The 128,684-nt window shown below is 45.1% G+C and overlaps 3 protein-coding genes, 1 long non-coding RNA gene and 1 other non-coding gene across 9 annotated transcripts; 4 read left to right on the top strand and 1 right to left on the bottom strand.

Annotated features, from left to right (window-relative positions):
* The first annotated feature begins 8,186 nt into the window (after positions 1 to 8,186).
* Positions 8,187 to 26,047, top strand: Cdcp2 (CUB domain containing protein 2). Its single transcript, XM_004874677.4, has 6 exons — positions 8,187 to 8,403; positions 14,926 to 15,273; positions 17,720 to 18,055; positions 19,325 to 19,678; positions 22,579 to 22,757; positions 25,368 to 26,047. Exons 1-6 carry the CDS (start codon positions 8,325 to 8,327, stop codon positions 25,692 to 25,694), a joined length of 1,623 nt encoding a protein of 540 aa, XP_004874734.3. The 5' UTR covers positions 8,187 to 8,324; the 3' UTR covers positions 25,695 to 26,047.
* A 15,748-nt stretch (positions 26,048 to 41,795) lies between these two features.
* Positions 41,796 to 55,646, top strand: LOC110347442 (uncharacterized). Of its 4 annotated transcripts, XR_002392075.2 has the most exons (6): positions 41,801 to 42,164; positions 42,520 to 42,634; positions 42,734 to 42,907; positions 43,034 to 43,130; positions 53,061 to 53,240; positions 54,007 to 55,646. It is a non-coding gene; the product is annotated as an uncharacterized LOC110347442 (long non-coding RNA). The 4 variants fall into 4 exon arrangements; XR_002392076.2 differs by having other exon boundaries at positions 41,796 to 42,164; positions 42,520 to 42,907; positions 54,924 to 55,646; XR_002392072.2 differs by having other exon boundaries at positions 41,800 to 42,164; positions 42,520 to 42,907.
* On the top strand, positions 43,583 to 43,720 carry LOC147827347 (small nucleolar RNA SNORA2/SNORA34 family). Its single transcript, XR_015452604.1, has one exon. It is a non-coding gene; the product is annotated as a small nucleolar RNA SNORA2/SNORA34 family (small nucleolar RNA).
* Positions 55,647 to 58,140: 2,494 nt separating the features above from the next.
* Positions 58,141 to 98,307, bottom strand: Tceanc2 (transcription elongation factor A N-terminal and central domain containing 2). Its single transcript, XM_004874643.4, has 5 exons — positions 98,113 to 98,307; positions 97,413 to 97,557; positions 85,877 to 86,018; positions 67,854 to 68,047; positions 58,141 to 59,166 (listed from the first exon to the last, which is right to left on the bottom strand). Exons 2-5 carry the CDS (start codon positions 97,512 to 97,514, stop codon positions 58,978 to 58,980), a joined length of 627 nt encoding a protein of 208 aa, XP_004874700.2. The 5' UTR covers positions 97,515 to 97,557; positions 98,113 to 98,307; the 3' UTR covers positions 58,141 to 58,977.
* A 32-nt stretch (positions 98,308 to 98,339) lies between these two features.
* On the top strand, positions 98,340 to 127,615 carry Tmem59 (transmembrane protein 59). Of its 2 annotated transcripts, none has more exons than XM_004874645.4 (8): positions 98,340 to 98,755; positions 104,740 to 104,845; positions 106,478 to 106,572; positions 109,568 to 109,720; positions 111,905 to 111,986; positions 112,751 to 112,832; positions 118,112 to 118,220; positions 126,984 to 127,615. In XM_004874645.4, exons 1-8 carry the CDS (start codon positions 98,567 to 98,569, stop codon positions 127,137 to 127,139), a joined length of 972 nt encoding a protein of 323 aa, XP_004874702.1. In that variant the 5' UTR covers positions 98,340 to 98,566; the 3' UTR covers positions 127,140 to 127,615. The 2 variants fall into 2 exon arrangements, with proteins under 2 accessions (XP_004874702.1, XP_004874701.1); XM_004874644.4 differs by having other exon boundaries at positions 98,377 to 98,755; positions 112,748 to 112,832.
* The last annotated feature ends 1,069 nt before the right edge of the window (positions 127,616 to 128,684 follow it).

Below are 128,684 nucleotides of genomic sequence, written 5' to 3'. Positions count from 1 at the left end.
CCCTGCCGCAGTCTAGCACGATGTCTGGTCAGCAAGGGTAGCAGTTGTGATTGCTGAATGAATGAATGAATGAGCTGGTGCAAGCCCTGAGATTGTGGGGTAGCTAACACTGCTCTGTAAAATGAAGATGGTAATTCCCTCCCTCCTGGGGCTGCTTTGAGGAGTGCAGAGGTTGTGTAAGTTAAGTGCTCAGCTCAGTGCCTCACCCACAGGGAAACCTCAGCCTCTGCTCTGCCCCTTTAAGGGGGAGGGGGTCTTCACCAGGAAGCAAATCATCTCGCCCAGCTCAGAGATCCCCTGAATCTCCGAATAATGGATCTTTTCCTCCAGGGAATCTCTACCGGCTCGGCTCACTAGCGCTGCAGCCTGTCCCAGTTTTCCCCACATTAATGCAAAGGAAAGGGGAAGAAAGCACCTCCGTGTTATTGCAGCACTCTCGCTGCCTTGCCCTCCTCGGTCTGGCTCTCTGGCCCTCTCCTAGTTCAGCCTCTCCTTAGAGAGCTGCGCGTCCCTCCCAGAGTGTGCTCCTCCTCTCCATCCCCACCCTGCTGCAATCTGCCTTCCACTCCCTCCTCTGCTCTGGGCGCCCAAAGTTTGATGCTGTTGATTCCTTCCTTTCGGAGCCTGTTTCCTCAATGAGATAATTCCTACCTCCCTGACTATTCTGCAGACTGAATGACTCGTTCCTTTGGGTGTCAGCAAACATTTCTGATGGCCTTCTCTGCTGGGTCTTGAGAACCCTGACTCTGGCAGTGTCCCCATCTCATGGCGGCTGCAGAAGTCCCTGTAGCAAGTTTGCAAGGCCCAGCCCTCTGCCTGATACACAGCAGACACTGGGTATGAATGCTGGTTTGTCTTTGCTTTTTGTCCTCTCTGTCCTGGTTCCGTAGCCAGACAGTGGGCAGGAAGAGGGGTTTTAACTTGCTCTCTGAAGTCTCCTCCACCACCTCGCTGCCTGTCTGCGAGGAGCCCTGGCTGTTCACTCTGAGGCCCCAGGTGACCCTGCATGCAGCCTGGAGGCCCCGGAAGCTGATTGTCACAGCTTCTGCATCTGGACTTCTGAGAGCTTGGGTAACCCCGCTTCTTGATGGAGGACCTGAGAAGGCCTCCTTGGCTGGCATATCTGGCAGCCTTGGGGGAACACAGAGGGCCAAGTGGAGACAGGAGGGACCCTGGGTACTCGGTGAAGGAGCCTCTGGGGTCTTGGCCCCAGCTACCTACCGCTCCAGGCATCTATGGGCACTGCTCCGAGTCGGTCCCCAGACAGAGGTGCTGCACATGGGCAGAATTAGGACGAACTGGGGCTTTCAAGCTGCTCACACAGTAGTAGGTTCCAATCTCAGCTGTGTCACTGAATGGCTGTTTAATCTCAGGCAAGTGACTTTACTTCTCTGGACTTCAGTTCCCGCATTTGAAAACTAGGGATGTTTTTATTCCTTCTCTCAACAGCTGTTTGTTGAGCACTTAGTTTACAGCATGTACTAAAGCTCAGCCCTGAGCTCTGCTCTCCTTGTGGGGAGACAGAGTAACCAGCCAGGGGTCAGCCAGGTGCTACTGCCACCGAAGGGGGCTTGGGAAATATCGAGAATACTAACATCTCCTCAGGGAGCTGTGGGGAATAAGTGGGAAAATGAACATAGTTATCCAACACTAGGCTGGCAGAGTAAGTAGGTGCTTAATAAATGCTTGTTGAATTAATACAACACTTCTGTCTGAACCCTAATCACCAGTGGAATGGAGCTGAGAGTCTTTACCTCTGCAAAGTTATAAAGATTTTAAAGTTAAACATCACTGGCCAGGGATTTAGCTCAGTGGTTCCGCCGCCTGCCTCGACAGCACAAGGTCCCTAGTTAGATCCCCGGTATCCCCCCACAAAAAATAAAATAAAGTTAAACATCACTGGTCATTGGAGAGATGCAGATGAAAACAATGCTGAGATTCCACCTCACCCCAGAAAGAATGGCTGCTATCAAGAAATCAACCAATAACAAATGCTGGTGGGGCTGTGGGGAGAAAGGAACCCTGCTCCACCGCTGGTGGGAGTGCAGACTGGTGCAACCACTGTGGAAATCAGAATGGAGATACCTCAAAGAACTAGGGCTAGAGGTCCCATTTGACCCAGCTCTTCCCCTACTGGGTATCTTCCCCAAAGAATTGAAAGAATCGTACAACAGCGATATATGTGCACCCATGTTTATAGCAGCACAGTTTGTAATAGCTAAAACTTGGACACAGCCCAAGTGCCCATCAACTGGAGATTGGATAAACAAGATGTGTTTTTTTAATAAAATGGAGTACTACTCAGTCATAAAGAATGAGAAACTAGAGTCATTTATAGCTAAATGGATGCATATTGAGGCCACACTCTTAAGTGAAATAAATAGGGCACACGTGTAAATCCCGAATAGTTTCTCTAGTGTGAGAAACTGAAAGTGTAAATAAGGATTAAAAGGATTAATAATGAATAATTGATACTTTGAAATAGGAAAAGGTCCAAAGGGGTAGGGGTGGTGGGAGGGGAAGGGAAAGGAAAAATTACAAGAAAAGAAAAAAAATGGAAACGAAATATATGTAAATAGGGAAGGGTGGAGGGGGTGAAGGGTGCACAGGTAATGGGGAAAAAAATAAAAGCCAAGATACATCATGTTCAGGCACAGGCACCCAATGATAAACGTAAACGTATACCTAAAATGTACCAATAAAAGAATTTAAGGGAAAAAAAAAGATTTTAAAGTTAATTTAAAAAAAAAGGTTAATTTAAATTAATGAATGCCTAAATAGAGCAGAGCACAGGCCATGTACTCCTGTTCTAAAGCCTTTGCAAATGTTAATGTATTATTCCCATTTTACAGGTGAGGCGTGGAGGGGAGGTTAGGAACTTGCCCAAGTCACATAAGCTTGGATATGGCTGGACATGAATGTGCCTGGGTGTCAGGGGAAGTCCAATTGTTGCTTCGTTGTGGAGCAGGAGGCTTGAGCTTGGTATCCAGTGCAGGGCAGGGACCTGGAAGGTTCTATGCTGCGCTGTCCTTGGTCCCTGAGATCTGGTTGTGAAGGAGGGGCTGAGGAGCAGAGGGCAAGGGAGAAGGGGTGAAGATAGGATGCCCTAGAGGGGTAAAAGGAGGCAGCAGAATCTTCCTGACAACCTCTAGAGGTTGAAGTCTTGGGACCTCCATCTCGGCAGCCTCTTCTGAGGCTAGGAGGGGCAACAGGGCAGTTTTCCCTAATGTAACCTTCCTCTAGTGTACCCGGGCTTGTTAGAGGCCCTTGCTTGGCCAAAGAAGCAGGACTAATTGGCCATCAAAGGACAGGGAGGAGAGAGGCCAGAGGAGCAGGGGGCTACCTTTGTGTATCTCCTCACCCGCTCCGCCTCGTGGCCCTGCAGTCCTCTTTCAGGACCCCCTTCTGTCAGGCTTCCCTGGTGATCACAGATGAGGGTTCAGAGCTCCAGCCCTGCAGCCAGGAGGTGCTGGGTTTGAATCTTGATTCTGCCACATATTGGCTATGCGGTCCTGGGCGGCTATTTCACCCCAGCTTCTCATCTGTGCAGCAGGCAAGGCTGGTAGCTCCTCTGAGCGCTATGATGAGGACAAAATGAATCAACCCATGTGGAATGCTGGGCAAAACACCCAGCTCAGCACATGGCCATGCTAGTTACCTCTTGTCTACCTGCCGGCACACAGGCACCTGGACACAGCCATGAGAGTCTGCAAAGTGTTCTCACCTCTCAGATCACACAGTGTGTCCTCACAGCAGCCCAGCTAGGTAGATGATTCGGAGCCTCACTTTACACATGTAGAAAATTAGGCTCTGAGAGTGGAGGGCCTTGGCCAAGGTTACACAGTACATTGCAGGTGGAACTAGTATCCAAATTTGGGGAATTTCGAACCCAAGCCATGGCTCTTTCCAGTAAATGGTGGCTAATAACAGCTCCATGCCATTCTCTAGCTGACCCCCAACTTCTGCCCTGTCCCAGGACAATGGGTGTCCCCTCTGCCCAGCGCTGGCTCTTGGAGCAGGCCCTTTGGAGTGCTGGGCCTTAGTTTCCTCATCTGTGACATGAGCACAGGGTGGGGAGGCTCACTGGGATGGGGAATGGGGCAGAGCCTAGGGAGAGGGTCCACAACAGGCAGCAGTTCCAGCCCCTCCTCACTCTCTTCCCATTAGCCCAGGGGCTGGAGGCTGAGACGGTCACACCCTTGGGCAGGGGCCCTGGGAAAACCTGGTCATTCCTGGTACGTTCCTTCACACTCCAGCCTTTAGGAACAAGAACAGGGCAGAGTGACTGTGAAAGGGCAGAGTACAGGGGCAGGCACATGATCCTTGGGCACTTGAATACCTAACACTCAGCTGCGACCCTGGCACTGAGACCTGGATGTACTCTCGACGAGAGACAGTCACCCCAAAATCTTTGTGTATATCCTGAGGGAGAAGTAGACAGACTGACAGCTGGAGATACACTGTCTAGGTATGTATCCGGGGCACGCAGAGAGACATGTGTACACAGGAGCACCGTGTGATTCCTGTGTGTGCACAGAGGTTGTCTGTGTGCAGAGAAGCAGGCAGTGATGGGGCAGCAGCACAGGGTGCAGCCATACACAACAGCCGTCACACACAGAGACCAGGGATTTGTGCCTGGTGCGTAGATGACAGAGGATGACACAGGTACACCCAGGGACGTGACCGAATCAGGGACATCATTCCCCTCCCTGAGGCCACACATTCACACCCCTCAGAGAGAGCCTCTGTGTCTCCTAGCTTGTGGAGCTGCACAGCCAGCTCAAGAGAGGAGACCACACAGCTAGTAACTCCGGGAGTTGGGATTTGAAACCATGTGGCCTGGGTGGTAGGAGCTCCACACTTAACTACTGTGTAGGACTGTGGTGCCACTCCGCTGGGCAGGGTGATCCTAACCCCCAAGACAATGGTGTTAAGAGGTGGGGTCTTTTGGGAGATGGTTAATCCTTTTGGGATTAGTGCTCACCCTTTCCACCCTGTGAGGACACAGCCAGCCAGTGGCCCCTCCCTGGACACCAAACCTGGCAGCACTTTGATCTTAGACTCCTGACCTCCGTAACTCTGAGAATCAATGTCTGTGCTTATGAGCCAGCCAGTCACTAGCACTGTAGATGGCAGCCTGACAAGACTGACAGCAGAGTTAAGAGCATGGACTTTGGGCCCAGATGAACATGGGTTCAAGTGAATAAGGACACCAGTGTGTCCTGCTCGTGTAGATCTACATCTCCACGTAGCCTCTTCTGTGCCTGGTGCCCATCACTATGAGGATAGATGCTGTGCATCCACGAATAGCTGCTGAGTGCTTAGGATATGCAGGGTGAGGCAGTGGGGCAGAAGATGTGTTTGGGGCTGGATGATAGCCCAGAAGACAGGGCATCCTCAGAAAGCCCACCAGCCAGTGAGAAGGGATCCCAAAGCATGGGGTGGGATCAGGACAGCACCCTTTAGGAGATGACAAGTGTTTGTGATACTGAGGATTGAACCCAGGGAGCACTGAGCCATGTTCTTATCCCCCTCTTCTCACTTTGCCTCGGCTCACTAAGTTGCCCAGGCTGGCCTTGAACTTGTGATCTTCCTGCCTCAGAATCTGGAGCAGCTGGGATTACAGGCATGTGCCACCATCCCTGGCACGGCAGGTGTTTTAACAGTGAATTAAGAGCCCATCAAGGAGATGGAGCAGAAAGAAGGGGATTCCAGGCTGAGGGCACAGCACATGCAGAAAATTGAAGAAATGTCAGGTGACTGGGAGGTGGAGCTCAACATGAGAAAGTCTGTGATGACCTGGGAAGGTGTCTTGAAGGGACATGAATGCCGAGCAAAGGACTTTGGATTTCATCCCAAGAAGAGGAGAGACATGGCCCAGTTAGCATTCTACAAAGACTGGAGCAGAGAGACTGTCTTGGGGGTGAGCAGAGAGAGGAACACACAGGGCAGCAAGGAGGCAGCTGTCCCAGTGCAGGAGAGACAGCGAGCTTGGTTCGAGGTGGTTTCAGACGTCATTCAGAGGCAAGGGTGGGGTCAGGCTCAAATGTGACCAATAGGTAGGAGGTGGGAGGAAAGGCAGTTGAGACAGGCTGCCATATTCCCAGCTCAGTGCACTGGCTGTGTGGCAACCGGAAATAGAAAATACCAGAGGGTGAGCAAGTTAAGAGTTGATGGGCAGTGAGGTTCTCTTTGGGAACTGCTGATCTGGGGAGCCCGAGGCTACTATGGCAGTTCCCAGGTTCGTGATATGGTTGGAAAGCATATGAGCGATCCAGGAAGAGAAGCAGTTGTTCCAGGGAGTGGAACAAATGTTTCAGGGATGACTTGGGGATATCAAGTCCAAGGTATAGTCATGAAACCATGGCAGTCTTTTGTTGTGGTGGCTCAGTAGATACCCTGTCCTGGTCCTGCCCTTGTCCATGGGCACTGGGGCCAGGCACGGGCAGGCTGGATGTCCCTGGACTCTGATGTCTCCAGGGCAGCTGAGAGTCGGTAGTGAGATACTCTGCTCCCTCGCCTGGTCGGGTGGGACAGTGAGGGCACTATCTCCGGGAAGCGCCACAGGGTAACCTGCTCCCTAATACCTGCTTCTTGCCCATCCTTGTCTCACATCCCTCCTAGGGTCCCCTCTCAAGCGGAGCGCGTGGCACAGTGTCTTCTTGCGGAGAAGCCCACGTGAAGACCAGGGCTTGGGCCCTCTGATGCCAGTTTGCTCACTGTCGAGGCAGGAGCACACAGTAGGCTCCAGTGGCCAGTGCTCACCTGAGCTACAGTAGAGTCCCAGGGCCATGTCCAGCAGGCACTGGGTTGGCTCTAGGACCCTCTCATTCGCACAGTAGGAGTTTAGAAAAAGCTGCCCCACCGCAAGCTACCAGAAGCAGGTGAACCTTTCCTTCCTGCCGATCAGCTCCACAGGTAAGCCAATCCCTCAGTCCTGAACATTCCCGATCCCCTTTGGCAAACTCCTTCCAGTTGCCTCATCTGCTGGCAGCCACTGCTCCCTGGGGACCAGGTGCCTGGTCTGTCAAATGGACATCCTGGGCCCTCTAGGGTAGAGAGAAAGCACACTTGTTCCTACACACTGAGCCAGGCTGGCTAAGAAGCCCTATCCGTGGTCTCATTTCATCTATGTTGCAGCCACTACCACTCCTGCTCCCCACCCTGGGTGCTGGGCTCAGAGCCTTCGAGCTTTCCCAGGACCCCATGTGCACGTTTCCTCCAATGGCCCCACACCTGGCACAGGCACCACACGGAGATGGAGTTTATGTGTGTTGGAGCTGGGTGTGGTGATCTGCAATCGGCACTCTGGAAGACTGAGGCAAGAAACATTCCAAGTTGGAGCCCAGCCTGGACAACTTAGTGTCTCAAAGTAAAACATAAAAAAGGGGCCGGGGATGCAGCCCAGTGAGAAGGCTGTGGATTCAATCCCCAATACTAAGGGAAAAAAAAAAAAAAAAGAAAAAGTGTGTTGGGCTGGGCTGAACCAGAGAGTCCCAGAGCAAGAGAAAGGTCACATTTCCTGTGAGACAGAGTCCTTGAGGGCACTGCAGCAGCCCCAGCTCCCAGCAGGGAGACCAGCACCTAGTGGCATCCAACCAAGGCTGTGGGTTAGTGAAGGAGGGAACATTTAATGTTCGTGGCCAGAATGCACCCATGGCCTGGAGCCATTACTGCATTGAGAGTTGCACAGTGCAGTTCTGAAGTTCCAGTCCTGTTATGCCGTGGCGGACTTCCCCTCCTCTGCTGTCCACAATAACCTTCTCTCTCCCTCTGAGTGAATTCTCACATCTGGAAACAGCTTGTCCCATATGTCCCATGAATTCGAGGCTCCTGCAGCTCTCCCCAGGGTGAAGAGTGGGAAAAGCCTGTGTGCTTTAGCATAAGCTACCCACCTGCTCCTATAGCCCTAGAGGTGGGACTGAATGGATCTCCTGGATAGAGGAGGCTGGGACCCGCAGGAGTTGCACAACTTGGCCAAGGTTACCCATCTTGAACTGAACCAGGGTAGATTGGTCTTCCCCGGGTCCTTTCTCCACCATTCAGTTTCCTTTCAGGCCCAGGCTGCTTCCCTTCCAGATACGGCGTGACCAGTGCCGATCTCAGAGCGCCAACCTGGTGTCAACCTGGAGATACCAGATCCGGCACCTCGGTGTGCGGTGGAGGAAGCACCCGGGGATCAGCTTACTAATTCGAGGCCGATGAATTATTCACACCACCATTAGCTTGGAGGCCCTTTCAGCTCCACCTCTCTTCCCCTGCTTCAGACCCTCAGGTCCCGGCCCACCCGAGCTCTGCAGCCTGCAGAGACCCCTGGTGAGGAGATGCTGGCAGAGCTGGGGTCCTATCTGCTGCTGGCAGTGGCTCTGCTGGGCGCAGGCCCCAGGGCCCAGGCCATGAAAGGTAGGCACTCCTGGGGGCCCCCAAGAACCAGGAGAGGGGGCAGGCACAGTCAGGTTGGGGAAGAACCAGGAAACAGAAGGCCCATTCAGTGCCGGGGTTGAGGATGAATTTGTTTCTGAGATGGGGAGAGGGTGTTTTTGAGCCCCTGCTGTCTGCTTTACATATCAATCTTCCCAGCAACTTCAAGGTGAGTATTCATCCCCACTTTATAGTTGAAGAAGCTGAGAGCTTAAGTAACTTGTTCAAGGCCACACGGTGACCAAGGGTGACTGATGGGAATGGCCCAGAGAACATTAGAGGGCCACTGCAGGAGGTGTTTTGTCCCCATCTGATCCTTTCCTTACCATGACATTCAGTGCTCCTGGGTGCCAGCTTCACATCTACATACGATTCAGCTTCAGTCCCCCATTCCCCTCGGGCATCCCGCACTCTGGCGTGGAAATCACAACTCCTTCTGAGGATGCTTTACCCTCAGGGATCTTAAACTGTGCTGCCCTCTCTGCCTGAAAAGGATTTTCCTTTCCAGGAGTTCCTAACCTGAGGACATGTGGCTCATCCTTCAAGCTTAGGTCAAATGTCACCTCCTCCGGGAACCCTTCGCACTCAGCCTCAGACCCTCCCTCACTGGGGCCCCCAGGAGCCCCTGGCTGCCCTGAGGTCCCAGCTGGCTCTGTGCTGCGTGAGCTTCCAAGGGCTCTTCCTTTGTGCCACTGAGGTGATAGCATTTCACCTTCTGTAAGGGCTGTGCAGGTGTGAAACTCAGCAACCGTTTCTGCAAGCTTGGGGGAGCCCAGGGAGGAAGTATACCTTGCCAGGCACCCCATTCCTGGTAGAGATGGGACGGGCGCCCACATGTCTCAGCCCACACCTGGTGGCAGGAGGAGTGAGGTAGCTGTCTCTATTTCCAGCCACCAGAGCTTCAGTGGTGTGGAGTGGCTCTGGGGGTCAGCGTGGTGGACAAGGTCTCCACTTACACAGTGGCCTAGGGCATGTGGGCAGTGGAAGTTCTTCTCTGACACTCTCATGGCTTCTCCTGCTGGGGGAAGGACAAGGACAGGCACTGGACAGGATGTCCCTCCATCTGCTTGCCTTTATGTCATCAGCCCTTGCAGCATGGGGAGGGGAGGCAGCAGCACCCTGTATCACAGGCACATGGCAGAGGCACATGGAGAACACGAAATCCTGCTATTCCCTCTCCCAATCTTCCAAAACTGACAAGACTTCGTCATCTTCCTATTCAGACTCAGATATCACCTCCTCTGTGAATCTCACGTTTCCCCTAATACTGCTGTCCCCAACAAGGTTGCTTCCCTCCCTCTGGACCCCTGACACCCAGACTAAACACAACCACATGGTGTGGCTTTGTCTTGTTTTTTGGTACCGGGGATCGAACTCTGGTCCTTGTGCTTTCGAGGCAGGTGGTGGAATCACTGAGCTAAATCCCTGGCCCGTGGCTTTGTCTTGTTTGCCCCTCTGAGAGCTGCCCGAGGCGGGGCCTGCTCTGAGACAGCCCAGACCTGGCACAGCACACATATGTGAATGTGTCTCTCGTACGGCATCTCTCTGTCCCCAAGTGTGTTCTTCGGATGCCTTTGGTTGCAAGTGACAGAACCCCAACCTGAATGAGTTCAGGCAAAAAGAAGGATGGGTTGATTCGTCGGCTCTGTAGCCAGGGAGGAGGGGCTAGAGCAGAGCTGGCTCAGGACCATCTCTCCTCTGCACATGGGCCGTGCCATCTGCCAACATGACTTCCAGAAGCTCCAAGCCCGGCCTGCCCAGGGTCTCACTCGGGCCAAGGGAGCAGAAAGGAAAGGAGTCCCATCCAGACATTCTCAGCAGGGCTGGGGCCTGGGCTGGGGCACGTGCCACCCCACAGGCCAGGTGCCAAGGTGGGAGGGGCAGGATTGCTCAATGGGGTCCCAGTGTCTGTCCTGGAGCAAGGAAGAGGGGCACAAGGGGAGGCAAGGGGGGAGCAGAGTCTAAGAGAAGGGGCTTGAGGTTGCCGGAGGTGGAGGGGTGCTGGTGATGAGCCAGATAAATAAACATGGTGTTAAATGGTGATAAATAATGGAGAAAAATAGCATGAGAGGGAAGAAAGAGCATTGGGTGGGGAGAAGGTTTTCACTATGAATAGGGTGGTCGAGGAGAAGGAAGTGCTGATTACTTTTTCAACTTTTAATCCTGAGAAGTTACACACAGTAGAGAGAAATTGTATAATAAATCCCTGTGTCTCTGTACTCCAACGTGAACATTCTGCCTTTCTTGATTCTTCTGTCCCACCCCACTTCCATTCTGAGGTGTGTAGAAACATTTAAAGTTGATCTCAGATATCATATTTCTCATCCATAAATATTTCAGGACATATCTGTAAGTGGGAAAGGCATAAAACTATACAATCCCAATACCATTAAATGATATAATAATTCATTACTTCTACCTAATACTCAGCTCATGTTCAGTTTTCCTCAATTATTGTCCAAAGAAGTCTTTTTAGAGGTGATTTGTTCAAATCAGAATCCAAAAGCAGTTTACACATTGTATTGGTTGATACTTGGCTCTTTTATTGTAACAATTATGCCTCCCCCTAGTATAATTTTTTTGTGGAACTGAGTTATTTATCTTATAGAATTGTCAACATTCTGTAGTTGGCTGAATATATCCTCATGTTGTCATTAAAAATATTCTGGCAGCCGGGGATTTAGCTCAGTAGTTCCGAAGCCTGCCTCGCAAGCGCAAGGACCGAGTTCGATCTCTGGTACCAAAAACAAACAAACAAACAAACAAAATATTCTGGGCTGGGGATTTAGCTCAGTGGTTCTGCTGCCTGCCTTGCAAGTCCAATGTCTTAAGTTCAATCCCCGGTACCAAGGAAAAAAAATGTTCCTCTAGGCTGGGTGCATCTATAGTTCCAGCTACTCAGGAGGCTGAGGCAGGAGAGAGCCTAGGAGCTCCAGACTAGCCTGGAGATTTTAGTGAGATTTTTAGTGCAAACACCCCCACTACTCCCCCACACCACCACCTGCTCTAGGGGTTGGAGATATGGCTCAGTGGTAGAGTGCTTGCCTAGCACGTGTGAGGTCCTGGGTTTGATTCCTAGCACAAAAAAAACCAAACAAGCAGACAAACAAATCCCTAGCCTCTATTTCATTCTAACTTCTGCACAGACATGGAGACTTCATTAGAATCAGGTTCCTTCAGTTTTTTTCAAGAAATCTTTATAAGTAGTGTGTGTGTGTGTGTGTGTGTGTGTGTGTGTGTTCCACTGTGACAGTGATTCCTCAGTGGTGGACTCACAGTTTTGGGGCTATTAGTCTGATCCATCCATTATAAAGTTCCTTAGTAAGTTAACTTTTGATATTTTCCCCCATACTGAGAATTGTACCCAGGGCCCTGCACTGAACTACATTTCCAGCCCTTTCTGTTTTGAGGCAGGGTCTCACGAACACTGGCCTCAATCTTACAATCCTCCTGCCTCAGCCTTCCAATTAACTTAGATCTCACCCCCTTTCCTTTTTTGGCACTGGAAATCAAACTAACTCAGGGCTTGGTGCATGCTATGCAAAGCATTTTATCAACTAAGCTACATTCCTGGCCACACTTTTTAAGTATAAAAGTTTTCTGCCAGTTATGCTGGCACGTACTTGTAGTCCCAAGCATCTAGGAGGCTGAGGTGGGAGGATCACTTGAGCTCACAAGTTCCAGTCAAGCCTGGACAACATAGTGAGACCCCACTTCAACACACACATACCCACACAGACACACACACACACAATTTTAATTCATGTAGCCAAGTTGAAAGAACCTTGCAGAGAGTTCTTCTGTACTCAACTATGTAGGTTTCATTCAGTGATTCGAGCAGACATTAAGGATGTCATTTACGTCCAACATTTCATTAAGGTTTGCAAAATTATGATTTTTCAATGCTGCAGTTGTTTCTGCAGTCTTCTATAAATAACAGTTTTCTCTCACCAGCTATTTGGTATTTGAAAATCCAGCCTGTACGGGAATGGATGGTAGATGCTTAATTTCTTTCCCTTTCTAGTTATCAATTTTCATAAAATGCATTAATGTCTCAACAATCGCTAAAAGAAAACCTTTTTAATTTCTTCTGAGTTGCATTATAAATTCATAAGTCTCTCTATATTTGATGTGTTTCACTTCCCCGCAATCATTATTCTTTTGTGACACTTGGATTTTAGGTTCTTCAGTCTTCAGGCAGGTCCCTGTGTCCACTGACACGCCCCTCAGTCTTCGACAGCTTCTTTGCCATCTAGGATGATAACCTTCCAAGCACGCTTTGTATACTGCCCAGTGCCAAACATTCTTCTAAGGAGCCCTGGGTCATTTGGACATAATAATCCTAATCTGAGGCCCAGGGCTACACAATGGTACTGAAATATCACTGCTTCTCAGTTTGTTTGGTAAACAGAGATAGGAAATATATTTTTTAAAAATAAATCTTACATTGAAATTGATATTTTCAATTCATATTAAGAATCACAAGAAAATTTTTGTTTTGTTTTATTTCAGTGCTGGGGATTGAACCCAGAGGCTTCACATGAGCTGCGTTATTGTGAGACAGGGTCTTGCTAACTCACTGAGTTGTCCAGCCTGGTCTTGAACTTGCGATCCTTCTCTTCAGCCTCTCAGAGTGACAGATTACAGCCATGCACCACCATGCCTGGCTAAATTTTTTTATTATTATATTTGCATCTTTTATTTCTTACCCTGAAAATCTTGGTGTAACATTAACATACCTATTTGCTTTATTCCAATATCTATAATATTTGTGAAATAACAGTATTTAATGTTATTTCTAAAGCAAGGCTATTGAATATTGTCTAAGATCTTTTTGTGGCTCACTTTTTCCCCAGGAATATATTGTACTAAGAATGTACAGTCAAAATACAGTATCCCAAAGTCACTTGAAATCATTTTCCCCTGTGACTGTCACCAACTTGATACATAGTTATATTTATTTGTCTCACCTTGAATACATTAACTTTTTTATCTGTTTTATCTTCTATGTGATTACAAAGTCAAAATTATGAAACAAGATACATTTTTTTTCCCCATTAAGTTTATTGGTACATTTTTGGTATAAAATACAGTTACATTCATCATTGGGATCTTGTACCATTACATGAGTCTCTTGGTTCTTATTTTTTTCCCCTTCCCTTGCCCTCCCTTCACCCCCTCCACCCTTCCCTATTTGCAAAGACCTTGTTTCCATTTTCTTTCCTCTTCTCATATTTTTACCTTTCCCTTTTTTCCCTTCCCCTACCCCTCCCAATTCCCCTGCTCTTTTAGACCTTTTCTTCCTGTTACACAATATCAGTTATATATTTTTAAAATTACAATATTAAGATCTAGGAGACATTACCACAGATTTTACAGAATTTAAAAGGATATAGAAAGCATATTACAAAAATCTTTTTTGAAATAAATTTGACAACTTCTAAGAAGTACCTTGGAAGACAAATTAATGAAACTAACTCTGGAGGAAATATAAAATTTGAATAGCACCTATTAAAGAAAGTATATTCCTAGCTTGAAAACCTACCTGTATGACAACAGCAGGCTCATAAACATTTTAACTGATAAATTATATCAAACAATTCAAGCAGAAAAAAGAAGGAACACTTCTCCCCTCATTTTAGGAACTCAACATTGTGCTAATCCTAAAACTGGATAAAGATAATAGAAGAAAAAAGTATGAACATAGAGAGAAATTGAAACAAGATACATTTAAAGAGGTCTAGCAGTCATGCCGATTTCCTCTCCTTTTATTTTCACTCTTTCCTCTGCCAGATAATTATTCTTATTAGTTTTGTTTTATTGTTTCCTCTTTATTCCTAGACAGGATCTCACTAAGTTGCTGCATCGATGAAGCTGGCTTCAAATTGGGATCCTCCTGCTTCAACCTCTGAAGTAGCTGGTATTACAAGTGCCTATCACCATGCCTGGCTTCATTGTTTCTTATAAATAGAAGCAAACATACACATAAAGAATGTCTTTTTTTGTTTTCAGTCCTGGGGATTGAACCTAGCGTCTCATGCATGCTAGGCAAGCACTCTATCACTGAGCTACACCCCAGCCCAAGAATGTACTGTAAGAGACTGTACATTTTCATTTCTCTAAAGTTAGAGGCCAGCCTGTCCCTTCCTTCATTCACTTGCTTTCTTGTTCCCCGCAGCACTGATCTCTGTTTCCATCGCTCTTGTGCATTCTTCTTGCTAGGATGTAATTTCCACGAGGGCAGGAAGGCTGCTCTTGTTTTGTTTCTCCTGTAATCCCAGCTCTAGGACATGCCTAGCACTCAGCAGTATTTGTTGAATGAATAAGAGAAAGCATTGGGAATATCTGAAGACTCTGTAGGCGCATGAGAAAATGTGTGGCTATTTGGCTGTACTGGGGCCATGCCTGTGTTCCCATACGCTGTCCCCAAGAACCAGCTGCAGCTGAGCCCACATTGCCCAAGATCCCGGCACTGATTCTGAGTCTCCTTCTCCCCCGCCCTAGGTGTCAAATGTGGCGGGGTCCTCTCAGCACCTTCCGGGAACTTCTCCAGCCCCAACTTCCCGAGACTGTACCCCTATGACATGGAGTGCACCTGGCTGGTTGTGGTAGCTGAGGGGTCCTCAGTGCTGCTCACCTTCCACGCCTTTGAGTTGGAGTACCACGACACCTGTAGCTTCGACTTCCTGGAGATCTACAACGGCGCGTCGGGGGACAAGGGCAATCTGCTGGGCAGGTTCTGCGGCCAGGTGCCCCCACCACCCTTCACCTCCTCATGGAATGTCATGTCTGTCGTCTTCCACTCTGACAAGCATGTGGCCAGCCACGGCTTTTCTGCAGGCTACCAGAAAGGTCAGGTGTTTGGCGGGGGAGCGGCTGCCCTGGGTGGAGGTGGGGAGGTTGCTCTGTGGCCTGCATGACCTCCTCGTGTCCTCAACCTTGTAGTATAGTAGTCTGGTGGTCATGGGCTCCCACCCTCACAGCAGGGCATTGGGCCTCTCTCCTCTCTCCGTCACTCCCAGAGCCCCCAGCGGGACCCTGTGTTCCTGAATGAGGCCTCTGGTGCTCTTGTACCCTGTCCTACTTGTTCCTGTTGTGGTATCAGGCTGCAGGGGCACCATTGCCACTGCTTCTGCTGTTGACCCTTTGCGAGTCCCACTCCTGCATCCAGGGCCAGGGACTGCCGTGTCTGAGGGTCTATGTGCAGCTGCTGACTTCCTCCCTCCCTGTCCCTGAACTCGGCCCTCACTCAGGGTCCCCAACCCCTGGCTCCCTCAAGCAGGTTTGTCCCCTGCCTGTGCCCTGCTTCTCCTTCCCTTCCCACTGGCCCCTCCTCCTGTCCTCAGCTTCTCTGCACAGACAGCCCCCTCCCTTCTCCTAGGGCGGAGGTCACTGGCTCAGTCCCTCAGCCCAGGCAGCCGGCAACCCTGGAGCTCCTGGTCCACAGGGCTCACAGGGCCCCCGGGACTCGGGGAGGGGTCACCCAGTCCCTGCCACATTAATCAGAGTTTTGGAATTTTAGGCCCTTTGAGTTTTAGAATCATAAGATATCAAGGTCAAAATGCCATAGCCCACGGACCCCTCCCTAACATTTTCATAACCAGGAATGCCCTTCTGTCACATGGACCATATGCTAATTCCCAATAGGTGACAGAGATGGAGGCCGTCCGTGTTTTAGTGACATACATTTACTTTATAAGTTTATATATTTAACATTTATTTATGACAAGCCAATCATTGAAAACACATTGATGTTGATGACCTCATGGAGCTAAAGTTTTACATGAGACACACGACTTGTAGGTATGATCTTGTGTGTGTGCGCGCACGAGTGTGTGTGTGTGTATGTGTGTGTGTGGTGCTGAGGATCAAACTCGCGGGTGCTCTGCCACAGAGGTGGTTCCCAGCCCCTTTTATGGGGGCAGAGTCTGGCTCTGTGCCCGGGAGCCATTTGGCCTTTCGCTCTTCCTGCCTCAGCTCCCAGGGTGCTGGAGTTACCGGCGCCTCTGCGCCTCTGCTGCCATCTTTTACTTAGATAGCTGGAAGTGTAGCATAAGAATGGAATCTGTGGCCCCGGGGATTTAGCTCAGTGGTTCAGCAGCCTGCCTCGAAAGCTCAAGGACCTGAGTTCTATCCCCAGTACCAAAAAAAAAAAAAAGAATGGAGCCCAGAGCCAGGTTGGGAGCCCCCGCTAAGTTGTTAGTGTGGAGCCTGGAGCGGGTCTCCCCTGCCCTCTCACCTCACAGACAATGAACCTGAGACCCGAGGCCACGCCTCGGCATTCAGACAAGAAGCCAAGTTCTTAGAGGCCCGGTCCTGTGCTCTGGTCACAGAGCTGTGCAGGGGCCCAGACTCTGGGGCTCAGGAAGTACCTCCCTGCTGGTGCCCTCCAGCCCGCACAGCAGTCACTGTCACTGCCAAGCTGGATTCCCCAGGGCTGACAGCAGCGGCTCCCCGCATTTACAGAATCAGGTTCTTGTGGATGGGGCTGAGTGGCTCCTATGATTTTTAATATTCCATCAGGGCTCAGAGAGGCTGAGTTACTTGCCTGGGGTCACACAGCTGACAAAAGGCAGACGCTACTTGCTTCAGACTTCACACTGCACTTTGGTTCCATCCCTGATTCAGGCACCTCAGCCTCTGGGCCCTTCTGGTCTGACGGGAGTGGACAGTCCCAGCATCAAGTGCCCGGGCTCTGGGTTAGTCTTCCTGGTCAAACCTGCTCGCCAGCTGGAGACTCACTCGCGGGGCCCTGTGCGTGTCCCTTGGGCCTTGTGTTTCCCTGGTGTCCTCCCAGCCTCCACATCCTTTTCTTGAGGTTTTGGTCTGAAGTCCGGGCAGGTCCCTCCACTACCAGCAGCCCTTGGTCTGGGCTCTGGGGACTCAGGGTAAAAATGCCGCAGCTCCCGCCCCCTAGGGTGACGTGGTCAGTGCCCCAGCCCTGTTCAGTAGGGGAGTCCAGCAGGTGGCCCCCACCTCTCCCCATCCCAGCCTCACACTCGCCTCCCGGGCGCCTCCAATCTCTCAGACAAACTCCCTCACTCCGGTAGTGAGTTACTTAACTGTACCTCATTTTTCTTGCTGTAGAATGGGGAGACCGCAGCACACCCCTGTCAGGGTTAGGGTGCAGTTTGCAAAGGTGTCCCGGCATGAGTGCCTGCCTTGCTCCCGGGACTCTGTGGGTGGCGATGAGGGTCCCATCACAACGCCCTGGGAGCAGCATTTGGGGTGCTGTTGTGGGGTGGGGGTCGGAGCCTCGGGGAGAGGAAAAGTTCAGTTCGAGAGCACTCCCTTGCAGATGTGTGTGGCGGTGTCCTGCCTGGCCTGTCAGGCGTCCTCACCAGCCCCGAGTACCCCAGCAACTACCCCAACAACGTGGAGTGCCGCTGGGTGATCCGGGCCGCCGGGCCTGCCACCGTGAAGCTGGTGTTCATGGACTTCCAGGTGGAGGCCAGTGAGCAGTGCACCTATGACTACGTGGCTGTGCTAGGGGGGCCTGGGCCAGCCCAAGGGCAGCACTACTGTGGCGCCACCAAGCCCCCCACCCTCGTGTCGCTGGGCCGGGAGCTGCAGGTGGTCTTTAAGTCCGACTTCAACATTGGAGGCCGGGGCTTCAAGGCCCACTACTTCTCAGGTAGGAGCCACCCCAGACCCTGTGCCTCCCTGTTATGCGGTAGGGCCACAGTCTTGTCCCCTCAGGGCCTGAGGCTGTGTCACTGTCTTCTGAGGTGCGCTAGCTAGCACATTCCTCGAACCCAAGGCCAAGGTCTTCCCGATTCAGTGTCACAGTATCAGGGCATTTCTCAACTCCTCAGAGAAGTTCTCACACTGTGCTTTAACACTTACCATTTCTGTGGTTTGTTCGTCAGTCTCCCCTGCCTGACTGTGAGCTCCTGATGGGCTTCTCCTTATCTAGCATGTAGGAAGTAGAAGGAATGAATGAACCTTCAGAGAGCTCCCAGTCCAGTGGGGAGATGGATGAGGTGAGGATGAGCCATGGTGACGTGTGCTAATAATAAGAATTATGGGGGGCTTCCTGGAGGAGGAGAGACTGGAACGATGCCATGGAGGAGTTAGCCAGAGGCAGGAGGAAGAGACGGGCATTTCTAGCAGGAGGAAGGGCATGTGTAGGGCATGGAAAATAGAGTCTGGCCTGTGCTCGTAGCACTAGGAGGTAGTGGCAAGGATGAAATAGAAGAGGGTGTATTGGTCAGATCTCTGTTGTGATAAAATACCTCAGATAAATAACTTGTATAAGATGGAAGGGTTTTCTTGGCTCATGGTTCAGAGGTTCAGTCCATGGTAGGTTGACTATTGTCTTTGGCCTCTGGTGAAGCAGAACATCATGGTAGAGTGTGGGGTGGGACAAAACCGCTCACCTCATGGGAGCCAGGAAGCAAAAGAGAGAGTCAGGAAGGGACTGGGGTCCCAATGTGCCCTTCAAGGGCCAGATGACCTGACTTCTTTCCACTGGGCCCCACCTTGTAAAGAGTCCACCACCTCCCTGCAGTTCAGCTGGAAACCAAGCCTTTATCAGATGGGCCTTGGGGGACACTTGCCCAGCCACATGGTGGGGCAGTGCAAAAAGGCCAGATCTCAACAGTCTGTCTGTCCAGCCAGGGGTGTGGCTTAGGTGTTACCACTGTGGAATCAGGGATTACCACGGAGGTCCTAACAGGACCAGTGCTCTCAAAGAGGACTGTAGTCAGAACGAGAGTCCCAGCTTTTGGCTAGTTTCAAATTAAAGCAAGCTTTGGGATCAACTTTCCAGCCTGTGGGCCATGGTGCCCACACCTGCCAGAGTGGCTCGGGGACCCTGCAGTGGCCACGGCCTGAGCTGTCTCCGCAGAGGGGGAATTCCCCCTCCTCCTTGTTGCTCCTCCCATCTCCTTCCCCTACCCAGGAGAATGCCAGGAGGTTTACATGGCTGTGCGGGGGAACTTCTCCAGTCCACAGTACCCCAGCTCCTACCCCAACAACATCCGCTGCCACTGGACCATCCGCCTGCCTCCTGGCTACCGGGTCAAGGTGTTCTTCCTGGACCTGGACCTGGAGGATCCCAACAGCCTGACCAGGACCTGTGATTTTGACCATCTGGCAGCTTTTGATGGGGCCAGCGAGGAGGCACCCCTGCTGGGCAGTTGGTGTGGCCGCCACTCACCACGCCCCGCCACCTCCAGCTCCAACCAGCTCCTGCTGGTGCTGCACACAGACCGGAGCACCACTGGCAGGGGCTTCTCAGTGGCCTACATTGGAGGTGAGCGAGCTGGGGCCGCCTCATCCTACCAACTTGTTCCCGTCCCTTCTCAGTTGACCTCCAATTGCCGTCTCCTGGGCCTTTGCAACCACAGCAGCCTGGCCCTTGCTTCTTCTCACTATTGTGGAACCCTCCTTCTCTCAGCTCCTAGCTCCTCCCACCTGGCCCCTCTGCTACTGTGGCCCATCCCTGGTGCCCACACACGAAGGGTAACACACAAGGCATGGCAATACCTTATGGAAACCGTTGGTCAGGCCAAGGAGAAGCTTAGCAGCCTTGCTTGTGTTGCTCTGAAATACTGATGGAATAAATGGCCTTTTTTTTCCCTATATAAGAAGTCTGGAGCTAGGCAGCTACTGTATTGGCTCGAGGTGTGGACACACACTATCCCAAATGGTATCTCTGGAATACTCAGTCTCACAGTTGCAACATGGCTGCCACAACTCCGGGCATCATGTCTGTGGTCAAGGCTGGAAGAGGGTAGGGGAGGAGCTGTCCCTTTCTCAGGAATGCAAAAGCATGGCCAGAAGCCCTCACCAGATGTTTTCCTGTGTCTCCTTGCTCTGAACTCAGTTAGATGGCAATGCCTGACTGCAGAGGAGGCTGGGGAAGCTGGGATTGGGCTTTTCTGGCCTTGGTGGTGTCGGTCAGTTGGGAGCTATGGTCACACCTCTCCCCTCCTCCCACCACTCTTCCCTGGCCTCGGATCCCACATGCCTGTGCTGGGGCCCATTGTGTCCTCCAGATGGCCAGCCCAAGGCCCTCATTGTGGAGATAGGGAAATGGAGGTGCTGAGAGGGAAACGACTTCCATACAGTCACACGGGCAGCCAGGCACACAGCTGGGACTAGAACTCATTCTCTTGTGGTCTGTGTGTCTTAGCAGGACTTGAGGAGGGCGCCTGGGCTGAGCTTGAGCAGAGCAGGGCCACACCCAGAGGTGGCTGTTGACTGACCATGCAAGCAGGCATGTTTGTAAAAAGGGTTGATGAAGCTGGATCTGGTGGTGCGCGCCTGTGATTCCAGGACTCTGGGAGGCTGAGGCGGAAGGATCACAAGTTCAAGCTCAGCCTGGGCAGTTGGACAACTTAGTGAGACCCTGCCTAAAATAAATAAATAAGAGCCAGGATGTAGATCAGTCTCTGATTCAATGCCCTGTACCGCAAAAGGGGGTGGGGGTGTTGATGAATATCCTGGACAGAAGGAGACAAAGATGCATGGGGGAACACAGGTCACAGTGCCCGGCCCTCAGCATCTCTGTCCCTCATGAGTCACAGGCCTGTTCCAATCTCAGACTGGTCCTCCTTCCCTGCCCAGAGGGATCGAGGAGTTGGGGGTCCCAGTGATGAGGGAAAGAGCTGCAGTTAGCTGGAGGCTGAGAAGAGACCCCATCCCTCTGGGCTTCGGTGTACTCTGTCCCTACGGGAGGAGAGGATGTCCGCAGGTCTGTCGGCACTGTCCCCTCCTCTGGCTCTGCATGGGCGGGGGCTTGGAGTGCCGGTGGGCTGTGCTACAGTGGACCAGCATGTCCTTTTCTCTCTCCAGGTCTCAATTTCCCACCGGTAAAATGAGAAAAGGTACCCAGGGTCCTTAGAGTCCTTGTCACTGTGGGTCTTCTGACTCCTCTCAGCTTGGTGCCTCCCAGGACCAGCCTGTCCCCATGCAGCACGGCGGACACCAAGGGCAGGCAGGCAGGCGAGCTCTGGTCCTGGCTCATCCCAGGGCCTCATGCAGGAACCTCCACCCGAAGCCACCCCTCCCCAGGGTCACACAGGCCACTCCCTCCAGGCTAGGCTCCAGATGGGGCCCAGGCTGCTGGCGGCCTCCCCACTGAGAGGGCAGCACGGCATCTGTCAGGGGTGACACACAGTTCAGCCCTGGGGAGATCATCGCGGGAGATGGCGGGCCCATAAATCCCAGCTACCCAGACACCAGAGCTGAAATATGTCTGAGGCATTTCCCGGAGAGAGGAGGAGAGGTCCAGGCCTCTGCTGCCAGGTTTCTCTGCTTCCTCCCACCAGCCACATCTGCCTGTGCATGCACACACACACACACACACGCACACGCACATGCACACACTCTTGCTCACACAGACCCAGACACTCAGAGTCAGACCCACTCGCCTCCTGGCTGCCCAATAGCTCTCGAGACCATGAGCTCAAGAGCCCCAGAGACCCAAAAGCCGACATTTCAATTCACCCCCTGCCAACAACCTCACCTCTCAGAGCTTCATTTCTAGAACTAAAACGGGGTTACTGGCACCCTCCTCATGGGGTCACCACAGGGAGGGACAGTGGGTTCCCTTCCCCACCCTCTTCAGACCCACACCTCCCTGCTTCTCCCCCATGCTGCTCTTCTGTCTTCTGTCTTTTCCTGCCTTTCCCTTCAGATCCCTCTACACTCTGCCAACTGTAATGAGCTCCACCAAAGCAGGGATTGGGGCTGGATTGTTTTTGTTGTTATTGTTGTTGTGTTTTCATTTCTGTATCTCTTGTGTTTAGCATAGTGGCCTGCATGTATAGGTCATCTATAGCTGTTTATTACATGACTGAAGAAACGATTGATTGAAAGAATTGCCAGACATATGGCAAGGTGATTAGCAAATAGTAGCTTTATTATGATTAAGGATTTTCATTTGTTCACTCCATTCCTTCATTCAACACTCAGTGGGCTCAGGGGACGCTGAGAGAAGCAGATATAGTGTCTGCCCATCGGAGCTCACAGTCCCATGGGGTTAACAGCTTGACAAACATAAACTATCCTGCACTGTGCCCTATGGGTCTCCATAAGAGCCTTCCCAACCTGGGCCTCAGTTTCCCCATTTGCCACCCTTTGGGAGGTGGGGGAGGTGGGGCCAGCCCTCTGCCCCTGCAGCCTCTAGCTCTTCCCTCTCATTCCCAGTGGTGCCCATGAACGTGAGCTGCTCCCGCACAGACTTCCAGATCCTGATCGCTGCACAAGCGCTGGCCCCGCTGGACCGGACCAAGGTCTACCTGGGCAGCCGGAACTGTGCGGCCCAGGAAGTTGGCAGCAACTTCCGGATCCAGGCCCGCTTCGACACCTGCGGCACTGAGTCTCAGGTAGGGGCCCAGAGGGAGGGGAGGGCGGCAGGTACAAGGGAGGGGTTCTAAACCAGCCGTTCCTGGGCTTCTGCCTAAGCTGGGTGCAGAGCTCAGCCCTTCTTGGCTTTATTGACCTCAACAGCCTTGCTCAGAATAGAGCAGTAAGTAAAGAGCTCAGACAGGAGAGACGAAGAGAGGGTGGACAGCCAGCCACAGCCTGCAGCCTGCTTGGCGCACCTCTCAGAGGCTCTAGAGGTGAACACCGCAAAGTTCCTTGCTGTTCCCCCCTTCTCCCTTGGAGCCCCCCAGAGCATCCAGGTCCTCACCCCTTTAATATGCAGAGCATCAGAGTCCTCCTTAGCCCTGCCCACCCCATCCAACCTGGGAATCCAAATCCACCCGGGCTCTGCAAACAAAAGGGCCTTTCAATCACAGGCTCCACCTCCTGCCCTGGGGTGCAAGGCTTTGCTCCAAGTTGTTCTACCACCTTTGGGTTTCAAAGGCCTTGAACCCAGGCTCGGGGCCCTCAGAGTCCCTGGGCAGGGACCCAAGCACCCTGAATGTTTGTGCTCTGACGAATGGGTCTGGAGAGGCGGGGGAGAGGACAGTGGGCTTTGCTGGAGACTCCGGGCCTCGGAATCCAGGCGTCTGCAGCCCAGCTTGCAGACACATGTGCTCTCCAGCAACCCCACCCCACCCAACGCGTTAGCCAGATGCGTCCCGCTGGCCCTACAGACTGCCCCGCTGCCCCCAGCCTCCCAGCACCCATCCTTGGACCCGAGAGGAGGCGGGGATGGGGGTGGTCTATGCTGGCTGCCAAGACCTCCTGTGGTCACCCCTGCTCCACCCTGGGGTCCTCCAGGCTTTTCTTTGGGACAGAACCACATTCCACAGAGTCATGGGATGAGGGAGACAAAGAATCCCAGAAGCAGGGAATCACGAACTCCTCCACCCAAAGGCTAGTGGCCACCAGTCTCCAAGTCAAGGAGCCACTGCCAAAGGCCAGAACCACAGAACCGTAGAATCGTGGAGTCAGTCGCTTGGAAATACAAAACCTGAGAGCCGTGGGCTCATAGATGCCTAGTGTAACCCTTATCAACCATAGACCAGGAGCCCAGTCTCTGCATGGAGTTGCTCCCAGGAGGCTCAGATGGCCAAGAGCAGTACAAATGCAGCAGCAACCTTGCCGCACCTCCCTCTGGGCCTTTCAGAGACTTGACTTCCTCACCTTCAATACCACATCTTGGGGGCTTCCTTTCCTTCCTAAGGTTCTCGCTCATCAAAACCCCATGCTTTCCATGCTCACCCTCTCAAATTTTCTCTCCTTTATTATGCAGACTGACTTCAGTCCTCTTACTGGATCCCTTTCTGCTCTCAGTTCTGACTTGCTTTGCCCTGTGATCCCAAACGCAGGGCACAAGTCCCCTTCAGAGGGTGGGAAGGGAGGCAGGCTGAGGCACAGAGGCAGAAGGCTCCCTTGAGGGGATCAGAGCCTGAGACCCCAAAGCCACCGAGACTCTGAAACTCCCGATTGTGACCCCCCTCAACCCTTCCCAAGGGGGGCACTCAGGCCCGGGTGCTGGGTGCTTCTTACTCAGGGTTGCTCCCTCTGACGTGCACAGCTTCAGTTTTTAGAAGCCCGCCCCAGAGGCGGTGCCCACCAGATGGGGGAGGTTGGGCTGCCTGAGGGCATAATGGCTGCTGCAGCTTTGGCGGGGGTGGGAGTAGCCCCACGTCCCTGCTGCTCTGCCCACCACGATGCCGCCTGGCCCTGCTCAGGGCACTCTGATCCCAGCTTCCTTTGCCTGTGGGGCAGGAGGGCTGCTGTTTTAGCCCCTTTATGCACATGTCCCTCTTTGATGGCTCTTCCAACCCTAGGGTGGTATCCCTGGGTGACAAGTGGCCCGAAGGCCAGGACAACTGCTGCATGTGTGATTGGGAGAAAAGATCCCAGAAGGAGGGCTGTTGAGCACGAGGGGTGGAGCTGCTAACTGAGAGGCGGGAGACTTGCTGCTGCTGGACCTCACTGTGGGCAAATCACCCAGGCCTCAGCAGTCACGGCCACACGTTTGCCAAGGATAGGACTGGCTAGGTGCTCTTTGGTTTGAGTGAAGAGCTGGGCAGGTCTGGGGGAGAATATGGTCTCTGTCACTTGACTGCTGTATGATCTCAGACAAGGGATTTCACCTCTGGGCCTCAGTTTCCTCACGTGTAAAACGGGCATATTAATAATAGCATCATTGTGAGAATGAAAGGAGACAGTGTACTTAAAATACAGAGCCTGGGAAGGGGATTTAGCTCAGTGGCACCAGACTTGCCTCGCAAGCACAAGGTCCTGAGTTCGATCCCGGGTACCAAAAAAAAAAACAGAGCTTGGAACATGGGAAATGACCCCCAAATGGTAGCTGTTATTGTTACCGACTTTCATCAACCCCGCCTCCCTGAAGCCAGGGCAGACTCTGACATGGTCCTCCAGAGAGTGTCCTTTTGTAGAGAGGACAGTGAGGCTTGGAATGGGGCTGGAGTAAGGAGCTGAGCTAGAGCTGGAACCTAGGACTACATAGATCTAGGGCCACAGGGGCAGGCCAAGCCCTGTCAGATGTGAGCGAGTGCCCTGTGACCCCGCAGAGAAGAAACAACACCTCGGTGATCATCAGCGTGCTGTACATCGACTTCTCGGCAGCCGGGCGGGAGGACATCCATGAGTATGAGGTCCGCTGTGAGCCGCGGCGCAAGGAGGCTTCTGTCCATCTGCTGTCTGGCTCCGACTGGCTCGGGCCCTACGCTGCCACTGCTGAGCACCTTCAGGAGGCACCATCCAGGGATGAGGTGGAGGCACTGGAGGGCCCGGTGACCATGGTGGCCCAGGACACCAGTGACATCATCTTCCTGGGCCTCTGCATCCTGGCTGGAGTCCTCATGCTCATTGCCATTGTGGTCCTGATGCTGCTGTGAGCAGGCAGGGTAGGAACCTGGCATCTGGCATCCCTGGGAGGCAGTGTGGGCACCACAGAGGGGGTGGATGGTGTTTGTTGGTGGCCTTGGGTGAGCAAGCCAAGTCCCTCTTTGAGTCTCCATTTCCTAGGCTCCTCTGCCCCCTTGTCTCCCAGGGCTGGTGTGAGGCTCAGAAGAAAATAAAAGGACAAAAGCATTGTTAACCATAGTGTGCTGTGATTGCTGTCATTATCAATTGCAAAGACAATCTGCCTCAGAAGAGAACTCTCCCACAAGCATTACTTGTCAGCTTGCATACTTGTGCTCACTGCTGGCCTGGTGTGCATGCAACTGCCACATTGCATACTATGTGTGAGCACTTTACCAGTTCAGGGTACAAATAAGAGCCTCCCCCCGCCCCGGTATTGGGGATCAAACTCAGGACCTTGAGCTTTTGACACAGGGGCTGTACCATTGAGCTAAATTCCCGGCCCAAGAGCACCTCTTATCTTTCCAGTTGTTGCTCTCCCAAGCCTTCATGAACAGGAAGTTCAGTATCATCCAGGGCCTCCACCATCCTGGACTGATTCTGGGGCCCCTGAGGACCTCATAGACAGCAGGCCAGCTCTGCCTTCAAACTCTAGGAACAGGCAAGGGGAGCTGATGTTTGGGGAGTGCTGTCATTTTGGGCCCAGCCACATGGTGTCGCTGTTGAAGATAAGTGCTATGCAGCCTGGAGACTGCTCCTCCATGATGCCCTTCTCCATCAGGTTCCCATAGCAATCACAGATCCGGCCTGCTCAGTAGTGAGGCTGCAGGAATTTCCCCTTAAATGTCTTGTGATCTTTGACTAAAAGGTGGATGGAATTCCCACGTGTCTCTGTCCCTGTCCTGCAATCAGGCTCAGATCACCAGCCCAGCCTCATCCTCCAGGTAGGTTCTTCTCTCATCTTCTGGCCTCTCTCAGAGCTACTCCAGTCCTCCCACCTATTTCTGAGTTCCCATCACAAGGAAGAGGAGTGGGGACTGTGAAAAGATCTCTGGGGTTATTACAAATATTGACCCACCCTTCTCCAGCGTTCCAGAGCTCTTGATACCAAGAAGTGGAGCAACCTTGTTAATGAAAAGCAAACCCAAAACACATTAATAATACATCACTTTCCCCAACTCACCTTTGTATTTGCATAAAGATTGCTCAAGTTGTCCTTCTACAGTAACAGAAATCTCCGCATTGACCCGGCTGACCATTGGCATCAAGTTGAAAAAATGGTAGCCCGCTTACAATTCATTTAATAGCACAATGAGCACCCACTGGGTCCCAGATTTTGTGTCTGGTTGTTCCAGGCTCCAGGCACACACAGTTTGTGAGTCAAATGAGATTCTTGGCTTCAGGAGCCTCATAGTGTGGCTGAGCAGAAGTGGGTTGGGGTGGGGTGGACAGATGCGTCTGTAACTTGAAGAAAAGTTGAGACAGAAAAGAACCCATAAAGTGAGAATTAAGCAAGGGAGAAAGAGTTGCCTGGATGGGAGGAATTGAACTGGGTTCAAGTCCATCTTTTCTACTTATTAATTGCATGAACCTAGGCAAGTCACTTTGATTCTATGAGCTTCAACTTCTCCATCTGCAAAATGGCACCACAGTTCCTGTTTTGCTGTTAGGATGTAGCAGCATGATGAGTTAGGAAGTCTGCTAGGGTAGGTGCTGGCTGACGAGTCCTGAATCTACCCTGGGTGTCTGAAGCAGAGGCCCCTTCTCTTCTGCCCATCTTGCTGCTGGTCTGTGATCTGGGTACCTTCACCAGGCTGCTGTGTGAACCATTTGGCAGCCCTGGATGAGCCTGCCATTCTAGCCTTCCAGGAGCCAGCACATTGATTGTCTACATGAGCCATGGGAAATGACAGTCTTCATGTCATCACAGTGTCTATTAGAACTGAAAGGGCTAAAATGACACCCATTAGCCAGCATGGGTTGGCCCTGGAGAGCATGGGGTACAGCGGGGATGGCACAGCTCACCTGCTCACCTACCAGTGCTCCCTTCTCAGGGAGGCTGTGAAAGAGCAAGGTTGAAACCCCACACATACACATACAAGCATGGCCCACCCATGGCCATGGGGCTTGCCCTCCCCAGGACTGAAGCTTGGGTCCTGTGGCCAGCCTGTCTCTGCATGGCTGATGTCACCAATGAGGGGTTCCCTGCCATGGATGTGCTGGTCTTGGAAAACACCTGGTGGGTGACAGGTCAGGCAGAGCTCTCCCCACTCTGTGTGACCTTAGGCAGCCTGCTTAACCTTTCTGAGCCTTGTTCTCTTTAGAGAACAGCATCCTCACAAGGTCACCATGAGGACTGAGAGAGAGAGAACAGGGGGAGAGTGTCCTACACGGGCTTCCCTCTGCTGGATCCAGGCAGCAGTTGCCTGCTGGGGCCTGGCCCGGGTAAGGGCTTCCCTGAGGAGTCCTTAGATCTCAAGGTTGGGAAGGCCCTTAAGAGAAAGCAGGTCCCCACCCATAGGTCACCTAGACCCCTGCCCCCAGACTGCTTCCCTGCTGCCCTCCAGCGGCCCAAGGTCATGGCCCCCACAGTCCTGCCTGGAAGATCCCTCCGCCAGGGCACCCTGGCTTGGCCCTCATGGCCTTCTGTGTTCCAGTGGCCCCCGACTGCTACGTAAAGTGACATCTGCTCCCTGCCTTTGTGAGCCCTGTACCTTGCTTTATCTCCTTCACACCCCAAGCTGAAATGACAGGAGCTTCACTTTTCATGTTCGTGTCCTCACTGCAATGCCAGCACCACAAAGGTGTCTTGCACCTTGTCCCTCGGCTGAGGTGACACATGTGGCTTTCCAAGAGGGAGCATCTGTGGTTGAATGAGTGAATGAATGGATCCATGAGCAGATTCGGTACAATCCATTCAGTCTCACTCGTGTGGGATTATTACATTTTGGTGCCTCCCATCGAAGATGTTTCCCTGTTTCCTCCTCCTGGACTGGAAAGTGGTCTGGCTCAGGTGTGGAGCCAGGAGCTCCGGGCCTAAGGGCGGAGGACACAAATGCTGGAAGAAACTGGGGACCATGCAGTGTGGCGGGAGCTGGCGTGGGGGGTGTCTACTGAAATTGAGATTGGAAAGACATTTAATATAGGAACTGTTCCCAAAGTTGTAGGCAGGATGTACAGAGGTCACAGGGAGAGTGCAGCTCTGGGGCTGCTGACAGGAGGGTCCTCATGGGCCTCCCTGGTGCTGCAGGGGGAGCTGTGTGTTTCCTGGAGCATAGCCAGCCAGGACTCCCCAGGGAAGGGGAGCCTGGCCTTGTCCACAGCCCTCTGATGCAGTGGCCATGGTCAGTGTGCTTGGCCTCACCAGGATACAAGGCGGTGTGGAGAAGAGTGGCAAGTGGACCCTGAGGACCATGTGAAGATGCAACAGAAAAAAACACAGTGCCAAAGAGGCATGGAGGCAAGGGAAAAGAATGGTGTCACAGGCGTGGGGAACAGCAGCATATGTGCGCGCAAAGAGGCGAGAAAGAGCACATGGAGCCTGGGAGCCACGGAGAGGGCTGGGTTGGGGTTTGGGAGGTGTATTGGGGTGAAGCCGGAAAGGCGGGAGGGTGGCACCAGCTGCTTCTCCCAGAACAATGGTGGAGTGGTCCTTTGTGTCCTCGGCAGCAGATCAAAGGCCCTACTGGATGGGAGGAGCAGGTGGACGCTCTCCTATCACTGATGTCTTCTCCTGGGCACAGCCCACCATGTGCAAAGGCTCTTCATCAAGTAAATCAGCTGAGTCAACCCCTGGTGTTCAGGCTGTCCCTGCCACCTCAGAGCTCAAGGCTGTCCCCAGCCAAGGCTCCCAGGAACTAGGACTGCCCTGGTCCACCCACTGTGCCCATGTAGGGCACACTGTGCCCAAGCAGGGCATCATAGCCCTGGACATGCCCCAAGGCCCCCTGGGACGCCTGACTTTCCCTCCCAATTCAACAGATGCCAATACTCCTTCCTGGAAAGTCAACAGGCTCACTGTTCTCTGCAGGTTTCCTCCCAGTGCATCCAGGTCCCTTCGGGAAAGTCGCTCAGCTTTCTTGGCCCCACCTGGGCCTAGACCCCTCCGCTGCCCAGACCACCCCGGCCACTGCCCCTGAAACGCCATTTCCCTTGGGATTACCCACAGAAATGGGGCTACCATCTCAGGGGGCTGGCCCACTGGGCCGGGTGGGCAGTTGATCCACTCTAATCCTTGCAACCACCCCGCTTTGCAGAAAGAAAGCTGAGGCTCAGCTATCCTAGGCCAAGGGGCTTCTGAGGACCACGCAGCTGGACTTGTGGTGGAACCAGCGATGGAATAGGGACTTGTGTCCTGTTGTTGTTCCCATAAACCACATGGACCTACCAGATGTCCCAATGCCACTCCCAACTGAAGGACATTTCAGGGGTACTTATTTGTGCCTTGGGGTACCAGGCTCTGAGCCCAGTGGGTGTTGGGTAAACTTCGGCAAATACAAGTGGTTTGGGGAGACCTGCCCATAAGCCAGCAGTGACTCAGAGCAGACTCCTGTGCCAGAAGGGGAGCCCCAGTGCTGCCTGGGGTGGGAAGGTCCCCAGGAAGAGGTGATACCTGAAAGATGGCACTGAACAGATGGAGAGGAGAGAGGGAGGGAGGGGTGTTCCTGGCAGGGATGCTGGGGGTGAGCTTTGGAAGGCTCTGGTGGCGGGAGGAGTAGAGGCGGTGGGCTGGCAAGGCAGGTGGGATCGGGGCCTGGCTGGAGAGCCTTCCCACATAGCAGGGCCAAGACCCACAGATCTGGGGTGGCCATGCCAGCCCTTGGTGCCTCTCTCGGGTATAAAAGGCTCCCTGAATCATAAATCCTGTGCAGCAGCTTTACAGCTGAGGCCCCAGGGAAAAAGCAGTTGGCTTTAGGTTGCCAGGAGGAGCAGAACCCACACCCAGGTCACCTGACTCCAGGGGGCAGCCTGTCCCTTGCAGAACCCTCGAGTCTCCTTCCTGAGGGGTTGGGTCGCCTGATCACCATGGGGGTGACAAGGGTCCCCAGCCCTGGGAATTTCCCTGGCAATGCTGTTGACCGGGCCCTGCCCACAGCACCAGAGCCAGGGAGTTTCCCTGACTTTGAAATCAAGCCCAAACAAACCCCAACAGAAACTGGCCCACACCTGAGCTGCAGCCTGGGCCTGTGCGTGTACACATCATTTGGCTCTCTTCCAGGAGAGGGAAGGTGGTGGTGGGAATAAAATCTCTGTCCCCAGCAATCGACACCTCAAAAAGTGATCTCCTACGCACTCTGTCCTTCTGTCCTCTCACCTGTCCCGAGAACAAAGAGGACACTGAGGTCTGAGAGGTGGTCATGTGTTCAAGGTTGCACAGCTAGTTGATGGTCGACCGGGGGTAGAAACAAGGGCCAAGTGCAGCCCACATGTCAGTTAGGTAGCTCCTCTGCGTCAGGGTGGTGACCAAAGCCAAGCACCACTTGGGTGAGTTACGGAGGAGGTGCTGGGGGCTGAGTCTCCAGGGACATGCAGCAGTCCCCAGGCAGACAGGGAAAGGCGTGTGGCACCCTCCTCTTCCTTGTCCTTCCTCTATCTCCCAGCTGCCTCTCAGGACATCTGCTCTGCCTTGCTGATAGCCCAAGCCTGTAATCCCAGCTACTTGGGAGGCTGAAGCAGGAGGATCACAAGTTAGAGACCAGTCTGGAAAACTTACTGAGACCCTGTTTCAGAGAGAAAGAAAGAAAGAAAAAAGAAAGAAACAAAGAAAGAAAGAATGTAGCTCAATGGTAGAGCACTTGCCTACCATGTACAATGTCCTGGATTCAATTCCCTAGTGCTGCAAAACAAAACAAAACAAAACAAAAAAGGCCCAAACCCAGACACCCACTCTCCCTTACTATCAATGTTCAGATCTCTCTCCCCATCATTCTGGAAGCTCCTAGAGGTCAAAGACCCTGTCCAGTTCATTTCTCAGCCTCAGCTTCCAGTGTAGGTTGGCCTGGTGCAGCAATGGAGCCAGTGAATGAATGAATGAATGAGTGAGTGAAGGAATGAGGGTGTGGTGCCAGCTGGGTACATAAAATAGCTGCGGCAGTTCTGTGAACACCAACAACCTCTAGGTTGTTCTTATTTGCACGTCACTTTCATCCCCATGAGACCTGTGCAATTTAGTTATCCTTATCATAATCTCCATTATGTAAATGAGGAAACTAAGGCACGGAGAGGGGAGCAACCTGGACGAGATCATAAAGCCCACAAGTGTCTCAGGGATTTGAGTCCAAGTCTCCAGGCTCTGTCAATTGCTTTTGCACACACTCTCGGCACATGCTCCTGTGCAGTGTGCACACACACACACACACACACACACACACACACACAGGCACACACCATGCCCACAACCCTCTCATGGACTCCCAGGCCGCACCCCATGCTCCTGGCACACACTCCTCCCCTGGCAGAGTGAAGCACTTGTGGGCTGGGTGCCAGGTGGAGGGAAAGGTAAGGTGGTGAGGCAGCTCCCGTCACCAGGCACTCCTGCTCTGCAGGGTTTCGGAAATCCTTTTTTTTAAAAACACAGTCTTGGGCCGGGGATTTAGCTCAGTGGTTTCACCGTCTGCTGCGCAAGCGCAAGGACCCGAGTTCAATCTCCGGTACCAAAAAGACAAACAAACAAACACAGTCTTCTCTGTGCAAACTTTTGCCATAAATAATCATTCCTTGGGTCACAGGGGAAGCGAAGATTTCCCATCTGCATCTAGTGTACCAAGCCCTGCGCTGGGCTCCTTATAAACAGGCACTACTCAGAGATTTATTGGGGTGCCACAGGTCACCCAAAGGGAGTTTGTGACTTCACCCTCCAGCCCAGCATATCCCTCCCTGTCCGAGGCTCTTGCCAACATGCCCCAAGTTCACTTTAAATAGTAGCCTCAGGGAGTGGAGCGGGACCAGAGCAGGAAAGCCTTTCCCACAGGCACACAGCCAGGGGCCTGCGAGCTGGGGTGCAGCAATACCTTCCCCACCAGAGTGGAGCTTGGGGCTGGCTGGGGCCCACCTGGGGGTTTGGAGAAATGTTTCCCAGAGCCCTGGCCACCTTCCCAGCTCAGGTTTACCCCAGAAAAGAATGGGAAGGGAGGTGGGCTGGGCCTGCAGTTCTGGGCAGGGGAGCTCATTTGTGTGCCCTGGTTCATGTCCTTATCTGCTGGTGCTCAAAAGGGTTGCTGGACTTGAGCTCCCGTGTGTGCAGCTGGGGCACAGGTGTGAGGAGCTGTGTGCACGTGTGTCAGGGCAGGTTTGTGTGCACTTGTGTCTAGTGTCCCCACTGCACTCTCAAGTGTGTTTGGTCCATTTCCACCAAGGAAGCCCCATCTCCCCATTGTCCCGTTTGACACTCACAGGGCTGAGAGGGAGCAGGCCAGGTGGGAAGGCAGGGGGTGCAGGGGAGACAGGGCCCAGGGCCCCCTGAAGCGCCAGGGAAGGTCTGGAAGCATCACGGGTACCAGCTGTCTGCGCATGGTTGTGTGCTGGGTGTTCCCGTGCGTGCCTGTGTGTGTGTACATGTGCACACTCTCTCCAGAGGGGCATGGAATTCCTGGCCCTCAGGCCCGTCCAGCTCTGCTTAGCATGTTCCTCTGGGGCAGGGACTGCTGGGTGCTTTTGGGCTATGGAGGGGCAGGAGGAGGTCTGGAGTCTGTGCCCAAGAAGGCTATGTGAGCCAGAGCCAGGGGCTGGTCGGGGAGCTCGCCCAGCACTGGCCAGTGCTCTCCAGGCTGCACTGCCCAGCAGGCAGAGGCCGCAGCAGGGGCTGGACACAGTGCCATCTTGTGGACCACAGGGAGGATCTGTGTCACCCTCACGAGAAAGGGAGGCTAGTCCTGTCAGCCATGTGCCACTTTCTCTCTCACCCGTGCTGCCCATGCCCATCTCCCAGGCTTCCCTAACTCCAGCCATTACCTTGACAGTGGCCAGAACCTGGAGTCTGGTTCCTGACTGGGGATGAGTGAGGATGTTGGCTTGGTCTTGGCTCTAGGTTCTCGGTCCTGAGAACTCTCACTACATCAGCCCAGGGACACAGGGTCCTACCCACCACACCCTGCAGGAACTTTTCGCTTCCGTCCATGTCTGTGTCCCTTAAGGCCTTTGTCAGGGTGGGCTAGCCACTGCCAGTGCAGCCAGGGGGACCTTCCCACCCAGGCCCCTCAGGGCTCCCCCTTGCCCTCAGGGTGATGTCAGAGCTCCTCGACCTGCTCGTGCCTGTGTGACTGGCCCCATGCTCTCGGGGTGACACTTCCAACCATTGCTCCTGCTGACCCACAGTGCTGCTGCTTTTCTGGGTCCTGCGAGTGACGGTTCTGATGATTGTGGTGGTTGTGGTGATGACGTACGTGGCTGAGGTATGTGTGGTTGCGACGGTGTGTGGTGTGTGTGATGGTTATGAGGATCTGTATGTGATATTTATGATGATGATGTGTGTGTGTGTGGTTGTGATAATGTGCATGCAATGATTATGATGATGTGTGTGGTTGTGGTGATGTGTGTGGTTGTGATGGTTATGATGATGTGCATGTAGTGGTTGTGACAATGATGTGTGTGTGTGAAGATTGTGGTGGAGTGTGTGGTCTTGGTGGTCTGTGAGGGTGTTAACAGGCACCAGTATGGCTGTCAGGCCCCTCACCTCTGTGTCAGCCAGAGAAGCTCGCTGGCCTCTGCTCTACAGCCTGGCCCCAAATCTGAGTCGTTTGTCCTCAGGCTTCTGAGGCTGGGAAGCTTTCTGGGGCTCTGCTCTGAGCGGACACAGGGTGTGCAGCTCCTCCTCCACCCCGAGTGGACCTGCCCTCACCCCTGCAATGCCTTCCCTCTCTGCCTGTAGACTCAGACTCGGTGTCCTCTAGATGCCCCACCCCCAAGAAGCTTCCCGGCTCCTTGACACGGACAGGGCTGTTCCCTCATCTGAGCACCGCTCCCCGTCTCGCCCTTCTTTGTGCTCTGCCTTCCCCGCAGAGGCTGAGGCTCCCAGGCTTCACCACCTCGCTGCTGTTCTACCTTTCTGCCCCACTGACTCCTGTGCAGACAGGAACAACACCTGTCGGGGCTCACAGATCCTTGGGGAGAGACAGAAATCAGATATGACACTAAGGGACATCAGCACTGTGATGGGAGTGGGGCCTAGCGGCGCATGTCCCAGGATGGGAGAAGCAGCAAAAGGCTTCCCTGGGAAAATAATCCCCAAACATAGTTTTACAGGGGAAAGTGTCCTAGGCAGAGGGAGCTGCAGGTGCAAAGGCCCGGAAGCTCTAGGGAAAGCGGTTGGGTGACTGAGCAGGCAAGATGGTGTGGAAGGAAGACCAGGAGGGGAGTGGCAGATGAGAGGTAGGTGGAGAGCCAGGCCATACAGGACCTGGGGGGCCAACCATGGAGCTGGAACCTCAACCCCCAAATAATAGGGGATAATAGGGAACTGAAATGGAAATGACAAAGTCAGGTTTACTTAAAAAAGGAATTCATTACTCAAAACTTCCATAACATAAAATTAACCATTTTAGAGTGATCAACTCAGTGCATTTAGCGCATTTACAGGATTGTGCAAACAACGTCTCTGGTTTTCATCCTGCCAGAGCGAAAGGCCTCAGCCATTAAGCAGTTTCTCCCACTCCTCCCCCAGTTCCTGGGACCTGCAATCTGAATACTGTCTGCATGGATTCATCTACTCTGGACATTTCATAAAACAAAATCATACACAATGAGACCATTGTGTCTGGCTTATTTCACTTAGCTTCATGTTCCCAGGCTCATCAGTCCTATAGCCTGTATCAGTTCTTCATTCCTTGGCTGGGGTGTGGCTCAGTGGTAGAGTGCTGGCCTAACATGTTTGAGGCCCTGGGTTTGATCCTTAGCACCACAAACAAAGCAAAACAAAAAACTTTGTTCTTTTTTTTTTGGTACCAGGGATTGAACTCGGGACCTTGTGCTTACAAGGCAGGTGGCGGAACCACTGAGCTAAATCCCTGGCCCAAGCTTTGTTCTTTTTAATGGATGAGTGATTACAGATGCTCCTCAATTCATGATGGGGTTCATCTTGATAAACCTATGGTACGCTAAAAATATTGTAAGTTGAAAATGGATTTAATGCACATAACCTACTGGACATGATAGCTCAGCAATACACCAGTGCTAAATTGACAGGGTGACTGTGTGGCTGGAAGGGAACTGTGGCTCATTGCCACTGCCCAGCAGCATGAGAATACAGTGCTGCCTATGCCAGGCTGGGGAAAAGATCAATATTCCAAAGCCAAGCACAGTTTCTGTTGAGTGCATGTCAGTTTGTACCATCGTAAAGCCATGCCACCATGGTAAATTAGGGCCGCCTGCATTCCATTCTATGGATAGATGGCAAATTGTTCATTCATCACTACTGGCGGACATGTGGGGTGTTCAGGCTCACTTTTGAGCCTTCCAGCTGTGTTCCTGCTTGGTTTGGAGAGGACAAGACTGCATGAAGAAGATGGTCTAGGAGCTGTGTCAGTGACAAGGGCCCAGGGCACCAGGGAGACCCCAGTTCAGAAGGCAGATGGCTGGAGAGTGGGACTGAAGGGAGGAGAAAAATGTCTCCCAAGTTCACGGCTTGAGGTCCAGGATGGTGGCCTGATTCTTCTTACTAGGGCAGGAGGAGAAATTTAAGGAGCAGAATACAGGTGCTTGGGTTCACAAACAATTCTTTCCATGATTCTGTTTGCAAACCAAATTGGACAAGAACTGAATCAAATTCAGTGGTTAGGTTCAGTGTTGACCTTATGGGGAAATTTGATTTGAGTCTCTACCAATTCAGTTTGCAACCAGAATCATGGAAAGAATTAAGTTTGTGGACCTAGGTACCACTGTATGAGTCTGGTTTGAACTTTGCAAGTGCCGAGTTGCTTGTGGACCATCCGGGGAACTGCCCTCCTGGAAGCTGTTAGAAGTGTGACTGTGGAGCTCCGGAGAGAGGTCTGGGCAGACAGGGGCTTCACTGTCATCAGCACACAGCTGAGGCTACCAGTGAACATTGTGTGCTGGGGTAGGGTGGAAGGGCAGGACTCTAAGGACCCCAGTATTCTGTTTACCGTGGAAGGCAGGTCTGAACACTAAGTCATCAAACCCAAGCACAGTGACCAACACATAAAAGTAGCCACTTAAGCTGATCATGATTGTACACACCTGCATTCCCAGCCCTCTGAAAGGCTGAGGGAGGAGGACTCCAAGCTCAAGTCCAACCTAAGCAATTTGGTGAGACCTTGTCCCAAAATTTTTAAAAATGGGCTAGAGATGTAGCTCAGTACCAAGGCCCTGAGTTCAGTCCCCAGAATGGGGTTGGGGGTGGGGTCACCGCTTACATATAAATCCAGTTTGGAAGCATAAAGAGGAGACCACAAAAGCCCCAGTCCTGCAAGTGTGTGATGTTGGAAAAGACGACAGGAGCAGGTTCCAAGGATGAAGTGGTCGGCAAGGACAATGCTGCAGTACAGCCATGCTGTAGCCACTAGTCTGAGTGATGACCACCAGCCCAATGATGTCCCTCACTGGGGGATGAGGACAGCGCTGGTGACCCAGGCAAGGAAGCCAGGACCACAGAGCCAGAGGTTGGGAGAGGCACAGCCCCCCAGAGGAGCCTGGCTGAGGGGATCGGGAGAGAGGCCAGGCCAGTGGAGAGACAGCGTGTGCTGGTGGTCATGGCTCTGTCTGCTGCTTTGGTCTGATGTGGGTGGGTGGGCTTTGTGCGAATTAAATATGGCAGGAAAAGCTAAGGAAGGGAGGGGAGGGGTGGGGACCCTAGGAAGAGGGGTGCGTGTTCCCTCTGGGAGGAGGTGCAGGCAGCTCTCTCTCATGTGATGCTTTTCTATTTTGTGGCATGGGAACTAAGAACACTTCAGGAGTTCAGCAGGAGATGGTGGGTTGGGGGCGGAGAGGGGGGAGACGCCTCTCACTGTGCCAAGAAGCCTGAGACTGAGTGAGCCCGGGAGAGAGGCGAGGGCCCCCAATGGGGATTGGAACCAGGAGCAGGAGGAGCTAGGAGGCCTCTGTGAGCAGCTGGGCCCTGATCAGGAGGCTGGGCCTGCCTGAGCGGCCTTGCCTAGGCCTCACCCTCAGGCCTCTGAATGGGCATTCTTAGAGGATCTGTAGTGACCACTGTGCCCTGCCAGCCCTGAGCTGGCTGTGACCAGGCCCTTTGGCTCTGTGGAGGGAAGGGCTCCCACCCCAGGAAGCACTGATGGAGGCCTCTGTTTTTAAGTGGTTCTGAGAAGTAGGTAGGTGGAGAAAGGAAAACTAGAAGCTTTCAGCTGCCTGCCAGAATTTCCAAAATTCCAAAATAGTTTTCTTTCCCTTCCCCTTCATGCTGAGAATTTTCAGAAGCCCCAGGCTGATCAAATGGGAGGGGGACAGTGTCTGGGAGAGGCTGAGAGACACCAGGAGCATGAAAACCAGGGTTGGGCCTGCGTCCGGACAGCTCCCAAGGACAGCCTCGAAACAGGAGACTGCGTCCAGTTCCAGCTTGGCCTGACTCACAGTCTGACCTTGGCCTCAAACCTAAGCAAGCACAGAACCAGACCCCTCTGCAGGCCTTGTTGAGCAGACTTCTGGGTCCCAGCTCTACTGTTTCTGCTTTAGTAGGCCTAGGGAGGGTCTCGAGAATTTACATTCCCAACAAGTGCCCGGGTGATGCCTCCACGCAGGTGAGAACCACTGGGAGGCCCGGCGACCTCCTTTCTGTGTGCCGGTGTCCCCAGCTCTGCCCAGGAGAAGCACACAGGCTCTGCCTACCTCCTCCCATGGGCGCTGGGAGGTTCCCATAACACTGTCAGGTGAATGAGTTCTGGGAGCTGGCTGAACACCGTTTGCAAGTCCCAGGGCCTATGTGAAGCGACCCGTGGAAGTAGGTCCCCAGCAGTCGCAGCCTCCTCTGCACCCCCATCCTGAAGAGGTGCTTCAGCGACACTGCATGGCGTCAGTGGCTGAGGCTGGGGGTCCCTGTGTCCCTCAGGGTGCCCCATTTCTCTGGATGCCGACCTGACGGCTTCCAAGAACCAGGCCTGCGACTCTGCCCAAGGCCTTCCTTTGGCCATGGAGCACCAGGCCTGGCATGCGCGCAGGAAAGCCGCCAGGGAGCTAATGTCTGTTCACCGCAGCAGATCCCAGTCAGTGACTGGGATACGAACCTCAGCTCCTTCACCCCTTAGCGGGGACAACTCTGAACATGTTCTACACACTCACCCAGAATTCATCAGTGGAACTGAGCCTGGCTGGTCACACCAGAAACCTGCTCCATGACACATCCTCTGCTGGCTTCTTCCTTCCCTGTGTTACCTCCGTGAATAATCCTCTGATCACTTCTCAAGCCACTTGTCTCAAAGCTTTGCTTCTGTTCCTGTCCCAGAAAGTATAATAATAATGATAATGATAATAATGATAATAGTGATACTGCTGTTCGTTGAGCAGCTACTATGTTCCAGATATTGCATATACATGGCCTTGTTTAATCACTTGCCAAGAGGGCATTATCACCTCTATGCCACCACTGAGATTACTCAGGTGTAGAAAGAGCAGGTGACCTGACCAAGAACTCTCACATGATGAGTTTTCAATCCATAAGGGGGGTTCAGGTAGGTCAGACGCTACACTTCAGGGACAGGGAGTCAAGGGACCAGGCAGGGAGGACACAGGAAATGGCCCCTTTGGCCCACACTCTGTCTCCATGGCAGGCACTGTGAGGGTCTCACTGACTGAGGCACCCGGGAGGAAGGTGCTTGAGTCAGCGAGGACGTGCAGGAAGCCATCCTGGGGTGGGTGCAGGTCTGGCTGCTCGTGGGGAATATCTGGGAGACCCTTTGAGAAGAACGAGTTCTTGCTTATGTAGAAAGGGACTCGGGGCCACAGACTGTATCCATTACAGCTCCCCTCTGCACTTGTGGGCCAGTGCAATCCACTCCTGCCATCCTTGTGGGCACGGAGTGAGTGCGGCCTTTGTCCACGGAACTCCGATGTTTTGCTTCCGATCTAAGTTTCAAAGTATGTTCTGTAGTAAACAGTTTCACTACATAAAAAGGAAGCTATTTGGGTTCTAAGGAAATCACGCCCTCATGGATAGTAGAATGAGCTCCCTGGATAGCACCAGGCCCACATTAGACTTCAGGCTGGGCCTATGTTCCCTAGCAGGAGCTTTGCATATATCTTCCTGTGTCTGGCCTAAGTTTCCTCATATGTGACAAGTGAGGCAGCTGCATGAGTCCTGTGGTGAGGTCCCAGGTTTGACAGGGCCTGTGGCTCCCCCTTGGGGCCACTTGGCAAATCTAGCAGGTTCCTGCTCCCATCCAGCCTGGAAGCAGATCTGTAATTGAGCCTGCAGGGTCACTGTGACAGGCACAGCCCATAAATCTCAGCTGGGAGCAGCCTGGGGAGATAAATCCTACTGCAGCTGCTGCTCCTCCGCCTCAGGGACAGCCTGGCTGGGGTTTACACGGAGAGGAGGGGCTAGCAAAGCCGTTCCCCAGGACCGAGACACTCAGTGGGGTGGGGCCACGAGGCCGAGGGTCCCCTATGGGGGAAGCAGTGCTTCCCTGGATCCCCCACATGGCAGGCATGGTTCCAGGGAAGGCGCTGTGGTCAGGATGAACACATGGCTCTGCACCCTTGCCTTCCCTGAGCTCAGGGACCATGGGGCAGGCACCACCAAATACAGATAAAAAAGAATACTAATGGCAGCAGGCATACACTAAGTGCGGATGCTCTGCCAGGCCCTGTGCTTATTCTACTTATGCCATTTACTCCTCACAACAATCCCTGGAGGAACCCTTGTAACAATAGCTGACAAAATGTCTCCACAGAGATGTCCAGAACAGAGATGTCAAGTAACTTGTCTAGGATTACTCAGCCAGTAGTGGCCAAGCCAGGCTTTAAACCTAAGCAGTGTGGCTCCAGAGCCTGGGCTCTGCACCTCTCTGCAAAATAATCAAGACCGTAGTTGATGACAGCAATAAGACAATGGGTCGTGTCAGGCAGCTATCACAGGGAGCACATAGAAAGTAACAGAAGACGGGCAGGAGTCTGTCAGGTGGTCGGAGGGAGGGGCATCGGGTGCAAAGACAAGGGGCTGAGAGAGGCCACTGTGGGCTTGAGGAATGGTGACACATTTGGAAAGACTGATGCATAAGGGGAGAGGAGCCTGGGCCAGGGAATGGTGAACCCCGAGCCCAGGCACATGGGCTGTAGCTGCCGGACAAAGGCAGCCCCTGGAGCTTTGCAGCAGGCAATGAACTGCCGAGTGTGGCGCCCACCCCACCTCACACTGGCTCAAGGGTCTTGGGCCAGTCGTTCCCCTTCCTGGAGCCTCAGTTTTGCTGTCAGTGACCTCAGAGGGTCATTTCTGCTTCACGGGCTTTGATCAAGGAGTCCTGAGGCAATGGATAGAAGGGATTTGTAAGCTGCAAATGATTTTACAAATTCAGGCTGATAGGTGGGATGGAGAGAAGTGAAGAGACAGCAGATTCAAATTAAGCCAGTTAGTTTGCCAAGGGGCTATCAGCTTTAGTCCAGGTTTCTTTTATTGTTAAAAAATCACAGCATTTGCATGGGGTTTGCTACTGACCTCTGGCCTTCATGACCTCCCTTGGAGATGCCCTAATCTTTTGAGTTAGGTAGAATCATTCCCATTTCATAAGTGTAGACCCTGAGGCCCAGAGAGGCCCAGTGGAGGTGTAAGGAACACAGTGTCCCAGCTGTAGGGCTGTGCTCCTCCACCCAGCCACAGGAGCACAGCCAAGGTCACAGCAGTGCTGGCAGAAACAGCAAGAGCTGATGTAGAGCAGGAGTCAGGATTGTAAAGTCTGAGGTCTTGGCTATTTTACAATAACCTCAAAAGTCATTTGTCATGCTCCTAAGGCCCAGGTTTGAATTCTTCACTTCCAGACCAGTGTGGGAGCCTGTTAGTGACCAAGTCCAGCCATTTGTACCATGCCTGTTCCACATCTCAACTTTCTGGTTCTCTTTGTGAAGGCAGGGAGGCCCTAGACACTGGGATTCTTTTTTTTATTTTTTGAGACAGGGTCTCACTATGTACCCCGGGCTGGCCTGCACTCACTATGTAGCCCAGGCTGACCTCGAACTGGAAGCAATCCTCCTGCCTCAGCCTCCTGAGTGCTAGGATTACAAGCATGTTCCACCACACCTGACAACACCTGAGCTTTAGAGTCAGGCCCAATTTGGGCTAAATCCCAGCTCTGCAGCTGAATCTGTGTGACCTTGACCTGTCTCTGAGCCTCGGTTTTCTGATACATAGCACAAGAGTAATAATACCTCAAAGGAAAGCCTGGCATAGCCAGAGGCAGCCTGAGCACAGAGCACTGAGGCTTTTTGGAGAGCTCCTGGGGCCCCAACCATCAGCCCCACAAGCCAGGCTAGAGGGTCTGCAGCCCACTGGCTGGGTAACCTCGGGAAAGTCATGGCAACTTCTCTGAGACGTTGGTCTCTCGCATCAGGTGAGTGCTTCTCCCCTGCCTTGTGGGGGCGCCCTGGGGCCACAGCCCATCATCATCACACCTCCCTCTACAGCACCATAAAGAGTTTGGGTGCACCCCAGGGCAGCGAGGCCAGTGAAGGCTTTTTGCCCTGCGTGGTAAGGCTGGGTGTAGGGGTTCAGGAGGCCCCTGAAGGTCAAGGTGGAGAGGGGCTGAGAAGGATTCTTTCAAGCTGCTCTCCCCAACCTACCCCATGGGCTTCTTGGGCCAGCACTGAGCCATGAGCTGGGCTATCCCAGCAGCGGGGGCTCTGGAGTTTGCCAAAGAAGCAAAGTCCAAATGTAACTAACGGAGCTTTCCCTTATCCACTCTCCAGGTGGATGCTGATGCTAATCCTATTCCCAGAAAAAGCAACGCAGACTGATAAAAGCTTCGCTCACTTTGGCTCCACACCATCTGGCCCCTGGCGGGCATGGACCCAGGAGACCCAGGTGCAGTGAGGGCCATCGGTTCATTACGTGCACCTGAGGTGTGCTCAGCCTCACCCTGCGCCACGTCCAAGGCTCACAGGAAGCTGTGTTCTGGTGCAGGAGGCCAAAACCAGGGGACCAAGGAAGGTTATGTGGTAAGTTCTGGAAGAAAAAGGCCACCAGTGTGTCAGAGAAGAACTGGAAGAGGGTGGCCAGGAAGGTCCCCCAGGACCAGGAGTCACACAGGACATCAGAGGGGAGAGCAGCTGCAGTGTCCCAGGGCAAGGGCACAGCGTAAGTCTGAGGGACGGGGCGAGGCCTGCTGGGCTGGAGCCAGGGGTAGGGACGGGTGGAGACGGTGCCTCAGGTCAGGACAGCAGGGGCTGGTAGGCCACTGGAAGGACTCGGGTTTATTCTCAGTGTGACGGAAGCCGGGGCAGCGCCATGGCCTGCAGCATCCTGGTTGCTCACTCCGCTGCTGGGCAGAGAAATGGACTGTGGGGGACAATTAGACCAGGTGAGAGGCTCTGGCGTCGGGAAGGGGGGAAGGGTGAGGAGCAGGGTTCCGCTGGCAGGAAGCAGTGACACTTGGGGAACAATAGGTGAACACAGCCCCTGCCCAGTCTGCACGGTTAGCAGGGGCTGCCGCCACGGCAGACTATTTTCACACTGCTCTGCTCTGCCCCCAGGCTCGCCCTGCCCAATCCCTTTGAAAAATCACAATATTTGATTGGCTCCATGCAGGCCTGAGGCCCCTGTGACGATGCAGGACACTCATGTGACCCGCCCTCGAGTCATGTGGCCACGGCCATGTAGGACGCTTCCCTCTGAAGTGACCCTGCCCATGGCTGTGTGTTTCCTGGCTCTGAAGCAACCCAGCCTCACTGCGTCCTCTGGAGCCCCACTCTGCATCTCTTGGGAGATTTGCTGACCCAGAACCAAACTCGGGAGCACAAGAAACGAGGGCAACTGGCCCTGAATCAAGGCCAGCAGTTTCCTGAAGCTGTTGCTTTCAAGCAGGAGCCTAAAGAGATGTCTTTCTATGGTCTGTTGGCCATTTCAGAACTTGGGAAATGGAATTTCCCAATTCCTTAGAAACAGTTTACTAAAAAAATTAATTTATGCCAAGCACTTGGGAGGCTGAGGTAGGAAGATTGCTGCAGGTTTGAGGCCAACCAACGCTACAAAATGAGTTCAAGTTCACCCTAGACTACATTGTGAGACCTTGTCTCAAAAAACAAACAAACAAAAAATTGTCTCTCTTGATTTATAGTTTTACATTTATTTTTTAAAGTATCAACATCAAAAGTACAGACTTAAAATTTTCTTGTTTTATTTATTTCATTTAGAGTGAGAAAAACACACTTTTCAACTTTCAAAAAAGAAAAGCAAGAAAAGAAACTAGGGCAGAGGGGTAGTGTGGGTCCTCTGCTTTTAGTTCTTTGGAATGCGTGTTTGCAGTATGTAATGTTTATATTCCTTGTATGGAGCTGGTGCATGCACTAACTCATCTTAATCCCCTTTATCTTTTTCTCCTTCCCTTCCTCCTCCCTCCTTGCAACTTTTGATCTGCTTCCCATTTGAGATCTCTTCCTATTATCTTTTCTGCTCTTTATTTATATGTTGGGTTTCTCATATAAGAGAACCCATGTGATATTTAAGCTTGTGTGTCTGATTTCTTTCACCTAACATTATGGTCTCAAGGTGCATCCATTTGCCTAAAAATGACTCATGTTTATCCTTCTTTATGGCAGACTAGGACTCCATTGTGTGTAAACACCACATTTGCTTTATCCATTCATCTGCTGATGGACATATAGGCCACTTCCAAGATTTAGCCATTATGAACTGCGCTCCTATAAACATGGGTGTGCATGTATCACTGTAATATGATTTCTTTAATGCTTTTAGAAAGATACATAGAAGAAGAATAGTTAGGTCAAATGGAATTGGTAGTTTTAATTTTGGGGGAACTCTCCCTACTGATTTCCATAATGGTTGGACTAGTTTACACTCCCACTAACAATTTAGAAGAGTTCCTTTTCCCACACAGCCTCTCCAGCATTTGGTATTGCTTGATTTCTTGATAATGACCTTTTTTTTTCTGCAGTAAAATGGAATCTCAGGGTTGTTTCAATTTGCATTTCTGTAATGCCCAGTGATGTTGAACATTTCTTCATATATTTATTGGCCATTTGTACTTCTTCTGAGAAGCGTCTATTCATTTCACTTGCCCATTTTTTTTTTATTAGATCTTGTATTTTGGGGGGTCTGATTTTTTGAGCTTGAGATAGTTGTCCTCATCTGAGAAGTAGCTGCCTGCCTGGTCTTCTCATTTACTCATTCAGTGCATGTGTATTGAGCCTCACACCGGTTCCAGATGCTACTAGGACCATAGAAATTAATCAGAATCCTGCCCTGGAGAAGTTCACACTCAGCTGGAAGGGGAAACAGATGAAGTTCTCCTACAGCCTGAGGTACTCCTACAGCCAGCTACACATGTAGGAAGCCTGGGTACATGGCACTGAGGTTTTTCTTAGGAATTTCCTCCTTTCACACTCTGTAAAGTGCTCCCTGCCTGGCATCCTGGGTGATCCTCCTAGTCCCATTGGACCGTGGGTCCCTCTCTCATTCATGTCCAAGGCCAAGGCCAAGGCCTGGCACACAGGAGAGCGGGGTTCAGTAAGCATTTTCACTCCTGGGAGCGCCGATTCCTTTCTGCTAGAGCTGCCAAAACAGAGCATCCTGACTGTGTGGCTTAAACAATGGGAATTTCTGAAGACTAGAAGTCCAAGGCCAAGATGCCAGTGGGTTTGGCTTCTCCCGAGACCCCTCTCATAGGCTTGCCGATGGCCGTGTGCTTGCTGTGTCCTCACACGGGATCTATGGGTCTGTGTCCCGATATCTGATTCTCACAAGGACACAGCCTATCGGATTAGGACCCACCCATGTCACCTCAGTTTACCGTAATTGCCTCTTAAAAGACCTCATCTCCAAGTCGAGACCCATTCCGAGGAACAGAAATTTAGGACATAGATGTATGAAGGGGCACGGTCAGCCCACTCGAGTGCGTGGCTGTGTGTAGGTAGATGAGAGGCCCAAGGCTGAGACCAAGGAAGTCAGAACATGCATGGTGGGGCAGGATCCGGATTGGGGTCTCAGGTTAGGCTTCAGCCACTGGAGAAAAAGCTGACGAAGAAGAGAACTAAATCCCACTTGGAGGGGTGAAAGCTCAGAGAAAGAGGACTATTTGGGGTTGTGAAAGGGGATATAAATATTGATTGTGGGATCTTCTCAAGGGCTATTAGCTCTGAGTTCATTTTCCAATATAAATAAAAGAAGACAAAGGCCGGGGATTTAGCTCAGTGGTTCTGGTGCCTTCCTTGAAAGCACAGGGTCCTGAGTTAGATCCTTGGTACCAAAAACAAAACAAAAAAAGAAGACAGACATTAAGGATTTGAGGTCTCTTAATAGGCATCAAAATCCTTAGACACTTATAAACATACAAACATCACTCTTCCCCTTTAAGACTATTTCACAAAGCAGCCTTTTATTTAGACGGGGAAACCAAGGCTCAGAGAGTCAAAATAGCTTTTCCAAAGTCGCTAGCTCCTCAGATGATTATCCTGCCCAGTCAGTCATGAGAGCTACGGAGGAAAGATTCTCGCTTGCCTGTGGTACAACTCCTTTCTCAGACAGCGTGGTGCTTTGTGTTTTCGGCACTAAAAAATACATTTGACATATGAATTTATCTTCACTGAGAAAACAACACTCAGACTGGATTACAACTGGATGTATAAAATAAATATGCATGAGTCCATACTGATTTAAATAATCAAAATACATAAATGAATGAATGACAGCAAAGGGACAAATCTTCCTCAGAGAAGACTTCTGAATGGGATGAGGAGATGCCGCCCCCTTCCAGAGGTGGGTTGAGTTCCCTCCCCTCCTTCGCTCCTGAGAGGGCTCTGGATGTAGTGACTGCCTTGGGGGGGGGCAGTGACACCTCACCGGGCAGCAGGGACACCTGGAGGCCCCACCTTCGCCGGGCATTCCATGGTGGAGCCATGTGCCCTGATGGGCCATGATAGGCAGGGCACCTCACCTTGGTGGGGAACCGGGCCCACACCTGCAATCCCTCCCCATTCAATCAGGAGGAAATCCTCAGTCAGACTTAACCTGAGGAAGTCTACTAAGTACTGACCATACTTCTCCAGATGTTAAGGTAGCAGGAAAGAAGGAAAGACAGAGAAACGGCCTCAGAGCAAAGGAGGTGGGACGGACACTAGGACCAAATGCAACTCGGGTCCTGAACTAAACCCTGGGCCCAAGAAAGGACATGATGGAAAAACTAGTGACGTCTGGGTGAAGTCTGGGGTTTAGTTAATTTTGACAAATCTTCCCATTCATGTAAGATGTTAACAAGAGTGGAGACTGGAGGAGGGGCATACAGGAATTTGGTACAATCTTTGCTACTTTCTTTCAATCTAAAATTATTCCAAAATAAAAAGTTTATTTTAAAAAATTGAGTAAGGAGAAAGTCCCTCCTGACTATGAATCCATGTCTCCCCGACTCAAAACTTCTCTCAAAATTGAGCATGTTCTTGTATACATCTTCGTTTCTCCCTCTATGGGGAGACATGGACATTCCTATGGAAATAGTTGGGTTTTTTTTTAACATAAATGGTTCATATTGTACACATGGTTCTGTGACTATTACTGGCTAGCCTGGTCTTACTATATAGTCCAGGCTGGCCTTGAACTTGCTGTGTAGCCCAGGCTGGCCTTGACCTCACAGTGGTTCTCCTGCCTCAGCCTCCTAAGTGCCGGGATTATAGGAATGTGCCACCACACCAGGCTGTAGGCTGGTTCTTGAGCCTGGTGATGACTACCACCATGGCCTGCCCTCTTCTTCAGGCCCCTGAAGAAGAGGGTCCCTGTGCAGGCCTCCGAGATGTTACCAATCCGCTGATGGTTCTTGTTTAATTCATACAGAAATCGTGAGTTGGCAAAGTAGAGTTTTGTTAGCGTTAACAGTCCTGGGCTTTGAATGCCAGTAACTGTCAGTGGCCCTCCTTCCTGCTCAGAGCAAACAACTACTGACACATCTTGGGAACTCTTCAGGCCACCAGAGATGCAACAATTCTTTGCTGCTCTTTGTTGTTCTGTGCTGCTAGCCAGCTTCAGTGTACCAGCCCTGGCTGCTGGCTGGTTTTGGTGCCAGGGACCTTTTTTCCCTGCTCTTAAGGTACCTGATCAGCATGCTCTACTCAAAATAGAAATAAGCCAGACCATGCCAGCTGGAAGAGGCTTTAAAGGACTTGTGCTGCAGTATAAGGGGAAGCAGTGCATGGAATGGCCCTACTAAGGGTATGGGGAGGTTGCTTATGTAGGAGAGAAGGCGGGCTTGTGTGTGTGCAGTGTTAGAATTTATGTGGTCATGGGTTGGGGAGGGCCCCTCAGGGACCTTATTAAAGAGGGCTCCAGAGGGACAGAGTCATCCAAAGAGGCTGTGGTGGAGACACCTGGGATAGGTCTGAGACTGAAGCCCACTGCAGCCAAAGCAAATATCTCTGGGGCAGCTGTAGGGCATCTAACATATCCAGACTAGTGGCCAGGCATTTGGGGTAGCTCAGAGGAAAAGTAAAAAGGAGTGGAGTCACTTAGTGAGACCTTTCCTCAAAATGTAAAATAAAGAAAGAGTTGAGGTATGGCTCAGTGCAAAGGTCCTGGGTTAAATCCTCAGTGAAGGAAAAAAAATCTATCTATCTATCTTGGGGAGCCCTGAATCCTACTCTGCTGTCTCAGAACTCCTTTTGTTGACTTGTCTGTGTCTGGCATCTCTGTTTCTGGCATCTCTGCCTTCACTCCTGGACCTGGGCCACACAGTGACATAGCAAATGCTGGGCACAAGTGGCTCTGAGCATTTAAAAATGCAATGAGCCCAAATGGAGATCGCCTTTAAGAGGAAAATACATGCCGCATTGCAGAGACTTGGTGCAAAAAAAGGATGTAAAATAGCTCATTGGTGATTTTTTATATTGATTACATGTTGCACCAGTAATATTTTGGGCACTGGGCTCAAAATTATACATGCGATTATACAAGTGCTTTGATGTAGACATAAACACATCTCTTTCATCCGTACATAGTGTTCCAAAATTCGGATGGACTACGATTTATTTAACCATTCTTTTTCTAGCATACATTTAGGTTGTTTCTTAAATTTTGCTGTTACAAACTGTACTGCAGTTAAAATATCTGTAAATGCCTTCTTTGTGCACATGTCAAAGGGTTCTCTAGAGACAGGGTTAGCAAACTAAGACCCACCAAATGCAATGTTTTTACAAATAAAGTTTTATTAGGACACAGTCATATTCATTCATTCACCTACCTATCATCCATGACTGTTTTTTGCACTACACAGCAGAGGAGTTGTAACAGGGACCATATGGTCCACAAAGCCTAACATATGTACTGTCCATCCCATTTGTAAAGTCTGCTGACCCCTGCCTTAGAGTTGCTACCATGTCCTGTTTCCTGACTCTGAGAAGGAAATTAGCACGTGGAAATTTATTAGGGATTGTGCTAGGGAAAGGGGCAGGGAAAGAATAAAAAGAGAGATAACTGGGTTGCAATGCAGTATGAAGACCTCAGCCAACCCCACGGGAGCTCTCAAGCTGGCGTGGCCCTTCAGAGGTGGACTGAGTTGGGGCAGTGGGGCCAGGGCTTTAAAGCCTGCACTGACCTGCCCCAGGAGAGGGCTGTGTTCTTGGGGGAACTCACGCTGCTGTGAAGGACATTCTCAGGAGGACTGACAGCACTCCCAGTTGTGGGGGAAGAGACCCATCAGCACGGCAGCAGGGGTCTGGGCAGGACAGGACAGCAGCCGCTACATCTCACACACTGTGCGACTCTGTTCCTCTCTCCTCCCTCCCTCCTTCTCTCCAACCCTTCCTTCCAAACTGCTTTCACTATTTTTCCCAGGCTGGCCTCAAACTCATGATACTCCTATTTCAGCCTCCCAAGTAGCTGAGACTATAGATACCCAACTTGTAGCTCTACTTCTTGGTTTAAGTTCTGCCGGTCCTCTTTTCCTGGGAGAAACTTACAGAGGGAAGTTAGTGAGTCAAACTTCAACCTCCACCATGGTGACTGCTCTTGAGGCACAATTATACTCATGGTCTCCCTGTTCTATCCAGGCTGGATGGCCCTTACCCTCGACTTGCACCTTGTCTGCTCTCAGTGATTTACCTGAGGCAGGCTGTAGAGACCCTCTACCCCGAGGGATCTGATACCCTGCTCAGGCCATGGCCCCTGAACTTGTCTATTTTGTAAGTACAGTACAGGGCAAGAGAATACCAAGAGATCATCAAGTGGATAAACTGGGTGCCAAAGATATAACCACTTAGCAGCCTGATGGTCAGAAAGAATGGCGACTGCTGTCTTGCCTGCTGATCCCTTGATACAAGGAGTTCAAAGTGCCTGGGTGGAATCTCCGGTAAAAGTCCCATAGCCATCTTGACATGTCACCCAATGGAAGAGTTCCCCCTTTTGGATCCAGGACTTCTAAACCTGAAGAGCCCATGGCTGTGGGGATAGGAAGCACACATCCCCAAGAAGCTCCCCAGGAGTGTGAGATTGAGGCTCTGCTGCTTTCCAGGCTTGGTTCCTGGTCTCATGTCTTCTGCCTGTTGGAGACAAAGCATCAGGGTTAGTGAGTGGGAACTCACGTGGTATGGTTTGAATGTGCTCCCCCAACGTTCAAATGTTCAAAACTAAATCCCCAAATTCCTAAATCAATGACATTTGGAGGAGGGGCCTTTCCAAGTGTGTTAGTCAGCTTTCCATCACTGTGACAAAATACCCAAACCATAACGGGGGTAACTAGGATTAGATGAGGTCGTGGGGCCTGGGGCCCCATGGTGGTCTTAGTGAATTTGTAAGCAGAGGAAGAGAGACCTGAACTAGCACACTTGCTCTGTCTTGCCATGTGATGCCTTCCAGGGCCAAACAGATTCTGGCAACATGTTCATGGATTTCCTCGTCTTGAGAACCATGAGCCAAGTAAACTATTGTTCTGTTTTGTCTCTGTGGTACTGGGGATCAAACACAGGTGCTAGCTAAATTCCTAGCCCTTTATTCTGAGATAAGTTGGCCAGGCTAGCCTTGAACTTGTGATCCTTCTGCCTCAGCCGTCCCAGTAGCTGGGATCACATGTGTACACCACACCCCTGGGCTAAATTATTTTTATAAATTACCTGTCTTAGCTATTTTGTTATAGCAACAGGAAATGGACTAAGACACATTGCCATTGGACCATTTATACTTTCTCTCCGTCACAAATAGTTCATGCACCCATTGTGCCAGCTTGGGGCCGGCCTCGGTTAGAGACTGGCTGATGTCAAGTGCACATACAAGGTTGTTTAGTGCTCCTTCCGTGGTATACGCTCTCAGGTGGCTAGTAACAGAAAACAAGATCTTCACACTCAGCATCCATTCCTGTGGGTCCATCATGTACCTCCACCCCGGTTCTCCTTACCCCCAATTTTTCAATCTTCTTTCTTCCAGATTCCTTACCAACCAGCCAAGCCATTCTTCACTGCTCACAAGATCTATGTAAAATCTAATGAGGTCCTTTCTCTTTCCATTAAAAGCGAGTGACAATGCGCACTATTCAAGTCTCTGCCAGACAGAGGATTTCCCCCTCTGCTGCCTTTCTAGCCTTGTGTGGGGTGCAGTGTAGCCATGGCCTATTTTTATCTTGCTTCTGTATACTGAGCTGATCCATCTGTGGACAAAGCTTAGCTTATTTCACTCCTCCACCTGCTGGATATAAGGTGCTTCCCAGGTAGCCACAGGCATGAGCTAAGGGAGAGGAACTGCTGCAAAAGTGGCGGATGCAGAGATGTCTGGGCCACCTGCTCATGTAGCTACCTCCTGTCCTCTGGCCCTGCTATGCTCAGCTTGGCTGTGTCCCTTCTGTCTTATGCTTTACTCCTTCCTTGTCTGTGACTTGGTGAATCTGGTGGCCTCCAGCTCATGATGAGCAGCTTTGGCCATATGGCCAACTTCATGATGCTTGGTCAGACAATCTGTCTCTACCAGGACTCTGTAGCAAATTGGAAGCTGTTTCTCGAGAAGTGCAACAATTCTTGGCTATGGATGGCATGGCCCTGCTCCAGATCCTTAGGGGCCTGCACTGTGATTCTCCTATTGAGCCTTGTCATAAACTCCATAGGCATTCTTTTCTACCACAGATACCTCACATACCACACATTCTGCCAGCTACTATTTCCTACCAAGCATAGCCACTGTACTGAAATCTGGATCTGCTGCTGAGCTCTTTCCTGCTCTGGGCCTCTATAACAATCGGCAGCATTCTGTGTCACCCAGCAATAGGGATGGAGCAGTATTCCCAGGTGTGGAAGATACTCCTTCCCAAACCCCAAGAGGCCTGGTGCTTCCTTCTGAAAGGTGGGAGTGGCAGATGCAATAATTTCGCTTTCACTTTGGAGGAGATGTCCATGGCATCTCTTATGCCATAGGACCCCAAAATTTTTACTGGTCTATCAGGCCCCTGAGTTATCATGGGATTTTATCCCATTCTCTGCAATGTATATGTCTTGCTAAGGTCTCTAATATGCTCACCTTTGTTTGTTCATCTGGCCCAATTAGCTGATGTGTTCAATCTGTGGGATCCACATGGTGTGCTGCAAGATGTGAGGCAGCACAGGTTTTTCAGACTAGGTTGTGTGAGGGCAAGAGAATTAACAGTCCCGGGGCAAGGCTGTAAATGTGTACTGTGATCCGTTACCAGTGAATGTGAACTGTTTCTGATTTTCCTTCTGATAGGGAAGGAAACAGTCACCGCTCAATGAGACACGCTAACACATCCTAGGAAAGATGCCACATCTGGCACAGCAGCTACAATCAGAGCTATCTGCCGGTTACTTTTGCTGTCGTCATCTTCCAGGATCTGCCAGGTTCTTATAGGGGCCAGACTAGTGAATAAAATAGGGAGATAATGGGATCTTTCCCACTGCATACCTTAGGTCTCTAAGGATGGCATGAATCAATGCTATCCCTTAATTACAGGTGAAGCTGAGTAGCTTTAAAATTTTTAATTGGCTTATCTTATTTCCTTCTCTTTGAATTCCCAGAAGTTTTTGCTTTGTTTTTTGTAGTACTGGGGATTGAACTCAAGGCCTCCCACATGCTAGGTAAGGGCTCTGCCACCAAACTACACATCCAGCCCTTTAAAACAAAAAGAAAAAAATTTTTTTTGAGATAGGATTTTGCTAAGTTGCCCAGGCTGGCTTCAAACTTCTAATCCTCTTTCCTCAGGCTCCCAAGTAGCTGGATTACAGGTGTGCAGTACCTCTCCCAGCATCATTTGCCTTTGTTTTTTAATGGACTGTTTATTGTTTGTCTCCTTCCCTAGACCGTATGCTTCTTGAGGCCAGAGACTATGTCTTATTCATCCCTGTAACTCCTACACCAAGCACATAAGAATTCAACAAATATCAGTGAATGAATGATTTTGATAAGATTAAAAAACCCCAGGATTTGATTGGATCTCTTGGTCTTCTTGGATCTTGAAACCAACCTCCTCAGCTTGTGGGTAAGGCCATCCTTGTCAGCAATTGTACACTTTGGGTAATTTAAAAGAAAACACAATGTCTTCCAATCAAATCTTGTCTCTCTTTGGAATCAAAGCAATGTCACCGAACTAATGGAAGCTCCCAAAGCCTTGTTTCTCTGGATGGACTCCTTTTGATAGCAATAACGGGCAGTAACAAACCGAGCCCTTGCCCCATCTAGCTGTGATAAACACATTACAAATCTCAGAGTGAGGCTCTGAAGCCTGAGGCTGCCACAAAAGAAAACCAAAGTTGACAGCACAAGTTTAAGAACCTGATATTCTATAAATGAAAAAAGGCCAGCTGCTGTTCCTTCACCGCTGAAAACAGTAAACGAGTTATCTGGGCCTTCTGCCATTTCTCAAACCTGGGGTTCTCTAATGATATCTGTTTGGGCAATTCTAAACTTCATTTGTCAAAAAAACTCCTCTAATTCACTGAATCTCAAGTTGGGTTTTTTTGGCCTAAAATTGTTTTTAAAAATGTTTAAGCTTTTTTTCTGGTACTGGGGATCAAACTCAGGACCTTGTGCTTTTGAGGCAGGTGCTGGAACCACTGAGCTAAATTCCTGGCCCTAAGCTTTTCTTAAATATCTGTTTCTGTAAGAACATTTTAAATCACGTATCTAATTAGGTCGTATACCTGGTCAAAAACTTCTCATGGTCTTTGATTATTTAGGCCAAGGTCTTAACTCTTTGAGAAGGCCTCACGGGCCCTGATTCAATTTTTTCCCCCATTTCTCACCAGCATTCCTAAGAACCCTATGCTTTAAACCATCTGCTCTTCTTCGCCTTTACTGAACCCAGCCACCTGTGCCATGAGCTCCTGTCTACCTGTCCTTCCAGCCTTGGTTCAGAGATGAACTCTCTTGTGAAGACTTTCTTCCTCTGCATAGAGTTAAGTACTCCTTTCCTATTTTCTTAATACTTAAATCTCTACAGTAAACATCCAACATGCTCTACTGTAATCAGTTATCTGTGTCTGTCTTCTCACCAGAATAAGAGCCCCTCAGTGTAGAAATTATATCTCATTTATTGCTGTTATCCCAGTGCCAGTCCAGTCCTTGGGGTGCAGAAGATGGGCAACATTTGTTTGTTGAGTGAATGAATGAAAATAAAGACTCAGTTCCTACTCAAAGGACAAGGACTTCCAATTTAACTACCAGAAGAAAAGGATCAGTAAGTTGTTGGAGCAGAGTCTAAGGGTTTTGTGTTTCCAGGTTTCCTCTAAGAACTGAACACACTTAGAAGACACGCACATGCCTCTACTTTCAGGTAACTCAGCGGTGCCAGGGACTTTGCTCACCCCATTCCAGGAGCAGCCCTTTTGTTTTAAGAGGCTACAGCTCACAAGCACTTCGTGGTGGGTGGGCAAGCATGGATAGATGTCTGCAAGCCTCTTTCTCTTCGGCAAGTGCTCAGAATAGCTCCATTAGTGTTCATGGAAATTCTGCACACGCATCAAGGGGAAAACAGCCACAAATAACACAGCCTGCTTTCTAAACCTCCACAGCACATCTCTGCAATCATTCTGCTTTCCAACTATCACCACCGAAGCCTTTCAGCCAGAAAGTAATTTGTTTTCAACTTACTGTGGGTTCGAAGTTAGCAGAACCCTTTGGTTGTTTATAAATGAGGCTTCTGACTTCCACTTTCTCTCCCCAGCCCAGCTTCTCTTCTCTACCTGTCATCACTACACTGAGCAGCTCCTGCCCAGAACCAGTCCAGAGGTGTTCACCTGATGCTTGGCCCCTTCGGATCTGCACCCAGTCCTTGCCTTCCGCTCCAGCCACTCTCCTGCTTGTGTCCTCCCACTCCTCTCCCTTCCAGTTATCTCCACTTCTGGATCCTTCCACACTCTGGTTTCCCAGCAGGTCATCGCCTCAACTACCCAGTTACCAACTTCTGCCCTTTAAAATGGGACACAGGCATCACCTGCTCCAGGAAGCATTCCCTGACTGGGTTACACATTGCTCCTGTAGGCCCACACCCAGTCATTCAACTAGGCAATAAATAGTTATGGAGACCCAGTGTGAGGGCTTTGTATCTAGATGTCCCCCCAGCCTCACACAGTCATAGGTGGGGAATTTTGAAGGGGGTTGGGTTAGGGTGTATGAATGTGGATTAAAGGTGTGATGTTGCAATTGAGGGTGTGGATAATGGACGCCCCACTCTGGATGTGAGTGGCACCCATCAATAGGCTTACAGCCTGATGAAGTAAAAGGAAAGGCAGGCTGGCTTCTTGCTGTTCGCTGCGGTCTGCCTGCCGCACCATGAACTGTTTCCCCTCTGCAATGCCCCTCTGCTGGGTCATTCTGTCTTGGAGCCAGCCAGTTATGGCCTGAAACCTCTACAAACTATGAGCTAAATAAACCTTTCCTCCTCTAACTTTGGGTGTCAGGTATTTTGTCTCAGCAACAAGAAAAGTAACTAAGACATCTTGCTTGTGCCAGGATGTTCTAGGTACTAGACATACAGCAGGGAATAAAGCAAAAAAACAAGGTCTCTGCTTTCATGAAGCTTAAATTCTTGAAGGGCAGAAAGAGAAAATAAAGAAATAAATGTGTTAAAGGGTGATAAATACTCTGGAAAAAAACCCATGATAAAATATTGAAGAATATTCGGAAGGGAATTATTTTACTTAGGGCAATCAGTGAAGGGTGTTCTAAGGGAAGGAGAGAAGTGAATCAAATGAAGACAGGAACATGCAGACATCTAGGGAAAACACTGCAATCAGAACAGTAAGTACAAAGGCCCTGAGGTAGATGTGTGAGTGGCATGTGTGCAAAACTGCAAGGGAGTCACTGGGACCGTGAAGGCATAAGAAAGAGTGTCTGGGAATGAGTCCAATGAGGCAGGCAGGGGGCAGATATACTGGGCCTTGTAGGACATGGTAAAGGCTTGGGATTTGACACCAAGTTAAATGGAAGACATCTGGAATGTTCTAAGAAGAAAAGAGCAAAGCCGGGGATGTAGCTCAGTGGTTTTGCCGCCTGCTGTGCAAGCGCAAGGACCCAAGTTCGATCCCGGTATCCGCCCCCCCCCCCCCCCCGCAAAAAAAAGTGTTATGTCATCAAGAAAAGAGCGATACTTTATTTTATAGTTTGAAAGGCTATTTTGGCTACTCCGTGAATGACAGCCTAAGGAGGAACCACAAAAGGTGTAGAATCTGGAGATTGCTAATTCTACCAATAGTTATTGGTGACTACTATGCACCAGCCCAGTCGTAGGCACTCACGACACCCAGCAACACGGGCTCTCTGCCATTACAGAGGTTACAATCCAGTGGGGAGGCAGAATCATAGGCAAAACTATGCTGTCTGTAACAGCATATGGGGGATCATGGTAGAGCAGGAAAGAATTAGGCAGAGTAGTATTCCAGAAAGGGCAAACAGCACAAGCAAACAGTGAGTTATTTCAGGAAACCAGATGTGGTAAAGAACTCTAAGCAGCCTGATGAAGATGGAGGGCAGGGATGGAATGGAGGTGAGAACAGAGGAGGCAGGGGCTGAATCACAGAGAGCTTTGCGAACCAGCAGTAAAGCTCCTATCATCTTACAGGAGATAGGGATCCACAGATAGGGTTCAATGGAAGTGTGATAGTGGGATTTCCAGTTTTGATGTCTCTGTTTGCAGCAGATAGGTGGACTTAAAAAGGGTAAGATTAGAGACAGAGGGAACAGTTAGGAGCCCATGTAGTCATCTGGGCAAGAAGAGGAAGTCCTGAAGTGGCACTAGAGATGGAGAAGAGGCAGGAGATTCTAAATATATTTGAGAAGTGAAACCATCAGGACTTGATGGGCTGAGGGGGAGAGGCATAGGGGTGAGGCTGATCCCTTAGGGTCCTACCTGGAGTGCCTGGATTGTGAGACTGCGAACTGAGGAAAGGCATGTCACACTGGAGATGTCCATACGATACATAGGAAACATTACTGGAGACTCGGGAAACGTGTGTCTAAAGATGTAAATGGAATACAACCATCAGTATGTAAAGGATGCTTGAAAATGAGAGTGGATGGAATCAGCTCATGACTGTCTAATCAAACAAAGCTGGGTACTGAATCTTAGATATGTTGTTCACTACCTGTGATCTTTAGTAAGTTACTGTATCTTTCTGAGCCTCATTTTTCTCATCTTTCACTGGATATTTTCCTTTTGTAAAGTATTACCAGAGTGCTGGGGACATGGTAAGTGCTCAATTACCATTCTAGCTCTAGTATTACTACTTAGTATTACTAAGTAGTAGTAATATCTACTTAACAGATGAGAGAATTAAAAAGAATATAAATCTATATCTCCATGTAAATACAGTAATACCTTGGTTCACAAATGCTTCCGTTTGTAAACAATTCAGTTTGCGAACAAAAGTGTTCAGCAAAATTTTGCTTTCATTCGCAAACTCTGCAGCAGGTGACAAACATGACCACTGCCATCTTCCCCACACAAACACAAACGCAACCATCTTCCCCCAAACCATAAAACAAATCAAGTTTGTAAACTGAGGCACCACCGTATGTCACCCATGGAAAGTTAGCACTTAAAAGGCAGAGAATAAGGGCCAGGGATTTAGCTCAGTGGTGCTGCCACCTGGCTCGCAAGCACAAGGTCCCAAGTTTGATCCCCGGTACCAAAAAAAAAGGCAGACAACAATGCTAGTCCTTTTCCTTCTATCCTTGCTTTCCAAATCATCTCTTCTTTTCCTTTTAAATCATCCTCTTTCCACTGGTTTCTTTCTTTCAGACTGCAACATATTCTAGTCTCCCCTAATCAAAAAAGCCTGCCTTGAGTCTTGTCACCTCCCTCAAATTTTTATCCATCATTCCTTAATTTTACTCACTATACCCTTTCTCAACATGAAACACTTTTCAATGAAGAAACCACGTTTGCTTCAGAATACAAGTTTCAGTTTATTACTTTTTTAAAAAGCAAATATCATTTACATAATTGATCCAGCAAGCCTGTACAGAAGCATTTCATTTTAAAGTGTGCATGCATGTATTTTTTTCCTACTGCAGTAATTCATTGCAGGAGAAATTTCATTATGTATCTTCTACAGAGCCCTAAGCTGAGAGCCTATGTATTTAAATAAAGCTGGAGGTGTGGGAGGCTTCGGGCCAGTTCCTCATTAGAAGCCTCAGCATGGGGGCTCCTGAGATGGGCATAGAAGGTCTTCCAGGGAGAGCTGAAACATTCAGATAAGTGAGCTCTGGAAAGCAGGGCTGGCCGGCTGGCTCTGGCAGGCTCACCCCTGGGGTAGAGCAAAGTGAACAGACAGGGAGTTCTGAGAGGCACCAGAGCTGTCTAAACTCAGGGGGATGGAACCACGGAAGCAGCAGCAGTAATTGAGTTTCAGTTACCTGCAGGGTGGCGAAATAAAGTGGTAACTTCATCTGCCTGACAGGGGGGATGTTTAGAGGTGTCCTTGGCATACACACAATGAAATCCATCACCCTTCCACTGTGCTGGGTGATGGCACCCGTATGGCGCTTCCTAGTGACAGCCAGTGTGTATCCTGTTGGCCAGCACCAGTGCACCACAGCTAATGAAGCTCACTCCCGCAGGCCTGTCTCCCAGGCTCTCTGCATCCTGCCTGCAGGAATGGCACCACGGGAAAACCTAGCAAGCCACATCAGCCATCACCCAGACTCAAAGGAGGCTTTGAAGCAGAGAGTGGCCCGTTTTCTTCTCTGCCCAGCCCAGGGTTGGAACCACCCTCAGTTCACTTTTTCTGGGTCTGTAGAAATGTGCAGACTGGCAGTGAGCCGTTCTTCACCTGATCCCGGATTTCAGCTCTGTGCTTTAATGTGAAGACCAGAGCTCTCACCATCCGCCGGTATGGCCCATTAATGAGGCGAGAGCAGAGATGAAACGTTTCCCGTTCAATATTTTCAACCAGTAGGTGATCCATCTAAAAAACAGCAAAATTATCAAATTAGGGCCTTGCATTGCATAAGGATTAAAAGCAAGAGAGGCTGGAGCTCTCTGCTCCAAGGCCTCCATTAATCAACTGAAATTCAAGGACATCTACTTCCTGTCACAAGAGAAACAGGAAGAGCAAATTAATTCCACCCTGGCAATTAAGGAACAAGGCCATGTGCTTTGTGACAGGGACCTCATTCACAACCCCTGCCGGGTGGTAATATTTGCCATTATAACAGGAAACTGGCCTGAACTAAGCAACGGGTACTGGGCCCTGTACTTTACCAACCAGGAAACGAAGTCCAAGGATAATAAATCAGTATAACAGTTTATACTTCTTTTTGTTTTTAAAGTGCCTTTAACCCCTTACAGCATTTTAGAAATACTGAGTCTGAATCCTAATATGTGTACAAGACAGTTTATGAATCACTCTTTGAATTTAATGCTCATGAAACTTATCACATTTTACAGATAAGGAAACAGGTTCAAAGGTAAAAGGTCAAGGTCTTGATTCTAGAGTTCAAGCTTTTTCCCTCTCAGCACACTAACGGCCCCTCAATGTTCTGAAAGCCTGGCTGAGTCTGCAGAGATCCCTGCAGATTCAGTCAGCAGAGCAGCCCAGAGGATGGACCTGCAGCAATTCTGGGATGGTCTGAATCACACTCAAGCCATCCGGAGGTCACGGACCCAGGGCAGGTCAGGGACTCTGCCTACCTGGTCTGCAGCCCCATTTGGGCTGCTGGTCAGGAACCCTCAGGTCTACCTTCCATTCCCCCGCTGAATCCTCCAGCCCTGACCATGGCCCCACCTAAGCCTCAAGCTGCTTTCACATTCCTCTAGGCCACTGCATGGCAGATGTCTCCTTAGCAAGGCACATTTTGTCCTAGGAAACACATTTCTATATTTGTGTGTTGAAGCTCAGCAAACACACACACACATACACTCACACATATCTTAGCAGAAAGGATTTAAAAGTTCTTCACACTGCCACAATGTCCCGAGCTCCCTTGGTCATTATCATGTCATCCGTAGTTGAGGTTTGTCTCACCTGGTACTGAGTCCTTTGAAAATAAAAATAAATTTCCCTCTCTCTTCCCTTCATTCCATCCCTACCTTCTAAGCAGTATTTACTGTGTGCCAGGCTCTGTGCTGGTGCTGAGGAGGGAGCAGTGACCAGGGGAGGCACAGCTCTCGAGCCTGAGGAGAGCACAGATGAACAGGGTACTAAGCGTCAGGAAAGGAGAGAGCAATGAGTGCCAGGAGCACAGAGAAGCTGAGAGGACAGCATGTGGCTTTAGGAGAAAATGACATTTCTCATGAGACCTGGAGAAGAGGCAGAATCTGGAAAGGTGAAATGGGTGTTTGCTTTGTGATAAATTCACTGAGCTAGACACATATTGTACTGTACATGTCCTATGCTTTTATGTAAAAATCAAAGGTCAAAACTAGAAATGAAAAAGGTCACCTGACATTTGAAAATATGTCCCAAACACAAGTGATTGATACAAAGACCAAAAAAAAAAGGGGGGGGATACTTTAAAGACAAAGATCAAGCAGGAAGCAGAATAGGACAGAGAGAGAGAAAATATGAATATACAAGGATGATCAAAATATACAGTGAATATAAAAAACTTTAAAAACACATTGCCAAAAACCCCCCACATTGCCATTAATACTGATCAAAACACCACCCCCACCACCCCTACCCCGCTCTGAACACAATTATTAACCTATCATTCTTGCCACCTTCCAAAGCAGCTCTGAAAGTCCTCTACGGTGAGTGTCTTGATGAGGTATGATCAAAACTACCTGAGTACTTGCTGCTGAGTGGCATCCAATAGCAAAGCAAGCTCATAAAGACATCATGGGGTGTCCCCATCCACCTTATTCACTGGATCTGGCAGCGTGAGACTTCTGACTCTTCCTCAAAGTCAAAATGACCATGACAGGTAAATGTTTTGAACTGATTCAGGACACTGGGGCAGCTATGATGGCACAGTTAAAGACACAAGAAAAAATTTTCAGAACTGCTTCAGAAAGTGGCAAGAATGGTGGGATGAGTGAATTTGAAGTATGTGTGTGGGGTATTTTGAGGGGAATTAATGGCAATGTGTCTTTACGGTAATACTTTTAAAAAACCTGAACATTTACCATATATTTTGATCATATTGCATATCCCACATCTGCCTAGGCCTAGCAGACAAAAGATGCTTCTGGAAGTTCAGAATGGCTGGCTGATCACCTCCTAGGTCTGTGCAGAAGGAAATGGACCAGGCACCATGGCTCTGAAGAACCCAGATTCCTCGAGTTTTCAAGACTTTCTGAGCAGACACTGAACTAGTAGTGGGCCTGAGGCAGCCCTGGTACCAGATGACTTTTGAAGGCTGGAGAGATGGCTGGCTGGCTGCCCCACAGCGTTGGCCAGAGAGGTTCCTCAGCCTAGTATGAGGCTGGTTATCAACTATTTTGAGATTTACTTAGTGTCATAGGCAAGAAAATGTTTTTTAAAATAAGGGCAGTGCTATTGAAGGAAGAAGGGTATATGTACGTTTAAAAAACAATTCTTAGCCATTCTATCAAATTGTAGTATTAAAAAACAGGATTTATATAATTGGACACTCACACATCTGCATTCAGCAAACAGAGTTACTATTCCAAGTCTGGCCAGATTTGGGTGACACAGCACATGCAAGACCTGACTCCTCCCACCCAGGAACTCAAGCCTTGAAAGGAGATGGTGTCAACACATACAACTGGGCCAGAGCAACAGGTGCTATGCCTGTACATAATGGAAGTAGAAAGCATCTAGCAGGGCTGGGGATTTAGCTCAGTGGTTCCGTTGCCTGCCTCGAAAGCGCAAGGTCCCGAGTTCGATCTCCAGTACCAAAAAAAAAAAAAAGAAAGAGGGCCAGGGATTTAGCTCAGTGGTTCAGGTGCCTGCCTCAAAAGTGCAAGGTCCCAAGTTCGATCCCCGGTACCCCCCTCTCAAAAACAAAGAGGGCCGGGAATTTAGCTCAGTGGTTTTGCTGCCTGCTGCCCAAGTACAAGGACCCGAGTTCGATCTCCGGTACCAAAAAAAAAGAAAAGAAAGCATCTAGCAATTCTCATGCATGCCTCTTGCTAAATGAAGGCCAATCAGAATGAAGAAATGAAGAAAAATACCTGTGACATTAAAGTATAAGTCATGCACAGTCATGCCTGACAAGCTCACTGAACAAAGTGAAGAACGCCTCTCTCGTAACCCAAACCTGCCCAGGTGATGAGTCCTTTCCAGAGTCCTAACTTGGTGCTTTAAGTAAGGTAAATCCTTTTGGTAAGAGGACTTAGTGACTGACATCTTGAGAAAAAAGAAATTTTGCTATCTGTGCGAATGGAAATGGGAAGAGGAACTCTCCAAGAGATCTAAGGCTTTACTGTACTTAGTGGCCAGATCCTTTCTCTGTATTTTTCATGACCTGACTGGCCTCTTTCTCACATATTTTTGCTCCCCTCCATGAGCCTTACTCACTATCAATTCTAACTGTCTCTCTCTGCTGGTCTACAAATCTCCCTATCCACAATTTTTGCTTTCTCCTAACTCCTCCAACATGCCTTGTGTTTCAAACATTCACACAGTTGCTTTCTTGGGATTTCCTAATCCCCATTTCTCAGAGGATCTGAATTGCCTTCTGTATCTATGTGTGCCTGTCCATGAGTGTGTGTGTTACTCAGATGCACTGGCTGGAGTGGGGAAGATACCAAACGCACCCACTTAGGGCTCTCCTTCACCAAGGAATGGACTTGGTGGCAAACAGTGCCATAATCAATCAGTGCTGCCTGCCACATCTGTAAGTTCTTTAAATGCAAGGGAACAAGTTTTCCATGTGTTTACCTTGGTGCAGAACTTCCCATGTTGTACTTTAACTACTTGTCTATCTTCTTCAGAAAACTGTGAGACCTCGAGGGCTTGACATCATATATCCATTTCTAAATTCCCTTGCCTGGCCTACATACTGGCACATAGGAAGTATTCAATAAACACCTGTCAAAAGAATGCCCTTTCGACTAAGGTGTATAATGGATGTTGGGAAATGGGAAGAAAATGTTCAAAAGGGAAGGGGAACAAGGGAAGAGGGAGGGAGAAAGGAAGGAAGGGACAAGAAAAACAAGAGAATAGAAGGAAAAAATGGAAACAAAGCTTTTGTACATAGGGAGGGGAGGGGACTTGAGGGGGGGAATGGGATAAAATAAAATTTATTAATAAAAAAAAAAAGCAGGGCCAGGGATTTAGCTCAGTGGTTCCACCGCCTGACTCACAAGTGCAAAGACCCAAGTTCGATCCCTGGTACAAAAAAAAAAAAAAAAAAAGAGCATGTACAGCCCCATCAAGAACTTGTTAAAGCAGGGAAAGTTTAAAATTGTTCCTCTTCCCCTGCCAAAGGTTGTGAAATAGTTTTAAAAGTACCCTTCAAAATCTTATGCGTTTAGGGCCAGGGATTTAGCTCAGTGGTACCGCACCTGCCTCGAAAGCACAAGGTCCTGAGTTCAATCCCTGGTACCAAAAAAAAAAAAATGTTATGTGTTTAATATGTGTTTGCACATACACATGCACACAATAAAAAAAAAGCCCTTTCTCCCCATGTGCACCTCCTTTCTTTCCTATTCTTTTAATGTTGTACAAATAGCAGATGGAATATATATTTCAGGGCAGAGTACTGAATCTTGTGCACACTGGGATACAATCTATCACTGAGCTACATCTGCAGCCCTTTTTAAATTTTATTTTGAAATAGGGTCTTGTTAAATTGCCCAGACTGGGCTTGAATTTGCAATCTTCTTGCTTCAGCCACTTAAGTAGCCGGGATTACAGGCATGGGCCACCATACCCATTTTAATCTTTTTATTTTGTGTACTTTCTAGTTAGCCAAATCCTCCCCCTCTTTAAAGGTGAGTTCAACTGCCAGTTCATCCTTGACACCTTCCCAGATTCCCACAGCAGATTTAACAGCTCCAAACTGTGTGTCTACACCACTAGCTAGCACCACTATTTCAGACTGCTTCACATTTTTGTTAGTCATTTGAGGCTCAGCCAGGTGTAATAAGCCTTCTTAGGCTAGGGAGTGCAACTCATTCATGTCTGTATTCTCCCTGGGCACCTAATAGATCTCAATAAACACATGTTGAATCGAAAATCCCCTTGAAGCAAACTTTGCATGGGTTTTCCATAGTGTGACTGAATTTGTACTTACCTAACCACACTTTTTTTTTTTTTGGTACCGGGCATCAAACTCAGGTCCTTGTGCTTGCGAGGCAGGCGGCAGAACCACTGAGCTAAATCTCCAGCCACACTTCTTTTTGACCACTTGAATACATTTATGAGAGAGCTGGTCAAAGCCAGGGGTGCAGTCTGAGGCCATTAAACAAAGAAAAAACTAACAGTCCCATACGAGAATGTACCCCTGACCTGGATCTCATTAGCACCATCTGACAACCAACTGAGCCAACCAGCCAGTGTTTCATAACTCTTAACGATGCAGGCTCACTTTCAGAATCAGGTTCATTTTTTTAATGACATAATAGGAAAATGATCACAGGCCGTGAGGTAGGAAGGAGAGTGGATAATGAGGAAGGGGCAGTAAGAGAATGGCACTGCAGGGGATGTTCATATGGGGAAAGATCTAAAAGACAGGGAAGAACAAAGAAGATCCAGAAGGGAAAAAGTGAAGGGGAATGAAGCCTGGGTTTCAATGATGGAGTTTTTATTCATCTATTCCATTATTCCAAGAACAAGGAAATAATCCATGAATCTAGAAAGCAAGATTTATAGGGTAATAAAGAAATGAACCTTTTGACTGTATATATAGTCTTCATTTGTAGGTTTCACTATTAAAGGATATTATAACATAGAAACATCTTTTTCTACCAAAAATGTAATGAGCAGATGTGGTATTTGCAAAAACACATGCTAGGATCAAATTGTAAAGGCTTTTCAGTCATTGGGCCAGTAGCTCACCCAATGGTTCACTACTGCCTGATAGAGTATATTTATGGAGATCTGATGTCTGATTTGAATGCACTTGATATTGCTTACTGTCAAATGCTGGATAATGAATTAGATGATTCACTGATTTACCCTAATACAGAAATGCCTCATGATGACAGGTGCTAGGGTTAACTGCATATAAAAATATTTATATTGGGCCAGGGATTTAGCTCAGTGGTTCCACTGCCTGCCTCACAAGCGCAAGGTCCTGAGTTCAATCCCCGGTACCAAAAAAAAAAAATTTGTATTTATATTTTGTGACATACCAAACTAACAAAAATACTATTAAAGGCTATTTATGCAAGAAAGACTGATTGATTTTTTTTCTTGCTGGCCAAGGAAGACAGTTAAAGATGCATACTTTTAATTTTCAAAATTTACTCCTTGGGAACAAAACCATTCAGCTATGCTTAATCTGATATTTTTTCCAATTACGCTGGAAAGCACTAATGTATGTATCACTTTTTTAACTTTGCTTTGTAACACTTGAGTGCTTACCACTTGATGTGCCATTTAAAGGATAATTAATGGATAAACTAAAAGGATAATTATTATGGAGTTTAATATAGCAGGCAAACTGCTCATTAATCCTTACAAGCATAGCTTCGTTATTATCATTTACTTTAAAAGATACCATAGGGAACTGGTATTTACCACCACATTAACTACATATTACATATCCACACTGTATGTTTCTGCAATAATTTTGGTCTATTTCAAAAACAAACTTTATTTAAAATAGCAAGTCTGTTGGCTAATCGATACTCTGGAAAATTACTTACAACCTTCATAGTTTTTCTTCTCTTCCAATAGTCACATTGAAGCTTCCTTTAGGAAAAGTTAAGCAAACTTACATCACAGCAATTCACTGCACTATCAAGTAGACATTAAAAATTATAAACACTGAAGCATAAAAATATATAGAAAGGGCCGGGGATTTAGCTCGGTGGTTTCACCGCCTGCTGCGCAAGCGCAAGGACCTGAGTTCAATCCCCGGTACCAAAAAAAAAATGCACAGAAAAAGATATACAGAATACTCATTGAAATTGATCAAGATTCAAGAGACAACACAAATGTAATTATGTCAATTTTCTGCAGTTTTTCTTTGGAGACAGGGTCTTGCTATGTAGTTCCGACTGGCCTTAAACTTACTATGTAGCCTAGGCTGAACCTGAACTCATAGTCATCCTCCTTCCTCAGCCTACGGAATGCTGGGATTATAGGTGTGTACCACTACGCCCAGCCTAAAAATACTTTCTGGGACATTTGGCATATAATTTGCCCTAAATAAGTATTGGATAATCATAACTTGCCCAGCATTCAGTTAAAAAGCTTTAAGAATTTACAAAATAAAAAGATATGCGCCAATATATTAACAAGATTATGCCTGGATGGTAGGTTCCATGGAAATATTTTTCTTCCTGTATTTTTTTCTTTTCTTTTTTGGTACTGGGGATCAAACTCGGACCTTGCGCTTAGGAGGCAGGTGGCGGAAGCACTGAGCTAAATCCCCAGCCCATTTCTTTCATTTTCTATTTTAAGTTTTTATTTTTAAAAACCTAAAACATTTCTTTAAAAAAGTAAATAATATACCACAAGTCCACTTGCTCATTTTTTTTGAATAAATAAGATAGGCTAAAAAATTTTTGGAGAATGCAATAACTGATCAAGCACTTAAACCAGATTTCTCAATTCCATCTCTTATCAAAAGTATTGTTATTATTGATATTTTAATAGGGATACCTTGGAACATCGTGGGGAAAGAAAAAAATGTGGATGTTATATGTCTGATTTTCCAGAGTATTAATTAGCCTGTAAGATTTGTTGTTTGATGGTGATTAAGAGATCATGAACGAGCAAAAATGCTTCTTTCAGCATGAATGCTTCAAACCACTAACATCCGAGTGGCCAGCTGTGCAGACAGAGAATGTGTCTATCCAACTGATTTTATCCCTTAGAACTGAAAGTATGAAAGCTGACAAAGGTGGGAAAGTAGAGTCTTTTCAACAGACAGCTCTTTATCACTGAAACTCCAAAACACAGTCCACCCTAAAATATTTATTTCAGTGGGAATGGAAAGAATTTTAAACTAAAAGAACTAACATTCAATGAATGACTTCTAATCAGCAAGCACTAGATACTATTCCTTTGTATAAATGGTTCATTTAACTTTCCCAATAACCTTAGATGATATGAATTAAAATTCTCCAAAAAAAAGAAAAAAAAAAAAAGAAAAAAAAAAAAGAATTAAAATTCTCCTTTTACAAATAAAGTAAGTCTCAGAAGTGTTTAGGAATTTGCCTAACACACCAGGAGTACTAGAGTCAGGGTTTCAACCCTGGTCTTGCATGTTCCAAAGCCTGCACTGTTACAACACCATCTCTCAGAAGGTTCATAAACCCTTCAACAGTCACCTATTAGAATAAGGCCAGAGCATTGAGCCTATGAAAACTCACCATGAAAACATAAGCCTCATGCCAGGTGTGGTGAGAGAAGGCTGAGGCAGAAGGATTGCCACGAGTCCCAAGCCAGCCTGGACCACATACTGAGCTCAAGACCAGCCTGGACTACACAACAGAGACCCTGTCTCAAAAGAAACACGAGGCTCATTTAACCAAGAGCTCTTAGGAATCACATTCTAACTAGGACATTACCTTCAATCCCAAGGCTTCTGAGAGTAATTTCTGGGCATTTTTCCTAAATAATTCTGTTTTGGGATCACTTTGGACTTCAATAGACGGTCTATCCAAATGTTTTTCAATGGAAGTTTTCCACTCAGTGTAAACTTCTTTGGCAAGACAAGCCACCTCTGAATCTGAGTGCTTACGCATCTTGTTCACCGTGTGACCTAGAACAGGAGAGAAATCAAAGGAAAGATGGTTCTGTCTTCTGAAAGCACAGGACTAGATGAGCTGAGGTGTGGGACCGAGAGCCATTCACACACCCAAGGATGCAACGCTCTTGTGCAAATGAGATCTGTTGCACAGAGGCTAAGATATAATGCTCACTAGGAGAGAACCGGATTTGCCAATAGAGCAGTAAAAAACTAAAGGCACTGTCAATAGAATCTTTAAAAGAACAGCAATGAGGGCCAGGGATTTAGCTCAGTGGTTTTGCCACCTGCTGTGCAAGCACAAGGACCTGAGTTCGATCCCCGGTACCAAAAAAAAAAAAAAAAAAAAGAACAGCATTCAAAACAAAACAAAACTAAGGATCTAATTCCTTAATGCAAAAATTGAAATAAAAGAAAATGAAGTAAGCATTTGTACTATGTTTTGGTACATATTATATATTTCAAGGCAACAGAATAACCCTAGTTAGTAAGGGAACATTCTTTATTTAGCAATAATATGAAATAATTAACAGAATTAGAAAAAAAATGTTGTAGCCTCTGATGAAATAATTCGTTCAGAAGACAAACATGAAACAAGAAAGAAGAGAGAAAAAAGAAAAAGACAACCATGATTGGATGAACTCATCCATGAAAGGCCAGTAAGTTTAGAATGGAGGCTGAACTGTCATCTGCTGATCCATGTTGGCATCCCTAAGAGAGGGACTTTGGGCAGCAGTACTTGACAGCCCTACCCAGGAAGTGGTCCCACACCCAACCCTAAAAGACCAAATGAATCACAATCCAATTAGCTACTCGAAGCTAACCTCCAGTTTACAGGAAATATGAGAGACAGAGGAGTGAGTAAGATTATAGCATAAAGAGACAATATTCAGAATGTGGGCCACTCTACACAACAGGTGTGGTTTCTCAACAGTCAGTGGCATTGTTTAAAAAGGGGGACAGAGGTAGGGATTGCTATGGATTAAAAAGAGTCTTCTGAGTCCAGACTACCAAAAGTGATGCATGATTCAAATCCCAAATGAAATGAACGAACTGTTAAAAGATATTTTTAGGTAAACAAGAAATATGAATATGCACTAGATAATAAATTATGCCAAGGAATTATTGTTAATTAAGCACAAAAATGGCATAGTAGTTACCTAAGAAAATATCCATAGTTTTTAGAGATGCATACATAGGTATGTAGAGCTGAAATGACAAAAGCTCTGAGATTTGTCTTTAAAATACTCCAGTAAACACAATAAAAGCAAAAAAGAGGGGCCGGGGATTTAGCTCAGTGGTTCCAGCACCTGCCTCACAAGTGCAAGGATCGGAGTTCGATCCCCGGTACAAAAAAGAAAAAAAGAAAAAGTTGAAGTGGGGCAAAAAGGGCATATTGGAGTTTGTTATAGCATTCACTTTATTTCTGTACATGTTTGAGATTTTCATAATAAAATGAAAAAGGTCGGAAAGGTCAAAAATTTCAATATGCCAAAGTACCTTTAAGGGCCGGGCATTTAGCTCAGTGGTACTATGCCTGCTTAGCAAGTGTGAGGTCCTGAGTTCGATTCCCAGAACCCATCCCCCCAAAAAAGTACCTTTAAAAATAAACACGTAGAAAAGCCAAAAAAACCCAACTGAACACTTACAATTGAAAGTTCAGGGGTCTGGGATTTAGCTCAGTGGTGCTGCAGCCTGCCTTGCAAGAACAAAGTCCTGAGTTTGATCCCCAGTACCAAAAAAAAAAAAAAAAGGAGGATCATTAAAGAAAAAAATATCTCCCATGATATTTTCATCCAAGGAAATCCATATGGTTTGGTAAGACACAATGGTCATAAAAACAGAGATAACTTTAGGGCTGGGGATTTAGCTCAGTGGCGCTGCGCACCTGCCTTGCAAGTACAAGGTCTTGAGCTCGATCCCTGGTACTGAAAAAAAAAAAAAGTTCAAATAAAATGGAAGAATACAAGATAGATATATGTTCAAAAATCAATACCTTTCTACTTAGGAAATAAGCAGTCAGAATATGAGTGAGAAAATCCTGGCTAAACTAGTAAAAAGCCTTGATCAGTTACCAGAGTGGGTGTGACACGTGTGCTGCCTATCTCTGCCTGTTTCTCAGCTCTCTCCCTACTGCCACTGCTGTGGCCTCAGAGCTTCTGGGTGACACAGAGGCCCCTTACTTGCCTCTCCTTGAAGTCTGCTACCCCTCGATGTCATCTTTGCACAGAGGCTGGAGGGGCTTTTATTCAATCTTAGTATTTTCTCTTTTAGGCACTTTTAAATAAAACATAAATCCGACCATTTTATTCCTACACTTAAATCCTTCAACCCTATATCCAAACTCCTTAGCACAAGTCCCTTCACAATCTGCCACCCTCCCACCTACTTCCCAGCTGTATTTCCAGCTACTACTGTATGTTCATCCTATACCTCGGCTACTTGAAGCTCCTAAAATGCTTGAGTATTTTTCCTTATCTCTTTATTTTCCAATATGCACCCCAATGAACATTCTGTCACTTGAAATACTCTCTTTCCTCTCTACCTGGGTACCTTCCATTCAGCCTGGAAGACTCGTTGGGGGTCCCCTCCTCCAGGGAGTCTTCCTCAACACTCCCAGTCTTTCTCGGTACTCCTGCTTGGTGCTTCCTTAGCACTTTGTGCTTGTTTGTCCCAGTAATTACTAGAGTTAGTAGTAATTATCTGACCAGTCATCTCTCTGCTCACCACAGGAGCTTCTTGAGGGAAAGAGTGATGACACATTCATCTTTCTATCTCCTGCAACCAGCAGAGTGGCAGGAGACAGGAAATGAAGCAATCAGGCAGGTTCAGTGAGAGACTCAGAGAAAGAACAATATACATTATTTTATTTTTTATTTTTTTGGTACTGGGGATCGAACTCAGGTCCTTGCGCTTGCGCAGCAGGGGGCGAAACCACTGAGCTAAATCCCTGGCCTGAACAATATATATTCTTACAGAAGTACCTACAGAAGTTTTGAATAAAAGAGGCAAACAGAGCCAGGCGCTGAGGTGCATGCCTGTAATCCCAGCCTCTCTGGATGCCAAGGCTAGTGGACTGCAAGTTCATGGCCAGCCTAGGCATCTTGGCAAGAACCTTTCTCAAAATAAAAAATAAAGGGGCCAGAGATTTAGCTAAGTGGTGCCACCGCTTGCTTCGCAAGTGCAAGGTCCGGAGTTCGATCCCCAGTACCAAAAAAACAAAACAAAACAAATAAAAAATAAAAAGAGCTGGGGATGTAGCTCACTTGTAAAGTACTTCTAGGTGTGATGCCCAATACTGAAAAAAGCTAAATCAAAAACAAACAAAATACAAGAGGAGTAAATATACGACGAGAGATGGAAATATAAGCACAAAAATGTCAATCTAGAAATTAATTTATAGCTTTAATGTAATCTCAATTTAAAAATCTTAATAGGCTGTTTCTATTAGAATATAACCAAATAGGGCTGGGGATTTAGCTCAGTGGTTTCACTGCCTGCTGCACAAGCGCAAGGACCTGAGTTCGATCCCCGCTACCAAAAAAAAAGAATATAATCAAGTAGCTCTAGACTTATTCCAGAACTACAATTGGGCAAGAATATAAAATCCTATTTTGAGAACAGAAGTTATGAGGTACAAATAGATCTATGAGACTAGAATATATTACAAAACAACAATAATTAAAATTATATGAATCAATACCAAAAGGAATAAATGGATCCTTGAAACAAAAAATGAAGCTCAGAATAGACACTTAAAAAGAGGGGAAGGTTGAGGGGAAGGGGAAAAAAGAAAAACAAAAAGAATTGACATGTGTTATGAACATTTACCAATTCTCCACAATGAATGTAATCATTATGTACTGCAAATGTGTATTAATAAGAAAATTTTAAGCCGCCTGCTTCATAAGTGCAAGGCCCTGGGTTCGATCCCCGGTACAAAAAAAAAAAAAATTTTAAAAAGAACAGCCCCTGTAATATATTTAAGAATTTAACATAAAGTCGGGTGCAGTGGAATGTTTCTGTAGTCCCAGCTACTTGGGAGGCTGAGGCCAGCCTGGGGAACTCAGTGAGACCTGTATCAAAAAAGCAAAAGCAAAAAAAAAAAAAAAAGAAAGAAAGAAAGACAAGGATTTAATGTATAATAATTTAAAATGCTCCACAGAATAAAGGGAGGCAGAAATGTAAATTTGGTTCTGCCATGCCCCTCTGCCATGGCCCCGGCCTTGGACCTAGCCAACTACGGACTGAAACCTCTACAAACTGTGAGCTAAATAAACCTTTCCTCCTTCAAAAAAAAAAAAAAGAAAAGAAATATAAATTTGGAGAAATGATAAAAAATTTAGAAAATGTCTGCAATTACACCAAGTGCATGGCCCCCACAGCTTGATTCCTTTATGTTCCATGCATTTCCTCGTCACTTATGGTTAAGGACTGGCCCAGACACCAGCTGTGCAGGGCTTGAACAAGGAACCATCCCCACTTAAAGGTTCTGTGAAGAGAATCACGGGGTTTAAAAAAAAAAGGTAACATGAAAAGGAAGAGGGAGAGAACATAATAGTCTTTAACTTCTCACTCTAACCAATTATTTATAAGAATTTTTATCTAGTCTTTCTACTGACCAGGGAAAGGAGTCCATCAAGACGGGGAGGGGGGGGGGATGAGGAGCAGGAGGAGGAGGAGGAGGAATGCAGAGCACTCATTAGAAATGTCTAAAGGTGTTTCCTAGCTAGAATGCTTAGGAAAGCGCTTTTGAAATACGCATCACCTAAAAACAGAAGTCACTACTGGAAGCATTCCTTTTCATGGTAGAATTATCTATCCCTGAGATTACTCATTCAGTAAACAATTTTTTGTGCTGTTAGTTACTGTGGTAGATGCTAAAAATAGAAAGGTAGGGGTGGGGTTTAGGTCAGTGGTAGAATGTACGTTTATCATGTTCAAGGCCCTGGGTTTAATCCCCAGCACCCTCCAAAAAAATTTTTTTTTTGGTACCAGGGCTCAAACTCCAGTCCTTGCACTTGTGCAGCAGGCAGCGAAACCACTGGGCTAAATCCCCAGCCCCCTCCAAAAATTTTTAATAAAAAATTTAAAAATACAAAGATAAATAAGATATTGCAGGACTCCAGAGACCTAAATTCAGAGCATTATAACAGTCTTACTGAGCCGACTCTATGCCTGGTGCTGAGGACTGAGATGAGTAGGATGCAATCCTTGTAATTTAGGCTATGCTTAACCTTGCAAGTGCAAAGACAACATGTATATAAAAATACCCCAGCACTGGCTGAGGTTGTGAAAAGCTAGAAACAAACCTACAAGCTCATCATTAAGGATCCAATTTGTTAAAAACAATTACAGTCCATTTAAACAATAACTACTTTATACTCATTAAAAACTGAAATAGCTCTCCATATAGTAACATGAAAAACATGATCACGGCATTCAGTTAAGTGAAAAAAGCAGGTCTCAGAAGAGCTTGCACAGTATGAGCCAGTATTTATTTTTAAAGTTACATATGTGTAGACATATAAACACCATATTTGTTTATATGCGGAGAAGAAAGTCTTAAAGAACTTACAATCAATTTATTAATTTATTAATTTAGCCCCACTGAGTAGTGGGGCTGTGTATCTGTGCAGTGCAGCTCACAGCCACATGGGCTGTGCTGTAACAAAGGTGTTCTCAGGTTGCTCTGGAACAGAGGTCCCGCCCATTACATGATCCTCGCCTAATCCTTTCTTCCCCCAGAGAGGCACTACTGACACAGCTTTATGTCTGGGAAGTGAAGACACAGAGGTCCCTCCGTGTCCTCCTTGAGAAATTCGGTGGACCTCTCTGTCCCTCTCTGTCTCTCTGCTTAGCCTCCACGTGGCATCTGACTCCATGTGGCCTTCTTTCTTCTGAAACACCCTCTTCCATTGCTTTTTGAGATACCACCTATTGCTGGTTCTCCTCTTCCTTCTCTCTCTTCTGCTGGCTGCTGATCCTGTCCTACCTTTAATTATTTGTGAACTTGCTTGGGCAGTGTCGTTGGTCTCTTCTTCCTCCACGTTCCTGCCCTGAGTAATCTCACCCACTCCTGTGGCCCAGCCTCCACCTCAAAGCAGATGACTTCTAACTGTGTGTCTCTACCCAAAGGCTCCCACTCTGCATGAGACCTAAATACTCAGGCCCTTACTAGCTATCTCTCTGCTTATTCTTAACTCTAACTCAGCATTCTTGTCACACAATGGCATCCCTCATCCGCCATTTTACACTCTGCCGTTCTCCTCATCCTTATTTTCATTCAGTCATTCCAAGTCACACAGAGCCACTTCTTTTTTTTTTTTGGTACCAGGGATTGAACTCAGGACCTTGTGCTTGTGAGGCAGGCGGCGGAACCACTGAGCTAAATCCCCAGCCCTAGAGCCACTTCCTTAATACCCTCTATACCTCTCCCCCTTCCTCCTCCCTTCCCTCTCCATTCCCACTCCCCTGATTCAGCTTCTCATCACCTCTCCACTGTCTACTGCAATAGTTTACTGACAATCTCTGTCCTCAACCTGGCCCTCTCCAATTTGTCCTCTATGCTGAAGTAAAAAATGACCTTTTAAAGACAACTTAATCATATCAGACCCTTACTGATAACCCTTCAATTTCCCTCCATTGATCTCAAGCTAATTTCTAAATATAGTGATACCTTGGTGGTTGAATAGCTCCAAGCTCAAACGCTCCACTACTAGAACAGTAGTTTGAAAAAATCTGCTCAGTGTTTATAATTCTGCTCGACAGTCAATCGAAAATCTGATTTGAAAATACCTGTGTGGGGCCGAGAGTGGATCATGCATCGAGTTTCGCTGCACACACAAAGGGGCAATGCTTCAGTCCAAGTGCTGTTCTCGCCCAGACAACATATAGTGGTTGTGTTAGTGCGTTCAAACATTCGCCACTGTGCTTTTTTGGACTTTATTTGTGTAAAATATCATAACCATAGCTCCAAAGAATGTTAGTGACATCAGAAGTAAAGCTAAGAGGAAAACTGTGGGAGCCGCAGCGGAGTTAAAGAAAGAAGTCACTGTGAAATTTGTTAAAAGTCCTGGAAAAATGAATTTATAAGTGTACTTTTTGGGCCTCAGAACCAATTATTTGTTGTTGGTTTTTTTTGGTACCGGGGATCAAACTCGGGTTCTTGCGCTTGCGCAGCAGGCGGCGAAACCACTGAGCTAAATCCCTGGCCCACCGATTATTTGGTTTTCCATTATTTCTTAAGCGAAAAATGTGTTCGGTTTTCAAACTTTTCAGCGTTTGAACATGAATTTTGAACGAACTGAGTTCAACACCTGAGGTGTCATTGTATAGCAAAGCTCTGGCTGTCCTGGAATCTCTTCGGCCTTACTTCTCATCATACTGCCTTCTTTCCCCCTGCTTTCCCACCCCGTTTTCTCCACACACTACGTTCTATGTATAGAAAGCAGCCTGTATGGTCCTGTTTTGGGTCATACTGACTGGCCTTCCTACATTTCAGTCCCTTAATTCATATATTCCCTCTGCCTAGAATATTTACTTATTTATGTATGTTTGTAGTGCTGGAGATCAAACCTCTGTATGCTGGGCAAGCACTCTACCACTGAGCTACACCCTCAGCCCAGGTTAAAATATTTAAACACCAAGGAGGGCAGGGCTAGGGCCACAGGGAGTGTGAGTGTGTGTGAGTGTGAGTGTGTGTGAGTGTGTGTGTGTGTATGTATGTATGTAGATGATTTAAGACTTGTTAGCCAAAGGACAAAATCTCCAAAGGGGAGAAAGAGAAAGGCAATCCAGAGGGGCAGGAATAGGAGGGGTTTGGGGGCTCTTAGGAAAAACACAACAGAATCATACAGTTTAGATCACAAAGGGAATTTTGTGGTAACATTAATGACCACTAGCTATCCGGCTAAATACTTTACATATCTTAACTCATGTAATCCTCGAACAACCCTATGAAGTAGGTGCTATCATAACTCTCCATTTCCCAGGTAAAGAACCTCCGGTACTGACAGGCCAAGTAACAGGAAACACAGCGAAAAGCAGGGCCAGGTGTCCAGTACAATACACATATGGACAGTTTGGCTCCACACCTGCTGCTTTAACCCCACATTCTTGCCTCTGGTGATCAGACAGTCCTACTTCCTCCTAATTCAAATGGGAAAAATGAGACTCCATGACCTTTCCCCAAGGTCACAAGTTGGTCAGTAGCTACATCAAGGAAGTTAATGATCTGCAAAAAAGTCATTATTTGCTCCACAAAGTTTATGTTTTAAAGTAAATGGTGCCACTGGCTGGTCTGAGGACCTAGGCCAGGTCCCCTGGGTTTAAGGTTAAGGGGTTTGTGCATCCCAGCACATTATTAAGACAAATCCCCTACAGGAAGCAGTCTTTTGCTCATTTAACAAATGTTACCAAACACCACATAGGTACCAGGACCTCTGCTTGGCACTGGGATCAAATATTGAGTGAAACACACACCTGTAGGAAAGAGTTCCCAGCAGTTCTAAGCACAAGAAAGACAACTGAACACACGAATGCATGAACATATTACAGGTCCTATGATGGTACTGAACAGGGAACCCCACAGGAGGCCAAAAGGACAGAAGACTCGATCGACTGACCAAGAACACATGGGAGAGGCAATGCTTACCCTGAGTCTTGACAATGACTCAAGGGGCCAGGAGTGGCACCAAAAGTAGAGTAAATAAAAACACAGAACCCTGAAATGGTGTGGCATAATCGGAGGAGTGCAGTGGGCTAAATAATGGCCCCACAAGATGCATATGCACTAATCCTCAGAATCTGTGACCGTGCTACATGGCAAAAGGGACTTTGTAGATGTAATTAAGGTTAAAGACCCTGAAGTTTTCTAGGTGGAACCGAATCTAATCACAAGTCCTTAAAAGTGGAAGAAGGAGGTCGGGAATTTAGCTCAGTGGTGCTGCCACTGCCTCACAAGGTCCCGAGTTTGATCTCGGTACCAAAAAAAAAAAGTGGAAGAAGAAAAATGTGGAATAAAAGGCAAAAGAGTAGGTCAAAGAGATGAGCTGTGAGAAGAATTCAGCTCACCATTTGCTAGTTTTGATCATGAAGGTAGAAATGCAAGACAAGAAATGCAGGTAGTACCTGGAAATTGGAAAAGGCAAGGGAAGACTATTCCCCGAGACCTCTAGAAAGGAATGCAGCCAACAGCTAACTTTAGCTCTTTGTCAACTTTAGGTTCTGGAGGGGGCATAACATGGCATGAGAACATCTTAGCACTGTCATTTATTTGGTTGTCTGACTTGAGACAAGTTACATGAAACTCTCCAAGCTGCAATGTTCCCATTTGCAAGATGGAGAGAATAACTACACTGACTTTACAGAATTGTTACAGGGGTCAGATGGGTCATAGATATGAACACACTTTATAAATATAGGTGGGCTTTTTTTTTTAGTCGTTAACTAATCACAAATGAAAATGAGGCATCTCTGAAAGCAGGTCAATATGACTGGCATAAACCTCCCCCCAAAACATTTACACAGACAGTGTTGCAAAGTGGCACATGCCTACTCACCAGGCCGAGAGGACATGGGCTATGCCACTGCCTCATCAGTTCTTTCCTCAATGCCCCTTGCCTGCTGGCTTTCTTTACAATAAAGGTATACACTCACAGACTCCTTGTGATTGCCAGATCCAAAACTCTCCCCGCCTGGCCCTCCCTTTCCCACTTTATGTCTTCCCACATCATCTGAGGACAGAGACCACTTGCTTCCCCTCGCTCTGAAACGCTCCTCCCTGGCCTGCGTGGCACTAGACTTCCTTGTCCTTCTCCCGCTCTAACTGCACTCCTCAGCCTCAGCCACTGCCCCACTGCAGCTTCTCCCCCAGACTTAGTCCTTCAGTCCTTTGGACGTTCCTCTCACCCAGAGAATTCATCCACTTAGGTAACTTTAAACAAACATGTCCTAAAAAATGATTTCCAAATATGCATTTCTAGCCTAGAATTTTAATCTGAGTTTCAATCAAAAAGCCCCAACTTCCCGCTGGAGATTTCCACCAAAAACTCCTATCAGGGAAAAATGCTAGGGAACTGACTAAAATGGAAACACTTAGGAGTAAACTCCAATTTGAGGTGTAGAAGAAAAAGAACTAAATGAGTTTTAAAAGAGTTAAGTCTGAGCAGATGGCAGAATCCATAAAGAAGGTCCAATAAAATAAAGGCACCTACAGTTGGGTCCAGGACACAACATGGTCAGGAGCCAGGAAGGAGCACTGCTCCACAGGACCTGGGTTCTCACTGCAGCTCCGGTGCTAACTATGTCTGAGGCCCTGTATCAGTCACTTCTGCTCTCTGGGACTCAGTTTCCTTGTTCATAAACTGAGGCAGCTAAATGGATTTACAGAGCTCATAGAAACAGATAAGAGAACTTTAAAATTCCCCAATAAATGGACAAAGAACACAAATGACATATACAAAAAGAAAGAACAAAGTGTCAATTAATACATGGCAAATGATTCATTCTACACAGCAAATGAAAACAAGATGCTACTTTTACATATTAGATTAGTAAGATTTTTAAAAAATAGGAGTGGAAAGTGGAACAACCTTTCTAAAAAAATCTAAGATTCAAAAATGGATCAAGAGAGTTGATGAAGCCAGGAACTACTGGGTTTTGGAGATTATTTTTTCTTTTTTCTTTTCTTTGAGTGAGGGAACTTTTGGAAAGGAATAGAAAATTAATGTGAATTGGTATGATTTTATTTAATTAAAATTATTGTAACAGTTTTTATAAAGTAGCTAGAATGTTTTACCATTTGATTTGGATTTGCATTACTTAAAATACTTCACTTGTGGTTTGTGGTCTTCAAAATAAATTTCAAGGCACTTTAAAACCAAAAAAAAGTTCAAGACAGGAGATGCATAACCAAGAGGGTATCTGGACTAAGGCCTCAGTTAAATAGGAGAGGTGGGCTAGCTCTCTGGCTAAGCAACAAAGGACTGAGGGCTGAGCTTCACAGAAAAATGCTCTCATTAGGGAAAAGGTGACAAAGTGAAGAAATGGGAAACAAGACACAGGAAGATGGCAGGCTAGAAAAGCCCTAGAGAAAATCTTGCCCAACCTTGTTACTTTCCACTAATTTGACAAACACATCCTGAGCTCTGTTATATACCATACTAATGCTGGGAATATACTGGTGAATAAAATTGCATGGTTCTACTGGCACGGAGTTATTGCATAGTAAATAAAAAATAAATAATTAAACAAGTAATTATAAACTGAGATAAGAGGTATGAAGAAAACGGTTTTAAAAAGATACAAAATTGGCAGTTTAGCATCACTTATTGTTATGGTTTAGATCTAAAATGCCCTCCTGCCCTGCCAGGCATGGTGGCACACACCTGTAATCCCAGCACTTGGGAGGCTGAGGCAGGAGGATTACCACAAGGCCAGACTAAACTGTCTCCAAAAAAAAAAGGCTCCCTACATTTCACGTGTTTGGAAGGCGACTGGACTGTGCGGGGCTGCTGCTGTGGGAAGGGGGCTCTGGTCAGAAGAGTCAGTCACTGGGGGCGTAGCTTAGAAGGGTTTCATCCTCCTCCCCAGCTCCTCCCTTCTCTCTCTGCTTCAGGGCCGCCATGAGGTAAGCAGCTTTTCCTCCGCCCCTCTGCCATGCTACCCTGCCTTGCAGCCAGCTGACTGTGGGCTATAACTGTGAGGCAAAACGAACCTCTCCTCCTTGCAGTTGTGGGTGTCAGGTGTTGTGTCTTAGCATCGAGAAAGTAACTAAGACACTTAGGTCAACAGAAAAGAGAATAATCAATGGTCTCACATTCACAGTTCTGGGAAGATGAGAACTGACAATGAAATCACTTGTGCCCTGCAAGAGGGGAGAAACCAGCTTAGAAGGGTTAGCAAAGGAGCAGGAGGGCCAGAAGTGGGAGTTGTCAGGATGGTTTTTAAAGGAATTCAACTGTAAAAGGAAAAACAGTAAAAAGGTATCTGGGAAAAGTGGCAAAGACAAAGGGGAGGGTCTGAACATGTCTGAAAGGAGAGAGAGCAAGCCAGTGCAAGGACACCAATGGTGACAAAGCAAGCAGCACTGGGCGCCCTATTTCCCTTGGCTCCCTGACTGGGTCCCCTAAGGAGCTGGTTTTCTTCTCCATTTTCACAGGCTCCATGCTTCTGTCATGTCTCACCTGGATGACAAGAGCCTTCCACACCTTGTCTCCATGGCTGCTCACTCCCTGCCCTCCTTCAGCCATTTGCCCCTTCAACCTTTCGACCAGACCTGACCTGTGCCTGTCCATCCCATCCACATTCATCACCCCTGCGCCTGCTCTATTTTTTCTCTTTTCCACAGCAGTTATCTTCTATAATAACTATACCAGTTACTCATGTTTCTTTATTGCCTGTGTCCTCACTAGAACATAAGCCTCACAAGGGTAGGGATTTTATTTATTTATTTATTTATTTAGGCACCGGGGATCGAACTCAGGTCCTTGTACTTGCGCAGAAGGCGGCAAAACTACTGAGCTAAATCCCCAGCCCAAGGGTAGGGATTTTTACCAAGTTTGCTCTCAGGCATCCAGGATAGTGCCTGGTACAGGGCAGGCATTCAATAACTATTAGTTGAGTGAATATTTGAATGACTTCCTACTCAACCTCTCTTTCTCTGTTATCACTCCTCTCTCACACATTCTTCCTTGGCTACCAGAAACTCTAATCATATCATTCTACAGCTCAAAACCACTGAAAGTTCTAGGAACAGTTTTTCCCCCAAAGCTCACAGGTTGCTAATGATGCTCCAATGAAAGGGTAGAAAGAAATGAACAGGTTTCTTTCTCTTTCTGTCTTTCTGTAAGATTTTCTTCTATCTTAAAAACCAGGACTTTCTTCAATTTCCATGTCCTTCCTCATTATCACCTCTCTTATTTCAGCACTGAACTTTTCAGAAGACTTGTCTATTTCTAGTTTCATTTCTGTACCTCTTCCTAGTTCCCCTAATCTTGCCTTTGAAACTGTCCTAACAAAGATTAATATTGACTTTATTTTGTAAAATCTAGTGTGCAATTTTTAGATTAAGCTTATTTGGCCCCTTGATAATTGTGGACCCTGCTGCCCAACCCTTCCCCTGCCCCCCAAAAACCCTCTTTCCTATGCATTTTATGACAGCATTCTCCTGTTTCCTTTCTCCTCTGATCACACTCTCAGTTTCCCTGTACAAGTCCCTTAAACAGAATGTCCATCAGGATTTGGGACTTGACTCTTTGCTTTACAAATCTTTTCTCACATTTCAGCCTTGTACGTCCAACATCCTGTTGGACGTTTCCCCTGGGATATTTAGTACGTCAAACACAAGAAGTCTAGGGGCCAGGGATTTAACTCAGTGGTTCCGCCGCCTGCCTTGCAAGCGCAAGGACCCGAGTTTGATCTCCGGTACCAAAAAAAAAAAAAAAAAAAAGAAGTCTAAAGCAGAATTTACTCCCCCACTTTCAAACCTGATGTTCCCTATTGCAATGTCACGATCGCCCCCTACTTGCCCTTAGCAGAAACCTTCTTCTGCATTAGAAACCTAGGCCTTGGGCTTCACTCTTCATCATCACTCTCAATATCTAATCGCTCTCCAGGTCGCCTGGCTTTATTACATGTATATCTCTTAATTCCAACTACACTTCCGCACCCCCATGATTCTTACTACACCCAGGCCACCCTCATGTTGTACCCAGATTACTTCAGTAGCTTCCTACCTGGGCCTCCTGCCAGTAGGTTTGCTTCTCTCCAACCCTTTAGAGATCTCCAACTAGAAAGATTTTTCTGAAAAGAAAATCTGAATATGTCATACCTCTATTCAAAACTCATTAACAATAACACTCTTATCTTCAGAATAAAGAGCAAACTTTCAGGCTGTATGGCTGCAGAACAATTAGATTCTAGATAAAAAACCTACCTCATTCCTATCAACCAAAAAGTTAGCAATGGTTAGAAGGGAGCCTGAGGGAGGAAAGGGGCCACCCTAGGGACATATACCAAGAGCAGTGTTGCTGAAATACTTAGCTTTGAGTGAGTGGTAAAATGGGAGAGGTAATCCTGGTTCTCCCACACTAAGGTGGGCTCTTTGAAACATGCTAAAATATCTTAGGCCAGAGGTGGTCTGACTATTGGAAGAAACAAAAGCAGCAGCTAATCCCAGTTAGGGAGAAGATTATCCAATTTAGTCCCCACAGAACTCCTATATACTAAAAAAAAAGACATGAGCTTACAACTAAAAATCAAAAAGCACACAGGTGGACAAGCACTCTGAGGGTCAGCAGAAACAATAAACAACAAATCTATGGGCCGGGGATTTAGCTGTGTTTCTGCCACCTGCCTCGCAAGTACAAGGTCCCAAGTTTGATCCCCGGTACCAAAAAAACAAAAACAAAAAAACAACAAATCTAAATCCCTAAGGACTATAAATATGAGGCAAGTCAGATGAAGAATAAAGGAGGGCTACATATTAAATGTTTCAAGAAATAAAAGGCACAATCCCAAGAATGTACCAATAGAATTGATAAGAATCACATTTAGGAAAAAGAGGAAACTTGCAAAATCAGACTTTTGAAATTAAAAATTTTCAATGAATGGGTTAAATAGAGTTAGTTCAAGAGAATTGGTGGGTTGGAAGATATACAATATGTCTGAAGAAACTACCTAGAATGCTGAATGATAAAGAGATAAAAAATATGACAGACAAGATATAAAATATGGAAAATAGGCTTAACATCTAATTGTAGAATCGCAGAAAGAGGAACAATAAGAGAGAGGTACTTCTGAAGAGATAATGGGTGTACATCTCCAACACCTAAATGTCAATCTGCAGGTCTAAAAAGTATAATATACCTAGGATAAATAAAAAGAAACATGGCAGGGCATGGTACTGCATGCCTGTAATCCCAGCAATCTATGGGAAGCTAAGGCCAGAGGATTGCAAGTTCAAGCCCAGCTTGGGCAACTTGGTGAGATTCTGTGTCAAAATAGAAAACAAAAAATAAGCTTGGGATATAGCTCAATGCAAAGACCCTGGGTTCAATTTCCAGTTCAGCAAAGAAAAAGGCGGGGGGCAGGGGGAAGAGGAGGAGGAGGAGGAGGAGAAATATGTGCCATGGTAGCCGGTCCACAAGATAGTTCCCAGTGATTTCATCTCCTGCTATTCACGCTATTGTACAGCTGCCTTTCAAACTGTACTAAGGTTAGTCTGGTGCAGACACCAGTAGGATGTGAAGGAAGGGATACTGTGTTACTTCTGAGACTGGGCTATAAAAGAAAGTGTCTTCCATCTCGGTTACTCTCTTGCTTCTTGTTCTCTCCAAGATCACACCGCTGCAGGGAAACCCACTGCCAGGTCATGGGCAACCCTAAAGAGAGGCCCAAATGATGAGAGACTGAGACCCCCTACAAGCAACCCTGTGAGCGAGCCCTTCTGGAAGGAGATCCTCAAGTCCTGGTCAGGCCTCAAGTGACCACAGTCCCAGCCAACAGCTTGACCAAATCCTCTTAAAACACACTTGAGCCAGAACCACCCAGAAAAACTGTGTGAAACAATCAAGTATTGTGTTAAATGTTAGGGTAATTTTCACACCGTGATAGATAACTAATACATTGCCAAGCCCAGTTTTGAATGGCTTGCAGAGTCTTCTCCATCTGGCCTAGACTCTCCAGCCTCACTTCTTGCCACATATTCACTCACAAATTACACTTCAAACACACAAACTTCTTTGGGTTTTTGGAAATGCACCATGTTCTCTCCCACTTCCACCCTCTGTACAGCTTACAAGATGTGCTTCCTGCCTGACACATTCTTCAACACCTTCTCCCTTCTTTCAACACTTGTACACCCTCAACTCACTGCTCCCCATCATCAAAGCACTCATCACACAGTACAGTGGTGTTGATAAATTGTTCGTCTTCTCATTAGACCTCAGGCTCCAAAAAGATGGGGACAATACCTCTCTCCATTATTATGCTCACATAGTTTCTAGGACAAAGACTGTACTCAGTAAATATTTGTCCCTTAAAACCCACAGGATAGGGACAAGCAGGAAGGGTAATGGTTGGTGATTATAAACATTCTCATGCAATGATTCAAATGAAATCTTCAGCACTCAACTGACATAATTTTTAAACAACCAACAAATTCCTACACAGCATCCCATATACTCTCAAATTTAGGGGAGGTTTAGGGCCTAGGTTCAAAAGTTGGATGGTTTCCAGCCCTTCCTAAGTCAAACCCAGTTGTAGTTTATTATTATGCTAGAACTGAAATCTCCAAACATCAGACACACCCATTCCTGAAAGCACACTCACAACTGTATTCAAATGCCAAACAAAATTACTTTTTAAAAAATTACCACCTACATTTGTAGGACAATTTCAGCTTATTGACTTTTAAGAGCTGATCATATGTGGTATTTGTGGTGTATGTCTAAATAAGAACACGTACATGCACATATGTACATAAAACATGTCATAAAATATTAATCACTAGTACCCTCTACTGGCAGAAACACCTTCTCTGTTCATATGAATGGACTTATTGCCCTCTAGTGACCACAACCTATAAAGACAGAAAATCCAGCAGCAGATGGGAGAATCTCCTTCCCTAGCAGGATGGGGTTTTATGTTCTTTAACCATCTAATTTTCTCAGATTTCGGTTTATATTACAGGGGTGCAACTCTAAAACTCTTGGGGGCCCTCTAGGGATTTCACACATCTCTTCCCAGCTGTTAGTGCCAGTCAGAATCGGCTGTCTCTCCTGCTTCTCAGGAACAAGAGGTCAAGGGGAGGCAGAAGAGGCAACGGCTGCACTAGCGAGGCAAGAGCGGCAGCTGTGAGTGACTGCCCTGGCCTCCCTGGGGAGCTAGGAGCAGCTTGAGGAACACATGTTGGCCCTCCCTTGTATATTACCCACAGTTGTGCACTGTTCTAAAATGGCAATTCAACATAGTCCTTCACTTACCTTTGAAATATCTCCAAAGCTGTACTAAATGATGCAAAAGGCAAATGTTGCTGTCATTTTGTTTTATAAACCAGCCCCTGCAAGTTATTTCTACTTTGGACAGAAAAACGAAGTTTCTTTCAAGATTTAACTGAAATGTCACCTCCTCTTTGAAGCCTTTTCTGAACTAACCAGATTTAGGTGACTGCTCTGTCCTTCAGGGCAGCATATACCTAGTCTAGATCAGAATGGAACCCAGAACATTACATTTAGATGGTTTATTTATAACCCAAATTTCACTCTTCTCATTTGCCTACCTGCTTGTATTGCCTGCCAAACTTTAAGATCCTTGAGGCTATAAACCATGTCTTACTCATTTCTGCACAACCAGCATCAAGCACACTCAAAATGGTACCTACTGCCAGTTACCAGTATAGAAGGTAGGCATTTAGGAACTTTTATAGCAATTTGACAGAGTAATTCTATATCTGCTGTGCCTAATTTTAAAAAGTGGTTCTTGTCCGGGTGTGGTGCTACACACTGGTAATCCCAGCACCCTGGAGGCTAAGGCAGAATTACCGTGAGTTCGAGGCCAGCCTGGGCTACACAGTGAGTTCAAGGCCACCCTGAACCACATAGTGGGACGTCTCAAAACAACAGCAACAAAGTAGACCTTGTGTCTATATATTTTTTGTCTTGTATATTTTAATTGTTTTCTGTGCAACCACTGGAGAATTTTTTTTAAAAAACAACAGCCTTTTCCCAAAAATAACTTGAAAAGCACAGGGCAGATAACTTATTATTTGAAAGTAAGAGGAAGGGAAGAAGAAAGGAGGCAAAGCAGAAGTACTTTTCATAAAATTCAGAAGCAACATACCTATCCTTGTTGATTTTAACACTTCCCTGGAGGGTATTTTCTTCTTTAATTCTCGTAAGGCTTCGACCAGGTTCTCTTTGGTTTGATCAGGAAGCTCCAACATACTTTTCCATCTTTTTATGTCTTCTATGACCACAACTCTCTGAGAAAAAAAAAAAGTCATTTGGAAAATGGAAAATTTTCATTAGAAAGACATCTGCCTTCACCTGAGCTAATGGGGCTCCTATTGACATATGAATTATTGATTATGACCTGAGCCAAAGCACAGTGTGTCTGATGGCCCCAAATGATGGGTAATTGCTTAAAAGCAGGTCTTGCTTACTGCAAATCAGGAAAAGAGTTGCATCTATTAGGAAAAGTGCAAGTTTTAATCTTACCATGTCAGACACCACGGGGCACTTAGCAGTGAAAGGTAATAAGGAAAAGAAAAAGGATGCTAAGGTGAATCAACCTTATAGCTCACTTAAGACTGTCTTAATTCATAGGCATAGACAGAGAGCAGAAGTCATAAAGACATGTTTATTTCAACAATAAAAAACACACTTCAATGGTTCCCCACTTCCAAGGGGAAAACTCAAACTCAAACTTTTTTTTTTTTTTTTTTTTTGATACCTGGGATTGAACTTGGGACCTTGAGCTTATGAGGCAGGTGGTGGCACCACTGAGCTAAATCCTGGCCCTCAAACTTTTTTTTTTTTTTTTTCGACTGGGGATCGAATTCAGGTCCTGGTGCTTGTGCAGCAGGTGGCAAAACCACTGAGCTAAATCCCCAGCCCCAGAGTAACCTACTACCTACAATGAAAATGGCTGATATTTTGCTGTTTCCCATAATAAAATACTATAAAATTTAAATCTTTTATAAACCTTTTGCCAAACTTATTTCCCTCTGACCCTTCCCAGATGAAACTACCATTTTAAAGTTGATATAAAGTTTCCCATTAAGTGTAAAATACTAGCAATTAAGAAATATAGGTGAAGGAGAGGGGAAAGCTCTTTGTGTTGTAAGTTTTTGATAGTTTTTAAATTATTTCAACTAAAAAAAAAATAGTAAAGTGGCAGACAAAAAATAAAAGTTGCCCGCGCATGGTGTCACATGCCCGTAATCCCAGCACTTAGGAGGCTGAAGCAGGAGGATCACTGTGAGTTCAAATCCAGCCTGGACTACACAGTGAGACTCTGTCTCCAAAAAAAGGTTGCTTTTATAATTACAAAATTAAAAATCTGGTGTCCAATCATCATTGCTCTGGAGAGGTGGATTCTTAGGGATTAGAATGGGGTATCAAGAGGCTTCTGAGATCCTGGTAATGTTTCCCTGATCTGGATGCTGGTGTGTTCACGTTGTAGAAATTCCTTAAGATTAACAATTAGGATTTGTGCATTTTTCTACACGCATATTTGATAAGGTAGTTTGATTAAAAAAAAAGTAGTCCTCCTGAAAAAAATCTCATCTCCTTCCCTTGGCTGGGGTCTGCTTCTAGCACAGAAGCCCACTGTAGCAGGGAGGGTAAGTTTGAAGAAATGAAAGGAAAAGCTTACTTTCTTGCTGATGCCATGTACTCAGGTTTTGGCGCTCTCTGAACTGGCAGATATTTAAAGCAGACTTTTTCTCTTACATGATAGCCTTTGTAGTTCCTTGGAGAGCTCCCATTACTGAGATCTCACCTGCGACACCAAAACATGGGCAAATGCTTCTCCCAGCCAGCCACTTACACACACTCCCCTAAGCCCCAGGTGTTGGTAGTGCACTTCACATGGACTTAGTAGGGTCCCATTGTCCTTCCCAGGACCCTGGTGACCCCCAACCACTTTAATTCAACTCCAGGCCAGCCAGAACTTTCTTCCATGATTGCCCATAATTTTTCCCCTAAAAAAAATACTAAAGGTAACAGTCTTCTTGATGTTGCCATTTCGCCCTCTGGCATAAGTCTGTCATTGTCTCTGCACTTAAGACTTTCCCAGGCACAGGTCTGATCCCTGTGCCCACCACCTCCAGGAGCTGAAGTCAAGTTCTCCGTGTGAAACTCCCACAGTACACACACTCTGAAGCCATTCTTTCTCCTCTCTTCCTTTAAATTCAACCTTCTCTGCAGCTGATGGTTCAGGATTCCAAAACTGATCTTCCTGGACTGTTTTCACAAGGCTTACATAGATGGTCCAGAATCTCACTGGGAACATATTATTTGACACCTATTGCTTTGTTCTTGACTTTCAGGGCCCTCAGTTGAAACTAAAAGTCCTTTTCTATCAGGTGGAATATAAAATATTATTAATGTTAAGTGGTATGAGAAATATATAAACCCAAATAAGGGGATATTTTCAACAGGAAGCTATGAATATCATGCTTTTTTCACTCCATGTATTTTATGATCCCAGTTATTTTTAGTAGTATTGCATAGTATTCCATTATTTTTATATACAAGTAGCTTAGAATTTTGAAATCTATTCTCCTAATGAGTATTTAGAGTTTTTCTCCCCCTTATGTTTTTCCTATTATAAACAATGCTCCAATGAACTCCTGCCTATGACAGACTTTTAAAAATAGATTTCTTCCACCCCTTTATTTTCATCTTTTCTGGGCTATTATGCTTCAAATATCCTATGGCTGCTTTATTTTCCCCCCTTCCCCTACTCAAGTGAGAATCTCTCTTTTAGCAGACATGCTTAGTTTATGCATTTACTAGGGTTACCAAGAATTAAATATAGGTTCTCTTCTTTTCTCTTTTCTTATCTTCCATTAACAGACTGAGTTTTCTTAACTTTGTTTTTATTTTATGGCTTAAAAGTTAGTTTAGAAATTATATTTCTTTCATTTTAGTATACCCTTATAATTTTTAAGATGTATGATCAATAAAATCTATAGCAGCCTTCTCTTTGCAAGCCTCTATTTCAAAAACTCCTTTTATATTATCTTTCCTTTCACATTTCTATTTTTCTGTGATGTACTCTAGGTGATTTCCTCAGATCTAGCTTCCAATACACTATTACTCTCTTTAGCTACAATTTGTCTACTTTTAATCTGTTCAATGTGTTTCTGATCTAACAAATGGATTTTTTTCATCGTACAAATTATGTATTTTCTTCCAAACCTGCCTGTTCTCTTTTCATACTGCCTCATTTTTATCTTAGGATTGCTATTCATTTCTTTACCTCTGTGAACCCTGTAGATATATTTAAGGTCTCTTTCAGATTGTTCTCTTATCTCTACTTCTTGGGATCAAGAGTCTATTACATCTGTTCATTCTCCCTTCTGGTATTTTCTTATAAAGTTTGTAATTTTTGACCATGAGTTCATATTCAAAGGGGATTTTTTTTTTTTTTTTTCGAGACAGGGTCTCACTATGTAGTTCAAGCTGAACTTGAACTCACTATGTAGCCCAGGCTGACCTGGAACTCACAGTGATTCTCCTGCATCAGCCTCCTGAATGCTGGGTCTACAGGTGTGCACCAAGATTCCCAGCTTCAAAGGCGACTGTTTTCCATGGCAGACCTGTGTTCCCTAAGATGTGAAGTCTCTCAATAGGGAAATCTCAGGGCCAGGGATTTAGCTCAGTGGTTCTGGCGCCTGCTTCGCAAGTGCAAGATCCTGAGTTCGATCCCTGGTACCAAAAAAAAAAGGAAAGAAAGAATTCCACATATATGCCAGACATGGTGGCACATACCTGTGGTCCCAGCACTCAGGAGGCTGAGGCAGGAGGACTGCCCTGAGTGTGAGGCCAGCCTGGGTTACATAATGAGTTCAAAGTCATCCTAAACTACATATTGAGACCCTGCAAAAACAAAAACAAAACAAACAAAAAACACAACCCAACAACAACAAAAAAGAATTCAAAGAAATGTTTCCTTATCTTTGTCCAAATATGGCCCTGAAAATACGTATTTCAAATTCTTACCTAAATCATTTAGGATGTGTCAAGAGCCATTCTACATAAATTTTTTTTGGAAAATCATTTCATAATTTAAGTATGGCTATAGCTATCTAATCCCCAATGTCACCTTGCCCATGAGCCAGCTATGGCATATGGAAACAACTCCGTTTTGCCTCTGGTCTGAAGGCCTCAGTGGCCCCATGATACTGTGATGCTCAAGGGCAAGTGTACATCAGCTGAAGACATCTTGGTTCTTTGAGAAATGAGCAGTAATAAAAAAACCAGAAAGGTGGGGCCTGGGATTTAGCTCAGTGGTGCTGCTACCTGCCTCATAGACACAAGGTCCTGAGTTTGATCCCCAATCTCTGATCCCCAGTACCAAAAAAAAAAGAGAGAAAGGTTTTACCTGATGGAAGGACAAGTTATTTATTAGCCCACTATTTTGGCCCACCTACTATTATAAGAATGCTCTCCTTATCACCCTCATCAACATAAGATCCTCAGTGACCTAAGATCCTCATGAGCATAAGATCTTCACCAACATAGGATTACCGCCACCCTCTAAGTCACCTGCTACTCCCTCCAATTATTTTGTGTACCAAATAAATGATGGCTAGCTTGGAGTGTCTTTGTCTTTCTTTACTCTGAGGCACTGACCTCCTGGCCACCCATGTACTTTGAAATTATTCAAGTCTCTATTGTCTTTTTTTCTTTAGCCCTCGCTGTCCCCTTTCTAGGCAGTCGGAGGATTGATCACCCTCCAATAAGGATGCAAATGGACAGAAAAGGAATAGAAAAGTTATAATGAGGAGCAAAACAGTCTTCACCAGGAAGATGGGCTCTCCATCTGGTATTTCAGCCGGGGATGGCTGCAATAACAGGTTTGACAAAAACAATTAAGGAAAATGATTCACTCGTAAGCAATAATGTGGGCACAATTCCACTGCTTGCGGGGCAGGAGACAATATATTGGCTAGTTAATGCTACAAAGACAGGAAAGGCTCACAGAGCATACTGAAATGCTGAACCTTAAAAAATTAGCATATTCTAGGATTTTTAATTTTTAAAAAATCTGCTATTGCAACCAACAGAAGAAATCATACCCTCTTAAGGGAGTAAGAAGAGATTAACCAAATTAACCTTTACCACTTAAACGTATACTTCATGAGGTCTATTAAGTGTAACTTTTACTGAATGTAATAAGGCTATGGTAAAATTACTTGCAATATACTGATAAAAGAAGCACAGTGGACCTAAAATTTCAAGACTTTTATACCTTCTCAGCTTGGCATTCAGAAATCTCCACTTTTAAGACTTCTGGGATGCTGGTGGAGTGGTAAACAGTAGAGAAACAGCCTCTCAAAGATTTGGTGTCCAGATGCTGGAATTAGGGAGAGAAAAAGGAAGGAAGTGGGTCCCCAGGACCCAGCAAGGATCTGAAGTGAGAACTGAAGCCCACAGGGAGAGTAAAGAGTTAGGCCTCAATGCAGAAGAAGGTGGTAAGCAGCACTTTCTCCCTGAGCCCTGATTCACTGCATGTGAGGGAGTGGCTCAAATCTGCTGTTACACAGTGACTACTGATGACCCCAGAGGCCTCCATGAAGAAACACATCAGTGGAACAGAGAAGTGAATGCAGCACACTGCAGTGGCTGGTGAGTTATTCAGGTTCAGACATCCTCCAGGAAAGGGCAATTCACTGGTAGTCATCTTGGTGAGAAGCCTACTGAGCTCAGAACTCAGAGCAGCTCCAAGGTGGCTCCATTTACTGTCTCCCAGTGTCAGGATGAGGCGGAACTGAGTTCAAGTTGGTAGAATGTCAAGGAGCTGAGTTCAAGCTGGCTGGAGGCACATGGAGTGTTGCTGGCTGAACAAATGGGGTTCCAGCCTCACAGCCAGAAACCAGCCTGGCTTCAGTGTAACTAAAAGTGCAGGCTGGTTGGGATTATCCACTACCCTGGTAAATCTATGGCTGGTTTGCTGGGATTAATCAACACGGATCTGGGCTCTGTCCGCCCACTCTGTCTACTGGTGACAGCAGAGACATGCCCTGACGTGGACATTTTTCTTCTTTTTCTCTTTTTGATTGTTCTTGTTTTTATATTAGTGTGTGAGCATTGATTCTAGTTTTTGTTGTTGTTCTGTTCTTGTTTTTATTTTTTTCCTTCTTTCTTTCCCCCATCTCTTTACCAGTTTCCCAAAGTTTGAGCAATATTCCTTTGTCCTGCAGCCTTGCTTCTAATCTCTTCCTCTTCTTTTTTTGGTACCAGAGATCAAACTCGGGTCCTTGCGCTTGCGAGGCAGGTGGCGGAACCACTGAGCTAAATCCCCAGCCCCCTCTTCTATTTTTCTACTTCTTTCCCCAACCCTATTTAAATTTTCTCTCCTAAGGATAAAATCACCATATTGAGGGCATATTTACTGTATACAGTTTGCTGGTTTGTTTTAGTTTTTGTTATATAACACAAACATAGTTCATAGTTAAAGGTGGCAAATTAATAGTTACCACAGTTTGTCATTTTCTAGGCTGTGTTTGATGCTATTGTTACTGCTGATTGTACTACTTTAGCTAAGGTGACATAATTGCTGTAATCAGTTGTTCTTCCTGTATGCCAGGACAGAAATTCCCTAAGAGTCATAAACAATACTACAGGCCAGTGCCAAAGAACCAAGGGGTAGGTCAAATAGGCAGCAACTTCTCAATCCCAATGAATTGAAGAGGTAGGATCTTGCAATATACTCAAAACCCCAAAGCCAGCTACACCTAGAAGACATCTCTGCGAAGTAGTCATTTCCTAAGGGCCCTAAATACTAGCAATAATGCTACCTGCCATAAGCAATGTATAAGCATCAATCCAGGAATCTAAAAAGAAAATTGAAAATGAGAAGACATTTATGCAAGATGCAACCCCAGACTTCTAGCTCACCAGTAGACAATGAGATAGAATAATTTGAAAGCCATCCACCTGGACTCTCTGAAATAGTAAGAGTGGAAGTAACCAATGAGAAATAATATCTAAGATACCAACAGAGATGGTGACCATAATGAAAGACATGGTTACTGACTCTGGAGCAGAGACAGATTAAAAAAAAAAAAATAGAGGTCCTTAGGAAAATGATGCAAACCATAAACATCCAACACAGGAAAGAAGTAGAATCCATGAAACAGATTCAAACAGTTATTCAGAAGATTTAAAATTCCACTGAAAGTATACTCAACAGAATGAGCCAATGTTAGAATAAAATATCAGATATAGAAGAGAGGATTGCAGTTAGCAATCATGACAAGAAAGATTTCTTAAATATAGCAAGGGACTGCGTAAAAACAATCCCCAACAGGGCCGGGGATTTAGCTCAGTGGTTCTGCTGCCTGCCTTGCAAGCGAAAGGACCCGAGTTCAATCCCTGGTACCAAAAAAAAAAAAAAAAAAATCCCCAACAACTGCTACATGATGCAAAGAATAACATAAGACTGATCAGAGTTAATGAAAAAGTAGATGATAGGCCAAATGACATAAAACACCTGTTCACAGAAATAGTGGCAGAAAACTTCCCAAGCATGGAAAAAGAATTTGACATATAGATAAATAAGGCATACAGAATTCCAATTAGCCACGATCAAAACAAAATTACACCAGGAACAGGGATTTAGCTCAGTGGTTTCACCACCTGCTGTGCAAGCACAAGGACCTGAGTTCGATCCCCGATACCAAAAAACAACAAAAAAATTACACCAAGGCATATAATAGTCAAGATTCCAGAAATTCAACACAAGAACAGAATATTAAAAACTGTTAGAGGGACAGGGATTTAGCTCAGTGGTTCTGCCGCCTGCCTCGCAAGCGCAAGGTCCTGAGTTTGATCCCCAGTACCAAAAAAAGAAACACTTAATCCACTGGAAGTTAAAATAGGTAGAACTATCGAAGACATTGGTGTAGGCAGACTTTATGAACAAAACAGATCACACAGGAACTATCACAAAGAATCAACAACTGGGATATCATCTTATTAAAAAGCTTTTGCGGGGCGGGAATTCAGCTCAGTGGTTCCGCCACCTGCCTCGCAAGGGGCCCAAGTTCCATCCCCCGTACTTTTGCACAGCAAAAGAAACCACCAACAGAGTGAAGAGAAAACCTACAGTGTGGAAAAAATTTTTTGCCAGCTGTTTCTCAGACAAAGGACTAATATCTAGAATATATCTAGAACTCAAAAATCAGACCTCCCTAATTTTAAAGACCCAATCCAAAAATGGGCATTTGAAATGAATAGACACTTCTCAGATAAAGAAGTAGAAATGGCACATAAATATATGAAAAAATGTTCAACATCACTGGTCATTTGAGAGACACAAAGTAAAATAATGCTGAGATTCTATCTCACTCCAGAAAGAATGGCTATTATCAGGAAATCAACCAATAACAAATGCTGGAGGGGCTGGGGGGAGGGAGGAACCTTTCTCCACTACTGGTTTCCTCAAAAAACTAAAACTAGAGGTTCCATTTGACCTAGCTATTCTCCTTCTTGGTATCTTCCCAAAAGAATTAAAGGCATCATACCACAGTGATATATGCACATCTATGTTTATATCAGCACAGTTTGTAATAGCTAAATCTTGGAAATAGCCAAAATGCCCAACAACTAATGAATGGATAAAGAAGATGTGCTTTGGGGCTGGGGATTTAGCTCAGTGGTTCTGCCGCCTGCCTTGCAAGTGGAAGGATCTAAGTTTGATCCCCGGTACTAAAAAAAAAAAAAAAGAAGAAGATGTGCTTTTTTTATACAATGGAGTACTACTCTGCCATAAAGAAGGATAAGCTTGAGACATTTCTAGTAAATGGATGCACCTTGAGACCATACTCTTAAGTGAAATAAATTGGACACACATGTTTAAATACTGCATTGTTTCTCTGGTGTGAGAAACCAAAAGTTTGTAGAGGTTTTAGTCCATAATCGACTGGCTCCAAGGCAGGGTGGATGGCAGACAGGCACTGCAGAGGGGAGAGAACATGGGACACACAAGGTAGCAAAAGCAGCTTTTTTTCTGCCCCTTTTATACTCATGGCTGGCCCACAGAGATGAGCTCAGTAAAAGTTAGAAGCAATCATTATTACCATTATCATCTTTAGCGTTAGTTTTACTACACAAACCTCTCCTTTTTTGTACATGACAAGAGGATATTATCAGTTTGTACTACATGCCAGGCAGAAAGCTCAGACCTACCTACCAACACACGTTTAGTTAGCCCTTGTACCAGTTCTGCAGGTTCTATATTGTTAGGTGTTATTCCTGACATTAGATGAGGAAACCAAGGCTTCAACATTCAGCAGATTCTTGGCATCAAAACACAACATTGAGAAGCCGAGGATTTAGCTTAGTGATGCCGCTGCCTGCCTCGCAAGCACAAGATTCTGAGTTCCATCCCCGGTACTAAAAAAACAAAAACAAAAAACCTCACAAAACACAAGGCTGAGATATGGGAAAAAGTCATGGCAGAGTAGACCTAACTAACTCTCTAGAATTTATACATTTAACTCGACCTGTTAATTTGCCACTGATATACATGAAAGCAAGCACTGTGCATGTATAAAGGAAACTACACCAAATACCATTATTGATGGTTCTGTGCCACTACTTCCCTCCACCAGCAAATCCTCCCATCCCTTTAAGGTGCCCTGCCACAGAGCTTGCTCTGACTACTAAAACAGTCGGAGCTCTCTTCTTTCTTAACCTGATTGACTGTATGACAATCAGTGATTCAGTGTAGTGAATCACATATGACTCCATATCATTGTTAATCTCTTGTTTTGATCCCCTTATAGATAGTCCCATGAGGGCCGGGGATTTAGCTCAGTAGTACTGCTGTCTGCCTTATAAGCACAAGGTCTCAAGTTCGATCCCTGGTACCAAAAAAAAGAGAAAGTCCCATGAGACCTTATTTTTATCTCAAATTTCTCTTATGTTCTCTGTGGTACTTAGCATAGTGTTGAGAATAAAGTTGCTTCATAATAAAATGTGTAGAACAGTTTATTATCAAAACCTTCACAAAGGCATGCCAAAATAAGGATTATTGTTTATTCAAAAAATTTTAACCTACAACATAGCAGGCTCCATGTTAGGTGTCAGAGCAGAACTGGAACACAATGATATATTGCAGTCCCAGGCCTCAGGAGTTTGTTGTGGATCACAGAAAACTACAGGTAATCAGATAATTATAATACATCAGGGTAAGTGCCATGACAGATAGTTGAACTAAGTATTTATAGAATACTGCAGCGAAGTTAAATCCTCCAAAAGATCCAGAGAGCATTTCAATATTCATTTATTTAACAAATATTTAATGACCACTGAATATGTGCCAGGCACTGTGCTAGGTCCAAGGACAGGGTGGCTTCAAATAATGAAGATTATGTTGCCCCAAGTGACACCTGTGCCCTTTGAATAAACACTGATATAGTTTAGCATCCACATTCTATAAATTAGGAATCTGACGTCCCAGAGAGAGGCACGGCTTGCTAACATCACCCAGCTGCACAGCAGGTCCTCACACCCAGCACTTCTATGTGTATCTTCTTTACTGCTTTCTAATACTGCATGGGTCTGGTAAGTCTGTGCGACTCCCGGGAGAGGAGTCCAACTGGGAATCCAGCTCAAATGCTCAGAACAATGCTTCACCATCAGTTGTTTGCACACTGTCTCAAACTCCAGATGCCCTCTCATCTTCAGAGATCTGGACAGGAAGTACAAGTTCAGCAGTGGTCAGCATAGAAAGCCTTAAGATCACCCAACCAAATACACAAAATGTAACAAGAGTTCTGGGGAGCACAAACATTAGGAATCCAGGTGGGGGAAGCAGAAGCAAAACGGAAACTGAAAAAGAAAAAGTCAGATGGCAAAAAGGACTAACTAAAGTTATTTTGTTTTCAGTGAAATAATTACTATTTGTTAGGTACCTATGTTCCCTCCTTCTTTGTGTATACTCCTTGCCTCCTCCTTGCTGACAAATCAAACTGAGTTCTAGGTAGCAAAAAGCTCATTAAAAGACTCTTTCCCACTCCCAACTGCAGCTGGGAGGCTATGTGATACCATTTTGGCCAGTAAGATACTAGAGTAGGTACTGTAATCATCACTCACTCCTTACTAGGTTTGTGTAAGGCATCTAGAATCACACAGTATTAAGTACTTACACATTCCTAACAGACAAGAATTTTTACAAAAGGGGGGGGGGGTATAGGGCCGGGGATTTAGCTCAGTGGTTTCGCCTCCTGCTGCGTAAGTGCAAGGACCCGAGTTCGATCCTGGTACCAAAAAACGAACAAACAAACAAAGGGGGGCGGTATTCTACGTTCTGACAAACACACCTTAAAGACAGAGTAATTATAATGGTGTGGTGTGGCAGAGATGGGCAAATTGATGAACAGAAGCCTGAAAAAGAAATGGTCACATACACTTTCAGGGAGGGAGGGCAGCAAGAACTAATCCCTAGATCTTCCATGGCAGAACTCTTTGCCACTGTCTTTTTCTTTTTGGTACCGGGGATCGAACTCGGCTCCTTGCGCTTGCACACCAGGTGGCCAAACCACTGAGCTAAACCCCTGGCTCTTTGCCACTGTCTTGCACACTGGCTCTCAACACAGTCCTCTGCACATTGTCTCTAGTCCCAGATCCCTTCTCACCTTCAGAGATTCAATTGTGGCCTGCTTGTAAATCTTTCCTCCAGGATTTTTCTTCTGTGGGCTATTCTGGATTCTAGGCGTTCGAATGACGAATTTATCCATCCTTAGGGGATGCCAACTACCTTCCCGTGCGCTTCAGGGTATTCTGCTCAAGAAGAGGGCAGATTTTAAAATTTCACTGAGGCTGCCAAGATACGTTTTCCCCACAGTGACACAGACGGGTCTTCTGGAAACACTCCTAAATTATGGGGGTCTCGTGGATATTTATAGGATCTAAGATTCCCTCGGGCTCGTCTCAAGAACACAGTGATAAATCTACTTCCTGGGTATGCACGCTGTGGGAGGGTTCCAATACATGGCCAGGTCTTGAATCCGAAGACGTGAAAACCCTCTTTCAACCTACGTTGGGTTGTGGCAGGGTTCAAGTTTCAGCGAGCTCAAAGCCCTCTTAACTACTCCACAGCAGCACCAAGAGTGCCCAAGTGACCAGCGACAACCACCTCCAGATGCCAACAGGGTCCTCAACATAAGCAGCCATCTCCAGGCGCCTTTACTCGTTGGTCAGGGTACCCTAACCGTGACAGCCAGGCCTGGACCCCCGAGGGAAGAGAAACACCGTTCTCTTCCTCCAACCCCCCACCCCCCAGGCACTCAGGGGCAGGGAAGGAGCACCCAATCACAAGCCTGAAGCGAGACCCACCAGGAAAACCAGCCCTCGCAGCAGCTAGGTCTTTCCAAAGAGCACCCTAGAAGGTCCCAAACCCGGCCGCGGGCCTCAGAACCACACGCAAGCTTTCTCGCAGGCCTACTCTCACGGTGGCAGCTCCACCGGTCCCAGTGCTCGGCGCCCGGGGAACCACACTCCCCAGAGTGCACCGCACCCGCGGCCCCGGAACTACACTCACCAGCGTGCTGGGCGCTCAGGACGGTCGGCGCGCGGCACCGCCCCGCCTGTGACTCTTGATGTTCGGTCCCGCCTCCTGACACCAACCCCGAAGCAGTTCCTAGTCCCAGAGGAGGGGCCGGTTAGCGCAGAGCCTAAGCGACGGCGGAAGCGGTGACCGGCGAGGCGGGGAAAGGGGCTGGCCCCGGAAGGAGGCGAAACCTGAAAAGAAAACAGCACCAAGCTGAGCCGCGGTGACAGAGGGAACAAGATGGCGGCACCAAAGGGGAACCTCTGGGTCCGGGCCCAACTGGGGCTTCCGCCGCTGCTACTTTTGACCATGGCCCTGGCCGGAGGCTCGGGGACCGCCTCGGCCGAAGCGTTCGACTCGGTCTTAGGCGATACGGCGTCCTGCCACCGGGCCTGTCAGCTGACCTACCCCTTGCACACCTACCCCAAGGTAGGGCCTTCAGAACCAGGCTTCCACACTTCCCTCGGCGCCGCCTTTCGGCACCCCACACCGGCGTCGGGCCCAGAACCTAGCGGTCTCCCTCGAGCGGCTCCCGTTTTCCTCCCTAATCCTCCCGCCTGCACCCTTTCCTGCTGTAACTGCCGGGAGTCTGTCGCACTATTCCGCGATAGGGTGCGGGACACAGAGGTGGAAAGACTCCGTCCCTTTCTCTGGAAGCTCTGGGCAGCGGGGAAGTCGAACGCTTATAGATAGGAAAGGTGCTCCTGCGAGGAGCGGGAGGGAGGCGGAGATGCGCGAGTCCACGAGAGATCGTGACCTGAACGCCCCTTTGGGTCGCGAGCACAGTCTGTCGGGGGGGGGGGGGTGGTCACCGAATAGACAGTTCCACTGTCCAGTAGTCTGTGAAGTGTTAAGCCAGCCCCCGGAGCTGTGGGAAGCCCAAGAAGGGCTTCGCCTGTGTTGAGGTACTGTGTGTCACACGCTGCCATTGAGAACTGCAGTGTCTTAGAGAAGAAACAGGTTTTTGCCCTCAAAAAACTGATTACTTAGTGCAGAGGACAGGGAAGCCGTGGAATTAGTAAAGAAACGCGTCTGCCCTCAGGCCGGCTTATGCAGCTCAGGGAGAGGAGCCACCCTACTCTCACTCTCTGCCACCCCCATCCCCAGCTGGTAGCTGCTGCCTTTCCTTTAGCTGCATCTCACTTCTTAAGTTATTTTTCAGCCTCTTAGGAACTCTGTTTACTCGACATTCTAAATTGCTTGGTGACTCCCCACACCCTCCCCATATACTATAATTTGGATATGTGCCCCCTCCCTCCACCTTGCTTTAGAAGCGCTTTTGCTGATGTTGCTGGTCTTTTTCTCCTTGTTAGTCCTTCTTTATGCTATTTGCTTAACCATTGTGGCTAGCCGGCTTTGCCCTTTTCACCTACAAAGTGCTACGAAGACAGTTCCAGCGAGGTTTAGGGTGTTCCGTGTTGGCCACTTTCAAGTCTTTGGAATCTAAATCTAAATGCGGTTGCTTCCCCTGTTTTGTTTACTTACATTGCATGATGATAATCAGTTTTTTTTAAAAAGCCACGAAGTGTGGCAAATGCCCATAATACTAGCACTTAGGACACTGAGGCAAGAGGATCACTGTGAGTTTTGAGACCAGCCTGAGCTACATAGCAAGACCCTGTCTCACCCCCCTACCACCGCCAATTTTTTTTTTCTTCAAAAGCCAGGCATGGTGGCACATGCCTGTGATCCCAGCACTGGGGAGGATGAGGCAGGAGGAACTTAGCAAGTTGAGGCCATAGTTCATTCAGGGCCACCCTGGATTACATAAAGAGACTCTCAAAAACAGCAACAAAAATTTTAAAGGACCAGAGCTGTAACTCAGTGCAAAGGCCCTGGATTCAGTCCCCAGTAACACACATATACACACACACACACACACATTTACATGTGGGCTTCTATGAGCAAGCTCCTTAATATTGATTTGGCTGGGAATTAAGCTGAGACTTATTTTATGTTGGTCTAGCATTTGTTTCATGTTTTTGAGATTTTCCTAGTAAATTTGTAGTAGGAGCCAGGATGATGGGAAAATAAGTAAGTTGAAAGAGTATACATACTGGGAAACTTCAGGATTTTTCTCTTTTTTTGGCACCCGGGATCGAACTCAGGACCTTGTGCTTGTGAGGCAGGCACCGGCACCACTGAGCTAAATCCTTGGCCCCCAGGTATTTTTATCATAACCATTATTTTCTTTTGGGGGGGCTACTGAGGATAGAACTCAGGACCTTGTGCTTTCAAGCAGGTGCTGGAACCACTGAGCTAAATCCCTGGCCCTAATAACCACTATTTTCTAACAGTTGGTATGATAGTGATGTCATTTTTATCTATTAAAGTTCATCAAGACCTCAAAGTCATCTGGCCTTAACAGAATACAGAGGGTCATCAAGAAGATCATACACCCTGACCAAGTCGGATTTATCCCAGGGATGCAAGGATGGTTCAACATACGTAAAATCATCTGGCCTCCTCAATGTCTTGGACTTAAAAATTATTGAGACTGTACTAATTTGTTAGCCAGTATGATGGAGAACTTATCATATTATAATCTCTAATTCTCACAACAATACTGCACAGTTGGGTTTAACAGTTAAGAAAATTTAAAAAATCAGACCCCCCAAATTCAAAGACCCAATTCAAAAATGGGCATCTGAAATGAACAGACATTTCTCAAAGTAAAAACAGCAAATAAATATATGAAAAAATGTTCCACATCACTGGTCATTCAAGAGATGCAGATGAAAACAACACTGAGATTCCACCTCACCCCACAAAGAATGGCTGCTATCAAGAAATCAACCAATAACAAATGCTGGCAGGGGTGTGGAGAGAAAGGAACCCTTCTCCATTGTTGGTGGGAGTGCAGACTGGTGCAACCACTGTGGAAATCCGTGTGGAGATACCTCAAAGAACTAGGACTAGAGGTCCCATTTGACCCAGCTATTCCTCTATTGGGTATCTTCCCCAAAGAATTAAAAGAATCGTACCACAGCGATATATGTGTACCTATGTTTATAGTGGCACAGTTTGTAATAGCTAAAGTTTGGAAACAGCCCAAGTGCCCATCAACTGGAAACTGGATAAAGAAGATGGGGTTGTTTTTTTTTAAATGGAATACTATGCAGCCATAAAGAACGAGAAACTAGTCATTTATAGCTAAATGGATGTATATTGAAGCCATACTCTTAAGTGAAATAAATAGGACACACATGTAAATACCGAACAGTTTCTCTAGTGTGAGAAACTGAAAGTATAAATAAGGATGAAAATGATTAAAATGAATAATTGATAATTTGAAATAGGAAAAGGTCCAAAGGTGTAGGGGTGGTGGGAGGGGAAGGGGAAAGGGAAGAAGGGAAAGGAAAAATTATGAGAAAGAAAAAAACAATGGAAATAACGTCTATGTAAATAAGGAAGGGTGGAGGGGTGAAGGGCGCATAGGTAATGGGGGAAAAAATAAGAACTAAGATACATCATGTTCAGGTACAAGCACCCAATGATAAATGTAAATGTATACCTAAAATGTACCAATTAATATATATTAAAAAAACAGTTAAGAAAATTAAAGTTTGGGTATTTTGGCTGGGGATTTAGCTCAGTGGCACCATGCCTGCCTCAAAAGTGCAAGGTCCTGAGTTCAATCCCTGGTACCAAAAACAAAACAAAACAAAAAATAAAAATTGAAGTTTGGAAAGGGTAAGTGACTTGCCCAAGGTTACATAAACAAATAGTGGAATAGGAGTTTGATCTTCAAATTGGCTACACTAAGCTGCCATCCATCTATTAATTAAGTTGGATTACAAATATTTAATTTATTTCACTGACTATGTTGGTGCTCTGCTGAATTATTGTCCCTTGCAGTTCAGGAAACAATGTTATAGCAGGGGAAGGGGGAAAAAATAAGAACCAAGAGAGTATGTAAAGGTGCATATCTCCAATGACGAATGTCATTATATTGTACACCTAAAATGTACCAATAAAAAGATATACCAAAAAAAAAATGTGTTATAATGTGTTATAAAAGCACATAACAGGGCTGGGGATTTAGCTCAGTGGTTTCACCACCTGCTGCGCAAGCACAAGATCCTGAGTTCGATCCCTGGTACAAAAAAAAAAAGTTAGATGAATTTATAAGCTCACATAGTCTATCTTGGTGTGATACTTGAAACTGGAAGATAGAAATCTCATTTTAATGACTCTTTCAGAAATAATCATTTGTTGCAAGAAAGTAGAATACCTGTTTGTAAGTAGTTATTTTAAAATTATTCTAATTTTTCCTTTGTCCTCAAAAGCACAATTGCATAATTTTTCTGGTTTCAAATAGAAGAGACATAAGTCCCATTAATAACAAAACTAATTAACAGGGCATGGACTTTGTAGCCATACAAGCCTGGATTCCATTCTCAACTTCATTGTTACCGTGTGTCCTTGCTGCTGATCACTTAAAGTCTCAAACTCCTAAATTCATTTTGTCATCTGTAAAAAAGACTTAACCCTCCCCTGCAGAGCTAGTGTGAGGATTAAAGAAGATGTATGTAATACTCTTAGACAGGACCTAACACAGCTGCAGATGCTTCAGGTTCCAAAATCAATTTGGTGTATATAGTATTAGTAGTTCTAAATAAGAAGAGAATAATTAGGTTGACTTAGCTCAGGACAGGAAAATGTAACAAGGTGGGCACAGTGGTGCAAGCCTGTAATCCCAGCTACTCAGAAGGCTGAGGCAGGCAAATTGAGAGTTCCAGGCCAGCCTGGGCAACATAGTAAGAGCCTGTCACCAAAAAAATGAATGAAAGAGAGAGAGTACATATAAAAGCTACTGATAATATCATTGAAGGACCTTCTAATTACTTAGCTAATACTCAGTATGATGGGAAGCAGCCATTTCCTGTGTCCTGTATCAGAGGAGATATACTTCATGTGAGCTTGCCAGTTATTTAAGATAGAGCATAAAATATTTATTATAATGGAATAATAATATGTATGGAACATGAAATACTGATTCTTTTTTTTTTTGAAATACTGATCCTTAATAGCTATCAATTGAGTGCCTACTCTGCTGGGTGTTGTATAATATGTTAGGTGTTAACATGGTGCGTGGCACATTGTGGATGTTCATTAATGATTGTTATGTTTATTAGTGCAATGTAACAATGCTATTAGGGATATAAATGTATAATCCTAATATTTAATACTGATGTAAAAGTATTGTCCTTATTTTGCAACTGAGGCTTACAGAGATTAAGTAATTTATGCGAGGTTGTGCAGAGAAAGAGAACTTCTAGCCAGGCTGATTTCTATACCTAGGCTCTTTGTACCATCTTATATGGTCTGCTGAAATTGGTACTGGATGGCTTTTGGGTGTAGCTTAACAAAGAACAAAGGAAAATATATTTGAAAATGTAATTTCATGTGGCTCCCTTATATACACTGGTTTGTTTCAAATAGTGTATCTATTTTGCCAAAGAAGAAAACTGTTGAAGGCCTTGTGGTTGGTCTTATTAAACAATTAATATTTTCCAGTATTGAAGAACCATGTGTCCCTCTTTAAGCTCTCACACAGAATACAATATTTTAAATTGTTGTTTTCTATTTTTAAAGTTTGTTTTTATGATCAAGATTATTACTATTTATTAAGCACTTTCTATGTCTCTGGCACTGTCCTAGGTTAGCTATCTCCCAGAATTATTGAGGAGTTGAGATAATAGCTGTTGTTTCCTTCCACATTGAAAAATCTGAGATTTCAGGAGCTAGAGTAACTTGTACAGTTACTCACCTGAAAAGTTTGATTCAGATCTGACTGACTGCAGTAGCCTTTCCCATATGTCATTCTGCTGTTTTTGTTCTTGTTCTCAATTAGAGTTACTGAAGTTTTGTGTTTTGGGTTTTTTTTGGAAGTAACTGAAGTTTTAAAAATCCTTCCCTATAAACATTTTTATAGTTGTATACTTCCCTCTATCAGGGCCTTGTGTCACATTTGCCATCTGCTAATCATGATGCTTTTCCTGATGAGCCTGGCAGTTTATATAAATGTGGTTGTGGCAGAAGCATGCCATTGATGGTAGGGTACTGCTTACTCCTTTCTGCTTCTGTTAGGGTTCTGATTATGTCACTGTTTATATTTTCAATCCTCCCCACACACAAATTGTGACCACAAGATATGGGGGAAAGGTATTATTTTTAGCCACGGAGCTTTTTTCTTGATGTCACTTTTAATATAAGGAAATAAACTTATTTATGTGATAAAAATTTTGGTTATTACCTGGCTCCTATCTTTTTTTGGTTTTCCTTTCAGTGTAAAACTTACTGGATGGTATAAAATAAACCTTACTAATTTTGCTTTCTGTTTGACCTTTTTTTTTTTCTAAGATAAAAATCTATTTTTTGGTAATCTTCCCTGTTCTTGAACTCCCTAGGAAGAGGAGTTGTACGCATGTCAGAGAGGTTGCAGGCTGTTTTCAATTTGTCAGTTTGTGGATGATGGAATTGACTTAAATCGGACCAAATTGGAATGTGAATCTGGTAAGATGCTATGCTAATGACTTTGGGCATATGTAATATTGGTGTTTTCTTTGAGTTGTATTATACATTTTATGTATTTTCCTTAGAAAATGACAAGCACACTTTAAATTATCCAGCTAGACACAGTGGTACACACCTGTTATCCCATCATGTTGGGAGGCTAAGGCTGGAGGATCACAAGTTTGAGCCCAGCCTAGGCAGTTTAGCACCTTAGTGAGACCCTGTCTCAAGGGAAAAAATAAAAATAAAATGGGCTAGGAATGTAGTTCAGTGTGAAGGCTCTGGATCCTGAATACTACCAAACAAAAAACCCTAGTCATGCATCATATTGTAATCCTTATGAATTTAGTTTTAAGAGCTGCTGCTAGAAATTCCATGAGCTTTAAATTTCATCTGTTTTTTGAGACAATGTTTATTTTGTACTATACTAGGACCCCTTTGTTTGACTAAGCATTCTGTTCAGACAAATGCGGTAGTAATTACCCTACTCATAATTCACTGCCTTTTCATAGACGGTATACTTTTCCTAAGCCTTTCAATCATAGGTTAGTTGATTTAGCTCCAAGGTTTTTACCGAATTAAGTCTTTGACTCAATACTTAATAGTGTATTCTTTATTGGTCATGCTAGTAAATGTTGTAACCAAAGGCTTTGTTGCTAGTTAAACCACTGTTAACCCTCTTGCTGAAAGAGATGTGTTTAATAATAATTTTTAAAAAACCATAATCAGGTGGACATTTAACTTTTCAAAGAACTGTAATGCAGTTTTCTTCATTCATTGCTGCTTATTCATTGTAGCAGGAGGTCCTTTTTCCCCTTTCACATCCACTCTTTTTTGCTATTATAACCTTATTTTTGTGCCTCAGGATCCTAACTGTCCACTGCTGTTCATTTTATTATCAAGCACCTCTGAGAAGTGCATGACTGAGTTAGGAAGAAACATAAAATTGATAAAGTCATGAAGTGATATATCACAAGAAAAAGCGGCTTTAATGAAGAGAATATATATGGTAGGGACCCATTTCTACTTTAGAATCACGTGCAATAGAATATTTTCTAGTTGCATTCTTAGAATTTAGAATGTTAGGCTGACTGCATTGTTTTTTCCTTACCATGTTGATACCCTTGTTTTTCAACTAAGTGACCCATTTCTTAACAATAATCTCAAATATTTGTGTATCTTATCTTACTAAAGTAAATTATTTCATTCAACCCTAGGCAGTAGGCAATGATAGTTCCATTTTAGACCTATAGAAATCAAATTAGTAGAGGTTCAGCCCCTCAGCCCAGGTCATACATCCAGCCAACCTATGACAGAACTAAAACTTTCAGTGGTGTCTTCAGTTCACCAGGCCAGTGCTTTATCCACTCCACAAAGTGTAACTCCGAGGATCCTCTGTTTTGAGTGTCAGAGCCTAGGTGTGGAATTAATAGATTTATACAAAAAACATTTTATTTGTGGGAGGGAGACAATACGGAATTCTAGTAAAATAATACATTTCCTACTGTTACCAAATTTGGAAATTCATATTGAGATGCTTTTTTTATGAATAGGAAATTTCTTTATAAAATGCCAAATCACCTTTTCTTCCCCCCTGTCCCTTTTAAAAATTTGTCCATTTTTCTCTTTCAGCATGTACAGAAGCTTATTCCCAATCTGATGAACAATATGCTTGCCATCTTGGTTGCCAGAGTCAGCTGCCATTTGCTGAACTGAGACAAGAACAAGTATGAACAATGCTGCCTTTCAAAATTGCCTGCTTAAATGGTTCTTGCTTGTATTGATTATTGTTTATAGGCTGTTTGATCTTGTTTCAGCACTATATTTTACATTTAGTTTTCATCAAACAAAATTATATTTGCAAATGGAAAGTCAATTGAATAATTACTTTTATATAATGCTTTTCTGTTAAAAATTATATTTATATCCATAATCTCATTTTGTTTTTTCTCATGATCCAGTAAAGATGTCCCCATTTTGTATAAGATAAAACTGAGGCTAAGAGAAATTTGTATTTGAGTCCTTTTTTGCCATTCCAGCTGCCATTGTTTTAAACCAGATCATCTTTTCTTACCTATGTTGCTAAATTAACTTTCAAACTGTTTTTCCACTTTAAACCTCATCCTTTACTTTGGGTCTAGATTTTTTTTTTTCCTAAATGGAAATCTTATCATATAATTCTCCTGTCTTACATAATTCAGTAACTCCCAATGACATGTAGGCTGAAGTCCAAACTGCTTGTCACCACCTAGCTCCCGATTACCTCTCCAGTGTCGTATCTTAAAATTCCCTACTCTTCGTTCTTTATACTCCAAACATGCTGGAAAAAAAGGTTCTTCATTTCACTGATCTCTACATAGGAAATACGGAAATGAGATGCAAAATTCAAAAGATACAAGAGTACGTATGTATGTATGAACATACAAAGAGTATGTCTCTGTTCCTCCTCCCCATCTCTGAAGTCTCCTACACCTGTATCTGTTAGGCACTCAATTTTCCTACATTATATAGCCAGGGCTACCAAAACAGAGATATTTTATGCATATATAAGGATATGCACATATATTTTTTGTAAATACATGTACAGAAAGCACTTCTAAGCTGGCCATGGTGGCACACACCTGTAATCCCAGCACTCGGAGGCTGAGACAGTAGGATTGCTGTGAGTTCCAGGCCAGCCTGGGCTACAAAGTGAGTTCAAGGCCAGCCTGAATTAATAGTTGAGACCCTGTCTCAGAAAACAAAAATAAAAGAAAGGACTCTACTTTTTCATTATATAATACTCCACGTGGATGTGTCATAACTTATGTCTGAATGTGTAGGTTGTTTCTAATCTTTTTCTTTTATGAACGATGTTTTATATTGTGAGTATACCTATGGGATAATATAAAAATGGAAATGAAGAGATATGTGCATTTTTAATTTTGAGAAATAGAGCAGAATTGCCCTCTGAAATTTGTACCAATTTTAAAAATTGAGATACAACTCACAAACTTAAAAAAAACTCACCCTTCTGAAGTGTGAACAATTTTAGTATATTCACAAAATTGTGCAACTATCATTATCTAATTACAAAATATTTTCATCGTCCCAAAAAGAAATCTCATACCCCCTAACAATTGTCTCCTTCCCTCTCCCTCAGCTCTTGCCAATCTGTTGTTTTAATTTGTACTTTTCTTATTTTAAGTAACAGCATATTTTCAAATGTTTTAAAAGCCATTAAACATTTCATATGTTTAAGTTCCTTTTCTCTTAATTGTATACATACTGAACAATTCTTAATTTTCATAATATGATGTGCTATCTCATGTGTCTGTTCCATCTACTCCTCATGTACCTAGAGAATCCTTGACTGTAGGCAGGTGTCCCTTTCTTTGTGAAACCTTCTTAAAAATCCTTCGACCCAGTTTGGAATTGGTGCCTCTTTCCATATACATGTATCACCCTGTTTTTGACATCTGCCTAATGGGGATTATTCAGACTACACACAAATATACATTGATGATTAAAACACAGTGCTTCTGATATCTTTAAGTTTATAGCCTTTATAAATGCTTGTTCAGTGAATTAAAGTTTCATAGCTATTAAATGGGAAAATTTGATCCTAAATATAGACCTTCTTATTCTAAAAACTGCTCTCTAATACTACTCCATTTGTCTTCTGAAACATAGCAGAACCAAAGCTATCCCTAGAGTTCAGCAAGATGCATCCCACCCTGTGTTCCAGTGGGTCCAGTACTGCTCAGTGAGTCCTGAGGGGAGATGATACCTATTAATGTTAAAACCTCCCCAGTAGCACTTACTGTATATACTCAGCCTATAAAACACTCCCCTCAATCTGCCTTTTTACCAGATATCTCACATTTTATTCATGTATACTTTTGATTGATTTTTTTTCCTTCTTTTTCATTGATGTTTATTATAACATGATTTATTCTACATGAAACCATTAAAGTTAGGAATGGTATGATTTGTTCCTTCCCATTCTACCCTTTAATATTCTTCTGGGCCTGATTTAATCAAATCTTAAGTCTCCATAGTTTTAGACCTAATTTAAAAGTCTTTTACAGTCCTATGTTGGTACTTCACTGCTTTGAAACTTGTCAAATTTGGTATTGCATATATTTTGACATGAAAATTTTGTCCTGTTACTTCTGTTTGTTTGGCACTGGATGCACAAGCTAGAACTTATCAGTTTGGCACTGGTTGCACAAGCTAGAACTTATCAGTCTCAGTTGCCTCCTGATTTGCCACCCTTTCCAGTCAAAACAATTTGTTTGAGACTCATTTTTGCTACTCTCTGCACTCCCAGAACCAATAATACCACTACATTGTTATTTTTTCTTTTTATTCTTTACCTGTTTGTTTGACACAGAGTCTCACTATGTAGCCCAGGCTGGCCTCGAACTTGCAGTGATCCTCCTGCCTCAGCTTCCCAAGTGTTAGAATTACAAGTGCATGCCACCACGCCCAGCTTACCCTTGTATTATTCTTGATAGAGGTGACAGATAGATTACAAATGTGTTTCCTGACAAAGTAGCCTGAGATTTGATGCTTTACCATGGTTAGTTTGCACAGATAACAGTTTAATGCTGATAATTGTGGAAGGTTAAGGCCTATCTCGTGAAGATTTGAGGAATCTTGATTATGTTGTTCTCTTGAATATACTGTAGATGTACAATATAATAAATAATAGATTTCTCTGATTTAAATTTTCTTTAGCTCATGTCCCTGATGCCAAAAATGCATCTGCTCTTCCCTCTGACACTGGTGCGGTCCTTCTGGAGCGACATGATGGGCTCTGCACAGAGCTTCATTACCTCTTCCTGGACTTTCTATCTCCAAGCCGATGATGGAAAAATAGTCATATTCCAGGTGACAGCTGTGCCGCATACGTTCATCTGAGTACCAACAGTAGTAGATACGGGTCTTGGCATAGGGCTGCATACTCATTTATAAATGTATATTGTCAGATAATCACTTGGCTTGATAAAAACATTGGGCATCAAGACCCAGTGCAGTTACTCTTTTCCCCCAGCCCCTTGGGAGCCTTATTAAAACCCACTGGGGGCTGGAGATTTAGCTCAGTGGTTCTGCTGCATGTCTCGCAAGCACAAGGTCCTGAGTTCAATCCCCGGTACCGAAAAAAAAGCCAAAAACCCATTGGTTCTTATCTCATTAGGATTATTTTTTGAGATAGAGTTTTGCTATGCATTTCAGGCTGGCCTCATTTTGTGGTGATCTTCCTGCCTCAGCCTCCTGAGTGCTGGAATTACAAGTGCATGCCACCACACCCAGCTTTCTAATTGGAATTCTGAGTCTTCTCAATTTTATTGTTATTAAATTGATAAAATGAAATTTTAAGATATGGAAGGTAATTAATATTCATTGAATACAAATATTGGCATATATACATATTAGATAAAAGTGATATGACAAATATTTAGTTTTTTGTTTCTTTGTTTTGTTTTTTTGGTAGCAGGGATCAAACTCAGGACCTTGCACTTGCAAGGCAGGCAGCGGAACCACTGAGCTAAATCCCCAGCCCAAATATTTAGTTTTTTATACTTCTTTTCCTCATAACTCTTGTTGAAGAAACATTTTGCCTCCTAGAGAGATAACTTTTCTCCTGTTTCACCCTTTGCCATATGAAATGATAACAGTAGCTGCTGTTTCTAGAATTCTGTTATACTAAATATTTTACATATACTTCCCCCGGACTATATCTGGGGGATTGGTTCTAGGACCCTCATCGATACCAAAATGAGGTTGCTCAAGTTTCTTAGTTAAATGGTATAGTATTTGGATGTAACCTGTGTGCGCACCCCCTCCATATAAGTCCAGTCCAGTGTCATTGAACAGTGGGGACACAGTTGGAAAGGCAAGCTCATTGCTGTTTGGACATCAGGGCTTGTATTTACACTAAGATGGCTACAACCTCTCAAGGCAATGTCATCTTATGGTGTGCTGCAGCGTAATTGTTAGACAACTTTATGAGGTTGTATTATCCCTGTTTTATTGATGATGAAGCTGAGAATCTAACTTGTTTATGGCCTTCCTGCCAGTAACAGAATTAGGCTTTAAACTCAGGGTGCCTAAGGCCCATGTACCAGCCTATCATGCTGTCTTCTTTTTAATTCAGTAGTTGAATTTCTCAAATACGCCAGTCAACAAATTATATTGTGGCATTGTCTTTCTCTCACGTAAGAAGGTGCACCTTTTAATACTAATTCAGCGGTTTACTTTATGGCTATGATTTTTAGCACCATGTTGAGCTTGGTGCCCTGTACTTAAAATTTGGTAATAACTAAATCACGGGAATTTTCTGTCTTTAAATTCATGAGCAAGTTCTAAAGCTGCTAATGTTAAAGCTTAAGTTGACTCTCAGAATGGTGCCCTCAATCATTCCTCATTAAATGTGAGATTAGTTCTATTGCTCTCTAAAATCTGTGCTATAAATGTGTTATAATTTATGTAACTAGAATGGAAAAAAACCCATTCCAGAAACTCTGAGCTATATAAAAGATGTAAAGAGGGATGGGGATTTGGCTTAGTGGTTCTGCCACTTGCCTCACAAGCACAAGGACCCAAGTTCAATCCCCAGTACCAAAAAAAAAAAGATGTAAAGAATGGAATATTTGCCTGTAACTTATAAATTATTCATTTCTCAGAGAAGAATGGAATGTTTTATATGAGAATAAATAGATGATATTTAACCAAAAGTTTTGACAGTCTGCTGAATTACTTCTGGTCAACTTTTGCAGGGTATAATACTTAGTACAGTGTTTTGTCATGATTTATCCCCCCCTCTCTTTTTAGTGTTGTCAGGAAGTTAAACTTACTAAATAATTTGTGATAAGAGTAATCTTTGCAAGACATTAGATCTGATGTTCAGGAAGTGCAATTAAAATATTTTGTAGCCAATGTGTTTTATTTTTTTTTTAACATACATCTGTTGATTTTTCTCAGTTTAAATGTTTACAGAGATGATGTGTTGCTGAACTCACTTTAAAAGCTTAATAGGTATGAATGACTTAATTGCTTTCATTATCATTTTAGTCTAAGCCAGAAATTCAGTATGCACCACAGTTGGAACAGGGGCCTACAAATTTGAGAGAACCGTCTCTAAGCAAAATGTCCTGTAAGTTTTATTTTTAAAAGCTCAGATAAAAATATTAGCAGTCAAATCTGATTGTAGTGGGGTTGGTTGGCCACCTCTAGATTTCTGAGTTACTGAGTCTGGGAGAAGATCCGAGAATCTGCATTTCTAACAAGTTTCACATTTTAGTGGTACTGCTTGTCTGGGGACCATACTTGAGAAAGACTATTCTAAAAATATGCAGTTTGTTTCAAAGATATTTGGGGTATGAGTTAATCAGATGTTCTGGTATTTCCCAATAAATTAACCAGATAGTAAAACTACTCCAAAAATGTGAGTCTCATAATTCTATTTTTATTTCCATGCTAGAAGTGAATTTTAACTAGTAGGAACATCAAACATCAAGCTAAAAGCACAGGTTACTTTTTAAAGTTTACTAGCCACTGTATTTGAGATGTTGATTTAATTAACATGATTATGCTGGTGGGTAGGAATGGGTAGATAATGATAGCACATAACAGACATAAAACCATCTAGAACAAACCAAATTCTACTATTCAAGTCCACATGTAATTAAACAGAAAGCATTGATGTCAGTAGGAATTTGAAAACAAGACAGGAAACCTATAATATAGTAGAACATCCATTTGGTTTTTGATGTGTCAAAAGGACTTGCATACATTATAAAATGTGTCCAATTATATATTTTAAAACAATTGGATATCTGTAGAGTATATCTAGAAGTAGTCTTAAGAGATAAACTTTTAGAATATAGTATATGCTAAACTTGTTCCATATTTCAGCAGATCTGCAAATGAGAAGCTCACAAGCACACAAGAACTATCTTGAAGATGGAGAGAGTGATGGATTTTTAAGATGCCTCTCTGTGTATGTATTCTTCCTTGTGTATGTACAAGATAAAATCCTGTTTGTGTTAGATAAAACATTCCTTTTTATTGTTTTAAAACTATATTAGTAGCTAGTGGTACATACCTGTAATACTAGCACTCTGGAGGCTGAGGCAGGAAGATTGCCACGAGTTCAAGGCCAGCCTGGGCTACATAGTGAGTTCAGGGCCAGCCTGAACTACAGAGTGAGACCCTCTCTCAGAAAACTAAAAAAGGGCCAGAGATTTAGCTCAGTGGTGCCACTGTCTGCCTCACAAGTGCAAGGTCCCGAATTCGATCCCCAGTACCAAAAAACAAAACAAAACTATAGGGCTGGGGATGTAGCTCAGCGTCACCACTCCTGCCTTGCAAGTGTAAGGTCCTAAGTTCGATCCCCTGGTACCGGGAGAAAAAACAAACTACATTGGCACCTCAAAATAATTTTTTATCTTCTGTCTTCCAAACTTGTACTTTTGGATATTTTAGTTGTTTAAAATATAATGTGCATAATATTTTTAAAAAATGGACATATAGGGCCAGGGATTTAGCTCAGTGGTTCGGCTGCTTACCTCACAAGCTCAAGGACCTGAGTTCGATCCCTGGTACCAAAAAAAAAAAAAAATGGACATATAATTATATAATTTTATGAGGTACAATGTGATATTTTGATGTATGTTGTGCAATTATCAAATCAGGGTAGTTAGCATATCTGTAATCTCATTTATCATTTCAGGTGATAAAACATTCAAAATCCTCTTTTGTAGCAATTTTGAAATATATAATACACAATTGTTAACTAGAGTCTCCAGAATATATATACTCTGGTGCCTGTTGTGTCTCATAATACTGCAGTTGTTCAAACTGCATGGTTCCTAAGATTTCTTACAACAGAAAGAGTTCAGCAGGTCTTGTTTTGGTTAGGTTTGTTTTTTGCAATGCTAGGAAGTGGACCCTGAGCCTTGCATGTGCTAGGCAGGCACTCTATCTCTGAGGTACATCCTCAGCTTTCTTAACAGATTTTATCAGGTATCAATAGAGTTACGTGGAACTTAAAAATTAATCTTTTGGCTGGGCATGGTAGTACATGCCTGTAATTCCAGCACTTGGGAGGCTGAGGCAGGAGGATCACCATGAGTTTGAGGCCAGCCTGAGTTATAACACAGTGAATTCAAGGCCAGCCTGAAGTGCAAGGTGAGACCCTGTCTCAGAAAGTAACAATAGTAATACTCTTTTACTAAACCAAATAAAGCTGTGTTAGAAAATAAATCTGTTTTTGACCTTGACTATGTGCAGAAAAAAAGTCAGATTTTTTCTTTATAGAATTTTAAATTTTTGTTGTAGTTTGATAGTTCATTTTTTTTTTTTATTGATACCAGAGATCAAACTCAGGACCTTTCGCTTTTGAGGCAGGAAGTGGAAACACTGAGCTAAATCCCCAGCCTGATGAAACTTAAGTTATCATCTAATCATAAATTACAATTTATTCTCAGTAGTACACTATCTGACATGTTACTAGTGACTTATTCTCTTTAATGCTTTGTTATACTTTGTGTTTTTTGCTTTTTTTTGTACTAGGGATCGAACTCAGGTCCTTGGGTTTGCGCAGCAGGCGGCACAACCACTGAGCTAAATCCCCGGCTCATTTTTTTGTTTTTTGATGTTGATGATTGAACCCAGAGCCTCACACAAGCATGCACTCTACCACTGAGTACAGTCCCAACCCCAAGTTGTTCTAACTTTTTTTTGTTGTTCTAACATTTTAAAAGCAATTTTGGGCTAGGGATTTAGCTCAGTGGTTCCGCCATCTGCCTTGCAAGCACAAGGTATCGAGTTTGATCCCTGGTACCAAAAATAAACAAGCAAATAAATAAAGAAAAAATAAAAGCAATTTTGTGAATTCTTAACTTAAGAAATGACTAACTTGACGGGGATTTAGCTCAGTGGTTTCACCACCTGCTGCACAAGCGCAAGGACCCGAGTTCAATCCCCGGTACAAAAAAAACAAAAAAACAACTAACTTTATAACTAGAGAGATTTATTTCTTAGTTTCTGTACATAGCTGAGTGTGTTGATGAATACCTATAATACCAGCTAATTGGGAGGCTAAAGCAGAAGGGTCACAAGTTTGAGGCCACAGTAGGCAACTTAGCAAAACCCTGTCTGTAGGACTGGGGATTTAGCTCAGTGGTTCTACCGCCTGCCTCGCAAGCTCAAGGACCTGAGTTCAATCCCTGGTAACAAAAACCCCAAAAAACCCTGTCTGAAAATAAAATTTAAAAAGGCCTAGGAATATAGCCCAGTGGTAAGAGTGCTTGCTTAGCAAGTGCATGTGGTTAAAATTCAAATCTTGTTTTTCTAATTCTATGACTTTCTATTCTGTCAGCCAGAGCTGTCTGGTTACCCTAAAGTGTCATGATTTTTCCATAATCACATTAAAGATCAGCCAGCCAGATAATGGAATCTGGTCTTTTGACTCTTCTAGCAGTACTTCTATTGTACCATGTACTTGTTATAAAGATAGCCTTCTATCCAGAATGGAAATTAAGGTCATACTCATTTTTTTCATTTCTTTTTAGAGATTCTATCATGTGCCAGACACTGTGCTAGGGACTTGAGACCTAGAAAGGATGGCCAGTCTGCCTCTATGGAGTTGTGAGATCTAGACAGATACAGAAATAATGACCATCCCACCTGTCTCTCATATACAGAGTCTAAGTCCATTGGAGACTTCAAGGGCAGATTTACTGAGACAGAAGTGAATCTTAAAGGATAAGTAGAAGCTTTTGCTAGTTGTGGCAAAATTATTAAAAATTTATTTTCAGATAAACTGGCTTTTTGCTGAATATATTAACCATGTATGGAGGTTCGGGAAAGTCAGAAATTTGACCCCCTCCAGGTTATATAGCCAGCTGTGTTAAATTCAACCCAAATTTTTCTAATTTAACATCTTGTACTGATCCTGTTCTGCCATTGATGTATAGGAGGTGGACAGAACCAGACAAGAATGGCAGAGTAATCAAATATGTTAGGTAGAAGCCCCTGTGTGAAGGATAGATTGGAAGACCAGACTAGAAAGCTTCTGTAAGTCAGCAAGAAATTATGAGACCTGAACTAGGGCAGTCAACTAGGGTTACAGGAGATGATGGAGATAACTGCCTATAGAGGTTGAAGAAGATGATGACCTCTAAGACAAGCCTGTTATTTGCCTTAACTGGTTGCTATTGTAATCCAGATAGCAGATATATCTTTCCCATTCATGGAAGTAAATTCCCTAGTACCCAGTTTAGGGCTGGACCATGTAAAGGAAAGTGGGTGCTTTTTCATTAAATATTTTTTACTCTTAGCTTTCAAAACAGATATACTTAAAGCATCATAAGGGAGTTACTTCCCTGTTTTTAGATGCAGTGCGTTCTCCAAAGTCCACGTATTTTGCTGGGATTCCAAAAAATGACTCGGCATAGTTTCTGTAGCATGTTCACATGTTGGCAAACCATCAAGTGAATGGGTTATGGTGGTAAGTTTGTGAAGTGCATTCTGAAAATACAGTGAAGGTTTAAATTTTTAGAAATTTATTACAGTAAAACGCACATTACCATTAATCTCCCTCGAAATACACCCCCTTCCTTCAAGCACTCTTATTCTTGCCATGCTCTGAAGCAGTTCAGGAAGTCCTCTCTTGGAGTGTCTTTATAAAATGCATTGAATGCTCCTACTGAGGGCCATCCAATGGAAAGGCAGGCTCATAAAAACATTCTGTGGGGCCGGGAATTTAGCTCAGTGGTTTCGCTGCCTGCTACACAAGCGCAAGGACCCAAGTGCGATCCCCAGTACCAAAAAAAAAAAACATTCTGTGTGTCCTCATCCATTTTATTCACCACATCTGGCACCGTGCCACTTTTGGTTCTTCCCCAAAGTCAAAATAACCATGAAAGGTAAAACATTTTGAATTGATTGGGGACATCAAGGCAGCCACAACAATACAAGTAAAGACCATGTAAAAGGACTTTAGAACTGCTTCAGAAAATGGCAAGAATGGTGGGATAAGTGTATTCAAAGCGGGGAGTGTATTGAGGGGGACTAATTCCATAGCAATGTGTCTTTTTACTATGGTAAATTGTTTTTATTTAAGCACACTGTATTTTTCAACCGTACTTAGTATTTGAAATGTTACAGGAAGCTGACTTCTTTATAATTGTGAATTCTTTATAAAACAAATGATCAAACCAGGCATGGTGGCACACACCTGTGATCCCAGCACTCAAAGAGGCTGAGGCAGAAGGATTGCCATGAGTTCAAGGCCACCTTGAACTATATAGTGACACCTTGTCTCCAAAAAAAAAAAAGGCCATTTCATAATTTACCTATTCTATGCCTTAACTTTTTAGGGTATTGAGTTCTCTTTAAGTATTGTGATACCTTGAAAAAGAATGTGTGACGTTTCTCTGACTGTTCAATTTGTAGGATGCTTATTTGCCTTATCTTATTTGGTAATTAGAAAATATTCTTGGGCCGGTGATGTAGCTCAGTGGTACAGCACTTGCCTAACATCCATGAGGCCTTAGATTCAATTCCCAGTACTGCAGAAAGAAAAGAAATGAAAAGAAAAGCCAGCACACACCTGTGATCCTAGCACTCTGGGAGGCTGAGGCAGGAAGATTGAAAATTTGAACCCAGCCAAGGCAACTTAGCAACTTAATGAGACCCTGTCTCAAAATGAAATGTAAAATGTGGGCTGAGGATGTAGCTTAATGCTACAGAAAACCAAAGAAACAAAAAACCTCTTGACAGTAATTTAGTTTAATTTTATACATTTAGTAGGAAATCTATATATCTGATTTTTTTTTTTTTGGTACGAGGGATCAAACTCTGGCCCTTGCACTTGCACAGCAGGCGGCGAATATATCTGATTTTATAATCATTATTATATTATTATAAGTTATGTAGCCATGCTATAGAAACTTCATAAATAGAGGCCAGAGATTTAGCTCAGTGGTTTCACCGCCTGCTGTGCAAGCCTAAGGACCCGAGTTCGATCCCCGGTACCAAAGAAGAAAGAAACTTCATAAATAAACAAGGGTATCATAGTACTCTGATATACTAGTTATTATATTAAGGTATTATAATACCTTCTATAAACATTTTTAAAACTAGTTTTAAAGATAGTATATAAAGCTTTGATTGCATTATTCAGGTAAGTACAGTATGAGTTTGATTGCCTTTAATTATTAAGACTCCCTTTTTTTAATATGAAATTTTAATATGACTGTTGATTTTTTTCAGGAACTCTGGGTGGATTCTAACCATGACTCTCATCCTCTCGGTGATGGTATTGCTCTGGATTTGTTGTGCAGCTGTTGCTACAGCTGTGGAGCAGTATGTTCCTTCTGAGGTAAATTTCATTCTAACCCTGGGCTATTGGAAGACTGAACTCTGATAAACCATCTTAAGTGCCTTATTCATTTCACTTCGAGTGAGAGGAGACTCAGTGGTTCCTCATCTAGTTGAGGTTGACACACAGGAAAGTTCCAGGTTCCAGCAAAGACGCACTCCCAGTTTTCTGTGGTGGTGCTAACTGCTGTAAGGACTGTTGACAGCTTGGGCAGGTGACTCTGCCCATCTCTCTGAGACTGAACAGAGCTGTTAGCACAGTTTTCTCAGGTGGAATGGGAAAGAAGAGTTGTAGAATCACTTAACAACTTGGAATTAATTGCCACAAATGTTAAGGAGTAACTGCTCTAGAAGCAACAAGACTAGGGTATTTGATTCTGAGTTACTGTTCTGGTAGCTAACGCCAAGAGAGAAAGAAGACTGTTGTGCCTTTCTTGGTAATTAAAATTTAACTGACCCAAGAAACATAACTTAAGATAAAGGATTTTAGGGGCCGGGGATTTAGCTCAGTGGTTTCGCTGCCTGCTGTGCAAGCACAATGACCCAAGTTCGATCCCGAGTACCAAAAAAAAAGATAAAGTATTTTCGTTTTGGGAAAAGGCTGTAATTTGATGACTCAACAGACCTTTTAAGAAAAGAAAGTTATATAACTAAATACAGGATAATGTCTGTTGACATCACATCCAACTGAAATAAACTGCAGTTGCCTTGTGCTTCCAAAGTGCCATAGAAAAAGAAAAAGAGGAAACAAGAGAAATTAAAATAGAATCTAAAAATAAGCCATTGACATGATATAATAGACACAGGTACCCAGAAACTGAGGCAGGATGATGTTGTTAGGTAACACATATGTAGTTCTTTAAAATTTGCTAAGTATTAATCCCAGCACTTGGGAGGCTGATTGCCAGAGTTTGAGGCCAGCCTAGACTACGCAGTGAGCTCAAGGCCAGCCTGAGCTACATAGTGAGACCCTGTGTCCAAGAAAAAAAATTTGCAGAATATTTTCACGTGGTCTTGTATGTCAGTCCAGTGCCCAACAATAGTCTATAGCAGGTTTGTTATTCCATTTTATAGATGAGTTAACAGGCTTACAAAGTCTAGGTAATCTTCCTAGGATTGCATAGCCAGGAAAGTATTGAGGCTAGAGTGAAGTTCATGTCTTTAGATTGACATCATCTGTGTTTTTTCCTATAGACTTTCTTACCTATAACTGATAAAGTGTTAAAATGGCAAAAATAATAGTTGTATGAAGTATTAAGGAAAGCAGAGACTGCTAAGATTGTCAGATGAAGACTGTAGATAATGGGAGTCTTGACCTGAACTTTGAAGAATAGGTACCTAGGGATGAATAAGTAGAGGAGAGTGGACAGTTTTCCCCAGGTACAGGTAAGAATAAGCTGAGTAGGGCCAGGGATTTAGTTCAGTGGTTCTGCTGCCAGCCTCGCAAGCACAAGGTCCCGAGTTTGATCCCCGGTACCAAAAAAAAAAAAAAGAAGAAGCTAACTATTGGGAAGTTATGGAAGTTAAAGGGAACATACACATTTTTCCAGAACTCATATGTTTATATGAATGTACTGGTAACATCTTCTTGCTGCATTACCTGTTTGTGTTCCGTCATAATATATATTTTAATCATTGCATTGTTCCTGGTAAAGCTGAAATTATGCATCTTGTGTAGAATTGCCTTTGCCTGTGACTTCCCTTTGAGCTGCTTCCTGAGCTCTTAAATATTCATGGCATCAAAGCTCCCAACCTAGATAATAAGTTCTTGTTGACCTCTAGCCTGTGACACCTTGTTCCCTGCCTTCTTTTATTCTCATTTCTTCTTTTGACTCCTAGGATGCCCCTAGGAGTAAGAATACATATTGACATTGGCCTGGCTGTAGCCAAGAAAGACTAATTGGCTGGCTTGGTGACTTTACCTAGATATATTCACCAAAACCTACATTCTGGTTCCCAACTCAACTACTGTTGTTACTACAAGCACTTTTTACTGGGCACTGTTCTAAATACTTTATATGAATTAGGTCATAGTTTTCATAGTAGCCCTGTGAGATGGCTGCTATTACTATCCCCATTTGCCAGATGGGAAAACCACAAAAGAGAGTTTCTAATTGCCCCAATATCACATACCAGTAGGTGGTGGAATCAGGATATGAACTCAAGATAGTCTGATTCCAGAGCCATTGTGCTTTTGGTCAGCCTGGAATCATACATATGGAAATTGATGAGTTGATTCCTATCAGCAGCTGCTATCTTGTGTGCCCTTTTTGACACCAGGAAGGTAGACACTGCTGGACTACACGTTCACATTTTGAGGTAGGATGCTCAAATTCTCTCTTATCTAAGTAATTCTTAGGTGGGCAGTTCATAGCTTGCCCTCCCTTCTGGTATTGCTTACACATATCTGTGATTCTCATTGTGATTATGGTTATACTGTGTCTTATAGACCTTATGTGACTCTTTTTTGTGTGTGTGTGGTACCGGGGATTGAACTCAGGTCCTTGTGCTTGCCAGGCAGGCATGCCAACACTGAGCTACATCCACAGCCCTTTTTACGTGACTCTTGATCTTTTTCTTTCAGCTATCTCTACTGTGATAAGTTTTGTTTTGATTGTATAACTTTAATTCTGTGAGAAAATTTCTCCTCTTATTTCTATGTTATTTGGAAGAACATCCCACTGTTCCCACATATGCCCCCCCCGCAGCCCTTTGTGACCATAAAACCCAGAGCATCGGCAGCACATTTGGAGCCTTGTTGGCTGCTATTATAGCCCCTGCAGAATTGTTATGTTGCCATTTTATTTTCAATATAAGCAATTTTAATAAATATTAATGTTTTGTTTCCTGTTTTCAGATATCATAGTATGAATACCCACTTTTTTCTGGTGTTTTTTCCTTTGTTCACTGAAAATAATAATTTAGAATTTAGTATTAGAAAAATTATTCAAGTTTTCTTTGCCAGAAATCCCTATTTTGTTTTGTTTTGTTTTTTTGGTACTGAGGCTCGAACTTGGGACCTTGTGCTTGTGAGGCAGGCAACGGAACCACTGAGCTAAAACCCCGGCCCAGAAATCCCTATTTTAAAACTTTACTTGTGCAAAGTTTTTTTCATGAGTTTATTATTGGAATATAAGTTTTTTCTGACCTCTCTCTATAGTCGCATTAGATTCCATTTTAAGTCCTCCAAGTATAGTTCATCTATGAGCAGTATTATATATATTATATTATTTACACATATGATCATCCTGTATGTTTCAAGGTATTTATGAGCCAACTGAAAAATGGGTCTGTGTTTCATACAGACCTGGTATCCTTGGAGCCTACACATGAAGTACGAAAAGCTTTCCTTTTGGTCTCTGTAAACACAGTTTGAAATGGTGCCAGTAAATATCAGGAAGGTAGTGTTCTCTTAGAAACTTGTGAGCAACTTTATTTCTCTTATTTAGGAAAACTATGAAGTAACTTAGTGTGCTTTACACCTAGTAAGTACGCTTTACATACCATTTGATCATAATGGCCCCAAAGAGGTGGGAAAGAATTTCATTTCCTTGGTTGATCTTGATTCTTTGTCAGTGAGTGAACATATAAAGATTTTGATCTCTCTGCTTTTTTTTCCTTTTCCTTTTTCCACATTTATGATGTCATTTTGAAATGGGATGAGATTGTCTGTCTAATGTGATAAAGAGTTAGGGCCGGGGATTTAGCTCAGTGGTTCTGCCGCCTGCCTTGCAAGTGGAAGGATCTGAGTTCAATCCCCGGTACCAAAAAAATATATATATGATAAAGAGTTGTCACTCGTGGTTCCCCTTGGTAAGCAGGCAAGCTTGACATGGAAACAAGACTCCAGCAGTATTAGCTGTCCTTCCTGGAAACTGACCAGGCAGCCTCAGAAATTTGCTGTAGCAATGGATGGTGATGATAGATGCTGCCTCCATGTTATCTCGTTATCCCTGTGCTGCTTCTTTATTCCCATTTCTGGAAGAGCAGTGTTCTAAGCTTTCTGTCAAGACCATGATTGTCTGATTTTATATATTCAGTGAAAAGTGGTTTAAGAAAGCTGGACATGGACAACCTGTAATCCCACCTCTCTGGGAGGCTGAGGCAGAAGGATAGCAAGTTGAAGCCCAGGCTGGGCAACTTAGTGGTTTAGTGAAACCCTATCTCAGAATTAAAAAAAAATTTTTTTTTTTGGTATCGGGGATCAAACTTGGGACCTTGCGCTTGCAAGGCAGGTGACGGAACCACTGAGCTAAATCCCTGGCCCTACAGAATAAAAAAATTTTTAAAAAGAGGCTGAGATGTAGCTCAGTTCAAGCCCCACTACCAGGGCTGGGGTTAGGGAGTGGTTTAAGAAGACTCTTGATAGCACACATTAGTAAATCACATACATTTATAGATAATCTGTTATGTGCCAGGCCCTGTTCAAGGAATTATAGATGCAGTGAACAGTAAGACCAAGTTAGGCATGGTGCATGCCTGTAATCCTAGCACTTGGGAGGCCGAGACAGGATTCACTTGAGCTAAGGAGTTCAAGATTCAGCCTGGATAACATAATGAGACCTTAATGAGCCGGGGATTTAGCTCAGTGGTTTCGTTGCCTGCCTCGAAAGCGTGCAAGGACCCGAGTTCGATCTCCGGTACAAAACAAACAAACAAAAAACGAGACCTTATCTTGAACAACAACAACAAAAAGGAAAAAAGTAATAATAAGACCAAGAGCTTTGCCCTTTGGAAGATTTAAGACTCATAACAGAGATAGACAATAGAAAGTAATGTAAGTGCCACAGCTTCTTAATCCAAATTCTGTAAAGAAACTAAGGGTTAGAAAAGATTTAAGTAATTTTATCCAAGATCACATAACTAGTTAGTGACAGAGCCAGGCCTAATGCACAAGTACCTATTTACTAGTTAAATTTAGTTTTTGATTTCCAGAAGTAATGGATACATGTGGCATAAAATTAAGTCTTTATCTCTCATTCTTTAGTTAAGTCACAGTCTGAAGTCTTTTAATTCTCCAGGTAGTTAGCATTTTCAGATTTTATCATGTTTTTTAATTAACTTGAGATGTTATCTAACATCTACTAAAGGGTAATTTCATTTCCTCACTGTCTTCGCCTTCTTTTGTAATATATGTTATTTTGTGTGCTTTTCATGATTACTTTATAAATTTCTGTTGATAAGTCACTACTATATTTTCTCCTCCTTTTTTCCCATATTTTTTCTCAATTGTCTTTTCTTGTTATGATCCATGCTTCCATGCTTTATCTATAGGTTGATTTGAAAAATTAAAATCTAGTAGTCAGTTTTGGTGTTTTTTTTTTCTTTTTTTGAGACAGGGTCTCTCTAAAATGGTTGGCCTTTAACTTGCAGTGTACCCCAGACTGGTCTGAAACTCACAATTTTCCTGGCTCAGCCATCCACCTGCTGGGATTACAGGCATATGCTACCTACCATACCCAGTTCCAAAAAGCAGTATTTATATTATAACTTTGTAAATAGTGATTATAGTCAGTATTTGTAAATGGTGGATTTTTGTTTTGTTTTGGTTTGGTTTTTGGTACCTGGGATCGGACTCAGGTCCTTGCGCTTGCAAGGCAGGCGGTGGAACTACTGAGCTAAATCCCCGGCCCCCTCTAAATGGTGGTTTCAGTCATGTGTAAACAAAAACCTGAATTGAAAGAATCTTCTAAATACCTCCACCTAATGGAACCATTAGTTGTCACTTTCTTCTCATTCTCTGAGTCATCTCAGCTGCTACTCTTTCTTGTATTTTATGTTATTTTCTTTCTTTCTCTCTCTCTTTCTCTCTTTTTTGAGACAACCCTGTAATTCAGGCTAGCCTTGTAGCCCAGGCTGGCCTCGAACTCTAGGCAATCCTCCTGCCTCAGCCTCCCAAGTGCTGGGATTATAGGCATGCACCCCCAAGCCCAGATCCTATGTTGTTTTCTTTCAGAGATTCCTCTTTATTTTGCTGGAATACCTTTTTTAATTTTTTTCACAAAGCATACTTGGGTGGTAAACTGCCCATTAATACTTTTGAAAATATCTCTATTATATCCCTTGTATTTGCTTGATAATTTAAGGATACACAGTAGCCACAAAAATGATTATGCCTACTAGTTAGATTATGTATATGATCTTATCCACTTCTGTGCATAGATTTTACTCTCTGCACAGGTTTTACCTTCTCTCTATTCTCTTTTTTATTAACTTTTTAATTGACAAGTGAACAGTGTATTTATTTATGGTATATAACTTTTTGTTTGTTTGGTGGTGGTGGTGCTGGGGATCAAACCCAGGGGTTTGCACCTTCCAGGCAAGCTCTGTCTATTGCTGAGCTACATCTCTAGCCCTATAACATGTATACTTTGTGGAATGGCTAAGACAAGCTAACTAATATATCTTCAATCTGAAATATCATTCGTCTTGTGAGGATATTTAAAATCTACTCAGGTTAACAATTTTCATGTAAATAGTACATGGTTATTAGTCACTGTGTTGTACAATAGATCTCCCTTTTCTAACGGGGGCGGGGGGTGTTGTTTCATTTTTTCTTTTCAGTACTGGGGATTGAACTCAGGACCTTGTGCTTATGAGGCAGGTGCGATGCCACTAAGCTAAATCCCCAGCCCCTAACTGGGGTTTTATATCTTTTGACCAACATACCAGTTCCCCTCTTTTCCTTTTCTAGATAACTTCTTCCATGCTGGTATCTCAAATCATTCAAACTAGCCCCACTTCTGGTGTGGTGACACACAGCTGAAATCCCAGCTTTAAGGTGACTGAGGAAGGACAATTGTGATCAAGGCCAGCTTGGGCTGCATACCAGTTTGAGGCTGGCCCGGACCATACAGCAAGACCTTGTCTCAAAAAACAAACTGGCAGGTGTGGTAGTACATGCCTGTAATCCCAGGGCTCAGGAGGCAGAGGCAAGAGGATCCTCATGAATTCAAGGCCAGCCTAGGCTACATAGAGACTTCAAGGCTGACCTGAACTATATAGCAAGGCCAGGGGCAGTGGGGAGGGGAGATGGACACATAGCTCTTGGATGCTGCTTCAAGATCTTTAGATGTTGTTTTGTACAGTTGTGCACATGTTCTTTCTTAGTGCCTAAAGGCAGGCTGGGGCCGGGGATTTAGCTCAGTGGTTCCACTGGCTGCCTCAAAAGCGAAAGGACCCGAGTTCAATCCCCGGTACCAAAAAAATCCCCCCAAAAACCATAGTGCCTAAAGGCAAATGGCATACTAATTCTGGGTTTTAAGGAAGCCACCCTATTTCAGAACTGTATCAGGCCCATGTCCAGTCCCTCAGGTGCTGAATTTGTCTTGAAGAACTCTTGTTTGAAGAGAATAAGATACAGTTAGTTCCCAACTTAAGAACATTTGAGTTGTGAACTTTCACAGATATGAACAGACCTTGCATTATAAATATTCCTAGATATGAACAGTTTGAAGAAGTAGCTCACTTGTCTGCTGGACATTGTCACAGTTGTGCTGCTGTGTGCTTACTGTACAGTACGATAGTGTACAGTATTTTTGTGTGTGTGTTTGGTTATATTATGCTTTACATTGTACATTTGTGTCAGAGGTGTATAAGACTCAACTTTTTCGGACTTAAAAACAAATTTGATATGCAAACGTTCTCCTAAAATGGAATTTGTTCATAAGTCGGGGACTTGTCCTGGGCACCTCCTTAGGGTGGGACAGTTGTTGCCTTGGAAACAGTTGTGCAGACCACGTCTGACGCATGTTCAAGTAAGCAACCATCAGGACACCCGCTCCCCCTTTCTTCCCAGCCAGAGGCAGCACCGCCACCTCCCCACAGCTACCAGTATGTGAGGTCTTGTAACTGGCTTGTCTCACTTAGCATGATATTTGGGGTTCACCTCTTTTCTATCGTGTATCAAAGTAATAAACTTGTGAAGATGATTTTATTTAGCATCTTTTATGAGCAGTTTTCCAACATCGATAATCTTCCTGGTTCTCACTGTATGATCGTGTTTGCTCTGCCAGTGCTGCCAGCACTTCAATTTATCATGTGGATTCCGAGATTTGCTATTGTATGAGTTGACCACGAGATCTGTCCCATTTCTTAGCAAAGACCTTTTGCTTTTCTATCTTTAAGAACTACATCTAAGTAGACCTACTCTCAAAAGATATTAGATAGTACCATTATATTCCAGTGAGTTTTTGATGTTTATAGTGATTCTGTTTTATGCTTTCTTTCATTCTTTTGTTTTGGAGTCTTTTTGGATATGATAGTAACGATTTGAGAGAGTTTCTATGTCTGTGAAGACCTATCAGTGTTATAGTGGTTCATTTACATTCTTTCCTCTCACTTTTAACATAGCATACATCTTCCATATATGATAAGTTAAACATTTAATAGCAGAAAAATTTTGTAGCAAATCCTTGTACTGCCTAGAAAGAGAACTAAGATCTTAAAGGATATGATCACTTAAGGCATCCATCAGAGATCTAGAATCAGTGCTTTTGCCATGACCTCATTAATTCATTAAAACCTAAGCAATTTTATTTGATACTCATTTGTTGCATCTCTAAGGATTTCAAGTTGAGACTCCTGGAAAAGCTTTCTTTGACATCCACTGGGAGCCGCATCATGTGTCTGTAACACTTTGAGTTCAATTCTTCATTCTCAAAGATATTTATAGAATTTTTAACCAAATATCCAGAGATTAAATTGTTACTTGGAAACTTACTAATTATCCAAAGTACTGATATGCATTGATTTTCTTTTGCAGAAACTGAGTATCTATGGTGACTTGGAGTTTATGAATGAACAGAAGCTAAGCAGATACCCAGCGTCTTCTCTTGTGATTATTCGATCTAAAACTGAAGATCATGAAGAAGCAGGTCCTTTACCTACAAAAGTGAATCTTGCTCATTCAGAAATTTAAGCTTTTTTTAAAAAAAAGAAAATTGTCACAGATACCTGAATTTCCATTCCTCATAGAGCTTTTTAAATGGTTTCATTGGATATAGGCCTTAAGAAATCACCGTAAAATGCAAATAAAGTTACCCAAATCTGTGAAGACTGTATTTGCTGTAACTTTACCTGTATTTTTTTTTCTAGTAATTTAAGACATGAATGTTTGGGATTGTATCTGTATTTTACTAATACCTGTAGCTACTTCGGTTGCATTGTTTTCCTTTCTTAGCCAAACTCTATGAGCCAGTCATTGTTCTTCCCCACTCCTGCCATGATACTGTCAGTTATCTTAGCTAACAAGCTGAATGCTTAGTAGGAATGATGCTTCTGCTCGGAAAAGGCCCTCATATCTATACCTTGAAATTTAGCAGGACATGCTGTTTAATGACACTACATTTTCAGTTGTATTGAACTGAAATCATTAAAGTTTTATTTGAATAACTATGTGCTGAAACTTGAGTATTTGGTTTTGCTAATCCTCCCTCCCACTACTACCTAACCCAGAAAATAATGATCAAGGGTTCTGTGTCTAATGCTGTGTAACAGGGTGACCAGGACTAAAGCAAAAAGGATCCTCTCAGGAACACATTGATGTTACTTTGCAAAAGCGTCAAGTAGAAGATACTTGCAGAGAAAACATTTCATTTTGACAGTCAGAATTATACTCTTGTAATGCATAATGAGACTAATATCGCTACCATTTCTTTTCCTACAGTAATGCAGACTTAAAAATAAGCATGACCTCAGATACCATAATACACCGGAATGTGAGTGTGACTCAGCGTCCCTGCATCAGGGATGTCAGGGCCCATTGCAGACCAGCACCGTCCCTGACATTGTGGCTGACAACTGTGGCGGTGTTGTTTGCCTAGGGAGTGAGTCACACCCACTTTATAGCATCAGATTTCTCTGAGTCAGAAGAAAATACACTTAGAAGCTAATCAAGTAAGTCTTTTGGTCACAAAATGTAGGTTTTGGTTTTTAAAATAGTTTGTCTAGATTTGGAAGATAAAGAGTTAGAAGGTTGTGAGGACATCCATTTGAGGAAGAGAGGAGGAATTATTAAATAGACGTTGCCAAGCAGTCATTGTCTTTTCCTTATTTTTGGGAAAAAAATTATCAAATAAACAGCTTGGAGTTAACTTTAAAAGAAAAAAGCCAAGTAATTTTGTCTCCCACTCATAGTGCATACTTAATTCCTTAGTTAGGCACAGGCTTAATTGTGAACCACCAGGAAAGAAAAGGTAGGAAATAGACAAAATGCTGCAGTCTTAAGGACCAGACTTAATGAGATGTGCCGAGATAGATACCTCCTTTTCTATTGAAAGTATTGATCCAAGTTTGTCAAACTGTTTCCCTTATTCGTAAGAGAATTCCTTACAGGTGAAAACACCCAGTCTTTCCTCATAACTAGTAGTAGGCACTCAAATATTTACCACTTTTTAAAATTTTAACATTATTAAACCAGACTGACATTTTCAAAACAAGTTTCACCTTAAAAAAAAAAAAAGAA

This window comes from Heterocephalus glaber, unplaced genomic scaffold (assembly GCF_053883595.1).
Source record: "Heterocephalus glaber isolate CG9 unplaced genomic scaffold, H.glaber_assembly_v1.0 deba00001449, whole genome shotgun sequence".
NCBI classification, from domain to species: domain Eukaryota; kingdom Metazoa; phylum Chordata; class Mammalia; order Rodentia; family Bathyergidae; genus Heterocephalus; species Heterocephalus glaber.
The sequence above is the reverse complement of the archived record's forward strand: the minus strand, read 5'-3'. Positions and strand labels throughout refer to the sequence as shown.

What these genes read in the sequence shown, in the direction of transcription:
- Tmem59 (XM_004874644.4), top strand. Translation starts at nt 98,567, where the DNA reads ATGGCGGCACCAAAGGGGAACCTCTGGGTCCGGGCCCAACTGGGGCTT. An exon ending in CCTTGCACACCTACCCCAAG is followed by an intron (nt 98,756 to 104,739) that starts GTAGGGCCTTCA and finishes TGAACTCCCTAG; the next exon opens with GAAGAGGAGTTGTACGCATG. An exon ending in AGCAGTATGTTCCTTCTGAG is followed by an intron (nt 118,221 to 126,983) that starts GTAAATTTCATT and finishes TTTCTTTTGCAG; the next exon opens with AAACTGAGTATCTATGGTGA.
- Tceanc2 (XM_004874643.4), bottom strand. Translation starts at nt 97,514, where the DNA reads ATGGATAAATTCGTCATTCGAACGCCTAGAATCCAGAATAGCCCACAG. An exon ending in CCACAATTGAATCTCTGAAG is followed by an intron (nt 86,019 to 97,412) that starts GTGAGAAGGGAT and finishes TTTTTTTCTCAG; the next exon opens with AGAGTTGTGGTCATAGAAGA. An exon ending in CAGAAGCCTTGGGATTGAAG is followed by an intron (nt 59,167 to 67,853) that starts GTAATGTCCTAG and finishes GCTGTTTTTTAG; the next exon opens with ATGGATCACCTACTGGTTGA.
- Cdcp2 (XM_004874677.4), top strand. Translation starts at nt 8,325, where the DNA reads ATGCTGGCAGAGCTGGGGTCCTATCTGCTGCTGGCAGTGGCTCTGCTG. An exon ending in CAGGGCCCAGGCCATGAAAG is followed by an intron (nt 8,404 to 14,925) that starts GTAGGCACTCCT and finishes CCCCCGCCCTAG; the next exon opens with GTGTCAAATGTGGCGGGGTC. An exon ending in CTCAGTGGCCTACATTGGAG is followed by an intron (nt 19,679 to 22,578) that starts GTGAGCGAGCTG and finishes TCTCATTCCCAG; the next exon opens with TGGTGCCCATGAACGTGAGC.